This window comes from Pseudonaja textilis, chromosome 15 (genome assembly GCF_049901715.1).
Source record: "Pseudonaja textilis isolate UNSWEBS1 chromosome 15, rPseTex1.2, whole genome shotgun sequence".
NCBI classification, from domain to species: Eukaryota; Metazoa; Chordata; class Lepidosauria; order Squamata; family Elapidae; genus Pseudonaja; species Pseudonaja textilis.
In genome coordinates, this window is record NC_142004.1 from 1 (window position 1) to 134,558 (window position 134,558).

General features: G+C 53.4%; 9 protein-coding genes and 1 long non-coding RNA gene across 25 annotated transcripts in view; 7 read left to right on the top strand and 3 right to left on the bottom strand.

Moving 5' to 3' along the window:
- Window positions 1-747: 747 nt before the first annotated feature.
- ZNRF3 (zinc and ring finger 3) lies at window positions 748-16,440 on the bottom strand. Of its 2 annotated transcripts, none has more exons than XM_087912917.1 (4): window positions 15,407-16,435; window positions 5,559-5,684; window positions 1,661-1,735; window positions 748-1,048 (listed from the first exon to the last, which is right to left on the bottom strand). In XM_087912917.1, the coding sequence occupies exons 1-4, from the start codon at window positions 16,298-16,300 to the stop codon at window positions 881-883; spliced, it is 1,263 nt and encodes a 420-aa protein (XP_087769043.1). In that variant the 5' UTR covers window positions 16,301-16,435; the 3' UTR covers window positions 748-880. The 2 variants fall into 2 exon arrangements, with proteins under 2 accessions (XP_087769043.1, XP_087769044.1); XM_087912918.1 differs by having other exon boundaries at window positions 924-1,048; window positions 1,650-1,735; window positions 15,407-16,440.
- Window positions 16,441-18,090: 1,650 nt separating this feature from the next.
- On the top strand, window positions 18,091-19,997 carry XBP1 (X-box binding protein 1). 3 transcript variants are annotated; one of them, XM_026719371.2, is made up of 5 exons: window positions 18,091-18,351; window positions 18,429-18,525; window positions 18,619-18,723; window positions 18,799-19,004; window positions 19,126-19,997. In XM_026719371.2, the coding sequence occupies exons 1-5, from the start codon at window positions 18,098-18,100 to the stop codon at window positions 19,313-19,315; spliced, it is 852 nt and encodes a 283-aa protein (XP_026575156.2). In that variant the 5' UTR covers window positions 18,091-18,097; the 3' UTR covers window positions 19,316-19,997. The 3 variants fall into 3 exon arrangements, with proteins under 3 accessions (XP_026575156.2, XP_087769047.1, XP_087769045.1); XM_087912921.1 differs by having other exon boundaries at window positions 18,895-19,004; XM_087912919.1 differs by having other exon boundaries at window positions 18,619-19,004.
- A 1,191-nt stretch (window positions 19,998-21,188) lies between these two features.
- CCDC117 (coiled-coil domain containing 117) lies at window positions 21,189-24,034 on the bottom strand. Its single transcript, XM_026719333.2, has 4 exons — window positions 23,756-24,034; window positions 23,509-23,664; window positions 23,277-23,429; window positions 21,189-23,107 (listed from the first exon to the last, which is right to left on the bottom strand). The coding sequence occupies exons 1-4, from the start codon at window positions 23,935-23,937 to the stop codon at window positions 22,852-22,854; spliced, it is 747 nt and encodes a 248-aa protein (XP_026575118.1). The 5' UTR covers window positions 23,938-24,034; the 3' UTR covers window positions 21,189-22,851.
- Window positions 24,035-25,056: 1,022 nt separating this feature from the next.
- Window positions 25,057-31,949, top strand: LOC113448612 (solute carrier family 2, facilitated glucose transporter member 11-like). The gene is given in 13 exon segments (XM_026719325.2): window positions 25,057-25,184; window positions 25,186-25,330; window positions 25,646-25,744; window positions 27,012-27,172; window positions 27,557-27,681; window positions 27,895-28,024; window positions 28,119-28,267; window positions 28,535-28,722; window positions 29,091-29,201; window positions 29,293-29,394; window positions 29,611-29,683; window positions 30,255-30,382; window positions 31,543-31,949. Coding segments are annotated over 13 exon segments (1,653 nt in total). The 5' UTR covers window positions 25,057-25,143; the 3' UTR covers window positions 31,744-31,949.
- Window positions 31,950-32,686: 737 nt separating this feature from the next.
- HSCB (HscB mitochondrial iron-sulfur cluster cochaperone) lies at window positions 32,687-34,195 on the bottom strand. Of its 4 annotated transcripts, none has more exons than XM_026719332.2 (6): window positions 33,958-34,195; window positions 33,780-33,876; window positions 33,587-33,676; window positions 33,366-33,510; window positions 33,220-33,245; window positions 32,687-32,961 (listed from the first exon to the last, which is right to left on the bottom strand). In XM_026719332.2, the coding sequence occupies exons 1-6, from the start codon at window positions 34,140-34,142 to the stop codon at window positions 32,923-32,925; spliced, it is 582 nt and encodes a 193-aa protein (XP_026575117.1). In that variant the 5' UTR covers window positions 34,143-34,195; the 3' UTR covers window positions 32,687-32,922. The 4 variants fall into 4 exon arrangements, with proteins under 4 accessions (XP_026575117.1, XP_026575116.1, XP_087769048.1 ...); XM_026719331.2 differs by having other exon boundaries at window positions 33,198-33,245; XM_087912922.1 differs by lacking the exon at window positions 33,220-33,245.
- Window positions 34,196-34,201: 6 nt separating this feature from the next.
- On the top strand, window positions 34,202-41,397 carry CHEK2 (checkpoint kinase 2). Of its 3 annotated transcripts, none has more exons than XM_026719328.2 (14): window positions 34,202-34,474; window positions 34,625-34,749; window positions 34,851-34,998; window positions 35,778-35,868; window positions 35,983-36,091; window positions 36,735-36,791; window positions 37,068-37,129; window positions 37,609-37,708; window positions 38,199-38,285; window positions 38,428-38,591; window positions 39,071-39,186; window positions 40,225-40,310; window positions 40,702-40,782; window positions 41,261-41,397. In XM_026719328.2, the coding sequence occupies exons 1-14, from the start codon at window positions 34,252-34,254 to the stop codon at window positions 41,342-41,344; spliced, it is 1,533 nt and encodes a 510-aa protein (XP_026575113.1). In that variant the 5' UTR covers window positions 34,202-34,251; the 3' UTR covers window positions 41,345-41,397. The 3 variants fall into 3 exon arrangements, with proteins under 3 accessions (XP_026575113.1, XP_026575114.1, XP_087769042.1); XM_026719329.2 differs by having other exon boundaries at window positions 36,738-36,791; XM_087912916.1 differs by lacking the exon at window positions 36,735-36,791.
- Window positions 41,398-41,648: 251 nt separating this feature from the next.
- Window positions 41,649-74,278, top strand: TTC28 (tetratricopeptide repeat domain 28). Of its 6 annotated transcripts, none has more exons than XM_087912924.1 (23): window positions 41,649-41,792; window positions 43,270-43,548; window positions 58,228-58,375; window positions 58,550-58,822; window positions 59,145-59,275; window positions 60,169-60,676; window positions 61,975-63,316; window positions 63,535-64,058; window positions 64,300-64,409; window positions 64,494-64,623; window positions 64,832-65,050; window positions 65,270-65,432; window positions 66,320-66,535; window positions 67,249-67,402; window positions 67,917-68,096; window positions 68,552-69,272; window positions 69,585-69,709; window positions 69,794-70,025; window positions 70,115-70,191; window positions 70,396-70,419; window positions 70,670-70,799; window positions 70,974-71,081; window positions 71,553-74,278. In XM_087912924.1, the coding sequence occupies exons 1-23, from the start codon at window positions 41,697-41,699 to the stop codon at window positions 73,133-73,135; spliced, it is 7,473 nt and encodes a 2,490-aa protein (XP_087769050.1). In that variant the 5' UTR covers window positions 41,649-41,696; the 3' UTR covers window positions 73,136-74,278. The 6 variants fall into 6 exon arrangements, with proteins under 6 accessions (XP_087769050.1, XP_087769052.1, XP_026575268.1 ...); XM_026719483.2 differs by having other exon boundaries at window positions 41,650-41,792; window positions 66,407-66,535; XM_087912926.1 differs by lacking the exon at window positions 70,396-70,419.
- A 385-nt stretch (window positions 74,279-74,663) lies between these two features.
- PITPNB (phosphatidylinositol transfer protein beta) lies at window positions 74,664-86,331 on the top strand. Of its 3 annotated transcripts, XR_015739579.1 has the most exons (13): window positions 74,664-74,932; window positions 75,152-75,182; window positions 75,348-75,493; window positions 75,907-75,998; window positions 76,883-76,890; window positions 77,392-77,466; window positions 78,054-78,137; window positions 81,433-81,510; window positions 82,401-82,511; window positions 82,714-82,836; window positions 84,154-84,246; window positions 84,443-84,553; window positions 84,987-86,331. XR_015739579.1 is itself a non-coding variant. In XM_026719347.2 (12 exons), the coding sequence occupies exons 1-11, from the start codon at window positions 74,817-74,819 to the stop codon at window positions 84,199-84,201; spliced, it is 912 nt and encodes a 303-aa protein (XP_026575132.1). In that variant the 5' UTR covers window positions 74,664-74,816; the 3' UTR covers window positions 84,202-84,246; window positions 84,987-86,331. The 3 variants fall into 3 exon arrangements, 2 of the variants coding, with proteins under 2 accessions (XP_026575132.1, XP_026575131.1); XM_026719347.2 differs by lacking the exon at window positions 84,443-84,553; XM_026719346.2 differs by lacking the exons at window positions 84,154-84,246; window positions 84,443-84,553.
- Window positions 86,332-93,066: 6,735 nt separating this feature from the next.
- Window positions 93,067-114,656, top strand: MN1 (MN1 proto-oncogene, transcriptional regulator). The gene is made up of 2 exons (XM_026719446.2): window positions 93,067-96,525; window positions 111,650-114,656. Exons 1-2 carry the CDS (start codon window positions 93,168-93,170, stop codon window positions 111,832-111,834), a joined length of 3,543 nt encoding a protein of 1,180 aa, XP_026575231.1. The 5' UTR covers window positions 93,067-93,167; the 3' UTR covers window positions 111,835-114,656.
- Window positions 114,657-128,279: 13,623 nt separating this feature from the next.
- Window positions 128,280-134,558, top strand: part of LOC148124611 (uncharacterized) — a 13,971-nt gene continuing 7,692 nt past the window's right edge. The window contains exon 1 of the long non-coding RNA XR_015739582.1: window positions 128,280-128,833. This is a non-coding gene — a long non-coding RNA (uncharacterized LOC148124611). The remainder of the gene's footprint in view (window positions 128,834-134,558) is intronic.

A 134,558-nucleotide genomic window follows, 5' to 3' on the forward strand; every position in this document is an offset into this window, starting at 1 on the left:
GCCTCAGATTTCTGAATTGGTTACCTACAACTAGAGCTAGAACTATCTTGTGCCCAGAAATTGCTCAGCTAATAATCTCTCGCAGAAAAGCTCGGTTCCCCACACATCTTCGCTTCCCGCAAGAAGTACAAAAACACTATGGGCAAACGAGTCCTGGGCAGGAGCTGAACCTATAGGACTGCAACCCTAGACCAGAGCAGACGCTTCCTCAGAGATGGTGCCAGACAACTTATCTAATGCCAGGCCAAATAGATGTGCCTTGCCTTTGGGAATTAGGCATTCCAAAATCTTACTTCTAACTGGCCGAGTTCCTCCTCTGGGTGTATTTGAAAACACACCTCCATTCATAGTTAGTCCTCCACTATTTTAGCTGCTCTCTTCTCCATCAAAGACGGAGCAGGCGGTTTGGTTGACCACCTTTTTGAATATCTACCATCATAAGATTTGGTAAATCCCCTGTTCACCCACCCGACCCTATAGGTCTACACTGACCCTCGGAATCCGGTAAACACCAAACCTCCTGTGACCACTTCTGCTGACTTTACGGTGATCACGGCCTCCTTTGGGAATCAAGAGACGTTCCTGTCTGGCTTATTCCAACTCTTCCCTTTGCCACAGGAACAATTGTTGATTATTATCTGGATTTGCTTTGGATTTTCTTAAAAGCACCACAATCTGACCGGTGCCTTAATGGCACTCGGGGAGAAAATACTCTTTAAAGAACTGTTCCAGAAAGTCCAGGGGGCTCAGAGCCTCTCAGGGGTGCTTGAACTGACAACTAAGGGCCATCAAATGACCTATCAGAACCCCTCCCCCCTACAAACAGGTGAGGCAACAATCACAACTTAGATGTGGAAGCTTAAAGTAAGAGGCAGTCTGGTCACTTAACTGGACCTGCCCTGCCCTGAGGGCTTACTGGTGGTGGACGGTGCTGGATCCTGGCCCGCGCCACTTTCTGCTTGTTAACAATGTTCATCAGCTTGACTGCATCTGCCCCTTTCACATAAACAACTGGTCTTTTCAGTGGGTCTTCCAAGCCCTGATTTAACTGCAAGAAAGGAGACACGGTGAATGCTTTTGAACTCCCCGCCCCCATCTTTCTGCTAGACAGGAACTCAAAGGAGACACACTCTCTACCCCCCTCCCCGCCCCCTCCCCTCAATCTGCAGGGCCTTTGGGACTGCCTGGCACTGCCTTTGGAGATGAGCCCAGAGCTGCAATTGGTACAAAAGGCAAAGCTGGACTCCTGAGAGGTCAGTGCCATCAGGGTTGATCCAAACTGGATCAGTTCAAACAGCTCCTTATGGCCCAGCAGCAGGAAATCTCAGGCACACATGCCCGAACAGGCTTGCCTGCCATGCAGCCCTGCAGACAGGGCTGGCGGCTGCTCTCCCTTCTTCCAAAGTTCATGAGGATGGGGGGGAATGACGGGGGATGGGGGAGACAATAGACAACAGGCTTCCTCTGGGTCAGCAACCATTTTATGGAGCCCTGATTCTATTCTACAAGCCAAAGCAGCTTATTTAGGGTTTTTTTTGTGGGCACCAACAATAGGCAAGAATATTTACTGAATATTTTCCATTACCGCTCCTAGAAATACTGAAAGAACAATATATACTAACCCATGTTCATACAGAGAGAGAACTCACCAACTGCATACCTGATCAATGGCATCTGGGTTTTCGGACACATCAAAAATGACAGCTGTGGCTCCTCGTTGAACTGCCCGCTTGGCCTACAAAGAAGAGGGGGACAGGGCCTAAGACCAGCTCCCTGACCCAGTTTCCTCTCCCCTTTTTCCCTCCCTCCCTCTCAACATAAAGGCCAGGAGGTGAGAAGAAAAGGATTCAGTGGGAAGGGGGCCTCGTCAGAAGTAAGGAAGCACCCCCAAAGCATATAGAGTCTCTTCACAGCTCCCTCCCCACCAGCAAGCACGTGCTCCCTGCACGCATTCTCCATCTGCTAACGCTTGTGGTCACCAGAGGGCAACCTTGAGCCAAGGGAGCCTTCCTTGCTTTTTCCTCTTCTGATAATTTAGGATGGGGTGGCGACCCAAAGCCCCCCAGGAAAAGGAGACCAGGAAAGAGTTCATGAGCAGGGCTAAACTTTGCAGGCAATGACGGGCAGCACATCACTTGGAGGCTAAAAGTCCTCCCATCCCACCTGGATCACGAACCAGATTCTAGCCTCCCTTCGTTCCGTAAGGAGTCTCCAGCTCTGATCTGCAGAGTGGGTCTCGTTCAATGCTGCAGACCCTCAGCCGCCACCCGTGGCCCCTCTGAAGGCCACCCAGCATTTTGTCTGTTGATGAAGAGGACCAGCCTGCTTCAACGGCTGCTGGGCCACTGGGTGTTGCAGTTGCAGACTGCAGACGGTGGGAGGGGGAAAGCCCCAGACCCCCTCCTTGGGACAGGCAAGCCCTGTCCAATTCCAACTGCTGCTAGGCTTCCTCGGTTCCTGCCCCCTAAGGGGGACAGCGCATGGACTTTCTTAGTGCCTGGTTCAGGAAATGACACCCACAGGCAGCAGTCTGGTGGGTGGGGCTCCGCTCCAGCATTCCCTGGCACTCCAGTCTCCAGAGCTTAGCTGCAGCTTGGCCTGACCTTCCAGGTTTCCCTGGCAGGAGATCAAAGCGGCCAAGCCACAAACATACCAGAGCAGGAGGCAGCCTTCCCGCGCCTTCTTCTCCTCCTCCCTCCCCCAGGGGGTGGAAGGCCTGCCTGCTCCCCAAGAGGGAAAGAAGCCCCCCTCCCCAAACAAGACAATTCGGGCCGTTAAGCAGAATGACAGAATCACAGAGTTGGATCTTGGAGGTCCCATGTCATACCAAAAAAATAGCTGTCCGATCTCTCCTTAATCCTCTGTACCAAGGCCTCCCGCGGCCCAAGATGAGGAAAGGGCGTGGGGCAAGCAAGGCTTTTGTCTCTTGGGGCGGTGGGCAGCACGCAAGGCGAGCGGCTCGTTCTAAACCCGTCTTCAAAAGCCAAGCTCGTGTGGCTCAGCTGTCCTTGAAGCAAACCTTGCTGGTACCTTGGTATCTGGACCCCCCTCCCCCAGTTCCTTGGCTAGATTGAGGGTATCTTGGGGCGGGGAGCTTTAAATCAAGAGAAAAGGGGAACCCCAGAAGTAAGACCGGGGCGCTCAAGAGATTTGCCACTGTGGCTTAACTTACAGAAGCAGAGCTGTAAGTGGAACACCAGGAGGGACCACCCCACTCCTGGTGGCAGACATCAAAGACGATTCCCATGCAGCAGATCCCATGCTTGAGCTCAGTGCTGTGTCTCCTCTCCTCAAAGTCTCGGGGGAAATGACTATCTCCTTTTTTTCCAAGCCAAACACACCTGGGCTGGTTCCAAGGGAAATCTGTTAATTACTCTGTCTGGCTAAATGTATTTTCTTTCACTCCTGATCCATTGAAATTATACAAGGTGCAAGAGCTTCTGCTTCGGGAATGGAGTGGGTTGTGGGAGACTATTTTCTGGGGTGGCCAGCCAAAGGGCCAAAGCGCCACACCCTCCTTTCCCTGCTCGGTCCCCTCTTTCCTGGTCAGCACAGCATCGGGCCTCTGGCCCATTCCTCAGCTCTAGGCCCAACAGGAGCCTTCTTCAAGAGACAACCACAGAGCAGAGCAGGGGCACCGATCCTGCATTTACAGCAGCGGCGTTCTTGAAGTTCCCAGGACAGGTCGAGGCAACCCAGATCCGAAGTTAGCATGTTGATTCACCGTAAAGAGGTCTTATTACAATGCACAACAGGAGCCTTCTTTCTGCACAAGCACAGCACAAGCACAGGCAGGGCCGTAACACAGAGGCCTCGGGGTAAGGATTAAAGGAGAACAAAAAGAGAAACCCTTTGCCTCTAATTAGGGGTCTTCCTTTGCCAAAGAGCCATTCCGCAGCAGGACAACTTAAGTTTCCAGCCTTTGCTCAAGAACGACTCCCAGCAGGGCAGCCCCTTCCTCAGAGCCAACAACGTGGGGTCTGCAGACAGCAGCATCTGGGGATAGGCTGCTTTGGAGGACCAGGCCCTTCTTGGGGGATTGACAGCCCACTGTTTGACACTGGCAAGGAGAAACCACTCATCTTCTTACAGCCCTGTTTACAGAGCATGCAGCCTTAAAGCTGGGGGGCTCAGGAGGCCAGTCTGAGAAATAGATGTTCGCATACAAAGAGGGCAGCGCATCCCTTCCCAACTGATAGCGCCTCCTCCATCAAAGACCCACCTGGCAAATGCTCTGCCGTTGCTGGGCAACCGGACTGGCATCTCCTGACAGAGAAACAAGAAAGGACCAATTTCCTTTCGGCCAAACCAAAAAAAAAGCCCTTCGTCATAAACTCTGCCTCGAATCAGACCTCCCTGAGAGCCCCCAAGCCCGCTATCTTTGGCCCCACTCTATCTGCAGCTCCGGCTGAAGGATTACACGCATCATGCTTCTCCCCCCACCCCTCCTTTCAAATTCTCCTCTCTCTTCTTTGGTTCACACAACCGTCAAACCACTGCCTGGGCTGCTTTCCAGATGTTTTTGAATTAACCAGCCTAGCTCCTGATCCAGTGGCAGCAACAAGGGAGCCGCATTAAGACAATGGGAGCCGTGCATGTGCACACGTTGTACAAAGGAACAAGTTTACTGATATCTGAGGAAGCCCTAGAGGAAAGGAAGGCTCCAACCTTTCTGGCCTCCCCTCTGAAACACCGATTCAAACTGAAATGTTAATCTGCCCCCAACAGTATAAGCAGATGTGTATTTAAACAATTAAATACACAATTGTGTATTTAAACAAAAGACCTTGGAGAGGCCTTTTCTCTTCAGCTGCTAAGTTGCAATAAATTAAAATTAAATTTCAGTTTTAAGATTCGGTAAGGAGTGAATTGCTTCTGAAAAAGATGGATGAAATTGCAGAAATATTGCATGTATACCTCCTTGCCTCAATTGCACCCTCCCACCCACCTGCCCATCAATTCCTTGTCAAGGACATGCAGTCCAGGTCACCCTCAGGCAAAGCAATGTGGCACCATCAGAAAGAAGATTTTCATTCTCTCTGGTATGTCTCAAAAGGCCTCCTGTAGTAAAGCCACATAATTTATGCCTAATTTGCCTAGCTGCAACTTTCCACCACTGGCAAGAATACATGTTGGCCAATGGCTAACCTCCCACCAGACAAGATACTTTCCCAAAAATCTACTGAATTAACAACTTTGCATTCCTCTGGCAAGGAGGAGGTTACTTTTGTGTCACATTGCACATCTTCGTTAAATAAACCACAATGGTCGCTTATTACTGCAACAAGACTAGCTCGCTGACTTTGGGGAAATAAACATTCTGCCATTTTCCTATGAATCCTATTACACATTCTAGGACACCCAAACACTGGCAAATTTGCACCAGTTCTACAAGGCTGAAACTTGGTGTGTTGTGACTGGTGCAGAACTGAGTCCCTACAAAAGCTGTGGGGTCAAAAAGAGTAGAAAGCTGCTTTGGAGCAAGTTGTAAACCACTACACCGGGGTTTTTCCCCCAGCCAGGACCCCGCTGCAAGGAAAGTGATGTGCCCTCCTTACCTTGCCCAGAACAGTGAGGCAGGGTTTGGGTTCCAGGTCAGGCTGCTCCAACTTCACAACTCCAACCCAGCCGTATTCATATAAGTCTTCTTCATCATTGCTGTTGCAGAGTCCCAATGGATGCATCTGAGAAAGGAGGAGAGAGCTTCTGTGAAAATGCACCTCAAAATCCCACTCGTGGCTCTTTTCCTTCGTGACCTCATGGCTTTCCTGCTCCATATGAAGATTGAACAATTTATGCAAGAAGTTTGCTTCCTTGCTGAACTCATCCCCAGAATGGCCACAATGGCCCGGATAGTAAGCAAACGGGAATTATCGATGCTTCCACTCAGGAGTTTGCTGCAAAGACTCTATTCTGAATCCCCTGCACAAACTAGCTTTGAAGGAAACTATAACAGAACGATTTATCAGTGAAGCTGCTTGCCTCCCAGAGCTGTGGATATCCCACTGCTGGAGGGTTTCAAGAAAATATTTGTCTGGGATTCCAAAGCACTCCTGCTTTGGGCAGAGAGGGTTGGGCTAGAAGGACTCCAAGGTCCCTTCCAGCCCTAGGATTCTATGGTAATGTCACCCTCACCAAATTTAGGCACGGGCAAAAGTCTGGGCTTTTTACATTTCCTGAACGATACCGTCTCTGGACATTCAGAGAAGGCGCATCCAACACCCTGTGCCTTGAGACAAAGGAGCTGGGGTCAGAGGCAACCTGCCTTCTCCCTTCTCTTCTGACCGCGGGTCTATTTGGGCATTTGCCACCGGACTTTCCAAGTTGGCAAGACCTGATGCTGCTGCCAGGGATTCCAAGCATGTGCTTTGTTTGATAATCCAAATAAATCTCAATCTACTTTTTACATAAACGAACATGATAATCCTAGATTTTTTCTGCCTCCTTGTTGCCATATTTTCAAGCAAAGCAATACCTGAGATCAATCACCTTTGTTTATTATTTCCAGAACGAAGGGCTCCAACTCTTTTTCTTCCATCTTGTAATTTTGCTTTGCTATCTAAAGCAGCCTTGATTACAGTGGCTAACAGCAGGCTGTCCGTCCACACAGTTATATTGAATCAGAGAGGCTTCTCCGCAGGGTTGGTACCTTCAGTGCTGCTTTTGTGTGTCGCCAATGAACATTCAAATTACCTTTCCTTTGACCAAGACCTTTGGAACAGATTATCATCCCTTCCAGACTGTTTCCGCTGCACCGCTACAAGACAAGCTTTTGTTCTCTAGTTGCACTTTCCTTCTCATTCTCATTCCTTGGCATAAGGTTAATTTTTGAGATGGTTCTCGAATACCTCAAACAATTGTTCACATTCAAACAGCAGTTTGATGTCATCAGGGCCACCCAGCTGAAGTTGATAAAAGGCCTTGGTTGCCAAGTTTATTGTTTCCCATTTGGCATTCAGGTTATAAAGGCAGCCACCAATCCTAAATTGCAAGGATTCTTTCAGTCCATTTAACTGGCAGCTGCCTTTGCATAAAAAGTGAGATACTCAAAAGAGTTTAACCTCTAGATCAGCAATTCTCAAACATTTTGGAGACTGGGCCCCCCTAAGAGCTTTGGTTTATGGCAGCTAGAACTATCAATATTTATTGTTTTGGAAATTAAACTGAAACATTTTAAAATATATATTTATTTAACTTTGCAGACCCCTTGAAAGAGTCTCAGGGACCTCTGCTCAGGGATCTCTAACGCTTCTGAAATTGAAACCATAACTACATCTGATTTCCAAGAGCGATCAATACTCCACCACTCAAATAAATGTATTTTCCATATCTTTTTTTCAGTCAGCCACTAAAGCTAAGCTGGGAGGTGCCTAAGGGATGATTTGAAGGAAAGGGAAAAATGAAGAACTGAACTGGCTTGAAAGCCGTTCTCATCCCTGTCATCAGCATTAAACAAGGAGGGTCGAACCAGCAAAGGCCACCGGTCACTTTCAATTCGAGCTTTGGATCTGGGACAGGCAGATAATTCCTCCCTTGCCTTGCTTTACAGATTTATCAGATACCCTCATACACATACACCCAATCTCACCAGCAGTACTGCTGGGAGGGTCTTCTTCCTATGCCTCTCCCACCAAAAACATAAACAAAACATTAGATAAGATGCTTCTAATTCCCACTATATCACCATGTACAATTCACTTCAGTTTTGTCTGCCCATCAGGAAACAGTCATGGAGAGTACTGCTCTAAGCCCTCAGAAAACACATTCGGTTAGAAAAAGGAGTGATTTGCTCTGAAAAGGGCATGCTGAATACTTAATCCACAGGTCATCCTGAAATATACAGATCAAAGGGGTTAAGGAACTTTAATTAAAGACCACAAGCACCCTAAAGGCTTAAAGTACCTTCAGAAAGGACACACAACTTAGATATTAGCCAAAATCTAGGTACCTTGTTCCTTTGGGTGGTGATACCCCCAGGCAAATATGTCAGATTGGGTGGGGTGAAATTTGCTCTCCTATTTGATAAGCAAGTCTTTGCGGATCGCACAGAAGATCAGAGTCAGGGTCCAGGAAGGAAGAAATGGTTACCTGGTCTTCTCATGTTGCAACAAAGTTTGTTCTTGAACACCTGTTTTTGTTTTTTACAGATTGCAGAATTTAACTTTAACACAGGAAACAAACACTTAGGGATCTGGTCTGGTAGATGTAATTCTTTTTTTCTGTATATTCTACCAAAATATGTTCAAACCATTAATAAAACTGAATTATATGCCACCAGGAGGGTAGGACAGCCCTCCTGGCAGCATTTCAGAGCATGCACACCTACTGTGATCTGGCCCATGCCCCCGTCCACGAGCAGACCCCTTCCCCCATTCTACTGTTTGCCAGGTGGAAGAGTCCTGTTATGCGGGGTGGGGTGGGGGAGGAGCTAGAGGCACCCAACACCACAGCAAGAAGATGCAAGAGACACACATTTGAGCTGTGGCTCCAAATCAAGACATTTGAACCTTTATTTCCAGGGGCACCCTTGCTTCTCTTTAGAAGCCAAGACTGCAGGTGCCCCTGATATAAGTGAGCCAGAAGCAAACACAGGGCAGTACCCTGCCTAGACTGCTTTCTTACAGGGCAGTCTAGCCAGGGTCCGCCAGTGACTTGGGTGACTGGTAGGTACTCCCTCCTCCCTGCCCCCTCCAAAGCAAACAAGGATGCCTTTGTCTCTTCCTTTCAAAACCCAGAAACCAGTCTCACAAGCTGCTGTGATTGCATCAGGGAGCGCTCTCTATATCATTCTGCCTACCTGGCTTTGAAGCGCCTCGGCCGGCTTTGATCCTTCCAGGGCAAAGAAGTGGGAGGAGAGCTGATAGCATCTCATCTACCTTGGGTACGTTTGGGGCCCTGTACCCCAGGAGCAGCAGCACCCATTCCTGCCAGCCGAGTCTGGGCCAAATCAAGCTCGGACGGGAGCTCATCACCAGGCCTGGAGCCTCATGGCCCAACTGTGGCCAGAAAACATCGCTCCAACCGGCAGGTCTCTTTCTCTGCCCCCCCAGCCCCGGCCAAAATAGGAAGGAAGCAGCAGGCTTCCAGCCCAGAGTTCCAGTCTGTGGGAAGTGCAGGGAATCTTCCTTAAGAGGCGGTGGTGTGTGCGTGTGTGTAATGGGGGGTGGGGGTGTCCTTTGCTCTCTAGGTCAGATGACTCCGACTTCCACAATAGCTGCTGAGCAATGGACCAAGAAGGGCCCTTCTCCCTGCAAGTAAGGATCACAGGCCACACAGTGCTTTGGGCTCAGTTTGGTAAAGGTGTCAAGGCAACATGCAACCTGTTTGTGATGAAACAAAGTAGCCACGCTTGTTTTCAAGGCAGTGCAGCTGAAGCAAGACCTGTTAAGAACCGCTCTTGCAGAGAAATGCCGGCCACACTTTCTGAAGCAGACCCAAAGAACTAAATGGAAATAAGCACTTATACACAAGCTACAGAATTACTGAAAAGCCATAGGCTGAACTATGAGCAAGCTTTCCTGGCAGGACAAACTACTTTGGACCCTTTGAGCTTTAAGCTTTGCATCACTGACATGTTTCCAATCTTCGAGGTTTAAACATTTGAGGTAAGCACAAGGCTCTTCACACACAGCCTGATATGTTCCGCACTCATTCCTCACTCGTTCCTCACATCGGAGGCCTTACAAATTCCATCCCGCCTGCTCGGGAGTTCAAGGACGCCCCCTCCCGATCTCCAGGCAGAGTCGGCTACCGAAAAATAAGGAAGACCAGCTGCAAGTGGAGTTGCATGGGGAAGAGCGCAGAAGTTCCCTCCAGATGCCTGACTAGAACAAGTAAACCTCTCAGCTACTTAAGGTAGATGAGGGCGGTGAGGCAAGAGGGGCTTTAATCTCTCCAACGTGGGCCCAGATTATGGCAGCCATTTGCTGTTGCTGCTCTGACTTCCCCACGGTGAAAGGAGCCTGAGCCAGCCCTGAGCCATGGTTTCCTCCCTTCCGTCTGCCAAGGGAGCCTCACACAGAGGCAGAAACTGTGCAATATCCCTCCCGGTAGATCAATTCGCAGCACGCACACACACCCTCTTACCCCTCCAGAACCACCCCCAGCAAGGCAGAGGGAGCACCCAATGGCCAGACGTTGCTGTTCCACTCATTGCTTGCATTTGTTACCTTCTGAATCAAACCAACTGCCGATTGTCCAAATCAAACTTTTACTGAAATTCAACTACGAGATGAAGCTTTGATTAAAAACCTAAAAAGGAACTGTTGGGACTGCCAAAGCCTTGGCCCTTGAAATCAGTTCTTCTCCAACAAAGAACCACAAGTCAGTGTCACTCATCGAAGCCAACAACTGTCTAGTGGCCGCGCTTGGCTTGCTGGAAATTTCTCACTGTTGTTCTAAGCAACAGCACTGTCTGGATGTTAAAAGAAGGAGCCAAGTCATGAGGGAGTTGAAGTGCCCCAGCCGAAGAAGCTCAGCTAGTACCAGATACCTGGATGATGCCAGCAAGCGGGGAGGTTGGGTTGGGCCAACAAGCTTGAAGGACCAGGAGGAAGTACCCTAACAGGCCAAGCCATCCCTTACACCGCAAGAGACCCTGCCACCTCTCCCAACAAAGCCCTGGAGTAAACATCATCAAGAATCAGTGCAGAAGCCAGAGACTTGCATTCATCAGAAGAAGAGGCAAGCAGATCGACTACCAGAGGCATTCCATGCTGCTCCATCAGCAGGAGCCTTGCCGCCTCCCACCAATGGACTCCCCTGCCAGTTGAGACACGAGGAGAGAGGGAGCTGGAGGAAGGAAGCCGTGGCTGGCTGCGGTGCTTTGGGGCAGCAGCGTCTGGCTCAGTCTTGCCATCCCATTAGCCAGGGCCAAGGGTGGAGGCAGCTGGGAGTCCAGTTCAGTCCAGATTTTCCCCTTATCCACCTCTGACTACACTTCAAAGCAGGAGTATTTTTGTACAGCCCAGCAAGGAGCGCAATGGGCCAGCTGCTTGCAAAGCACAGGGAGGAGTTAACTCTTTGAACGCAGGCATCTTCCACCTCTACCAACACTAGCTAGGGAGAAGGAAAAGTGGAAGGCAGCTTGGGAGCCTCCAAAGAGCCTTGGTGTGGCTGAAAAGCCAAGCTGACTGCCCACGCTCTCACCAGACTCAAACAGCTTGGTGTAGTGCTTCAAGAATTCAGCTTGGTGACTAAGGCGAGACTTGGTTCCTGCAGAAACCCTCTAAATAATCAGGCTGGCTAGAGGTCCAGAGAAGGCACCCTCTCCAAGAACACTGTGTGCCCTGTGCCTGAGCCCTTTGGCTGTGCCTTGTGTTGCCCACCTCACCATCAGACGGGGGTGGGGGGATGGGGGGGCGTTGGTTGAAGGTTCTGGAACCCACAGAACAAGCCAGGAGAGTCCTGTGTGTCAGGCTAATCCTGAGGCTGTGGGGACAAGCCTTTCCAGTGCAAAGCCAAAGTGGTGCTCCACACTAACTTGCGCTGTGGAAGGCAGAGAGGACACAAGCAGGAGGCCAGGCAGGATTCCTCCTCAACAAGGGAAGGCCACATCTTCTTTTGCTAGAAAGCCAAGTGGTGCTGGTGATCCAGAGGAAGCCAAAGGATCATCTACTATGTTCTCATCAACCCCACCCCCCCACACACATGCAGCCCTCCCCCTTCCCCTGGCAACTATACCAAGGACCAGGCTGGCATCAGAAGATCACCCAAGAATCAGCTCCTCAGTAAGAAGATGATGCCTTCCTGTAAAGCAGAAGCGGGCAGTGCAGGAAGCTAAACTAAGGGCAAAAGCTGGCATCAGAACACCTCTCAGCAGGCTCTGTCCTTCCTTGGCGTGCAGAAGGGTCAGCCGAGAGGGTCACTTTCTACCAACTATCTCTGTACTCAGAAATTCCTTGCCTTGCATTATGGGGCCGTGGGGGACAGGGATTGTCCCTTTCAGTGTAGCCTTCTTTTGGCCTTTTGAAGGGCCCTGCACCCCACGGTCTTCCCTTCCAAGGCTCCTTCAGTCTCCCTTCACAGAACTAATTCTAATCCCCTTTCTTCTCTGCCTTTTTCTGAACTGGGGGAAGTTTATCCAATTCTTTTTACAGCATGACATCCAGAACTCGAATTCTAGTCTAATCAAAGCAGAAATTATTATTGTTGTTGTTATTATGATGAGGACGATTTATTTCCACCTCAGTTTGGGAGAAATTTTAGAGACATTAAAAATAACAGTAATAAACAATATCATATTGCAAGAACAATAACCAAAATCAATCAGTTAGTATAGGTACAGTTGTTTCCACAGCTAGTATTAATTCCTATTATTTTGAAACCAAACTTAAGGTTGGTGCTGTTATGGCTACGCGATTGTTAAAAAAATCAAATAGTCCCAATCCAGAATATACCTCTGTCCCCAGCGCACGGGCAAAACCGCTTGGCCCCAGAATTTGCACATCTGTTCACACCATTAGGGAAACAAATTCCACACCCATGCCCTCAGGGCTCAGCTTAAGAGTTTTGTGCAGCTCATGGACCAGATACTCACCCTTGTGAAAGGGGTAACGCTCCCCTTCTCCCCTGCCCACTACTGAAGGGAATGAAAATGCCCTTGAGCTCTCCTGTGACGTTCACATCCATCAGATGGCCATAGGTGGCTGTGGGGTAAGGTTCAGGCATCAAGTAAAACACCGCCCTGGCACAGGCTTCCCAGAACCCCTGTGCAAGCTCCTCAGGATGCTTACCATCCAGTGGCTTCAAAGATTCAAGGTAAAGAATGTTAGAAATCCTTGCCTTTGGACACAATCCTAGACAAGGTGTTCCACAATTACAGCTGCTCAACAATGTGTGTTCTGGACCTGCCAGCAAAGATGCTGCTACAGTAGGTCTGCCTCACTGCTTACTGGCACAGCTGGTTCTCTTATTAGGCATTGCCCATCCTTCTGCCCCAAAGAACAGCTTACACCATGTTCTTAACTTCTACCATCACCGGTATACCCTCTGAGAAATAAAAGGCTCAACCCAACAGCCTTGCTTGTGGAATCAGCACAAGCTCCAATGTGAACTTTGTGCTGCTACTGTGACAGAATATCCCACTTGAAGAGCAGCCTTCTGTCACACACATTAGCCTTGGAGGCCTGTCCGAGCTGCTCAGTCATCAGAACCAATGGAAATGGTGCCAAGAAGCTAGGAGGAGAGTGAGTGTGGTGGGAGGCACCCCACCCTGAGCACTTTCCCTCTTTCCTTGGGCACTCGGGGAGAGACATTCTTCATTCTCTCCTGCTCTGCAAACTCCCCACTTCAATCTTGGAACTATACCGTTAGCTGTCCTCTTTGGCGCTGCAGTTGATCAGAGACCTCTGACACTGCTCTGTACGTCAGTAGCACTGACCAAAAATATCATTTATGTAGGGAATCAAAAAGACACTAGTATACCTGACCCACAGTGGGAAGGACTACAGAGTCTAGGCTACACTGGATTGTTTCTATGATTTCCTGAGCCACAAATGCTGGCTTACAAACACAATGGTTGAATTCACCATCTACTAAGCCAAAAACAAACCAACATTTAGACTTAGCTAAAGGGAACTCTGAAGCACGTGCCCAGCCATGTTTCAATGCTCCTACTCCATGGCAACAAGCTAAAATTAATTTCTCTCACATCTGACCTACCTCATAGCTGTTGGGGAAAAGAGACGGATGGCTTCCCAATTCAAGCCACCCTTAGCCTCTCAGAGCAGAGAAATGTGCCCTGTCTCCTATCCCATCCCAGAAGGGGTCTCTTCCCTGGCATTTCCATTAGAGCAGCCAGGACTTCTGCTGTGCTGCCAGCCATCTTCCTTGTATGGATGCCCATTTAAGGGGGCAGCCTCCATCTCCTCCGCTGCCTCAATAGCAGATGGGCCTAGTCTTCAGCCCTCTGCCCTCAGAGCAGGCTTAGTTGGCCCCAACATTCGCCTGTGAAATTGATGCAGCCTCAGGGAAACTCCGGTCAAACAGTCAGAAACATCAGCTTTGGGAAAGCGCAAGTCCAAAGCTCCAGCCCCTGGTGGGAAAAACAAGGGGCCGTCTGAAAAAGCACGGACTAGATTCAGGCAGCCATGTTACTACAACTCAGAGGGGCTTATCTCAGGCCTTACTACCCCACTGTATTCAAACACAGCCATGTTTGCACTTGCAGAGGATACATAGTTTTGAGAAAGCCTCTTGCCTTATTTTCATTCCTGCCTCTGCTTCCATTTTCCACAGTGCCCAAAATAAACAGCGTATCCACAAAGGCTTCAAGATGAAAGAAAGAACTTCAGTTACAGTATAAAGAAGTACAGGCTGCAGTGATTTGAGGCTGCCTATAAATATGCAAGATCAAAGCTGGTCCTGTTAAATTAAAAATGCTGTCACAGAGATAGGAACTAGCCTCTAGCACTGCCGGCTTCAACATGTGAGCCTCTGATCTGAGGCAGACCGAAAACGGAGGGGGGGTGGGATGAGCTGAGCACTCCTAGAAGCTGCATTCACCATAAGCAGAGGAAGAGGAAGAAATAAAAAAAGGTTCACTAGTAGCACACGAGTTTTAATAAGGTGATTACACATTTTTCATGCAAATTGTTAGAATTCAACTGGCAGATTCTGGGCTCTGCGGGGGACACTGCAGAGGAACACTTCTTCCCAATCCAGAACCTCTCACAGCTGGAGCAGCCCTTGTGAAGCGGCCTCTGAGCAGTGACTTCCACCCCAAGCCGTTCCTCTGCAGACCTGACTTCAACACACACGCACACGCGGCCCCTGTTTCTTACTCCCAGGGGGAAAAGCTCGACCGCGCGAGGGCAAATGCTGCCCATCAGCGTTCGGGAGCCTCCGTGCGGGAACCATCGCCCCATCAACGCTTCCACCCTGGCCCGTCCCCAGCGCATCTGCGAGGCTCGCTTCTCTGGAATGGAGCCCGCAAGCACAAACGCGGCTCCTGAGTCCCTGATCAGCCAGGATGGCTACCCGAGCGGAGCAGCAACCACCCGCGGGCCGCCCTCGGCTTTCTGCGGCCCCATCTTCTTGGTTCGGGAGTCCCAAAGGCGATCCGTGGCTCGAACGGGGGTCCCACCCGCGGTTAAAGAGCAGCAGCAGAAGCCCCCGTGATCCCGTCCACGAAGAGGCGCTGCCTTCCTGGATCGGGCTCCAGGTCTCCGGGCTGACCCCCGAGGGGGCCCAGAGAGCCGGGACCGTGGCTCCCGGGCAGCCTGCGCCATCCCGGCGGCCCACGAGCCGCCTTCTCCCAAAACGAAAGTCGGCGGAAAGCCCGGGGCAGGTCGCCGAAGAGCTGCCGTTCCTGCCCGTGCACCACGCGGGTCCCGGGCCCGAGCGCTCTGCAGATGCTCAGGGGCCGCCGCTTTCCCACCCGGAGCCATTTTGCGCCGCCGCTCACCTGCACTATCTCGCCCTCGGCGCTGAGCGTGGCCCCGGCGCGGGAGAAGCGGCCCTGCAGCCCCGTGGTGTAGGTGGTGTAGTCGCCTCCGGGGCTGGACTCGAAGAGCACCACCTCCACGAAGGCCGCCTCCCGGCCCAGCGCCGCCGCCGCCGCCGCCGCCGCCAGCGCCACCACCAGCAGCGGCCCCGGCCCCGGCCTCATCGCGCCGCCGGCCCCCGCGCCGGCCCCGGGCAGCGGTGGCGAGGGGGCGCCCGGCCAGGGTCGCGCATCGCGTCGCGGGCGCCGCCCGGCCTCTCTGCGCCGCCGGGTGGCTTCTCCTCTTGCCCGGCCTCCGCCTCGGCCTAGCGTCGTATCCCGGCGGCGGCGGGGCGGCGGGTTGGCGGCAGCTCCCTCCTCCTCCTCCTTCTCCTCCCGGCCCAGCCGCCGCGTCCCTTTCATCTGCTCCACGTGACAGGGCTGCGGCTGTCCCCGCCTCCGGCCGGGCCCGGCCCGCCTCGCCGCCGCCTCCTGGCCAGGCAGCGCGGGACCTGACGGGTGGCTTCGTCTGGGCGGGGCTGGGGGAGCCGAAGCCTCGGCCGGCCCGAAAACGATGAACTTGGGGGTTGCGCCTCCCGGCAGGGGTCCTCCAGAGTGAGGGGGGTCCGGCGGTGGAAGCCCACCTTGCAGTCGGTGGCCCAGTAGCTGGCTAGAAAGCCGGGTAGGAAGGCAGCTTTGGGGTATCCGCCTCCTCCTGCCAAAGAGCTCGGGTCCCCAACCCCCGTCCTGAGCTGTATCGTCAGCGTTGGAGGGAGGCTCAGCCAATCTCTTTGCACACATGTTGTGCTCTGACAATAAAAGTTTGAATTTGAATTTTAGATTCCCGTCCTTCTTCCGCAACTGCCCCGCGGACATTCAAAGGGAGCCACTTCAAGGGGTTTGGGTGAAGCAAACCTGAATTATCAGAAAATGGAGAGGGGAGCCAAGAAGGGCATGGAGCTGCCCTAACGGGCGGCCTTTCCCAACCACTTTGCCCAGCGGCCGACTTAAGCGCGGGACGGACCCCCGTTGCAGTTTCCGGCTCTTAGCAGCGGAACTTGCAGGCTCCCGGAACGGGCCATCGCAGCACCCCTTAACCGGCCAGCAGGCAGAAAGCTGCGGTGCGGACCTGCTGACATCGAAGGTCCCAGAGGCGGAAGTCTGCTCACTTCCAGCGCGGGACCCGCAGACTCCCCGGGCGCCAGAAGAGCGCTGGCCATCAAACCCGAAGGAAGTTGAGAGGAAGGAAGGCCTGCGGGCGGCTTGTGGTCTTACACCAATTCGGTTCGCTGCCCGAGTCATCTGCTCCCTCTGCTGGTTGCTAAAAAGCGACTCCTGCCGGCGGAAAGCCGCTCAGGTTGCGTGCCGGATACGGCGCCGTAGCCCTCTTGTTCCGCCCTGTTTCCTCGGGGAGCTGTACGCTCCCCCCACTAAAATTGGGCGGGCTGTAAATACGTGCAGGAAATATTAGATTGATAGCGGGGTAGCCTTCCAGAGTCCCATGGCTACAGAAGCCTGGTGGTGCCCGCGGAGGCGGTGGCCGCGAAGGGGAGGAGAAGTGCCATTAGCCGTGTTCAACTGTTTCAAACAACCAGCATTGGCTGAAAAGTGGCTTCTGCTCAGGGGCTGCAAGATGGCTAAGCAGATTTCCCCGGTTCATTTAGATTTTGCAATTTTTTAAAACCTTCTTTGAAACACCATAAATGGCGGGTCAAGTAGGCAAACCAGAGCTCATAGGAACACGGGTGGCGTTTTCAATAAAATATAGTCTGAAACCGCTGGCTTAGAATTGAGAGAGATCGCTGCTTTTGAAGCGGGCACTAAACTCCAAAGATCCGCCGCCCATTTCAGACAAAGCCCAGCAGCGGCATCCGACGGCTGAGGGCCAGACGCTAAGGCCCCTGCCTTTCTCTCTCGCTCGCCCGTCGGAGGCTTCTGCTGGGTCGGAGCGCGCGAAGTTCCCGGCGCCCACCCACTGCAGCAGCAAGGACTGACGAAGTGCCCCCGACTCATGCCATTTGCGACCCCCGGGGGTGCGGACCGCGGACTGAGCCCGAGTCACGGCCCGCACGAGGCCACATCCGGGTAGACCTCCTGCTATGACGGCAGCCGGCAGAGCTCGGGGCGGGGAGTCCGCCTGCACTTGCCAACCCCAAGTTTAGCGGCTGCGCTCTTCACCGCGTTGCACTTTCCTTCACGCGGTTAATTTGGGGTTCTCCTTGTCACACATCGGGAGCTATGAAAAGTCCCCGGTGCCTAACGAGCTGGTATTCCCCGGACTAAGCCCGGTCACACCGCTGGCTACAGGGAACCCCGCCCAGTCAGGATGTGCGGAGGCCGCCACTTCCGCGAAGAACCGCTCCTGCGGGTTCCGCCCGAGCCCTGCTCCACGCAACCGACGGCGGAAGGAAACGCTCGCTCGCACCGGTAAACCCGCCCCCGCTCTCCCTCGTCGGCGTTGTTCTGCGGCTGCGCGAGTGCGGCCGGCCAGCGTGGCGCTCGGCAAAGGCCAGAGGCTTGCGTCAGACTCCCTTCACGCAGTCGCGCCCCGCCCCTGCCTGCTAGAGGCCAATCGGCAAGCGCCTCCGTGGGGGGGTGTCTCCTGGAGGCAGCCAATCAACGAGAGCCACGGCGTGAGATATGCCTGGGAGCCGCGGCAAACCGCAAGCGCAGATGGTTCGGCGCACCGACGGAGCCAGTTGTTTCGGTGCATCGTCGTTCGTGAAGCAGCAGGAGGAGGAGGCCGAGGCCGCCACCGCCGGCGGGATGGCTCCGCTGCCGGGCCCTGCAGCGCCGCCGAGGCTCCTCCTGCTGCCGGCCGCATCGACGGCTCCGGCTCCTGCTCCAGGGGCTCCCTCGCCTTCCCCGCCGCCCCGTAAGCGGCAGCGCCTGGCGCACCTCAGCCCAGAAGAGAAGGCCCTACGCCGGTGAGGCCGCGACCGGGGATCGGGCGCTGCGCGGCGCCACGCGAACGCTTCTCACCGCCTCTCTGTCTCCCCTCCAGGAAGCTGAAGAACCGCGTGGCGGCGCAGAGCGCGCGCGACCGCAAGAAGGCACGCATGGGCGAGCTGGAGCGGCAGGCCGTCGAGCTGGAGGCCGAGGTGGGGCGGGAGGGCTGCCGGGCGGGGCGAGGAGGGCTGCCGGGCGGCTGGCGCCCTCTCACCGCCGCGCCCGCTCGCTCTTTTCTTTCGCAGAACCAGAAACTGGTGGCCGAGAACCGGCGGCTGCAGGAGCGCGCCCACAGCTTGGCGCGCGAGAACCACGATCTGCGCCTCCGTCTCGGACTTCCCGCGCTGAAGGTGAGGGTCAGCAGGCCGAGGAGCCCCGCCAGGGCGCCTGCCTCCGCCCGTCTCACCAAGGACCCTTCCCCGCAGGTGGAAACGCAGGAGGAGACAGCAAGCATCGCCCCTGGGGGGGCAGAGACCGGGTCCTCTGAGTCCGCAGCACTTAGACTACGTGTTCCTCCGCAGCAGGGACAGGCCCAGCAGTCTTCTGCCTCCACAGTGGGGGAGAGGAAGAGGAAGAGGATGAAGGTGGCCTCCCTCTGGGCACAGGCAGCCTGGCTTCTTCAGATGCTGAGGTGGGTAAAATTAGCTGCTAACCTTCCTGTTCAGTGTCCAGCTAGAAGCGAATGTCAGGGGGATTCTCTGAATCACCTGTGCTAACCAGCAAAATTGGGGTGGGTATCTGTTCTCTTACAGTCTGATCTCCTCTTGGGCATTTTGGACAGTCTGGATCCAAACATGTTCCTGCACTGCAGCAGCTCCCAGGCAACCTTCTTTGAAAAGCTGCAGCAGGAAGTGTGTGGAGAAGCAGCTGTTCCCTTACCTGCCTCCACCAGCCCCTCCTTGGGGCCTGCACCACTCAAGCAAGATGCCATTAATGAACTGATCAGGTTTGATCATGAATACACCAAGCCATTCTTCCTGGAGATCATATCGGAAGCAGCCACCCAGACCAGTGCACTCCTGGAGGAAGTGGTGGCTTCTCCTCCCCTGCAGGCCCCTGTCTCTGTGAAGGAGGAGCCTGCAGATACCCTTTTGCCTGACCTGGGCCTCTCCCATCTGCTCTCCTCAGACCAGAGGCCTCCCTCACTGCTGGATGCAGCCAGTGACTCGGGCTATGAAGGCTCACCCTCCCCGTTCAGTGACCTGTCCTCTCCTGTGGACACAGATTGCAGCTGGGAGGAGGCCTTTGCCAAGGAGCTCTTTCCTCAGCTGATCAGTGTGTGATAGCTTTTGGACAGCTCTCAGATGGACAGGTGTTTTGGAAGAAGATTCCTCTTGAAAGTGTTTCATCAGATTCCTAAGTATTGCTTCTTTTTTTGGTATGTCATCAAGGTGTTCCATAGCCCTTCCAAGAAATGAAACCGCCACTCGAGTCAGCTTTGTCGGAAAAAAGGGGATCCTGCTTAAGGAGAAATTGCTAATCCCTCTCAGTAGCTTCTCCTCAATGGGTAAATAAAGGCGGTGGGGCAAGATATTATGTAAATATACATGTACCGCTTTTTTTGAAAGTTATTTTCTGGCAGCATATTTAAACTTGCTGTAATTAAAATGCAGAGCAAGTCGTATCTTTTTCCTTCCTTTGTTCTAAAGTGGGAGGGAGGTAACAGTGGAAGATGATTCAGAAAGACGGGGAAATGTATTGGTCCGTTTAAGGTTCTGCACAAACTCTGCCATTCATTTTAATTTGGCAAACTAGTTCAACTAGCCATAGGTAAATAAATACACATGCATTCTTAGCCATATAAACTATTACTTGAAATAGGGCAATCTAAACAATGATGCGTGCAAAATTTAGGGAAGGTTAAACCTTGGGCAGCCATTACTCAAAAGTAGCAACTGTGTAGAACATATTTTCTTCTCTCGTCATCCTGCCACGAGCTGATGAGTGATACTGTATACTGTGTTGTCTCTCTGGATGGTTGCTGCCCAATTGTATGCTTGAATGTCCTTAACAAGTGGAAGTGGTTCAATTCTGCACTGATGGAATGGTAGCTACAGACCTGGGTTGACGCAGCAGCTACCAAATATTGCAGAAGCAAGGAGAAAAGTTCTCATTTGAACCAGGGAACCATAGGAAGCGCCCAGCTAAATCTTCCACAAGCTGAGCAATAGAAGGCTACAGTGCAAAGTTGCCATCCCTGCATAAGGGGGGCTGTGTGGCATTTTCTCTTTATAGGTATGGAGAAGGGTTAGCCGAAATCATTTTGGGATTTCCACAGGAGGTCTCTGTGTACAACTACTCCTTGGCTAAAGACTAAAATGCTTAATCACCTCAGAACTTTCTGAAAGTGTCTGGCAATCTTACCTTTTCAAGGCCCCTTCCTCATGATGGTGTGCAGGCCGAGTGATGTAATGATCTTAGTGTTGCTTGTTTGCAATTCAGTTGCTTCAACTGCCACATATATCAGGCAAGGACTTGTTGCCTATCATTATCTGACAGTAATTTAGCATTCCAGTTCATTGGAAGGAGCTTTTTGCCACTAGTATTGTGCTACGAGCTAACAAATCAGTAAGCCAGAGCCTGGCAGCAATCTACCTCTATCACCAATGGTTATATATTGTTGATTGATCTTGGATGTTTACAAGAATGTGACACCAGGTACATTCCCTGACATAGGAGACTAAAGCCTGGCAGTTCACAAAGTGCCAAAACAGATCCAACAGAGGTCAAAAGGATTTTGAAACCCCAAAAGTAATCTTAATAGCTTTCAACTATGTAAACCACTGAGAGCTGAATTGATTACAGCAAAGTAAAAGGTAGTGACAAATCTTTAGTATTTGTTAGCAATGTACAGCATTTACATTTTTTTAAAAAAAGTGTTTATTGACATACAAATTGCGATTTGGCCCAATGGCAGGCAGACCACAATGCAGTGTTGCTGGTTTCTATATTAACAATCCAACAAAAACACTCCCAGAATTCCCATCTCTTAGGCAATTCTTGTTCCACAAACGGGTGCCCATCTATCCCTCAAAAAAAAATTACACTGTTGGTTGGATACACTCAAAAAGATCTTTTTATCCATGAGTGAGGTGGGTAATTTCAAGGCCAATCCAACAATTGGGGATGTTACTTTATGTGCAGTTGAAGGAACAGATGTCCTTTTTTCCTTACACCGGAGCAAAATCTAACCAACATTAACATGAACAGCTCTGATAAAGGCAGATAGATTCCTTGGTTTTACAAGATGTAGGCAAAGCCAATTCCCACCCTGTGATTGCTTGGCACTTGCTGTGCTCTCCCTGTGAGAGATGGTTTCTGATCTCAGTACACAGAAGGGCTATCTGGCTCCTCTTAATTTAAGATTACAAGCTTTTAGTGTGACATGGGCTTGCTACTCAACAAACAGAAGAGAGGCACAAAGGCTTTTGCTAAATGAAAAGGTTGCTTAAAAGCAGAGGCAATTTCACAAAGTAGCGATATAAAGAATTGAGTTGTAAACATCAGAGTAGACTTGCTGAGATCTGCCCCACGTTAAGTTTAAAAATAATTATTAGCTAGGAAGGCTAATACATTTTGGAACCAAGAAAGTATCTGCAGAAAATTGAAAATAGAACTAAAAATGCACAAGCTTCTTTCAGCTGTCCTCCTTCACAGGGAAAAAAATTAACTGAGGTTGCCTTTCCTGGCTTTCTTGTAGGCAGTGTGTAAAGCTTAAGATTTTCCTAGAAAAACTATTTCCTATACATAAAAATTCCTGCAATAATCTTCATTTACAGTGGCGCTGTAAGAATTTCAGAGCACTAGGCTGCCAATTGGCTCCTTGACCACACAAGAAATTAAAAAGTGCATAATATGATAGCTTAGGCAGTCTGATGTTTAACTGGCATATTATCTACCAACAGCTGTGCTCAGCTAGGTTGCCACAACCATATCTATTTCCCTCAGTGCTACTAGTGCCCACTGAAATTCTCAAGAGAGGAACCGCGGGACACAGGCCTTTTGCCAATGTAAATCACTCCTCATACAATAGAGCCTGCAAGTCAGTGCCACCAACTGATCTTGAGTTGAAGAAGGATCTGTATCCCCGTGCCTGAACAGACATATGTTGCCAATAGCTAGAACAAGGGAAATACAGGGGCTCAAACTCTGAAAGGCTGAAGCAGAAATGAATGCTATATTTGTCACAAGCAATCAGATTTCTTAACCAAAACCCAAATTCTAGATTGGTGCTCCAAGAAAACAAGGCTTCCAGCTTAGTGGGCATAAAGGATGGGACATAAGGTTTGGCATCTCACTGTGTAAAAAGATGACAAGGTGCACACAAAGAACCAGCCAGCTTATTTTCAGAAGCTCCAAGTGCCTTCCCTGCATCCTAGATTTAAAACTAAGCTCCTGGGGATTCCTGTAGAACAGCACCTTTCAATCTCTGCTTGTCCAGAAAGTAAAGATAAATCAGCTTGCTTCGTTCCCTTCTTCTACAGCTCCATCTCTTCTTCTGCAGGCCCATTTGATCCACCTGCCCCGAACTGGGCCAAGGGCATTTCTGCTTGCTGAGACTGTGTCAGGAATTTGTCTGTCTGTGAGGGAAAGGCAGCTTCCAGGGCTGCTAGCTTTCCAAGGCGTATTTCTGTGACCAATGGCTTGTAGCCCTTAATAGAAACCGGACCTCCTTTTTCAGGGAGAAATTCAGGGAGAGGCTTCCAAAGCACCAGCTCCATTGATGGACGGCTCCTGAGAGAAAGCACTACAGTCAAAATCAATTTCTGGGGAACAGCCCTTGGCCAGGCTGCTCCGGGTCTTTCCTCTAGGGCAGGGGTGCTCCCACACCCAAGGGGGCAGCTCCTAAGATAGTTGGGATTCAATTCCCCACTTTCCCTGTTGGAGCCAAAGCTATACGTACATGGACTCAATGATTTTCTTGGTCAAGTTTCCTTCGTAGTCTTGCTTCAGACCGGTTTGCAGTGTGTGGGACAGGACCAAGATGGGCAGGTGGCCCTCGGGCCGACCTGCAAGTCCCTCCTCCTCTTCCTCCTCCTCCTCTTCCTCGGTGATCCTGGCGGGGAAAGGAGGAAGCCCCGTGAGAGGGAAGCGGGTGGAGGGCGACCTCTACGGCGGGAGGGCAAGCGGCTCACCTGTCCTCGATCTCCTGCAGCCTCCGACGTGCAGCCTCGCATTGCTGCTCCGGCCCGACCTGCTCCATTTCCTCGCAGGGCACTTCCGGCGGGCCGGGAGGCGCCCCTGCGCAGCACAGCCACCCCGCCGCCGCCGCCTTCTTGCCCGGGGGGCACCTGGGGAGATAACAGCGAAGAGGCTGGCATCCGGCACCGCGGCGGACACCCCGCCTGCCTTTCTGCCTGCCTGGGGCCCGGCCCTGCTCACCCCTCCGGCTCTTCCTCCATCCGGTGCTTCCTCCAGGCACGCAGTGGGGCGCTGGTCGGGCTGACCGACGAGCCTCGCACGCCGACCGGAGGTCTGGCCGGCCCCAGGGCGGCGAGGCGGCGGGCGCGGGGCCGCGGGGCCAGCGGCGGCGGGCAGGAACTGGGCAACGGCCCGGAGGCCATGGCGGTGCTGGCCGCTCCGCTTTGGTTTTGTGAGAGGTGGCGCCGCCGCCAGGCCGCCAGGCGGGCTCGGGCACGGGCACGTGACCCAGCCGCGCCGCAGACGCCGACAGGTGACGGATGCGCGCGCGAGGCTTGCCGGGAGTCGTAGGCGCTGCGCGGGCCGGGAGGCGGCGGGTGGGTGTGATGGGGTTGGGGGTGCGGTATAAAGCGCGCTGGTCCCTTGGCTGGCCGTGTTCAGCCCGGCCGCTCGGAGGTTGAGCATGGAGCGGCAGCCATTGGTCCGCTGGTCCGGAGCCCGCAGGAGTCCCGGGCGCCAGGTGAAGGGGGGGCGGCGAGACCCGCGCTGCTCTTCGGCGGGACAGCGCTTAGTTGCTTTCCGAGCGGCCCGAGGAGCTCCGTCCCCTTTGGCTGCGGGTCTCCGGGAGCTTCCAGCCCCGTTCCCAGGCACCGGCGCCGACCTGCGGCCGCAGCATTGGTGCTTCGGGCGACCCGCAGCCAGGTCCCAACCGAGGCTGGGGGCTTTTAGGAGGGCGGTGGGGTGGACTCGATCAAAGCTGCCCGCTCTGTCCCTTTATCTGATTTTTACCTCGTCTTTATGACTTGGTAGGTAACTCAAGGCAATGAACATACCTAATCCTTCTCATTTCCCCAGCACAACAACCCTGTGGGGTGGGCTGGGGCTGAGAGAGAGAGGGACTGTGCCAATATCACCCAGCCGTTTTTCACGGCTAAGATGAGATGGCTCTCCCGATTTCTAGCACCTTCATCATTGGATGCGCACAGACAGTCTAAGAGCTGAGCTTCTCTTTGAGACCTAGATACATGCCATCCCACTTTGCACCACCGTTAGAATAGAATAGAATAAGGACTACTAGAATATAGACTAGACTTGAATAGAATATTGAATTGAATTGAATTCTTTATTGGCCAAGTGTGATTGGACACACAAGGAATTCGTCTTAGTGCAAATACTCTCAGTGTACAGAAAAGAAAAGATACGTTAGCCCAGCGTAACCATGTGCTCTGCAAAGAAATGCTTCCCTTTATCCGAGGATCTCTCTTGGTCTTGTTCCCCTGGGTGTCCCCCATGGGTTTTCCAGTCTGAAGAAGGGAAGAATAGCCAGTGTATGCCGTTTTTCCATCCTGGGAATATTTCTTCCTTTCTCCCCGGCGTAACCTCCTCTGACTTTCTGTCTTGTAAGGGAAATGCCCCCGCCCCATTTTCTTATAAGGAACTGTTACAGCCCTGAATGATGTCCTTGGTGACCTCTTTTCTTTTTCTCTCTTTCAGCTCAGTCGTGTATTTCTTCAGTTGCTTTTACCAGCCCCCTGCCAGAAAAAACAGATCCGCCTCCAGGTGGATAGGAATAGTACTTATGGTCTTTGGGGCAGAGTAAGTATTGTCTCTGCATTAAGAAAAACAGATGCCGGAACTTACTTTCTTATTGGCTTTCTACTTATTAGTTCAGACCTGAGGCTATTACTGATGGTCCAGCCACAGGCTGTGATTTTCTTCTGATGCGTTTTCCTAGGCTGGGGGAAACAGTAGCTCAGATTTAAAAAAACAGTTATCCATCCCACGGCTCCCAACAGGTCTGGCGATCTCGTGCTCTGCCAAACCCAAACAACTTTTGTTTGAGCCAGAGTGGGGTGCTCATGGTTGTCAGCCCTCCTTGAGCATGACATTTGGGACTTCCTCTTTCTATAGCTCCCAACCTGGACCCTCCTTGGCACCGTGTGTGCAGCTGGCATTGGAGGGACCTTTCAGTACGGATACAATGTTTCTCTTATCAGTGCCCCCACTCAGGTAAGGCCTCCAAAGCATCTTGAAGGGCTGTTTGTGGCTGCTCTGCTATAGATTCTTCTCTTCACGCTTACCTAACTCAGAGGAAGCAGGGTGAAAGGGTGCATGAACCAGCACAGACTTCTCATAGCCCATGATTTATGTGAAAAAGGCTCCATGTCCAGCTGGGCTGAAAATGCTCAAGGTCCATTGCCTGATGATGAAGGCAGGATGTGTGGAATGGCTGCCAGGACCCACATAAGATGCAAGAGACATGGGTGCAAATATCTGCCACATTGTCAGGAATACTGTGTAGGAATCACTATTGGGGTAACTGACCCCCCTTCTGCTATGGTCCCCCATTCTGGTTCATCTAACCATTTTGGGGAGAAATGCCAAACCGTGGGATCCCATCCTGTCCCAGAGTAACACCTCCTCCTCCCCCAGCCCCAGCACTACTTGAGAAGCCTCTCTGGAGTAAAGATCAGAGCAACAAGGCCAAAGAGGTCTGGTGCCAAGGCAGCTGACTCTTCCTGTCTCAGCTGATTCCCTCACGAATTAAACTGTACAAGATTGATTTAATGCAGTGTTTCATGCTTCCTAGGACAATTTAAAACAAAAGTAACCGTGGAGGGACAACAGCATGTGCTAAACACATGCGTATGCATAGGTCACACTGAGATGGAGACTGACAGGCTGAGCTGCAGTTCAGGAGAACAATCCCAATACAGCTGGATGGGACCCCCGCTCAAGCAGGAGACCCTATGTGTTTTCAGACAGGTGGCTAATAAACAGATAATTAACAAAACTGGCACTGAAATCCAGAGGCTGCCCCGGGGCAGTAGGAAGAGGAGTGAGGAGTCTCCTCAGAAAGAGGACCTCTGCAGCCAGGACCTCTGGAGGAAGTGGAAGGAGTCCATGGCCATTGTCTAGCCACTGGGCGCAAGGCATGCTAGATCCTTTGGTGCCAGCTGTTCCCTGAATGTGTTTGCAGACATCTCTAGCTCAGTGCGTCTCAACCTTGGCCATTATAGAATGTGGAGATTCCAACTCCCAGAATTCCCCAGCCAGCACGTGGGGCATGTCAGAGGTTAGGTGCCCAAGATGGAGAAGAAAGGGAAGAGGTGGATTCCTAGCAACTCATTTAGCCTTGTTTCTGACAAAAGTGTCGTGCTCCTCTGCTTGATTGAGGGTATGTGTGTCCCAGGCAGCCTTATCCCAATACTGGCGATGGGAAGTAGGAAGCACCATCGGTACCATCCCCCACATTATTCTCCTTTTGGGTTTTCAGCACATCCACAAGTTCCTCAATGATACCTGGCAGAGCCGTTACCAGACCAAGCTGAGTTCCAGCACACTGACTCTTCTCTGGTCCACCATTGCTTCTATTTTTTCCCTAGGTGGGTTCTTTGGGGCTCACCTTGGGGGCATCATGGCTGGCTGGCTGGGCAGGTGAGCATAATCATTCCTAGAGGCGTGCTACCTTTGCTCTTGGGCAATTCCTCCTCCTCTAAAGAGTTGAGGGAAGCGGACAGGCCCTGGACTGTCCGTTGTCTTTGCCAAAGAGCGAGGGCCTGGCCTGACTTGACATTCCCTGGGAACTGCCCCATCAGAGTAGGGAAGAGACATTGCAGGGATGGGTTCCATGCTGTGGCTGGAGGGGTGGTGAGCCTGATCAAGTGGCAGCCATGCACCAGCCCAGGCAGGGAGGAAACATTCTCTACTTGAAAACCCCGAGTCGCCGGCTGCTTTTTCTGACCTTCTCACAGCCTGTTCCGGGGTCTCCTGGGTTCCCTTCTGTGACTCAGCTCTTCTGACTCCCTTCTCCTTTGGCAGGAAAGGAACTCTGCTGGTGAATAACCTCCTTGCCCTCTTTGCTGCTATCCTGATGGGGGCCAGCTCCCCAACGGGGCTCTTCGAACTGCTGATCGTTGGGAGGTTTCTGATCGGAATGAATACAGGTAAAGCATTGGATTTTGTCTCCAGAAAACTGCATCCAAGATCCACCCATAATTAATGAATTGGGTGCTTCATGTGAAAGACCAACCTGTACCAGGTGTGCAGTTCATTGAGGACAGTGATGCTTTCCTTCCGTCAGTGGCAGCCTCTCCGCTACAGGTCCTTTCGGAAATGTATGTGGGAAAACTGCTCCTGAGACCCTCTTCTTTTTTCAGGCATTGGACTCTGTGTGCAGCCTCTCTATATAGGTGAAGCTGCCCCCAGACACCTTCGAGGGGCCATGGTGATGGGCAGTTCCATCTTCCTGACGGGAGGGATTTTGACCGGGCAAGTGATGGGTCTAAGGTGAGTGTCGAACTCTGGGTCACTGGCGCCCCAGTGTAGGGAACCGCTGGCTGCCTCGGGTCCTGAAGAGCTGCCTTTGTGCTGCTTCCCACAGGGAGCTGCTGGGGGGAGAGGAACACTGGCCTTTCCTCCTCTCGAGCTGTGGCCTGCCTGCTATAATCCAACTCCTGAGCCTTCCCTGCTTTCCAGAGAGTCCCCGTTTCACATTACTAGACCGAGGGGACGAGGCCAAGGGCATCAAAGGTAGAGTGGGCTGCGGCCTTTGGCAGCCATGCCTCCCAAACTTCCAAGATGGAACTGGGCACATCTTTCAGGTTGGGGAGCAACTCCAAGCCAGCAGCTCCTTAGCCAGAAAGAAATGCTCCCAAATCTCGCCCATGTCTACAGGACAAACTAGGGGTGGAGGAGCTCTGAGCAAATCAGTCCCCATCACTTCAGTAGAGCCACACCCAAGTGGCCTCAGGTGGGCCTGGATCTCCATCCCGAGGCTGAACCCTGTTTTTCTCCCAGCACTGAAGCGCTTCCACGGTCCTCTGCACTACCAGAAGGAGCTGGAGGACATCCAGAGAGAGAACTTTGCCCTCGGAGGGGAGAAGGCAAAAAAGCCCTGGGAGCTCTTTGCTGACCGTAGCATCCGCTGGCAGCTGATCGCAATCATCTGTCTGACCATGGGCCAGCAGCTCAGTGGGATCAACGCAGTGAGTGCCAGGGCACCCTTTGGCAGGAGCCACCACCCAGCTCCTGCTGCAGCCAGATTCCCCCACAGCTTCCCTCCCAAAAGCAGGATGGGAATGGGTGCTCAGCTCTTCCATGCAGCTGCTGCTCTCCAAGCACCTCTGCCCAAGATAACAGGGGACACATAGCAGGTGCGGGAGTTGGATCCCTTCCTGAGCATTGGCAGCAGTTCAAAGGCAGAACTGTGGCCATGCAGTTTAGTCTTTGGACTTTGTGGCGAGCTGCAATCCAAAACTGTTTCTGTGGACGTGGGACAGAGCTGTTCCCTGCTGGCGACCCTGTTGGCAAGCGAAATGTCTTCCCTTCCTCATTTTTTTGTACTTTCTCTCAGATTTACTTTTATTCCAGTTACGTCTTTGCAGAGACAGGGATTCCCCCCGAGAAGATCCCCTATGTAACTTTAGGTACAGGGATGTGTGAATGCCTCACTGCCCTCACCTGTGTAAGTAGTAGAATTCAGGGTTTCTGTGTGGCCACAAAGGGATTGTTTGCTCACTGAGTGAACAAGTGGCTTTACTCTCCTCCTCCTGCAGGGCTCGCTAGTTGAATCACTGGGGAGGAGAGCTTTGATCTTGGGAGGCTACTGCCTTATGATGCTTTGGTGCATCATCCTGACCATCTCCCTGACCTACCAGGTAATTGGGGAACCTCCCTGTTTCCAGCTCAGGGGGTGAGCATACCCATTGCTCACTGCACCCACCTGCAGGACTTTTTGCAGCAGTGGCTGTAAACGCTGACCATTACCTACCACCTGCATAGTACCAGCCATGCCATCCTCCCCCCGCTTGGCTCACAGACTTTTCCCACTAGTTAGGAAATATATAACCTGTTGCCCTATGCTTTCTCCTTAGGTTTATGCATGGGCACCATACCTGAGCATGGCTTGCATATTTGCCTTCATCTTGAGCTTTGGCCTTGGACCAGGTATTGTTCTTTTATGATTACAGTGAAATTCACACATGCAAGGCTGCAGGGCCCTGTAGAGGCTGAGGAGGCCTAACTTGGGGGAGACCAAACCAGGAGCTCTTCTTGCTTGGGTTTTTTTTTCCAGCCTGGATAACACGTCTCTCTTATATAACCTTAGAATCACCAACTAAGACCTGGAGGTACTGCATACATTCATTTATGCCGCTCTGACTGTAATATTTGCTTTGCATGCTTGCCTAAGCGATTAAGAGGTGGGTAGGGAATTACTTTCCAAGGTGCTCACTGGACAGATAGATTTACACAAGGTGTCTTCAGACACCTCCATTCAAAAAATTTTCTGACAAGGAGCCCAAGATGGGAGCTACTGAAATTCTTTACTCTGCTCTGGAATAAAACATGAGCTTCATCCATCTTTCTGCATAGACCTGAAGCCAACTTCCCCCAACAGACAAAGTCATAATCTGTTAGCTTTCTGCTTTATGTCCCACCATGCCTGACAGAAGGTTGAACTGGCCTACGTCCTTTGCAATGTCTACTCCCTCTGTCTAACAAGGGCCCCTTCCTTCAGGTGGCGTGACAAACATTTTGACGACCGAATTGTTCATGCAGTCCTCACGCCCTGCTGCTTACACCATTGCAGGATCAGTGAGCTGGCTGAGCTTCTTCGCTGTTGGCATGCTCTTCCCCTTTATTGTGGTACGTTGGTAGTTTCATGAAACTCTGGTTCCATCCTTATGCTCTGAATTATTTTGATCACTTGTGGTTGACTTCATCCCCAGCTGAAGCTTCCAAGGGGCACAAGGGATTGACCGAGTGGACTTGTCATTTCCTCTGAAGGTATACAGAAATGACACACGAGGGCAGGAGGTTGGACGAAAGACCTCCAAAGTTCCTTCCAGCCCTATGATTCTATGACTCTATACTTTGTGGAGAAGTTTAGATTTTTGATCAAGCGGTGGCCCAAGTTTAAATATTATTCAGCCTACAAACATTTCCTCTCCAAAGTCAGGCATGAAGTGAATTGAAGCTTGACACCTGAGAAAAAGAATCTGCTTTGGCCCTCATCTCTTTCAAGGAAAGTCTCAGACCTGCCACAACTTAAACCTCTAAATAAAAATGATCCTCGCTCCATTTGTTGGGAAAGGGATATAGGTTATTAAAGATCAAGTTTATTGTAGTAGTGCAAAGCCAGAACTGAAAATTTCGTGCCAAAATCCCTACTTTTCTCTCCTTTAACTGTCTCTCATTGCCCACCCCAGTGCAACCAATCTGGTTCAGACAAGATGTTTTCGTAACAGTCAGTCCAAGCATAGTTTGGTAAGTGGACCTCTCCTTCCAGCTGGGTGACCTTGAGGCAACACTTTCATTTCCCCAAGCATTCTTCCCTTCCCCCTCCCCTCAGTTCATGGCAGTCTGTCACTGCATAGCGGCGAAGCGCAAGGAAGCATAGTAAGGTGGCAGCTGAAAGAGGCTCGAAAAAGGCTATGGCAGAAATCATGCCATTGGTGGGCATCTCTGACCAGAAAGGTTTTGGTTGTGGGAGAGCCAAGTCTCCCTTCTGCTCGGTTAGAAGCCGTTCTTAATTTCAGTATGGAACTTTGACAAGCAGGTTAACGAAAACATAATTTGTGAAATACAACTGCAGAAATAGGAATGCCCGCTGCTGCCTGGTGTGCCTTCAATGACATTCCCTCCTCCATACAGCTTGAGGTGATGTTTGGACCAGGACAGGAGGCTTGGTTGGCTATAGCCAAAGACTACAGTTGACACTAGTCCAACTTGTCCTGAGGTTATGGGTATGGGAGTCATTGCAGCTTTTCCTGGTCATTCACATTTTACTTTTTTGTTTTTTTCAGAAGGGCCTGAAGCAGTACTGCTTCATTGTGTTTTTGCTAGAATGCAGCGCAGTGGCCACTTTCGTTTTCTGTGTTATTCCTGAGACAAGAAACAAAACCTTTCTAGAAATTAAGAGAGAATTTCACAAGCTCAACTTCAGGAGAGCCAAAGAGCTGGACGAAGAATCACAGGAGAGAGAGCAGCTTTGCCTAGAGGTCTAAGAGCTGGTTTGGATTTGGGCAATGAAGACGCCACCCCAAGAGGCTCTCTGGGAGCTGGTCCAGAGGGGCTGCACCCTTCGGAGCCCACCAACTGCCCAGCAGACCCTGGTGGAAGGCAGGGGAGTCTGTGCATCGAGCTTATCCATCCCACCCCCCACCCCTCTAGAGAGCAGGGCCTGCTCAATAAAGGACTGCTTCTCATCTGGCTCCTCTCTTCACATTTAGAACAGAGCTGAGCCATGCCATCAAGGGGATGGATGCGGGAAGAGCTGCTGAGAGTGAAGTTGGCAGGGTCGACATGGCAGTTGGCCTCCAAGACACCATTCACCGATCAAGCTTGTTGCACACAGTAGGAGCATGCTAGAAACAGGGACAGTTGGGAGAGAAAATCAAGAGGGAAAGGCTCACACTGGAGAATACGTGTTAGGATGCCATACATATTATAATATGGGAAGATCTTGGGTAGTTCTCTGGGCAGAATGAAAACTCACAGCATTTTAATTAGGAAATGTGAAGGAAATAGAGGCTTATAAATATGCACAACACAGAAAAATTATCAGAGTTGTGAGAACCCCACTGCCAGTAGGAGGGGACCCCACATCTTGTTGGTAGCCCTTGAGCAAAGCCAGTCTTCAGCCCTGGTGTGGCTCCAGGGCTTGGTCACTCAAATGGCAATCAGGGCACATGTGACTACGAGAAACAGTTTTGGGCAAGCGGCCACATGCCCCTTTAGTCCTGGCAACCTCTGTGAATCCACCCTAGCATGCCCTAGACTCCCAGCTGCAGGGCTAAGGGTAGGACAAAAAGCCCCCCTTCCCTGGCCTCATGCCTACCACCCTGCAGAGCAGTAACAGCTCTCCAAGCATGGTCGGCCTGCTTCCACCAAGAGAGATGCAAGTAGGTGCCATCTTGGCCAAGCCCCTTTCATACACACAAACTGAAATGGATCCCCAGAGCGCCTTTATTTTGATTTGTGGTCTCCCTCACAGGCCGTTTCTCTTTCTGGCCCACAAGCAGAGAACCAGGTTGCTACCGGCCCGCCCCCCTCAGTCTCCAAATGGCTCCTTGGTGTCAAGGAAGCGACAAGCCAAACTGCATCACAGATTGTCCTAAACAGAGTGAGGGATCAAGAAGGGGTTTTCTTTTCCTTCACCTTCTCCTCTAGGTTCGCAAAGTATTTCATTTTGCCCAATAGTCTTTTGGCCTTGTGAAGGTCATCTGAAATTACAAGACCAGAACAAGCTTTAAAAAGTTAGCACAGATGCCAAAATCCCCAGGCCCGTGTACTACGCTGGGAAGTTGGGGAAAAACCCGAGGAAGGAAAGCGGAGAAATAGCTGTTGCTAAGGAACCTGCGTGGCTGTGTGGAGGGCCAAGAGTGGGATTGAGCTGCCTGCCCCCTGCCTGCCTGCAGCCAGACCAACCAACGCTCCCGCCCACCTGGTCTCCTCCTACCTTGCTCGAAGGCCCTGCTCACCTCCTGCACCAGAGCTTCTTGCTTTGCTGGAAGAGAGAAGAGGAGGAGGAGGAGGAAGCCCCGCAGCCTTCGGGCCCCACGCAGGAAAGCTCAGAGAAACCTCCCCTCCCCTCCCGCCACCCGAGGCCGCAGAGGCTCCCACCGACCTGCCAGAAGGCGCTCCAGCCCAGCCAGGCTCGCTTCGGAGTCCGCGGCCGCCAGCTGCTCGTTCAGCTCCAGGACCTCGGCGAGGAAGCCGGGCTCGGCCTCCGCATCGCTGCCCGCCGCCAACTCGACTCCGCGCAGCTCCAGCTGGCAGGGAGCAGAGGCCGCGGTTCAGGATGGACCCCGCCGCCCCCGTTCCCGCCACCCCGTCCCGCCGCCTTACCAGGTAGAGGCCGCGGCTGAGCGGGCTGCGGAGGGTGCCGTAAGCCAGGTTGACCAGGGCGGCGTGCTGCTCCGAGAAGCCGCGCTCGGCCTGCAAGGCACGGAGGGGGGTCACGGCGCCCGCCCCGTCGCGGGGTCAAGGGCCTCGGGGCCTCCCAACCCAGCCCAGCGGGGCTCCTCCGACCGGCTCCCACCTGCGCTCGGCGGCTGAAGCGGTCCGGGTGCAGCGAGCGCTGCAGGGCCAGGAACCGCTGCCGGAGCCGGGCCAAGTCCAGGGAGAAGCCGCGCGGGCTGCGGGGAGGAAGGAGCGTCAACGGGAGCCGCTCCGCCCGCCGCCCGCCGCCCGCCCCGCCCGCCCCGGGCGCCCCTCACCAGCCCAGCACCCCGAAGAGGTCCGCGCGGGGCTCCGGCGGCTGCAAGGCGCTGCACGAGGGGCAAAAGCCGGGGCCCGCCGCCCCCGCCCCCCTCAGCGGGGCCCCGCAGCTCCAGCAGCAGCGCCCGGCCGCCTGGGATCGGGCCCGCCTCGGAGGCCCCGCGCGCAACGCCCGCCGCCACATCCGCTCAGGCAGGCAGGCAGGCAGGCAGGCAGGCGGGCGCCCCGCCCCGCGCAGGCGCAAGGCCCAAAGCGGGGAGGAGGCGCGGAAGGGCTCCCGGCGCTACAGCCTCATGTCCCACGGGGAGTCGTCGCCCCCGCGGGCGGCCGGGACGCAGTCGAGCCAGCCGCCGTCAGGCTCCTTGAACAGCTCTTCCTCGGGCACGCTCAGCTCCCTGGAGACCCTCCCCGCGCACGACCTGCCCGCCATCCCCGAGGAGCAGGAGGCGGAGGCGGCGGAGGCGCCTCGGCCGTGGGGACAGCTCTTCGGCCTGGCCGGGGGCTTTGCCGACTGCGGTGCGTAGCCGGCCCGGGGGCTTTGGCGCGGCTGCAGGGAAGGCTGGGCGGGAGCAGGCGGCTCGGGACGGATCTCTTGACTTGGGCGAGCCGCCTCGTGTCCCTCTTCTGCCCGGGCTGAGCGGAGCCGCTCTTCTTCTTCCCGCTCAGTCTGCTTGAAGAACGAGTACTGGTTTGGCCGCGATCCCGGCTGCGACTACAGCTTTTCCGGGCTGGATCTGCCCAGGAACGAAACCTACCGGCAGTACAGCAAAAAGCATTTCCGCATTTTTAGAGTAAGCCCCTGGGCTTGGTGGGGGGCTGCCCCCTTGGGGCGCTGGGTCTGCCGGCTGCCTCCTGTCGATGGGAGCTGACCGAAGTTTGCTCTTCTGCTAAGGAACCGGGGCCTCGGGGCTGCTTTGTGACTTACCTGGAAGACCAAAGTGCAAATGGGACCTTTGTCAATGACCACCTGGTGGGCAAGGGCAAGAAGATTCCTCTGGCCCACGTGGCCAAAATTGCCCTTTCTCTGCCTCACAACAAAGGTAGGCAGAGCTTGCTTGGCATGCCCAAAAGCAGGAAGCACGGAAAACCTACTTTTGTGACAGGTACACAGCACCCCTTTCAACATTTGTTCTCTGGAGCAGCAGAGCCGGAGCAAACTCGGAAGCCGTCTTAAACTCACCTGGCACACCTCACATGCCCAGGGCTGGACACCCATCCCACTCTGCCCCCAAACAATGCAACCTAAACATAAATGCATGCCGCGGGCACCCCAGGCTGGAACCCTGCAGAGAGTGTGCCAAGCCCTACCCTACCAACCAAAGTGATTGAGGCAGGGCCTCTGCAAGATCACCTCCTGGCTCTTCCCATTCCCCCTTCAGGTGATCCAGCGCAGGGAATGCAGTCTAAGTGTCTGGGGCAGGATCCCTGGGCACCAGGGGTTACAAACTGCTCTGCTCCCTCCCACCCACACAAATTGCTCCCTGCCAACTACACTTCCAAATGCCTGTCTAAGCAGAGCAGGAGGAAGTTCTGACAAGATACTCAAGGCTTCAGATAGTATTTAGCTTTAAGGAAAAGGGGTGAGGGTATGAAGTAGACCCACGGTTAGATATTTGGGGGCAAAAGCTCCTACCAGATGGCCACAATTTGCCTTGAATATTTCTGCATTTGCTGGTTTTCTCGGGCCCTGAAGATAGCCTTGCCCTTTAGTCATTGTCCATGTTCAGCCACCTCTGCGGTGTGGCATGGCGATGATTGGGTTGGGCAAAGGGGCATTGTGCCATTTGTAACAGGAGTGCCCTCTCTGCTGCTTTCCCAGTATTTATGTTCTTTGACCTGGATGCCGGGCATCAGCTGGAATACCCCAAGGAAATGCAGAAGAAATACATCGTCTCAAAGAGGCTGGGCAGGTTGGTGGGAAAGATCCCTTTCTTGGGGGGCAGGTTGGTTTCATCATGGGTCTCCCCATGAGTAAGAACAAGACTGCTAGGCACCACAGCAACATTTCCTTCTATTTCTGTTAGTGGGGCCTGTGGAGAGGTGAAGTTGGCCTTTGAAAGGGACACCCATAGGAAAGTTGCCATAAAAATCATAAAGAAATCAAAGTTTATGACTGACGTTTTGCCAGAAACAGTAAGTCTTTCCATTTTGTTTGTATCCTGGAGTATTGCTTCCCTGATTATATAGCTGCTCCTTATCTGTTGATGCAACATATTTGTGCATTATCTGGCTGGGTGTTTGTGGACTCTGTGTAGCCTCCATGCCTTTACTCTATGTGTGTTTTTCACTAGAGGTTGATTCAGGAAGAAAATGTTGACTGGTCTGTTATCTTGCTCAAACCCCTCACCCTCCGCCTTGAGGGAACCCCTTTGTAAGACCAAGGGACTTAAAACATTTATCTAAATGCATAATTTTTCAACCAAGCTCTCAAACTGCCCCAGAGCCACCACCCCCACCACTCAATGGATGGGTACGGTCCTGTAGAAAAGGGATGGTAACAGCTTTGCTGCACAAATAAGCTTCATTTATCGGCTTCTGTTCCCACTTTTTAAAGCCAAGCGCTTTTCTACAAGAGCTGCTTTGTCTGACTGTCTCCCTTATAATTTTCAGTTCAGCCCAGGCATTTTTATTTCTTTTCCTCTGATTTTTGCTTCATTACAGCAGCCACTCTTATCACTATCTTGGGCCCTGTTTTGTTTTGAAATTGTTTCCATTTAAAGAGATGAGTTCAAACTGCAAGGGTGACTTTACATTTTGATGCTCCATTGTTTAACAGCAGAACAAGCCCTTTAACATTGAGACAGAAGTGGGGATCTTGAAGAGGATCAACCACGTGAGTGACACTTCAAAGCGAATAGCATATTCTGAACTGGTTTTGCTCTTCTTCTCTTTTGATTGGAACTAAGTTACTGGTAAGGTTTCTGGAGAAGTTTATTTGTTTGAAAAAGACTCTGATGTTCTTTTTTTAGAGCATACTGTACTTAATCCGATGACACGTATCTGTACGAATGGATTCACAATCCCTCTTTTTAAAAGCAAAACAAAATTGCTGTTTTAAATGCTTTTTGCAAGAGTCACTTCTGAATATTGTCTTTCTTTTTCTCTGCAGCCTTGCCTAATCAAGATAATAGATTTCTTTGAAGGAAAAGACTTTTACATTGTGTTGGAATTGTAAGTTGTAGTTCTGGGTTTCTGTCTGTGACCCATTGCAATTCAAATGAGCGTTCGGGATTCCCAGAAAACAGCAATATTTAGAAGATGAGCTAGCAAGGGTGAAGGAAAAGAAAGAAAACGTATCTCTAAAAGAACTGAATAGCATCTCAAGGCCCAATTAACTATAGGAAGTAGAGCCCATCTCCGTCTTTGTCCAAGTGCTGCTTGAAGGCTTATTACCTTGGCACCTGATTTTGGAGGTCCAGGTGAGGTGTTTGATGAACAATCCCTTGATCGCAAATGCTTGTGACTGAAACAACTCTGAGGTCCAGCAAGCCAGGAAACAGGTCAGGTCAGCTAGGGTCATCTGTAAATTCTTCTAATTTCAACCTGAAGAGCCTACCTTTCCTGGTTGGCTTTGGGTCTCTGTGCATGACCTTGACATGTGCTTCTCAGGAAGAAAACAAAGCCCTTCACCTTCCCTCTAATCTTTTCAGGATGGAAGGTGGGGAACTGTTTGACAAGGTTCAGCGACCAGCACGGCTCAGTGAAAAAACTTGCAAACTTTATTTTTACCAGATGTTGTTGGCTGTGCAGGTAATTGTGACAATATGAACTGGGAGTTTGGCTGGTGGCTCAGCTGCAGTATTTTCTATGGCATCTTTGCTGGGTTTGCGGTTAAGAGGTGGGTTTATGCTTTGCATTACAATCAAGGATGTCAAACTCGCAATGTCACATCACATGATGTATCACTTTTCCCCTCTTCGCTAAACTGGGGGTGGGCATGGGCGGCACGTGATGCATCTGGCCCATGGACCGTGAGTTTGATACCCCTGCATTACATCAAGAAGGAATGGGGGGGGTTTAACCCCTGGGGAGCTGTCAGATAGGTAATTTATGGCTTAAAGCACAAACAGAAGTTAAACAGAGCTGTGAATAGCAGTGAATAGTAATCAGCAGACCACCAAAGCTTATGCCTTAAAAGTAAACCATGTCAGTTTGAAAAGGGGCTACTAGACTCCTGTCTTTCATTTTTTTGTAAGTCTATTTATTCTATGGTTCTTCCCCTTTTTGGTATTCTGCAAAGTACCTTCACAAACATGGCATAATTCATCGGGATTTGAAATTGGAGAATGTGCTTTTATCATCTAGGGAAGAGAACTGCCTTGTCAAGGTAAGTAAGCAACTGCCTTCCCCTCTATGCAAATTCCTTTTATATCAAGTAAGAGGACAAAGTAAGATGTACATTTCTCATGAGATTGAACAGGCACAAGAAAAAGTTTTATTTCAACTGTTCTCAACTTTCTTTTTTAAAGATTACAGATTTTGGGCAATCCAAGATCATTGGAGAAACTTCTCTTATGCAAACATTATGTGGCACTCCTGACTACCTAGCTCCAGAGATTCTAAATTTTGCTGGAACAGCTGGATATGGACGGTCTGTGGACTGCTGGAGTCTTGGAGTGATTCTCTTTATGTGGTAAAAAAGTTTTGTATGGCTGGTAAAATACTCAGCTTCACCTCCCATCCTTCACCAGAACTAATCCTGTACCTTGGTGCAAAGTCAGTGAGACTGGAATAATGTCTGGGTGAGCCTACACCCTCCACCCCACCCTCCCCCGGGGATTGCAGCCCCAGACCAGAGTACAGATCTCTTTGGCATTGCAAGCTAATGTAGAACTTAGCTATGCTGGAGGAGCCATCTTTCATGGCCAAAACCCACCCTGCACATTCTGATGAGGGCCACGGTTTGAGGAGTGGTGGAATTTTAAGACCTGTTTGGGAAAGATTGTTTTAAAAAGCAATGCACCTTTTTTAGGATTTACACTACAGTTGTCATATTTCATGTGACAACAGAGATGCAAAACCTGGCCAAAGACGGCTTTGAGGACTATGAGCTTCAGTTGTCCCGTTATAAAAGGAGTAAAGCAGGACTTTTCTGTTCTTCTTTTTGTTCAGCCTTTCTGGCTACCCACCTTTCTCCAAGAAAAGTGCCTGTCTCTCTCTGACACAGCAGATCACCAGCGGCAACTACTGTTTCGTTGAAGAAGTATGGAAAGATGTGTCCAGAGATGGTATGGCAGTGCTTCTCAAGGAACTGGGAGGACACAGAGACGGGGAATATGTGGGGAGAGAGTGGGTTGATTGCTTCTGGGGCACCAGTCAATCAGCATACCTTTGTCTTAACTTTTGAACTTGCCCAAAAGTTTGCAGCCTTCCCAACCTTGGAATCTCATTCCGAGTGAACCTCCAAGGAAGGGCCCTGCAGAGGCACCCAGGCCTCCCTGTCCTGAAGAGACCTGAGTGGGAACTTTAGACATTGCCACTGATTAGTACTGTTACCTTGAGAAGGTACCAAGATGGGGAAGTCTCGTCTCCGGTGAAGGCCTCTAAAGGCACTGGGGAGATGGAGCAGAATGGCGAAGGAAGAGCCAGAGTGCCCCTCCTGCAGCCTGCTCTGTCAGTGGCGACAGATTAGCAGGAGCTGCACTTGGAGACACTCCAGGGTAAAAGACAATATCTTCACCCGGGTTAGGAGAGAGCGAGAGAGAGAGAGAGAGAGACTCTTCCATGTTTAGATGGTACAGGAAGGTGAGGAGAAGAAGTAGAGGTGTTGTTGATGGGGATCCTCGATCCTTTCTCTCTCATGTTGGGCTCATGTTAACAGAAGGTTACTTATGGTGTGGTTATTTATCTATGCAATTTGGAGGCCAAATGACTCTGGACAATTTACACTTATTAAAAGCAAATAATAAAGTTGAAACATAACATATGCATCCAAAAGAAAAAACCCCACATAAACAAGTCCCAAAGCCCAACCACATGGCCTGGGAGCTCAGCCAGGCATTCAAAGACATTCATCGGGGTTGGAGCCCTACAGACCTCTGTGGAGCTGCTTCTTCCAGAGGGCAAGATGGCCTTTCTAGGTTCTGATAGATGGCATTGTTTGGGCGAGGGGGTTAAGTTCTCAGTTGCTATCACAGTTCCAACAGGAGAGAGGGTAGCGATGCAGGGATGCCATAGGGCAAGGAAAGCCTCCATCAGCAGCGTCTATGCACCATAGGAAGGTGGAGTTCCCCTGATTTTAACAGCCTGTTGTTTCCTTGTTGCAGCTTTTGACCTGGTTCAGAAGTTGCTAGTTGTGGACCCCACCAGGCGCTTGAAAATAGAAGAGGCCTTGGAGCATTCCTGGCTGCAGGTAGGGACCAAGGTGGCTTGCCCGTTTGTGAGGGATCTGCCTGCTTGCTGAGGAATTTCCTCTAGGGGAGATTGGAGGACAAGAAGGAGTGGGGTGGTTCCGCAGGAAGAAGAATGAGGCAGGGAGTGTGCCTGAGCCCTGTTTTGTCAAATTCTGGCCCAGAGGTGAAGAGAGGTAGCAGTGAGCCAGATCTAGGAAGCCAAGCAAGAGTCAGGCTTCCTTTCCTTCTGTGGCCTTCTGTGGCCTTTTCTCTTCTTTGCTGTGCTCTGTAGAACGCCACTTAGCCAGAAAGGGTCTCCTGTCATATCATTCAGCATTATTGATTGGCCAATGTGCATGTCGACTGTCCCAGGGCTTCCCTTAAATCTGCGTTCACATGTGTTCCTCCTAGGATGAACATATGAGGCATACTTTTCAACAGTTACTTGCTCAAACACAGGACGTGAGAGTTAAGCCTGAGCCTCTGACTTCGGTAGGTATTCCTGGCCTTTGCTTTTGTTCTTGAAAAAGGGACCCAGCAGCTCCTGGCTTACCAAATAACACTAAAAGTCCACGTCTGGTGCCCATGTGTGCCATTGAGTGTGGGCTAAAATGTTTTCTAGTGCTGGGGGACACAGGCCCAACGCAGGCTTTGTTCTGTCCTCCATGTTGTGTTTGAACATCGGAAGGCCTTTCGGGGGCTCTGCTTGGCTGAGGACTTAACATCCCCTTTGGCTCAGTCTCCAGTCCCACAAAGAGCTAACTGTCCTGGCCATCACACCACATGCAGCAGAGCTGAAACAATGAAACTGAGGGCACGGAGATGTGGATCGCTCGGGGGCAGCTGTTCTTGGGCATCTCTTGGGCCACAGCTCTTGTTCCTGGACATGGGGCTTGCACCAGCCTCTGACCAGCAAAAGAGGGGGGTTGCTCTGCAAGAAGTGACTGACGTGGCTTCCACCCCTTTCCAGGCGCCTCCAGGCAGAAAAAGAGACGAAGAGGACGAGGAGGCGGGACCTTCCAAGAGGCAGAAAGTGCAGCCAGAGCCTTCATGACTGCCTCAAGCCCCTTTTTTGATATTAAAAACTGTAATAAAACTTGAGAACCAGCTGCGCCTTGCTTGCATTCCTGGGCTGCGCAGCTCAGCCAAGCGACCTGCTGAGTCCTCCGGACCCCCGGCGCGGGCGGGGGCTGGCACCGTGGACCGCCCCTTCCCTGGCAGCCGAGCTGGGAGGGCTCCCTTCAACTTGGGGAAAACTCCGCCAGGAGTTGGGAGGGAGGGAGGGGGCGGGGCGGGGGTGGTCCTGCCTGGCTATCCTGCGCGGCGCAAGGCGGCTCCCCCTCCAAGCGGCGGCCCGACCCGAAAATGGCGCGGGGGTCGGCTGGGGGCCGGCGGCGCTGAGGGCCATGCAGCGGCAGGAGGCGGCTCGCAGCGCGTGGCGGCGGCGAGGTGGAGGCGGCGTTGGAGAAGCAGCAGGCTCGGGAGAGCCGCCACTCGCCCGGGTGAGCCGCGGCGCGGGACCGGCCTAGGGCTGCTCGCCCCGAACAGGGCGCGCGAGATCCGGCCCGCGGGCACCGGCAGCTCGGCCCCCCTTCTGGCGCGGCCAGGCAAGAAGGCAGGCAGCGCGGCGGCGACCCCCGAAAGCTGGAGCCGGAGGCCCGCGAGCGGGGAAGGCGCCGGGGTCTGGCGGCGCTTCCCGGCGGCGGCGTCCCCTAGTCGGCTTGACTTGGCCGGTTGGTTTGCGCAGCCAGGTGCGAAGTCTGCCCGAAGGAGGAAAGGCTTGTCCGCCAAGAAGGCCCCGGGGGCGGGCGCGGAGAGCTGCCGCATGCAGCCGCTTCGGCCGGACCCCGCATCGGCCTTTCTCGGCCGCGGCTGCTTGGAGCCGAGGGCGTTGGGCTCCGAGGGGCGGCGGGCTGCCCTCGATCCCTCTGCCCCCTTCGCTGTGCCCAAATCCTGGGTAAGCAAGGCTGTCCCGCCCACTGTCTCGGTGGGCTCTGGAAGGCCTGAAACGTCCCCTTTGGCTGCAGAAGCAGCGCCGCCTCGCCCACCCGCTTGCCGAGGAGCAGCCTCAGCGGCCTCTCTTGCAGAACCTGCTCCCTGCCCGACTTCAGGTCGCTTGGAGGGCCGCCTGGCCCTTGGGGAGCTTGTTGCCACAGAAGCCCCCGTGCAACAGATATATTTTCCTTCCAACTCATATTTGGGGAGCCCCAGTGCTGAATTGATTGAGGAAACGCTCTTTTCTCCCAAGGTGTGATGAGGAGGTGGAAGCTTGCAGAGCTGAAGAGCTCAGTCTAAATGACCTTATTCAACCCTGAGTGAAATCGAGTTGTCATTTCACAACTGGGGTGATGCTCTCCGGATAGTGTTTTATTGCTACTCTAGCCTGTCTTAAACAGCTCTCCCAGGAAATCCCGCTATCAGCCCTTTTGTCTATGTAATCTGGAGGGATTAAAAATTCAACAAAAGATAAAGAAGGAATTTTTCTTCTCTTCATCCTAGTTACCTTACTAGTTTCACTCAGGAAGTTGTTGCTCCTCCTGTCCAAGATCGTTGTGCAGAAAGAGGGAGGAGAACAAAGCCATATTACAGCTTTCCCTTCATCCAAGGAACACCAGGGGAAAAGACCCAGGGGAACTGCCTAGGGGGTGTGGGGTGGGTAGGCTTCAGGCCTTGGATGGCTGAGAGATCAGCTCTCTTCCTGCTGTGAGAGACCTTCCCACACAGAGAGAATGAGGGGCGGATCTGAGCTTTCAAGTCAAGAAATAAGCTTCTCTCTTTGGGGCATGAGGGAGCGATTCCCTGAAGGACTCTGGTCTAGTGGTGGGCAGCTTATAACTCCGAGTGCCCCGTTTGGAGAAGTTAGCTCCAAGGGAAACCCAAAAGGGAGACGGCTGCTCCAGGGCAGAGGCAGCATCCCATGGCTTCTGTGCGTTTGCCAATAGCACAGTCTCTAAGTGAATGCCCCTTTCCCCTTGCCAGATGACTCTGTTTGGGTCAAAAAGCCTTGAGGATGAGGGGTCCAGCGGGCCTGCCCTGAGCAAGGCTGAGTTTGTGGAGAAGGTACGACAGAGCAACCAGGCTTGCCACGCAGGGGACTATCATAGAGCCATCCTGCTCTATGGCGAAGCCTTGGGGGTCGATCCCCAGAACTGCATCCTCTACAGCAACCGCTCTGCAGCGTACATGAAGATCCAGCAGTACGACAGAGCTCTGGACGATGCCAACAAGGCCCAGCTTCTGAACCCCAAGTGGCCAAAGGTAGGCATGTCCACGCTTAAGCTTGTCTAGGGAGGTGTGTGTGTGAGGAACAGAGGGTGGGACCCCCACAACTCCGGCTCGAGGGACAGGAGCATCCTACCAAGGTCAGGAACCTGAGGGTGGAGCAGGGCAGCCCACATGGAGAGCCATCTGCGACCCCAGTTGATTTGCCTTCTTTACCTCGAGGTGGACACCCCCAGGTTCCTGAACCAGCTTCTGTCCCACCATCTGGATACCAAAACGACCTTTGAGTCGATCTCTGGAAGAACTCAGGGAAGTTCCTGGGATCAGGTGCTGACCCTCCCTTCGAACTCTCTTGTCAGAACTGCCCTGAAGGCCTCCCTCAGAATGGCTGTGATTCACCCCAGAGCCTGTGTGTTTGTGTGTCAGAGTCCGTGTGTTACTGAGCAGGGGCCTTTGGGAAAATGTGCTTCCCGCTCTCTCCAGAAAGCGGCTGTGGCAAGAAGGGGCTTCCCAGCAGGAGGTGTGTGGTGTCAGTAAGCCCTGCCCATGGAGCTGGAAGCAAACTTAGAATCCTGCTTCCCCATTGTGCATGTTTTCCTTTAATTGCAGCCTTGCCACACTACGCCCATCAGGAGCAGAGCAGAGAATAGCAAGCTTTTAATCCGATGTGGCTTGAAACAGAGTCCCTCTGCCTTCCTGGGCACCCTTTCGTGGCTTGCGTAGCTCAGTTATTTTGTTGATTGGCTCATGTATGTTGCCCAATTCGGTGCACCTCCTTCCTGCAAAGTGGAAGAACAGCCAGCTGAGGAAGGGGGAGGAATGCTGAGAGAGAGAGAGAGAGAGAGAGAGAGAGACAGACAGACAGACAGCTGTTGTGGTGGGAGGGATGGGTGGAAAGATTTGGCTCATGCGTACTTTGTCAGGCAGCCCTGGGAAGTCTCTGGGATGTGAATCCAGTTCTGTGTAGACAGCCATTTTCTGCAAATCCCTGACTCTTGAGATAGCCAGAAACAAAATGGGAAAGGGGTCTTTAACCAGGACATAAAAGAGGTGTTTTCTGGGGGAATATCCAGTTGTAGCTTCCTCCTCTGCAGAATTTTGGGGGCCTTGCTTTTACCATTATAATGTCCTGTAATTTGCCACTGCTTAGCCCATTGGGGAGGCGATAAACCAGCTGCATAGGAATTCTCTAGCTCAGTAGAGTCCAGAGGAACTATGAGCATCAGCCGTGATGTGTGGAGAGAGCAGAGGAAGCTTTGGGTTTTGTTCACCACTGGATTCCACTGTCACTTTCTCTTCTTCTTCTTCCACCTGAGTGTGCAGGGGAGACATTTTCAGCTGCTACAGATCTTTGCTCCTTGCCCTCTTTTGTTGCTGATGGACTGCAGGGCAGGAAGTGCCTTGCAGGGAGGCTCATCAGATTTCCCCTTCCTTTCCGAGTTACCACATTCACCAAGACCCGTGGAAGCATCCAAATGTCTTCCCAATGGCGAACAACGCCAAAGAGTGCTTCCCTTCCTGTAGGCATCTGAGCATTTCCCCTTTGCATGGACTGGAGTGGGGGGCAGGAGGCTTGCAATTTCCTTCTGCAGTTTGGATTTCTGGGGTCTCAGATGGGGGAGGGCAGTTTTCCAACTAAGGCTGGTTGGTCGTCCAGCTTCCTTTTCCATGGAAAACAGTTTTCTTCTCCTGCCTCAGCCAGAAGACGTGGACGTGACTCCTGGGACAAATGCCTTCCAGGGCAACCTGAGTCTCAGCCTTGATCTCCACGTATGGATGAAGAGGCTAAGCAGCCAGGGTGGCCAGTGCCTGGAGGAGCATCCCTTCCAGTGAGGGGCCTCCCATTTTTCTCCAGAATGCCGAATACTTCCACGTCTGAAATCTTTAAAAAGTTTCTGAATGATGGTAACCACTGTTGCCTAGACAGAAAATGAATGGTTTTGGAGGCCTCCTATTTAGGCTCTGCTCTTCCTGGATGCTTGTTGTGGTCTACAGATTTTTCTTTGGAAGCTGTTGGCCAGGATCCAGGTTGTTTAAATAGCGGACTGCATTAATAGTTTATCTTTTGAGAAAAGCATCAACGCTGGTAGTTGAAGAATCCGCAGTGATAGTTGTCCAGTCGCTGGGATGATGGCTTCTTTGGCTCTTGTTGCTTGCAGTTGCTTCTGAGGGTGGGCTGCCCCTCTGCCCAGCCTTTTGTAGGGCTATGGGGGATCCTCAGGTCATCAGCCATACGCTCCTTGGGGGAAAGGAGGGCTGTACAATGTTGTAAAAAGTCGTGCTAGAAGTGCGAAAGTCTCCGTTAGATCTCAGGGTGATGCCAAACGCAGTGCTTGGAGAGCTTCTCTCCCCAGGGAGGCAACTCCATGACTAGGGACACCACCATATGAAAGCCACCCACCATCCAACCAGGAGGGGACAAGGCTCGGACTCTCTCTGTGGCCTTCTGCCTTCTCCATTTGGGAGCCCCAAACGATCAGGGTTTCCATTCCCTTGGGCTGAAAATGCTTCTGGCCCTGGAAAAGGAGAGGAATTGTGGTCAAGAGCTGCAGGTGAGACAAAGCACTTTGGCCTTTCCTTGGCAAAAGGCCGTCAGAACCCCTGCAAAAAATTTCAATACCAGCTGATCTGAAGATGTCTTTTGTGGGCACATGGTGTTATTCAGACAGAACGGGGGTCCCACTCGGTGTTCTCGGCTCTTTCTCTGTGTCCTGATTGGAGCAGAACCCCCATCCCATATGCCTTTGCTGGCCCCTCTGGGGTCCTCCGATATCCTGACAACCCCAAATGCCTTGCTTCTTTCTCTGCTTTTTTTTTGGGGGGGGGGTGTATGGCCCAGGAGAACAAGACCTCCCCTTTGCCTGCCCCCCAAAAGGTTCAACGGGCGCTTTGAGAAGGGAGTTGCTTTGCCCCAGAAAGGGCCTGGCTGCCCAGTTCAAAAACCATCCTGCTTCCTCCAGGAAAGGGGAGGGGAAGAAGAGGAGGAGGAAGGTTGTCTTCCAGGTACCCCTGCCCTTGCTTTGTCAGCTCCGCAGCTCTGGTTTGGTCCCTCTGGTGTTCTGCTGAGGCAAGCGTCCTCAGTGGGCCGGGCCAGGTGGAGCTTCTCTTCCTGAAGTGCCAAAGAAACATTTTTGGCAATGAAATAGGAATAATGTTTTCATGGCTTGCACATGGGTGCCGAAGAAAGAAGTGACAGCTTCTTGGATCAGATACGTACTGACTGTGTGGACAGAAATAAGAAAGGGGAAGGCTGGGCCTGGGGGCGGGGAGGGGGGAATGGATCTAGGTAGATAGAATTAATGCCCCCCCGTCTCCCCCATGGATCTGTTTTATAATCTTGGCTACCACAAGAAAGCTCTACATCCTTGTGGACACAGTCAGGGGAGACTGATGCTCTTTCCCCCAGGTTTCTTACCTCCTCCTCCTCCTCCTATCTCCCTGTTGTATAAAACCATGGTTTTCTGTGTTGGGAAGTGAGTTCTTCCTGCACAATCTCCATGATCGGATTCAGCCTCCTGCTAACATTGGGAGTCTACCCTGCTGTCCCTGTGGGAGCCTTGCATGTCGAAGAACCAGAGAAATAATGGGGTGTGGAGCAAAGGAAGACAGGGTAGTTCTCTTTCTGCCCCTTCCAGCCCAGCAGTTTGGAATGTTATTTGGAAAGGAATATTTGGGCTTTTTTGTGGGTTTTTAGATTCCTTGGTGTCTCTGGGTCTGCACTAGAAAGAAAGAGTTGGTGCTTTGGGGTTCAAATCCTGCCAGAGCTTCTTCACAGAAACCTCTGACTAGCAGGTAGTTTGTGGAAAGCCCCCAAGAGCTGAATGCACTTGCTGAAATGGAGATGGCCAAGATGACTCTGGCCACAGAACAGTAATTCCCCCCCCCACACACATGCTGATTCACTGAAGCTGGACTGGCCAAGCTATCGTGATTCACGGCTTCTGTCCTGAATGGACTGGACAAGTTGGCTGAGGCTGCATCTTCGGATTTCTGAAGGGGACGGTGTGAAATGCTTCGGATGGTTTTCAGGCTTGATTGGAGCAGTCAGAATGCCTCTATGGTGCCAGCTTACTTCAAAGTCATTCTGACATGTCCAGACTGAAACGGATTGCCAGCGTTGCCAATGCTGGCCAGTTGCCTTCCCAGACTGCAGCTGCCCTGCTGGCAGTCCCGAGAAATGCTAGCAGTAGTACTCGTTGAAGGAGAAGGCTCTGTGGCCTTGAAGGCTTTGCCTGTTCTTTGAGCTGGACTCATGGGGAAGAGGGTGCTGGATTGGTTGAGGCCCACAAAGCAGCCCACAAAGCATTGCATTACCACCTGTCCTGATGTGCCCCATTGAGGCCAAAGGTCAAGGTTGCACATTGGGGCTATTAGAGAAAGAGTCTTCAGGGAAACTTGCTGGCCCCAGGAAGATGACCGTGAGTTTAAATTGTCAAGTGTTGTTAATACTGCTGGAGAGAGCCTTGCAGGAGAACAGAAGAATCCAGAGGAAGCAGTGGTAGTTTTTTGTTTTTTTGTTTTTTGGTGGGGGGAGGGCATCTTAATTCAGTAAAGTTCTGGCTCTGCTGTACAGCTTCTTTGTTGACCTGCGCAAGATTTTTCTGTACTTTCCAAAGACTGACCTGCTTCCCACAGTGGTTCTAGGGCAGGTTCCTTCACCACTCCAGGAACACCTGAGCCTTGGCAAAAACGCCTTGCTTTGCCTCCCAAGAGTCTCTCTCTCTCTCTGAACCCTGAAGGACAGAACTAGACCTTGGGCAGGCTCCTGGCGTTCTGCATCACTGCTGCCTCGAATGGCTGTGCCCGCTACCCTCCGTCTCCCAGAAGGGTGCCCCTCCGGGGTGATCCCAACCCAGGAGATTGCTTCCCCAACACACACACTGCGCAAGAGCCAACCGGAGAATATGTCCATCAGGCCTTAGGTTGCTCTTCCATGAAGAAAATTGGTCATGAATAGTATGAACTGAAAGTTTAATAAGACTGTTTTGCTTTTCTGGGAAATCAAAAAGAAGATGACCGAAAGGAATTAAAACAATCAGCATACACCAAAATATTGTGGAAATGCTTTGAAAGCTTGCCAACTGTTGCTTGCCAACAAGATGGAAAGGTGGAGAATGCAAATCTCTCTGTTTGGCTTTCTGCTCTACTCATCTCCAGGACTGCTGGCTTTGTCACTGTTTCAGGCTGTTGTTGGTGGGTAAAAATGGTGGAGACCAGCAGGATTCACAAGGCTTCCTTTCAGCAGGTCTGGGCCCAGGAAGAAGCCTAGGCAACACCCCTTCATTTTGCTGCACTTTAGGCTGGGGGATCTACAGTGACTCAGAAGCAAAAGGACATGCTCTCAGTGCTCAAAGCTTCTTTGTTCCTTGGGCCTTTTGTCTGGCAGGAATTTGAACAACCTGCACAGTGCCTTGTGCCAGCCAGGCTGTGGTGGCCTCAAGACTGGCAGGGAATGTGCCAGGTCGCTGCTGGTATTTCTTAGCATTGCATCTTGAGCAAAGGCAGTTCTTTGTATTCCAGAAAGGAGGGCCTGTGTCATTACCCTGCCTCAAATACAGTGTTTAAATTGGGTGGGGAAGTCCAGGTGCGGCTAGTCTCCGCTTGCTTTATTTTATTACTGGGAAAAACTGGCTAAGGTGGAAATGGCTGCCTTGGGGCTGAGTCCGGGACCAGCAGCTTTTTCAGCAGACCGACAGTAGGTGAAAGTCCCCTCCCTTGACCTGCCTGTGGGGTTTCTGTTCTGCTGTCAGCAAAAGTGCAGTTCTTTGCTCTGCCTCTCTCTTGGGCAGAGAAAATTCGAAGCTGTGACTGGGTCTCTCTGCTTTGGCCTGTGCTCATAGAGAGGTGGGTTGTTGAGGTGTTAGATGAGTTGTGTTCAGTCCAGTAGATGGAGAAAGTGGGAAGGGGCTGACGGTTGTGCTGCCCCTCCCTTCTTGGCATACAGTTGATCAAGAATGCTGGGAATCTCTGATTTGTGGGGGTGGGGGTGGAGACATGGATGGTGGAGGCATGTGCATATCAGTTTGTGAAGTAGTCATGTGACCACTGGCTAGAAGAGTACGCTTGGTGCCATTAGCCTTGAGTTGATCTTAAAATCCAGTGTTTGATTTGCCCACACTTGAAAGTCAGATGTTCTTCCATCCTGGGGGAAAGACCTGCCTCACCACCCTTTTGCATTGGGTTAGCCTTGTGGCCCCATGTATTTCCCATGAATCCAGCCAACGATTGCTTAGCAGCCTTGGCTATTTGGGAACTCAGTCCAATCTCTGTGTGTGACATCTGTCACTTAGATGGCTGGGTAAGTTAGACTTTGGGCAAGCTCCAGAGGGATGATGGATCTCAGAGTCTCCCATCCTGTGTTTTCTGTTGGGCTGCCGGTGGTTTTCTGGTAGGAGCATTGAAGCTCATTTGCCCCTAGTTGATGTTTGTGGGGAATGCTGTCTCAAGAACTCATTGGGGAGTGCCTGCCTTTGAGTCCAGCTTACTTCCAAATTATATGGACAAGGGGTTGCCATTGCAGCCTTCTTCTAAGGCTGAGAGAAAGGGATGGTCATCCAACCGGCTTTGTTCTAAAGCAGGATTACAGGCCAAAGTGGTTTTTGTTTTGTTTTGTTTTCTGCTGCCAGTCAAACACTTTAATCCTGAGACCATTTGCTGTCCCGGAAAAGTCACTTTATGCCTTGCTAACCAAAGAGTTGTGGCAGGAGAAAAAGATGCTCAGACACGTGGAATTGCACCGGTAGAGCTGGTATAGCCCTGGGCACAGTCTGGGTGGCCTCAGCTGGGTTTGGAAGCTAAGTGAGTTCTTGGCTGGAAGGTCACCAGGGAAGGCCAGGGAGGTGGGCTGCGCAAGGTTCGGGGAGAAGGCAGGGCAACTTCAGGAGCTGAGCTCGAGGCTAAGAGGCCTTGGAACCAGGCAAGAGAAGGGGCCCCACTGCTTGCCGACCAGAAGCCCGCTCAGAGAGGCTGCAGAGGCAGGGGCTGGAGGTACTCGGCAAGGGGAGCCTTGCCGGACCGGAGCTTTCTGCCCCGTAGTGGCTTTGGGTAGATCCGCGCACGGCGGCTCAGAGAGGATGGCCTCCGTGGGCCGATGCTTCAGCCGGCCGTCGGCGGAGCCTGCCCGGAGGACCAAGAGCAGCAGCGCCCCTGCTCTCGCCACGCTGCGGGCCGGGGAGCGGCGGGCGCTAGGGCCGGGCGGCTCCGGAGCGGGGCCGAAACAGGCTGTTTGCCTGGACGACGGGGGGCGGGGGGGAGGAAGTCATTAGTGCGGCGGAGGGAGGAGGCGCGGCCGAGCCAAGAGGCGGCGGCGGCGGCGGCGGCGGGGAGCCGCGGAGCTCCCTCTGGTCGCGCTCCGGCTACCGACCGTGCCAGGCGCCCGGCCGGGGCTCCCGCGCGCCGCCTCACCGCGGCCGCCGCCTCTCGTGCCGACGGAGCAGCAGCAGGCTGCGGCCGGGAAGGGGCGCGGCGGCGGGCGCGCTGCTGCCGGGGGCGCTGCCCCTCTCGGCTGCCCTGAGCAGCGGGCAGCGGCATGAACGGCGGCCCTGGGGAGCGCGCGCCTGTCCCCGCCGCGCCTTGATGTCCGAGCCCCGCGCTCCACAAATATGATGAAATGGCAGCCCCGGAAGAAGGTGAGCCCGCCGCCCCTCCGCGCCCGGCGGCTCCGGGCCTTTGCCTTATAAGGCCGCTTTGTTGCCAGCGCCACGGCCGGGCCGGCAGACCGGGCGGGGCATCCCCCGGCGGCCGCGGATGGCGCGCCTGCTTCCCGGGCGGCTTCTGCGGCGTCTGGGCTGCGCCGCCTTTGTTACCCGCCTGCGGTTTCCGCCGCCGGGGCCACAGCTCGCCAACGGAGAGCAGCGCTCTGGGCCGGTAGCGGTGCTGCTGTCAGCCTTCGGATCCTCCTCCTGCTCGGGGGAGGCGCCTTGCTTTCCGCCGGGGCCGCCCAGGTCTTGTTCGATCGGAGGCGCTTCCCTTTGGCTCGGCTGGCTGGGCCGGGGAAGCAACTGGACAAGCGCCGCAGGTGCCGGCGGAAGGAGGGCGGCCGGCCGAGCTGCAAGTCCTGTGCGCTGGCCTGCCCGGAGCCGGAGGAGGGCGAGCCGGTGCTCTGCTTTCGTGGCCACCTTCCCTGAGCCGCTCGGCAGGCTGCTTAGCCGTTGCCGGCCGCCGCGGGGCCCATGCAGGCAGGTGGAAGGGTCCGGGTGCCCTTTGGGCGAGCCATGCTCTGGCTCTTTCTGGGTTTATGTCCGTAGAGATCTCAGTCATCCAGGTCATAGTCGTCTCAAAGGTTTCTTTTTCAAAAGGCAACTGCACTGTTTCCCCCCCCCCCCTCAGGAAGTAGTAGTTATGGTTAGGATACCCTTTATTATCATTTTCTGCTGTGAGCACACTGGCACACATTAAAAATGAAATTCTGTTACCTTACTCTCAAAATAAAGTACCCATACATAACACGCATATGCACATGCTGTATACCGCCCCCCCTCCATTTTTGCATAGGTAGCACAGTTTTCTTCTTCCTCCTCAAGGAACAAAACAGTTCAGTTGCCTTTTGAAAAAACACCTTTGAAACTCTCTGGGTGGTTAGCTCTGGCCTTTGACATGTTTGCCTTATTAATTTTGTGTTTTCTGTGTGCATAAGAGGAAAATAGTGAATTACTCTTTGTGTTGGAACCAGACTTCAGGAAACATTCAGGAGACCATCCTGTAATGCCCAGGTGTAAGCCGACCTGCGTGGCTGGGTGCAATTCCCTAGGGCCTGGAAGCTGACTGTTCTTGGAGGGATGAAGGTGACTTGCATTGTCTCACACCACCGGATGGAGCCCCTCCCCCCAAGTACTCATATGAGGTGCCTTGGGTGGAGCAGTTTCACTTTTGATGGGGCATCTCACACTCTCTGATCTGTGGCTCCCATAAGAAGTCCATCCGGCATTCTCAAAAGATTGGTGTCCAAGGTGCCTGTTTTACAGGTGCTGATGACAAGCTGATTCCGGGTGTGGTCTCGTGGCTGTAACACTTCTCGGCCACCCAAAGTCCATGCTGTGAGTGGGCATTGGGCAGGAGGTTGGCTGTTGCTGGGCTTCTGTTGGTGAAAGAGGGGCCTGTGTGATGTGTGAGACTCTGGTGGAAATGTTTGTGACTGGCACTTTGCCAGTAATTAACCACCAGAAAACCAGAGATGAAATCTATGGGAGCATCCCTAGCTGCCCTTTTGCTGCTGCTCCCGACTTGGCTTCTGCTTGCTTTTGACTGGGGAGATTAGATCCTTCTCCTTCCTGACCTTCTTGTTGGTGTTTGGGAGGCAGGAAGCAAAGCATCTTGACACTGCCTCGCTAGGGGGGATGTTTCCCGTTTTTGAAAGAAGAGAGGTGTCCTCAGAGCGTGGGGGAGTGTGCTCCCATGGCTCCTGCTTTATGCTCCTTCCTCCTCCATGGTGCTGCCTCCTGGCAAGCCCCACCCCCACTCCTCCATTGGTCACTAAGAAGCGCAGATTGAGGAAGGGGAGCAGGAACCTCCGTGTTCGTATCCTGCAGCTTAAATTTTGGGTCAAGCAGCAAGTAGGAGCAGGGGAGGAGGCTCTTTCTCAGCTCAGCATTTGTTTTTCAAAGCCAGGTTCAATTAGCCCAACTGATTTGTAGCTTATAGTCTGCCTGGCAAGACATTTTGTGGCCGATCACGCTCAGCTTCACTTAGAGCAAAGTGTCTAGCTGTGGCTTTCCCTCTTCCCGAGCCCCGAGTCTGAAGAAGCCTGTGTGGCCTCCCTTTTTCCAAGAACATCGTCCTGGCATCTCTCTTGAAAGGCTGCGCCAGGCAGGGATGCCAGCTGAGTGTCAGGTCAGGATTCTGGTGGGAGAGGATCTTTTGAGAGTCAGGGCAAGCTGAGGTGGAGAGTTTTGCTTTTGGGATGCTGAATTTAGCTCAAAAGCTCCGTTTTTTCAAAGCAGACAAGTGCAGGGGTTTAGAGTGGGGATGTCAAAGTTAAGGCTGGGGGGGCGGATCCGGCCCATGGGGTGCTTAGATCTGGGCTGCCAGGCTGCCCTGAAAACAGCAAAGGATCAGCCCGTGGTGCCTCTGCATCCCTCCCGAGCTCCTTTTCCCTGGCAGAGTTGCAGGAGGCCAGCCCAGCCAAAATTGGAGCTCACGAGGGCCGTGCGCGTCCCCCAAGCTCCATTTTTGCTAGCAAAGGGTTTCAGGAGGCTGGCCCAACTGAAGATGGAGTTGGCAGGACTCCCAACAAATCCACCCCCATTCAAATCATAAGTCTCTAGCCGCATCTCAGAGAAAATACTCCTTTGGTCTTTTTAGCTGCCAGGAGTTTGCAAGGGCCACGCAGAGCACCCCAACCCCCCTGAGCTCCTTTTCCCTGGCAGAGGGTTGCAGGAGGCCGTCGCAGCCGAAAATGGAGCTCAGGAGCCTGTTCGCTAGCAGAGCGCTTGGGCCACACAGGCACCCTGCCCCCCACAGCATGAGTGACGTCAAGCTGGCCACACACACTCTGGCCACACACACCTGGCCCACACGAGTCAAACACAACCCTGATGCAGCCCCCAATGAAATCGAGTTTGATACCCCTTGTTTAGAGCAATGGGACAGTCTCTGCAAAGGCATTCTGAGTCAGTAAATAAGAAGGCCTAAGACATCTGATACTTCCAAGCTCTTGTTTCTCCCATCACCAATTAGAACAGAACAGAATAGAATCTCTTTATTGGCCAGGTGTGGTTGGACACACAAGGAATTTGTCTTGGTGCAAATGCTCTCAGTATACATAAAAGAAAAGATACATTCACCAAGAATCATAAAGTACAACACTTAATGATAGTCATAGGGTACAATAAGCAATCAAATCATACTAGGAAAGAGTCCATATAAGGATACAAGTGACAAAGTTACAGTCATACAGTCACAAGTGGGAGGGGATGGGTGATAAGGAATGATGAGAAGGTTAACAGTAATAGTAGTGCAGACTTTGTAAATAGTTGGACAGTGTTGAGGGAATTATTTGTTTAGCAGAGTGATGGCTTTCGGGGAAAAACTGTCCTTGTGTCAGTTGTTCTGGTGTGCAGTGCTCTATAGCGTCGTTTTGAGGGAAGGAGCTGAAGCAGTTTATGTCGGGGATGTGAGCGGTCTGTAGGTATTTTCGCAGCTCTCTTTTTGACTTGTGCAGGATATAGGTCCTCCATGGAAGGCAGGTGGGTAGCAATTGTTTCTTCCGCAGTCCTTATTGCTCTCTGGAGTCTGTATCTGTCCTGTTGGGTTGCAGAGCCAAACCAGACAGTTATAGAGGTGCAGATGACAGACTCAATAATTCCTCTGTAGAACTGGATCAACAGCTCCTTGGGCAGTCTCAGAGCTTTCTGAGTTGGTGCAGAAAGAACATTCTTTGTTGTGCTTTCTTGATTTTTGTACACGTTTGCAACGCTGCTGACATGAGTGGCTGTGCCCTCCTTCCCCCCGTGAAAGAGGGAGACCTTTCCTCATTGCAGCATAACAAAATGGGCCTTTAACGCTACACTGAGAAGCAGCTACTGATCTTCCAAGACAGAAGTGGCAAAATTGGACTCCCCGCTTCCATCTTCTGAGCCAATTTGAATGACTCCGGGGGCTACGATCATTTCATGTCCCCATGACATTCATCTGATGGCTCAGATGCAGAAGAGAACCTGCTGTGGCCCCAGAGTGGAAACGAGGAAGTGACCCTACGATGGAAGCCTTTCCATCAACATTTCCCATCCTTCCTATGGGACGGTGATGACCTTTTCCTGTTGACGTCCTTCAATTTGGAAACAATTGTTCTTATATTTGCAGACAGAAAGACCAGGGCTGGAAGCCGTCCTGAGTCTTGAGAGGAGTCGTCTTGACGAGCAGCAGAAAACCTGGCAGCCCTGTGCAGCCAGGCTTGTGTTCCGGCCTTCTCAGTGTTTCCTTTTCCACCCCTTGCAGGGTTGCTTCAGGAGCTTTGCTCCAAACCTGACATACTTTCCTCCACAGTGTCCCACTGAACGATCTGCATGCACTAAGGAGGGGGAATCGTCTCCAGGGCTCAGAATTTTGCGGTGGTTTCCCTCCTAGAGGTCCGAAGTGCCTGGGTGGTTTAGTTTCCTTGGAATGCATGCGCCTTCAGAGGGGAAGAGAAGGGCTGTCCCTAGAGTTGGAAGGAGCTGCCAGAAGAGAGGACGTGGGTTTGGGTAGGAGCCCTTCGTAGCCACTCGGCCCAAGGAGACTGCTCTGCCGCCCACTGCGGCCTGATGGCCCTGTCTCTCGGGAACCAGTGTGGGAACAACCCTGGGCAGTGTGGCTTGGACAATCCAAGCGGGTGGCCCCCGAGAGGTGCCAAGGGTCAGTTGCATGGCTGGAAGGCAGGATGCTGTTCTGACTGGAGACCTGGCGTCAGCCCTGGGGGGGATGTTGGCAGGCCTACCTCAGGAGAGGGAAGAAGCGCCTGCCTTCTGTCCCTTAAGTCACGGTGCTGGCGGGGCCTGACTTCTGAGCTGTTCAGGAGGAGAGGTGCAGGCTCCCGATGAAGAACTCCACTCACCCGGGTCACTGGTACCGTCTTCCCCAGCTCTGCATCTTTTGCTGGATGCCCCCTGGAGACACCCATTGTCAGCTAGCCAAGCATGCCTGTTCCTTCTTGCAAGTCCCCAGTACTGCATCAGTCAAAGCTTCTGCCTGCTACCTTATAGGAGCACAAGGAAGGCCAGCTCAGAAGCTGCAGAAGGATTCCTCCCAGGAAAGAAAGACTCCCTTCCTGCTTGGAGCTGGCCCGGTTTTCTGAAATGTTTAGCCAGAGAACAGAACTGTGCAGCTCCTTGGCATTTTGCTCAGTCTGGGAAGGTAGGCAAAACAGACACTGGTACCTGCAGCCCTGGCTGACCTGACCTTGCTTGCAAAGCTTGGACTGCCCCGCTGGGAGGACACACTGCGCTTTGAAAAAGAAGAAGTGGCGGCATCCAGCCCCTTGTGGTCTTCTCCTTTGCTTTCTGGGGATGACAGTTGAGGTGATTATTCCTTGGGATGGGGATGTGGGGTGAAAAGGATGCCACAATTCCGTGTTTAACCTCTTTGGCCCAGCTTGTCAGAGGGTGCAGCTGCAGAAATTACACTAGTGTTTCTAGGTGGGTACTGATCAAATACACTTGTGTTCCGGAGCTGAGTGTAAGTGTGTCTGTGGCTCTGCCAAATTGTGGGCTCATCTGCTGCTTTCCCCTATGCTGGGTGTGTGCGTGTCCACGTGTGCAGGTAGCTCGTATGGTCAGAGTGCAGCCTTGGGTTTTGGTGCTGGGAAAGGAGTGAACTGCTGGGTGTGGAGAGCGAAGGCCTAGGATGAGGCGATTGGCCTGGTGGAGGAGGGTTCTGGCTACAGTGTGGGGACCAGCTTTTGGTAAAGAAAGGCTGAGTTATTGTAATTTCCCTGGGAGAATAAGCAGCGTTCCTTTAAACTGACATCAGATGCAGCTGCCAGACTTGCCAGCATAATGGAAGCCCTAGTAATTGCTATGGTAGTTCCTTTTATAGATCAGAGCTCTTGGAATAAATTTAATTACTTGTAGCTGAATCCAGTAAAAACTCTCTTTTCCCATAGCCTCTGTGGAGCCCAGCAGAGGTTGCTTGTTCATACAGCGAAGGTTCCTTTGTGCTACATTGTCCCATTAGTTTTACTTTTATTCTGCCTTTATTATAAATAAATATAAATAACTCAAGGTGTCAAGCATATCTAGTGCTCCTTGCTCCTCTTACTTCCTCCACAACAACCACCCTGTGAGGTGGGGTGGGCAGAGAGAGAGGGACTGGGACAAAGTCACCGGGCCAGATTTCATGGCTAAAGCAGGACTAGAACCTGCCAACCCTTGTCAGACCAACCTTTGAGGGGCTGTGAATTGATTCTCCTCAGTGCCTGAAAGCAGGACAAATCTTGTGGCTGGAAGCTTTGCAGAGACAGATCCAAGCTTTCTGGCGGTGGGAACGATTATGCAGTGGAAAGCCAGCCCCGGAGTTGCAAGGCTCCACATTCATGAAGGTCAGGTAGCTATTTGTCTGAGATGGAAGCAGGACTTCTGCCCCAGGCACGAGTTTGGGCTCCCTTCCTGCCCTCAGGTTGGTTGGTCTGCCTCTCCTCAGCCAGGTGCCTTCTTGGGACAGCAGCAAGCTGCAGTGACTGGGCAATATCTGTGCTGGAGAGTTTCTGCTCTTACCAGCCAGCCTTACAACCCTTTCTGTCAGCTATGCCCCCTGTACACTGAGTGGAGTTAAGCTTCTTTGGGCGGCTGCAAGCAGCAATTTGCACATTTCTCTCTTGTGAATTTTCTACATCCATTTATTTGTTTAGCTTGTCTTGGCACTTCAGCATGATGGTAGTTAAACAACTTGGCAGTCTGCCAGTCCTCTCCCATCAAATGTCTTCTTGCCGGCATGGGGGATGCCATCTAGAACTCACCATTCCCCATAAGCAGACGAAAAGATTCTTTTGGAAGCCTCCCAGGAGTCCCAGGGGCTTTGGACCCAAGAGTTGCCCGGAGGGGAGAGGGGGCTGGTAGACTTCCCTTGACCTCCCTGGCATCAAAGCATCCAGCCTGGATGAGAAGCACGGGTGGTCTCTAGGACAAAGGTGGAGCCCCAAGGCATGGGGCCTCGATCGTGCTGGCACAAGGGCGAGAGTCTCTTCCCAGGGGCCAGCACTGCCGCTTCAGGTGCCCCAGCTGACTTTTGCTCATGTTGTCACAGGCCTACTTCCGACAGGGGGTTGCCCTCCAGTACCTTGGGCGCCATGCCGACGCTTTGGCAGCCTTTGCCTCTGGCTTGGCCCAAGATCCCAAGAGCCTGCAGCTCCTGGTGGGCATGGTGGAAGCTGCCATGAAGTCTCCCATGCGAGGTAAGAGGGGGCTTTTTGGCCAGGGTGGAGGAGGGGCAGGGTTGGAAGGCCTCTTGTTGCATGACTGCTCCCCTGACTTTGGAACATGGGCTATGCCATGCCATGGGGGATTATGGGAACTGGATCACAGGTTCCCATCCCAGTGGTGTGAACTGGCCTCGGCTTTCTCTTCAGAGCCTCTCGAGCCAACGTACCAGCAGCTGCAGAGGATGAAGCTGGACAAGAGCCCCTTTGTGGTGGTTTCTGTGATTGGGCAGGAGCTGCTGACAGCTGGCCATCATGGCGCCTCCGTTGTGGTTCTGGAAGCGGCCTTGAAGATCGGCACCTGCAGCTTGAAACTGAGGGGCTCCGTCTTCTCTGCCCTGAGCAGTGCCTACTGGTCTCTGGGCAATGCCGAGAAGAGCTCAGGCTACATGCAGCAGGACTTGGATGTTGCCAAGACCTTAGGTAGCCACATGTTTTTGTGTGGGTGGGAGGTCTGATGGCTGGTGGCAGGTTTACATGGTTCCCTTTCTCCCAGGATGTTCAGGTGTCTCCAGGCATTGCCACAATGATTGCTTTCTGGGCATTAGGAAGCAATGTCCAGTGGACACTCTGGGTCTGCCAGGACAAGCAAAGGGGCTCGGGTATAAAAGGAAAGACCACTGGGGATGTAGGTGGTGGCACCCCTTCTTGTCGCTCCAGGCTGCACCAGGGGATGGGGTTTACAGGGCATCCTCCTGAAAGGGCCTTCCAGCTCACCCTCGGCTTCGTTTGGCTTCTCCTGCAGGTGACCAGATAGGTGAATGCCGCGCTCATGGCAATCTGGGCTCTGCTTTCTTCTCCAAGGGAAATTACCGGGAGGCCTTGACTAATCACAGACATCAGCTGGTACTTGCCATGAAGCTCAAGGACAGAGAGGTAGGAGAGGAGGGCAGGAGGGGGGGGGGGATCTCTTTGTGGTGAAAAAGGCTGAGGCAGCACCCACTTGGAATGCCAAATCTACACCAGACTTGGTGAAGGCAGCCTGGCAGAAGAGATCAGGTAGCCTTGGCACCTGCTGGCCAGAAATCCTACAGCAGTGCCAGTCCTGACATGGGTGCTGGGAAGACAACAAGGCGCTGGTTAACAAGCTACCCTGTGCAGAGCTGTCTCTTGCGCAGAGGCGCTGAGCAGTGTGGTCTCCTTGGCAAGGATTAAGATCAAGGTTCGTGGTTAGCATCTTTGGCTCACTGGCGAAGCAGGGTTCTGCCCAATCATTCCATCTATAATCTCTCTGGGTTTACAATTAAGATCTATTGTCAACACACAGCTTTGTTGTGCCAAACCCTTTGGGGAAGCTGGAGTGGGATACAAGGTGCCCCATTCCAGCAGCCCCCCAATTGCCCAGTTCTTGCAAATGAGGAAAAAAGCTCAGCGTGTTCCTTGGGGGCGGGGTTCCATCTGGGGACACAACCCGCCTCTCACGTGGCTCTGCAATGGCTTTGCCCAGGCGGCTTGTCTGATTACCTCTGGGGTGGTGCTTGCATGGGCTGTGAGCCAAGACCAAATCAGAAGATTTAGCCCAGAAACAGATGCTGGGAGTGGGGAGGGCCTGTTGGGGCTCAAGCAAACATGGCACGTCTGTTCCACGAACTGTTGCGTGTGGGTGGGCAGGGCAGAGCAGCAGACACACAACCGGTTCGGTGCCTGCTGCTCTTCAGCGCTACCGGTTCTATAGAACTGGGCCAAACGGGTAGCATCCCACCCCTGGGCGTTAGGGTGTGCCTTGAGGGCTGTCACCACCTTCTGCAGCTCTTGACTCTTCCCTGCAGGCTGCTTCCTCCGCCCTCAGCAGCCTTGGCCACGTCTACACTGCCATCGGGGACTACCCCAACGCCTTGGCCAGCCACAAGCAGTGTGTCCTTCTAGCCAAGCAAGGCAAAGAGGAGCTCTCTGAAGCGCGGGAACTGGGCAACATGGGAGCTGTCTACATCGCCATGGGTGACTTCGAGAACGCGGTGCAGTGCCATGAGCAGCACCTGAGGATTGCCAAGGCTCTCGGCAATAAGCGGGAGGAGGCCCGGGCCTACAGCAACCTGGGCAGCGCCTACCACTATCACCGCAACTTTGACAAGGCCATGTCTTATCACAACCATGTTCTGGAGCTTGCCCAGGAGCTGGAGGAGAAGCCTATTGAGATGCGAGCATATGCCGGGCTCGGTCATGCGGCCCGCTGCATGCAGGATCTGGAGCGGGCCAAACAGTATCACGAGGAGCAGCTGCACATCGCCAAGAGCCTGCAGGATCGAGCTGCAGAGGGCCGGGCCTCTTCCAATCTAGGTGAGGGGATCCTTTCCTGGGCTACACCCTCAGTGCTAGAGCGTGAGCCCTGTGAGCCCTTATGCTCAGGCAGGCAGCTGACCGAGCCTGGCACAGGATGAGTGGTCTTCAGACAGAGCTGTGCAGCAGTCAGTCATGGCTCAGCCCCCAATCCCCCAGGCTTACCCTCGTCAGTTTGGAGGAGAAGTTCCCTCGGCTAGGATTTAAACTCCAAACTACATGCCAGGCTGCTCTGGGTCCCACTCCTTCCCTTGGCTGAAACAGTAGCAGAGAGGGTGCTAGCCCACAAACCAGGCACAGAGCTCAGGCAAGGGCTCGAGGCTGGGAATCTGTGGGGACCTGTGCGGCTACGCCCACAAAGCCCCATGGCAACTTCGGGGGGGGGGGGGACCCCAGGACTCTGCTTGGGAGAGACTCAGGGCTGAAGTTACACCATGCCAGAGGGCAGCAGGAACTTCTCTTGAGAAAACTGAGGCTGAAAGCGCAGAACAAGCCGGACAGGTGCATTTCTGGAGAGGCTGCAGGTTCTTTGCTGGTTTTCGTTCCTGACATCAATTCAGGCCCTGTGTTTATGCCAGGAACGAAAGCCAGCAAAGGACCTGCAGCCTCCTTCAAAAACCATTTCCCCTCCAGCTGCCTCTACAGGACAGGGGCATGGGGGGCAATCCTTTTGCACATGCTCTATGATAGTGGGTGCACCTGCCAAAGGAGCAGCGCTCCTTTTCTGATGCCCAGGTGTGTGCATGTGTGTGAGGGGGTTCCTGCTCCTTGGCCTGCTTAACCCTGCCTGTGCTCTGTAAGACCAGAAGCCAGGCAGGGTTAGGCAGGCCAAGGAGCAGGAACCCCCTCCCCACTTCCTTCAAGCCCAGGACACCACTTTCGGCCTGGCTGTTGCAGTGGCTTTGCCTGGTTCCCTGTGCACACAGATGTGATCCCAAATTCCTGTCGGTCCCAAGATGATGGTTCTGGTGAACTAGTTGTTTGCTTGCCTCCTGCTCTGCATCCAGAGACTGCCTGTACTACCTGCAGAGACCAAACCACTCTTGATCTCTCTTGGCCCAGAGAGGAAAGTGGGGGGGGAGGCACGGGCTGGGGCTGGTTGAACCTCTTCTAACTGCCAAGAGGCAAGCACGGCAACCAGCTGCCAAGGCATTATACTGGGGGTCTTGCAGGTCGGGTGCAGGAGATTCCCAGCTGGGCTGTGTCTTTTCCTCCTGTGCTGGCAGAGTCCCAGCTGCCTCCTGGCCTGCGCTCGTGCGGGCTCTGGGACAGAAGCGGCCATTTGCTGTTCCTTGCAGGGATCATCCACCAGATAAAGGGGGACTACGAGATGGCCCTGAAACTGCACAAGGGGCACCTCTCCATTGCACAGGAGCTGAATGACTACGCAGCCCAAGGGAGGGCCTACGGCAACATGGGCAATGCCTACAACGCTCTGGGCACGTTTGACTATGCTGTCAAGTACCACCGTCAGGAGCTGCAGATCTCCATGGAGGTGAACGATCGGGCCTCCCAGGCCTCCACTCATGGCAACCTGGCTGTAGCCTATCAAGCGCTGGGGGCCCATGACCGGGCACTCCAGCACTACCAGAACCACCTGAACATTGCCCGGGAGCTGCGGGATGTCCAGAGTGAGGCCAGGGCTCTGGGCAACCTGGGGAACTTCCACTGCTCCCGGGGAGAGTTCACCCAGGCAGTCCCGTACTACGAGCAATACCTGCAACTCTCCCCGGAGCTGCAGGACATGGAGAGCGAAGGCAAAATCTGCCACAACCTGGGCTATGCCCAGTACTGCCTGGGCAACTACGAGGAAGCCGTGAAGTACTACGAGCAAGACCTGGCACTGGCCAAGGACTTGCACGACAAGCTCAGCCAGGCCAAGGCCTACTGCAACCTGGGCCTGGCCTTCAAGGCCCTGGGCCGCTTCTCTGAAGCAGAGGAGTGCCAGAAGTATCTGCTGTCCCTTGCCCAGTCCCTCAGCAACCCTCAGGCCAAGTTCCGAGCCCTGGGCAACCTGGGGGACATTGCCATCTGCAAGAGAGACGTGGGCAGCGCCGTCAAGCTCTACGAGCAGCAGCTCAGCCTCGCTCATCAAGCCGCAGACAGGAAGCTGGAGGCGAGCGCCTATGCAGCTCTTGGCTCAGCCTACCGTCTGCTGCAGAAGTACGACAAGGCGCTGGGCTACCATACGCAGGAACTGGAGGTACATCAAGAGCTGGGCGAGATGCTGGGAGAATGCCGGGCACACGGGCACCTGGCGGCGGTCTACATGGCCTTGGGCAAGTACACCATGGCCTTCAAGGGTTACCAGGAGCAGCTGGAGGTGGGCCAGAAGCTGAAGGACCCTGGCATCGAAGCCCAGGTCTATGGCAATATGGGCATCACCAAAATGAACATGAATGCCACAGAGGCGGCCATTGGCTTCTTTGAGCAACAGCTGGCCACCCTGCAGCAGCTGAGCGGGAGCGAGGCCGTGCTGGACAGAGGCCGAGCCTTTGGCAATTTGGGTGACTGCTACGAAGCCCTGGGCGACTACGAGGAAGCCATCAAATATTACGACCAGTACCTGTCTGTGGCCCAGAGCCTCAGCCGCATGCAGGACCAGGTGAAGGCCTATCGGGGCCTAGGCAGCGGGCACAGGTGAGGGGTTCTCATGAACACGCTGGGAGCAGAGGAAGGGGGCAGTTTACTTGGGGAGAGAGATGAGGTTGCAGAGCCGGATCTATTGATCTTGCTGTGCCCCACTGCTAGGCTTGGCTAGCCCGGGCATGCAGGATGAGCAGCTGTTGCTATGACGGGCAGCTCTCTCATTGGGGTGGGGGCAAAAGAAGGGTAACTCTGGCATTGCCTTCCCATAGGGCAATGGGCAACCTGCAACAGGCCCTGGTTTGCTTTGAGAAAAGGCTTGTGGTGGCCCATGAGCTTGGAGACGCCTTTGATAAAGCCCAGGCATATGGAGAACTGGGCACTCTGCACAGCCAGCTGGGCAATTTCGAACAGGCTATCTCCTGTCTCGAGCGCCAGTTGGGCATTGCGCGGGACATGAAGGACCAGGCCCTGGAGGGCAACGCAGCTTGTGGCTTGGGCAGCGTCTATCAGCAAATGGCAGAATACGACACGGCCCTTCAGTACCACCAGATGGACCTCAGGATTGCAGAGGAAACTAACAATCCAGCTTGCCAAGGCCGGGCATACGGCAACCTAGGCCTCACCTACGAGTCGCTGGGAACTTACGAGAGAGCCGTGGTCTACCAGGAGCAGCACCTCAGCATCGCAGCCCAGTTGAATGACCTGGCAGCCAAAACTGCCTCCTACAGTAGCCTGGGCAGGACGCACCACGCCTTGCAGAACTATCCCCAGGCGGTGATGTACCTGCAGGAAGGTCAGTAGCCATGCAAGGCCTGCAGCCAATACACACCCAAGGCAGGATGTGGCTCCCAGGGGAAATGCCTCTCCTTGGGCGGGGGAGCTCTCCTTTGGTCAGCCTGGGTGGAGCAAAGCCAGAGTTCTCCTCAGCCACGTTATGGGAGAGGCTGGTAAAGAAAGGAGGGGAATCTGGTGGCAAACCAGAGCGCAGCAAGAGGCTGGTGGGCCCTCAGATTCCGCCCCCCTTCTTCCCACAGGGCTGAGGCTGGCTGAGCAGCTGGGGCGCAGGGAGGATGAAGCCAGGATCCGTCATGGCTTGGGCCTTTCGCTTTGGGCGAGTGGAAACTTGGAGGAGGCTCAGCATCAGGTGGGCAATGGGCACCTACAGGGACTCCACCTTTCTTGGCTGAGCAGCAGAGACTGACCCTCCAGGCGTTGCTTCCTCTCGCAGCTCTACCGGGCTTCAGCCCTCTTTGAGACCATCCGGCACGAAGTGCGGCTGAGCACTGACTACAAGCTCTCGCTGTTTGACCTGCAGACCTCTTCCTACCAAGCCCTGCAACGGGTGCTGGTCACGCTGGGTAAGAAGGGCGGGTTTTGCGGGAGAGGAAGGGCACATGCTTGGGACTGTTATGGGTCATCAGTCTTGCTTGCAAAGCCATTGGCCTAAAGGGTGGGGGAGGAGAGGCAAAATCAGCAGGTGCCTGAGAAGCGGCTGGTCTGTAGCTCCCTGCCCCTTCCTGGGCCACAACTGAAATATCACTGGGGTGGGGGGTGGGGCTTTTGCAGGCCATCACGATGAAGCATTAGCAGTGGCCGAGAGAGGTCGGACGAGAGCCTTTGCTGACCTGCTGGTGGAGCGTCAGACTGGGCAGCAGGATTCTGACCCTTACTCCCCTGTGACGGTGGATCAGGTCTTGGAGACCGTGAATGGCCAGAAGGGACTGGTCCTCTACTTCTCACTGGCAGCGGGATACATGTACAGCTGGCTCTTGGCTCCTGGGGCAGGTAGAAAAGGGGGCTGGGTGCATGCTGCTCCTGGGAGGGGGCCGTGCTGCTCTTCCCACTCCGGCTCCTCCAGCGGCTAAGAAGAGTCTGGCTCCTGGATGGATGGGAGTGTGTCTCCAACCACCTTCTGTTTTGCCCAGCAACATTTGCTGCGCTGGGGAGCCCATCAGGATTCTGCCCGTCAAGTCTCCCTGCAGTCGGTCTGCTCTCTGCTTTTAGGGATCCTGAAGTTCCACGAATGCTACCTGGGTGAGGGCCCAGCTGGGCACTCGGGAGACTTGCCCGACAGGAGCTCCGGTCTGCATACACTCGCCAGCTCAGCGCTAGAGCAGCTCAGCTCCAGCATACGAGAAGCCCTGGGGGTGGATCCCCCTTTTGTGAGGTGAGTGCCTATCCCTGCAGGTGCGTGTGGGGTTGGAGTGGGATTCCTGTCACAGCACCTCAACTCCCCCAACCTAGGGCTAGGCCTGGTTTGTGCGCGCCAGAGGTGGGAAGTCAGCTTCCTTGAGCAGTGGAGAGGCCTGGGGCAGAGGGTGAGATTCAGGGGCAGCTGATGAATTAAAAGCCTGTCCCCAACAGTAGTGTCCATTCAGTCCAGTGCAGAGGCTGGTTTCCTAGCAGCATTTGGTCCACTTCCGCCAAGGGCCTGTCTGCTCACTTCTGTATGGGTTGGGAGCAAGGCTGCCTCCTTCACCCTCCTGGTTGGGGCTCCAGGCACAGCTGCCCCTGAAGCCCCGCTCAAAGAACCGGTGCAGGGTGGAGCAGCCTCTAATGGACTGTCTAAGGAGGGTCTCGGTCATCCAGGTCAGGGTTGTCCCAATGGGCTTTTTTCAAGAGGCCACTGGACTTTTTGTTTTTTTCTTTGAAGATGTTTCGTTTTTCATCCAAGAAGCTTCTTCAGCTCTGAAGGAGGAGAGCGGAAGAAGCTTCTTGGATGAGAAGCGAACAGTCTTCAGAGAAAAACCAGGAAGTCCAGTGGCCTCTTGAAAAAAAGCACTTTGGGGACCTCCAATGGACTAGAAGCAGATTCTGAATGGAAAGGGTCTCATTCAGACAGGGAAGATTCCTGTCCCAGGGGGCTGGCAGGGAGACCCAGACGGTTGATGCCCGTGCTTGTAGTCCCAGCAGGGTGCCCCCATCTGGAAGGGACCATCCAGATGTGGCTCTCGGGAGCTGCATCTTCCCGCTGTCTTCTTGGAACCTTCAAGGGGAAGGGCAGAGTTTGGCAGTGATCTCTTTGGCTATTGTTGGCTTACTGTGGATGATCAGCAGAGACAGGTTGCCGTGCAGCCCCCGCCCCATGGCTGGGTCCAGCGTGACCCCTTGGCTTCCACCGAGGTCTCCTCCCTTTGCCAGCAGTGAGATGGAAAGCGAAGCAGGAGACCTGATGGACCAGCCCCCAGAGGAGATGAGTGGCAAGCTGAACTCCTCCAATGACCCCACTGGCTTCCTGAGGATGGTGAGCAGGAACAACCTCTTCAACAGGTGAGCTCTACGTGGCTGAACATTGTCAGGTCACAGGGCTGTGGAGGCTGCAGATGAGGAGGGAGGGCCACAAGGCAAGAGCTGGTTCCCCGGAGGCATTGCAACAGCCTCCCAGGGGAACTGTGGGTCTCCTCTGGGAATGGGCGAAGCCCGATGCCTGCAGGAAAGAGGGAAGGTGCACAGCTCCTGCAGTGGGAGAGACCCACCTGGATCATCTAATCAGGATGGAGATGGCGGGGTTCCAGAAGGTTATTGGCGTAAGGCAGCTAACCCAAAGCAGCAGGGGAGATGGGGGGGGAGGTGGGGGGGCAGAAGGCAGGCAGGCAAGGCTGGGGCAGCCTCCATTCCCGCCTGACTTGGGAGAATCACCAACGCTCCGAGGAGGCTGCAGTGTTGGCACTGCTGGGCAGTGCCACTGCCTCCACCCAGCAAACCTGATGACCAGCCTTGTGAGCTGAATGAATCTGATGGATCCCACTGAGGACGACGGGGGGTTGGATTTCATCCCAGGCTTTGGTAGCTGCACTTGCAGAACCCGAGTTGCAGGCCAATTGTTGGGGGGAGGGGCTGCCAACGGGAGATAAAAGCAAGCCCCAACAGAGAGGGGCTCTCCTGGTGGGCAGATTGCTGGGTCAGTGACATCACGCCAGGCTCTTTCATGGTGGGGAGGTCCTCCTCAGCCTCCCCCCGCCTGATGCCGTCTGTCTCCACAGGAGCTGCCAGAGCACCAGCAGCCTCTTTGCTGGCTCTGCATCCTCTACAGCGAAGGAGGAGGGCCTCACATCCTCCCTACCTCGATGGCCTGACTCCTCCAGCAAGTCGCCTCTTCGTGTCCTCTATGACATGCTGATTGGACCACTGGAAGGGGTGAGCTGGGGCCCAGAGGGTGAACCCCAGATGGGCCCTGAGAAGCTTGGGGTTTTCCCATGGAGCAGCCAGATGGGCAGGCCCAGGAAGAGCAGCCCCCGCTGGGACTAAGGAGGAAGGAGAGCTGCAGGAGCAGGGAGGGCTCCTTCGGGAAGGAGCAGATTTGGGGCTCTGAAACTCGGAGACTTTTCCCAGCCACTTGTCCTGTCCCCTCCTGGGCTGACGGAGGAGAGGCGGCGCTTCTGGGTTGCTGCAGCCCTTGTGACAGCTTGGACCCGCCGTGCCATTCCTGTTCCGCCTCACAGGGAGGGAAGCCCCTTTGCAGCCACAGGAAGCGCAGGGTGAGATTTTGGGGATCAGCCCCCAAGAAGAGTCAAAGCAGCTGGTGAGCGAGGACACGGAGGACGTAGCAGTGGCTCCGATGCAGTTGTGGGGGAGGAGCCCCAGATATGAAGGGGGGGTGTTTCCTGACCAGAAGCCCAAGCCTGCTTATGCCGCTTTTCTCCCTTTACAGGGCCTGATGCACTCCAGTGGCCCAGTGGGGCGTCACCGGCAGCTGGTCCTTGTCTTGGAGGGAGAGTTGTACCTCATCCCATTCGCTCTGCTCAAGGGCAGCTCATCCAATGAGTATCTATACGAACGCTTCAGCCTTATTGCTGTGCCCTCCATCCAAGCCCTGAGTGCCAGTGCCAAGGTGGGCAGGGTGGGGCTTGTGCTCCAAGGGTGACAGCCGGGAATATCCCATTCCGATACAAGCTCCCTTGGTTCTTCCCCTGCCTCTTCTGCCAGGCTGGGCTGCCCGGCAGCCACTGCTCCAAAGGGGGAGCCAAAGCACTGAGCAGGGACCCTTTCCTTTGCTCTTCCTTCCCCTGATGGCTCTCGAGATGCTGGGCTCGCCTGTGTCTTACCTGCCTGGAAAGATGGGGCTTCCAAGCAGAGCACTTCCTCAAACCTGGGCACAGAGCTCAGGAGAGGCACAGGCAGGGCGGACAGACGTTTTGCTTCCTTCCAAGGGCAAAAGGTAAGTTTCTTTGGAAGGTGGCTACACATCATCGGGGGATTCTCCTAACAGTGGCTGGTAGGTAAAGATAGAAGTGGCATTGCTGTCAGTGTTGCTGCTCTTCCCACTGAAGTGGAGTTCTCTTCCAGGGCCAGGCCAAGAAGAACGCCTCAGCTTATGGCAGCTCCTCTTCCACGGCCGCTGTCATTGGCAACCCGAAGTTGCCGTCCTCCGTGATGGACCGCTGGCTGTGGGGTCCCATGCCCTCTGCGGAAGAGGAGGCCTATGCGGTATCAGAACTGCTTGGCTGCCAGGCACTGGTGGGCAGTGCAGCCACCAAGGAGACGGTGATGAGTGCCCTGGCACAGGCTGAATGTGTGCATTTTGCTACGCACATCTCTTGGAAGCTGGCTGCCCTGGTTCTGGCGCCCAACGCCGAGAGCACGCCCTCCGGTCAGAAGGGGTCCTTTGGAAACTCTTACATGATCCCAGAGTCTTTGCACATGCAGGATGATGCAAGTGATGTGGGGAGCATCTCGGACTGCCCCCCGCTGCAGGAGGTTCTGCTCACAGCAGCCGACGTGCTGGAACTTCGCTTGCCAGTCAAGCTGGTGTTCCTGGGTTCCTACCAGGAAGCCAACAGCAAGGTCACAGCAGATGGGCTGGTAGGGCTGACACGGGCCTTCCTGGCTGCCGGTGCCCTTTGTGTCCTGGTCTCCTTATGGCCGGTTCCAGGGGCAGCATCCAAGGTCTTTGTGCACACCTTCTACTCTGCCCTGCTGAATGGGCTGAAGGCCAGCGCTGCGCTCGGCGAGGCGATGAAGAGGCTGCAGAGCAGCACACTGTTTTCCCACCCCTCCAACTGGGCAGGTGAGGAAGGGCTCCTTGGAGAGCTTGTGGAGAGCCAGTCACAGTCCTGTGGGGGAGGCAACTGCTACGCTGTCTGCTGGGGGCTTGCGGGAGAGAGACGGGTTGCAATGGCTTTGCTGCTGTAACTCTATGTGCCTAAAAAGGCTGCCTTGTTTGCTACGAGGTGCCTCGGAGTAAGAAGAGGTACAACAAAGATACTCAGAAATGTGAAGCTGTGCAGGGAATGAGGGCAGCCAAACAGAACAGGCAGAGCTCATTGACCTGGTGAGGCCCAAGAGCATGTGCCTCGAGGCTCCTGTTTCTGCTCCGCAGGCTTTGTACTGATCGGCAGCGACGTGAAATTCAACAGTGCTTCTTCCCTGGTTGGGCAAGCCTTGACTGACATCCTCCAGTACCCGGAACGAGCACGAGATGCTTTGCGGGTCCTGCTGCATCTGGTGAGGAGCATCAGGGACTCGGCAGTCTGTTGCCTGAGGCCGCTGGGGCGCCCTAGGCAGCTCACCCCCTCTCCTCCCTCTCAGGTGGAGAAGTCCTTGCAGCGCATCCACAGTGGGCAGCACAACTCCATGTACACCTCTCAGCAGAGTGTGGAGAATAAAGTTGGTGGCATCCCTGGCTGGCAGGCCCTGCTGACAGCCGTGGGCTTCCGGCTGGACCCTCCAGCCAGTGGGCTTCCAGCCGCTGTCTTCTTCCCCACAGCGGACCCCGGGGACAGACTGCAGCAGTGCAGCAGCACCATCCAGTCTTTGCTTGGTGAGTAAACACTGGTGGGTCCCTCGAGGGAACCTTGGCAACCTGGGCTGCAGCGACTAAGTCCTCCAAGTTCTGCCTCCTCCTCGTAGGTTTGCCAAATGCTGCCTTGCAGGCCCTCTGCAAGCTGATCACCACCTCTGAAACAGGAGAGCAGCTGATTAGCCAGGCAAGTATTGGCCTGCCTTCACGGCAGTGCGGCAGGCTGCCTCTGGAGGTCCTGGCTCCAGGGCATCTGAGCCAACGCTTTGCTCTCCCCCTCTTGCTGCTCCAAAGCATCGAGCTGCTGCCCTGCATTCCAGCCTAGCTCTAAACATTTCTCTCTCTCTCTTCCACCCCCCTCCTGCCTGCCTGCCCTTTCTACTCCCCAAAGGCTGTTAAAAATATGGTGGGAATGGTGAGTACAGGATTCCCCCCCCTCCCCCCAATCCTCTGGGCCGACAAGAGGGACAGGGGGCGATGACCCCCCCCTTCCCTGCTTGAGCAGATGGGTAGGGCTGGCTTCGTGGGGTTTCCTCCTTTCTTCTGCTGTGACTGTTTTGCTTTTGCGCCCCCTTTTCTTTCCTGGTATTTTCCTGGGGCAAACCTTGGTAGGAAGGAAGGGCAGAAGGGCTGGGACCAACTGACTGGGAACTCCTTCTCCTCAGCTCCATCAGGTTTTGGTGCAGCTCCAGGTTGGAGAGAAGGAGCAAGATTTTGCACTGACCCCAATTCAAGTCTCCATCAGTGTTCAGCTTTGGCGGTTGCCTGGCTGCCATGAGTTCCTGGCAGCTCTTGGTAGGCAAATGTTTCTGGCAAGACAGGGAATTCTGTGGGGAACAGGGCTGGTTTTCTTGGGCTCCCCAAGAGGCTTCCACAGCTTGTGCTCGACTGGAGACGGGCAGAGGGTCTGCATTGAGGGGGAAAGAATCTGAGCATCTCGTAGGGGGCTCATTGGGCTGTCCTTTGCAGGGTTTGATCTGTGCGAGGTCGGGCAGGAGGAAGTGATCCTGAAGACAGGCAAACAGGCCAGCCGCCGGACGATGCATTTTGCACTCCAGACTCTGCTGGCTCTTTTTGGTGAGACTCTTTCTAAGGTGATGGGGGGGGAGCATGGAGAGCTTGGGGGGGAGCAGCTTATTTTCAGAGCTCCCTGGACTGGGAAGAATCACTAGGACAGAACGATGGCAGAGCCATGGTCTGGCCACGTCACTTGGCCGCTTCTGGCTTCTGCAAGCAGTACAACATACTGGTGCAGGCTTTCACAGCTGGTATTTGAAAATCTGCAACCATAGTCACCAAATCCTGAAGCCCAACACTACCCAGGGCAGCCATACTCGGCCCACAAGAACAGATGATGCCACTTACCACAGTCACAGGGCGGGGGAAGAGCTTAAAAAAGGTGAGGTTCTAGTGAAGAGCCACCTGAGAGAAGGCAGACAATCTTGGAGTGTGTGTGAAGCCCTCACCTTTTGTAAATGGGAGGATCTTAAACCTGAGTTCCCCAGTTGTGCTGCTTTAGAATTAATTTGCTGTCCCATTCCTCTCTAGATTCCACAGAACTTCCCAAACGTCTGAGCTTGGACAGCTCCTCCTCGCTTGAATCTCTGGCCTCAGCCCAATCCATCTCCAATCCTGGGCCACTCCCTGGCCATAATCCCCCCTTCTCTCCTACGGGTCCAGACAGCCTGGCCTCAGATGCCATCTCAGTCTACAGCCTGAGCTCCATTGCTTCTTCCATTAGCTTCGTCTCCAAACCTGAGGCCACATCTGAGGTAGGCGGCTCCAGGGGGCACCAAGACTCTGAGAGGTCCAAAGCTATTTATCCTCAGAGGGCCACCTTCTTACAGAGTAATTTTTCAACACAAGCCAAAGCTGGCCCCAGCAAAGATGAAGAAGAGTACGAAGGGTTCTCCATTGTGAGCAATGAGCCTCTGGCAGTATACCAGGAGAGCCCAGGCATGTTTTCCACAGACCAGAGCCTCTCCCAGGCTGAAGAAGTCAGAGACTCTGTTAACCTCAAGCACAGTATCAGTTCTCCAAATTCCCCAGGCAAAATGATGCTCATTCCCAGCCAAAACTCCCCTTTCCAGAAGGTTGGAAAACGAACAGGTTCAGATGTAGGTGAATCAGATCATTCCAGTACCGAAACAGATAGCACTGTCAAATCCCAAGAGGAAGGGAATGGCCCAAATTTGGATCCTCAGGAGCTGGCCCAGAAGATCCTGCAAGAAACCCAGAGTCACCTCCTCGCTGTGGAGCACCTCCAGCGTGCCGGCAGCCGTCACTATCCCCACCAACTTGGCCGAAGCAGCAGCTTGGATGAAGGGCCTGCCTCACCTTCTAGGGTCACCACCTTCCGGTCCTCAGAGACCAGTGCCTTTAGCAGGCCACTGTGCTCCAGCATCAAAAGTCAGCCTTCTCCTACCCCAGTGAGGCCTGAGCTCCTCCTCAGGAGTTCCTCCCTGCGAACATCCAGTTCTGGAGACAACAGCCCTTCTCCCTCCGAGATGTCCACCAAGGAAAATGCTAGGCAGCTTTCCCTCAGCCTGGACTCTTGTGGGCCTGTGGCAGATCAGCCAGTCTTCAGGCTGAAGTATCCCAGCTCTCCATACAGTGCCCATATATCCAGGTCTCCACCGAACATCTCTCCAAGCTCAGGGCATCGATCCCCAGTGGACAGCACTCCCTCCCCAGCCCTTTCCTATTCCTCTGCCAGCTCAGCCCGTTCCAGCCCCGCCAACCCACCTGCCCTAGACAAACTCAAGATGGCGGCCATCGATGGAAAGGTGCAGGCCATTCACAATCTGAAGATGTTCTGGCAAAATGTCCCCCAGCAACCCCCCGGACCCATGAGGAGCTCCCACAGCTCTTCTGGGAAGGCCTCCAAGCGAGATGTGCTGAGCCTGCTGAACCTGTCTCCCCGGCGTAGCAAAGAGGAAGCCACCGACAAACTGGAGCTGAAGGACTTGTCTGCTCCCTGTGCTCTTTTGCAGAAGAACTCTCCCAATGGGCGTAGACCTCCAGCTGACTCCAGCAGCACTCTAGAGTCCAGCTATCCCATACGGCTACCTTCTGGCAATGGCTACAAGTTTTTATCACCAGGAAGGTTCTTCCCTTCTTCGAAATGCTGAATCTCAAGAGGCTCATTTTTTTGTTTACCTGAGTGGAGTTTCTGGGCCTTTTTTTCCTGTTCACCAGCTTGAAAGATGCAGTACAGTAGGAAGCAGGTTGAGGAACTTGAGCCCAGTGAGATGGATTTGAGCCTATGGATCTTACTTAGTGACAGCCAGCCCTTCACTGTCTTCTTGGCTGCCACTATGTGGGGCTGGGTGGGGGAAGGGCAGCAATTCTAGGCAGCGCACAATTTTTTGTGTTGAAATACAAGCCATTTTGTCAGTGCTTCCAGGAAGGGTTGGGAGGCGGCTTCATGCTGACAGCAGCCGGCTGAGAAACAAAGTATAAGGTCACACAGAGAAGGACACGCTGCTTCTATTTCAAGGGCCAACCCAGAGGCTCTCCTGGCTGTGCCAGACAGACCTCCTTGTGGCAGGACAGGAACCCGCGGCCGGCTCCGTGCGGTGCCAATCTCCAAGTGACTGGGAACTGGCCATGCCAGGGGTCACCCGCTCAAGGCCTGCTGCACCAGAGGCCACCTTTCCTTCTCCCAGCTTCTCCCTATGTTGTCCGCCCTTCGGTCTCTTCCCGTTTAAATTTTGTGTCCTGTGAAGTGGGGGGGTGGGGGTGGGGGGTGTCTTTCTCTCCCATGTCTGGATCTTTCCTTAGTTTGCATGCAGCCGGGCCCCGAGCGCGTCCCCTTCCCAGCACAAGCCGGGCCCCCTTTTTCTTTCTAGGCTGAAGGCGCGCTTCGGGGTGGGGCGAGAGCCCGCGGCTGGGGAGGCCCCGCTCGCCTCGAGGCCAGGGAAGGAGAAGACCGCCGCGGCCTTTATACCCACGTCTGCCACCGCAGCCGTGCCGGGTCCCCGCTCGGGCGGCCCCTTCAACTCTATGCAAAGCCGCTCCGGGCGGGCCTCCGTGACGGTGCTTCGAACGCTCCCGGGCCCCGTCCGTCCACGCCGGGAGGCAGCGCCGCCTTTCGGCCGTGCTTGGCCCGACGGACTTTTTTTGTAGTCGCGCCTCCGTTTCCGGGCGGCGTTGCGCGTTTTGTATTCCGAGTCCGCCTGTACAGAGGAGTCCCTATTTTTATGCCACTTGCTGAGGCCTCCTGGCCGCCCTTTGTGGTTCCCGTCTCTTATTAAAGCATGAGCTTCTCTCTCTCTCTCTCTCTCTCTCGCCTCCTGTTTTCTGGGGGCGGGTCGGGGGGGGGGGCTCAGCCGGCGCGCGCCCGGCGGGGGCGGGTCGGAGGTGCTTCTCTCAAACGGACTTCCGGGCTTTTCTTTGAAGACGACTCGCCCCTCACCCGAGAAACTTCCCCCACCTCCCCCCGACGGCGAGGGGGCGTTCTCGCGCGAGCGCTTCCGGTGCGGGGAGGAAGCCATGACCTTAGCCTGGAAGCAATTCATCCCGTGACTTCTGCGAGCAGGGAGATGCGGACGCCGCTCCAGACAGAGACCAAGGCCTCCCCGCTTAACGCGACTTCAAGGCCCGCCTCAAGTAAAGAGTTACATTTTTCTAGATTTATCGTCATCCGCGTGACTTCTTACACTTCCGGGGCGGGCCTTTAGTGGGACGGTCTGAGGACTACCGTTGTGTCGCACCATTGGTTGGGGGGGCGCATCTGTTACGTTGTCAACCAATGAAAGGCAGCGCACGGGCGACCCCAAGCCTGCTGCTCCATGATTGGCTCTGGCCGAGATGGCTAGGCGAGGCTCCCGGAACTGCCTGGCGCTGTGGCCTATGGGTGGGCGGCCCAGACGCCGCATGCGCGTTGGGCTGCTGCCTGCGGGGAAAATGGTGCTCATCAAGGAATTGTGAGCAGCGCGGGGCGGGTCCCGGAGCAGGGGGAGGGGGGGTCGGGTCATCCGCGGGGGTGGGGGCCGCGGGTGCCGCTTCCTCGAGCGGGCGGGGGGGGGGGGTGTTCCCGGCGGACCCTCCGAAGCAGGAGGTGGGGGTTATTTGGGGCCTCCTCCCTCGGCCGGCTGGCGGCGCCTCTCCCTCGGTTGACCAGCCCGCTCTGTTCCCCTTTGCAGCCGCGTGGTCTTGCCGTGCTCGGTGCAGGAGGTAGGTGTTGCCCCCCCCCCCCGACCGCTTCCGCTCCTGGGGATACAATCAAGGCGGGGATGGGAGGGATACGCCTGGCTTCCCTTCGGGAAGGAAGCTCTGCCCGGTCTCTGCCCTTCAACGGGGGTGCGGGGTGGTCCCATTCCTGCTGCGGTCTCCTGTTAGTATCAGGTCGGACAGCTGTACTCCGTGGCCGAAGCCAGCAAAAACGAGACGGGAGGCGGAGAAGGCATCCAGGTCTTGACCAACGAGCCTTACGAGAAGGATGGGGAGAAGGGCCAGTACACGCACAAGATCTACCACCTGAAGAGGTAGGGGGCCCTCGCGCAGCCGCCCCGCTTTAAGCCGTTGTGCCTGGAGGCGGTGCTTTTGTTCCCTGCTTGCTTCACCGCACCATTAACATCATCGTAGCCCTGCAAAATCGAGGCTCTTTTTATGGGGAACTGTGGGGGAAGACACCTAATGCAAGATGGAGCCACCGCTGTGTTTCTGGGGAGTAGCGGGGTTAGGGAGACTGGGGCAGGCTGAGAAGGAGGTATATACTTTCAAAAAGGAGCAAGTGATGATAGCGGGACCGCATCCGTGGTGCCTTTGTGCTGAGCTGCTAAACTCTCACAACACCATGAGAAGAATGTGTTAATGGAGAGATTGCTAAGATGGGAGTAAAAACTGTTGATCTTATTTTTTTTGCCAAAAATAAACCTGTGACTCTGCTTCCTCATAGCAAAGTGCCTGGCTTTGTGCGGATGTTTGCTCCGGAAGGCTCCTTAGTATTTCATGAAAAAGCCTGGAATGCATATCCTTACTGTAGAACAGGTCAGTGTGCTCTTCCCTTTTTGTCAGAAGAGTGCTCTCTAGAAGGGCCGAGTTACATGCTCGGGTAGGGTCAGAGAGGACTCTATTAATCTAGAACAGAGATCGGCAACCTTAAACACTCAAAAGAGCCACAAAGGTCCTAACTGGAAGCAGACACATCCCACCCCTGGTTTAATTCTGGAGCTGACCAGAAGTCTGGTTCCTCCACCATAGAGTCTCTCCTAGTGCGACATCTACCTGCCCTAACCAGAAGCCCTATCAATTGTGGAGTCAATGGGAAATCCCGCCCCTTCCGATAGAGCCTGGCATGCCATGCTCCCCCCACCCCCACTCGGAAGCTCCTCTTAAAATTGTGGCGCCAACTGGTGACGGAGCTGCAGCAGAGGGATGAAAGAGCCACATGCAGCTTCAGAGCTGCGGGTTGCAGACCCCCATCTGCAACTGCAAGCTTAGTTGCTGCTCACAAGTGAAATTCTGATTAAATTGAACGTTAAAGCTTAATATTGATTCATTTGAACTGTTTTTTTGGTAGGTGTGAAAGCAGGCAACTGATTGCTTCTTTCCTGTAAGAAATGGATGATTTATGAACTGCAGAATCTAATCAATCTAGCTGTTCTTGATGGGCATTGTAATCTGATGCCTATAGGTTAGGAGGGACCAGTGCACGTTTATTGTGCTGAAGTTAGGTGATGGTAAGCGTTGCTATGATTCAGCTAGCTCTTTGCTCGCTTTCAAATGGGGTTCTGTGGCCACCCTGTGGTATTTAGCATTTAATCTGAATAACATAGAGAGAGCATAGTGAAGTTACGCAGCTGTCCGGTTACAATGCAGTCACTCTTATTTGTCTCCATCTCTTTCTCTTTCCATAACGTCCTGGTGATCAGTCGTTACGGTGAGTATTTTCTCTTCTTATGCAACAATTCACAGGCCCTTGGGTTAAAGTGAAAGAGTATGCAGGTGGGCAGGGAGCTAGGTGGGGCTGGCCTGCAAAGGGAATGAGACCACCACCTCTCAGAACAGCCCTTGAGGTGTCATTCTAATCCTCTGCAAGCCACACCCCCTGCTTACATGTTGGACCTAGATGCTGGCAACAGGGGTCACTTCCAGCAGAGGTGGTTAAGCTGGAATTTGCATATTCTGATGATGTATTTCAGGGTGCATGTTCTATGTGCACTGCAGGTGCCCCTCAGCAGACCTGTGACCACCACTAACCTAACACTAACCCTCACACTAGTCCTGTCTTATCCTGTCTCCCACTGAACTCTCCCAAGAAATGGGGGGGGGGGGATGGGGGTCTCCGTGCAAGGAACACCGCCATTTTTTTTTAGCCCAGTTCTCTCACTCCGTCTATGTTTGTCTTGAGATGCACTTCCACTTGCTTTTGTTTCCATAGAATGAATACATGAAAGAGGATTTTTTTATCAAAATTGAGACTTGGCATAAGCCTGACTTGGGCACATCGGACAATGTAAGCTGGCTTTAAACAGTTTGTTTCTGGGTCTGGGGAATGTAGCCGCTCCCCCTTCAGCTTAGGTTTGTGTGGCTCCTACTAGCACTCAGGGAGGATCAACAGCTTCCTGCTTGGGGTTTGGAGGTCAACATTGCTTCTGTGCTGCGGCTGAGTTTTTCTTCTGCCTCCAGACTGCGTTGGGTGTTTTAAAACATTGATCAGTACTTTCTGATCAGAGTGATTTGAGCAGTTTAAGAAAATTAAAGAGAAAAGTAAAATGGATATGGGTAAAAGAACTAGCACATAAAAGCACAATTAAATGTCCAAATTCAAACTAACTAAGCTGGACTGTAGAAGGCGATTGTTCTTATTTTAAGTTTTATGTTCCTTAGTGTAGCTTGCTTTAAGAATGGGGCCCGTATATTCCTCTTTGGCTTTCCTTGTAGATTGGCAGAGGCTGCATTTAGCTTTCCTGGCTTGCCTTGCCAAGGTCTGTGGGAAGGCCTACCTGCTGCCAGCCGTGCCTTGCAAGCAGGTTTTGGCCCCTGGGCAAAGGGAGGAAGGGGGGTTGGCCCTTTGATCAGTGGTGCTTTCTCTTGCTACAGGTCCATGACTTGGATCCCAATACATGGAAAAACGTGGAAGTTGTTCATATTGATATAGCAGACAGAAACCAAGTGGAGCCTGGAGTAAGTTGTATCCATATCTCTCCTTGCAGCTTGATGTTCCGGGAGGGGTTTATGCCTGCTCCTGCACATCACCACGACTTCAACAGAGGGAAGTTAAGAGCTTCAGTGGTGGGTTGAAAAGAGCCCATCGAGCTGCTTAGCCATCAGCACCACTCCAGCTCAGGGGTCGACAGCCACTTCTCCTTTTCCCGCCTGTCAGGCTAAAGCTATAATGGGGATTTCGGCTTCCAATTAAACAAGATGCCTACAGCAACTGGAGGTGAAGGCAGTTTCCCAGAATCTTGGAGAGAATAGCCAGGAATCCCTCACAGTGCGTCAGCCCTGGGATTTCTTTATGTTATATAGATATAAAGATAAAAACTAACGCAAATGATTATAAAATAAGGAAGGAAACAAAAGAGAAAGCCAAAAGTGCAAGATAGGAAAAAAAAGAAAAAGATAGTATCTTCCAATCCTACTTAAGCAATTCTAAATACACTTATAAATTTACCTCTTTGTCTGCGGTTACAGCTTAATTCTTTTTTTTTTATCAGACGTAGATTAATCAAAATTATAAATTATGTTAATTTTTTTGTTTCATGCAAAAAGTTTATAAGGAGTTTGCAGTCAGCAATAAATGTAGGTGTTATCTTTTCTCTGATCAAAGAAGTCAGCTTAGTCATCTCAGCAGGTTTCATCTTCTCTATCTGCCTCAATAATGGCTAGTGCTGAATCTTCTTTCTACATATAGTAATCTCGCTGCAGTTATACATAAATACAAATTTCCATGACATTTTTACAACTATCGGTCAGTCCCCACCAAAGACCCTCTGGTTTCTATCAGTCTGCCTGCATCCATCTGTCTGTCTCTCTCCTCTATCTTCGATAACCACCCAACTCAACTCGGTGATTCTGGGTGACTTACAATTCTAAAATTATGGGGAAAAATTTTAAAAAACATTAAAATGATAAAAGTATTCCCAAAATAAATAAGCGTAAACAGCATCTGTGATGATTAATCAACTAATGGTAAAGCCCAGGTACATCGCCAAGTTTTCAGAGCTTTGCAAAAGGCCAACAGGGTTGGAGCCATTCTAATCTCGGAATATTCCATAAGGCCAGGGCTACAGCAGAAAAGGCCCGTCTTCTAGTTCCCGCCAGTTGATAGTCCTTGGCCGATAGAAACCGCATCATGACCAATTTGTTGGATCGAATTGGATGAGTAAAAGGCCTAGATAATCCGTTTGAGCCAAATTTCTCTGCAGCTACCATGCAACCACTCTCCACAGTCTTTCCTAAGAAGGGAACATTGGACACAGGATGAAAACTGTCCAAGTCGATTGGACCGTGCGATGGTCCTTTGAGGAGGGGGGACACCACCCCCTCCGTAAGAGCTGGTGGGATCACTTCCTTTTTGAAGGAACAGTTAACGACTGTACAGACCCAATCCCACTCCTCTCCCGCACAGCTTTAATCAGCCAGGAAGAGCACAAATTGTATATGTTAAGCTTTAAAATTCTCTTTATTGGTATATGTAGTTGAACCCAAAATTTTCTATTTTTTTTTACATGTCCACATATACGATTAAAACATCCATTTTATTCACATTTATTCACATTTCCAACATAAGTTTAAGGTGCCTTTATATATTGTAGTTTCTCAGATATCCCCAGCAGAATCTCTTGGGATTGCTGTAAGCCCCAAATAAAGTTCCTTCTCCCCCCTTTCCAATAGAGTCAGGTTATCTAGCTCTCCACCATAAAACTGACACCAGCCGCAACATAGAAAAATGCAAAGAATCCATGCGAGATCAGAAGATGTGGCGAGACCACCTGGCCCATAAAATTGGACATGATTGAATGGATAAATGTCATCTAGTTCTCTTTCTATCTCTTCATCTATAATTTCTGTCTTACTTTAAATTTTCCACTTGATCGTTCATTTGTTTATGCGTTTATCTGGGTATCTCTTTTCCAGCTCAGTAGATGTTAAATGCTTACAGTTGGTGCCTTGGGACAAGAGGACAACACAGTCACAGCTCGTGGACATTCAAGAAATGGCATCTTTTTCTCTCTGTAGCTAAATTCTAACCATGTATCTCCCATTTGAATGCTAGAAAGCTAATTTTTACTTTGACAAAATCATTTTTAAGGTTAATTTTACTGTGTAGCGGTCTTATCCTTCCATATAATGCCATCCTGAGCTGAAAAGGAAGGATGGCTTCTGTACTGGAAGGCAGGGCATAAACGGAGTGGCAGTTCCTTCTCTTGGCCTCCTTTCCCGAGTTGCTTGCCTCTCCTCTCTTTTGCAGATTTTATCTCTGTGGTTCAACTTCTGATGCTCTTTGAAAAGGCACTTCCTGCCTCTGTAGACCCTCGGGTTTCTTTCTGGGGGAGGACAAGATCCAGCCTGCTCTCAGGTGTGGCAGCAGAAGCTTGACTGAAAAGTAGGCGATAACCTTGTGAGTGCAGGGAAGGACTGGCTCTCCTACAACGCAGGCCCTCGGCTGAGGGGACCCTGGCCAAGCAGCCCAGCTGCTCTTTTCAATTCTGAACACTGATCAATGAACAGCCTGGCTCCAAACTCTGCCTGCTCTTGGAAGTCCTAATGAAACTCAGATGCCAACCCTGGGTTTCCCCAAATGTATACAAAGGCTTGAGCTGACAGCTGCTGCTATCCTATGGTAGACATTTAGGCCTGTCTCCTAATCAGCTCCAGAATTTTTGTCTAAGCAGTCTTGCGTGATTTGTTTACAAAAGTCACTTCCCAGGAGAGGAAAAATTGTTAAACTGTGAGCAGAACGAGACATACAATTAACTTCAGAAAGACATGCAGCTTGAGAAGTAATTCGAAAGAAAATAAGCAGAGTGAAAGCAAACAAATTGAAATCAGCTTTATAGCCTTTGTCTCTGCTCCAGATTGAAAGCAGTGCACATTGCCTCTGGCTTTCCCTTAATATCCACGGATCCTAGGTGGGTCTCATAGCCCAGAAGCCCTGGGGTCTCTCACCAGCATCTCAGTAACTTGCATCCTGAATTGCAAATAAAGAACCCTCGTAAGCCTTTCCAGGAAAGAAACTTTTTTGACTCAGTTGAACTTAACTTTTGAACTAAATGTGCATGAAGTTCCACACCAAGAAGGCTGCGGACGAGAGCTGGGGGCCCTGGGAACGTGGCCTTCGGAGCAGAAAATCTCTTTCCCCCTCGTCCTAATTTTTCTTGGGGCTTCATATGCCCAGTGCAGGTAGCTTCTCTTTTCTGAACTTCTCCAGTTCTCTCTTCTCAGTCTTAACGTCGATGCTTCTTTGAATCCACAGGACTACAAAGCTGATGAAGACCCTGCATTGTTCCAGTCGGTCAAGACCAAAAGAGGCCCTTTGGGGACTGACTGGAAGGTAAGACGAGCCAAGAAAGGCATCTCTGAAGAGGCTTAGAGAGCTGCCAGGGACCCATCAAGAAAAGTGGAGGAATCTCATGGCAGGCTTCTGCTGTGGCCAGCCTGAGCTCAGGCATTTTCCCCCTGGCCCTACAGGCACCCTTCAGGATAGTAGAATATCTTGGAAATGAAATTGAACTGTGTGGGCTAAGCTGTTCCTTGATTATGGGCTGTGGAGACCCCAGCAAGAGGGATTCAAACATACGTGGCCTTTGGGTTCAAGAGAGAACCTGTGGCTGTTCTGATTTCCATCTGAGCTATCAGCCCTTTTGTGTTCCCAGTTTCCCTAACGGGCTGGAAAGGTGTGTGTGAGAAACCACTTCCTCTTCGGTCCCCCACTGACTAGTTGAATCGGGTGACTGTCCTTTTTCTTCTTGCTGCTTATTGATAGATGAAGGCACCTGCCCCCTCTCCCTGGACTCTTCTTGACCGCTGGCGAAGCTTTTTAAAAGGCAGCTATTCATTTGTTCCTCTCAAGAGCAGAATGAACTGAAAAAAATCAGGGAGCACAGGGAGGCTTCAGGGACAAAAAAGAAGGGCCCCCCCAAAAAATAAAATAAAATAAATAAAATAAAAATAAAAATCACAGCATCCTCAATGCAAAGAGAGCAGCGTGGCCCAATTGCCTGTCCTGTCACAGCCTCTCCCCTAGTCCAGTGCCAGTTTCTCACCCTTTCTTCTGGGCATTTGGGTCCACCCGTGCCTGGCACCAGGTGCTTCAACAGCAAACCAAGAAGCAAGGGAGGCTTCCGGCTTTCCCTTTGGCTGTGACTTTCAGGCCCCTTGAGAAGAGGCAGCTGAGAGTGGAAGGTGCTTGAAGGCTCACTTTTTATCGAATCTTCCAAACAGAAGGAGTTGGCAGCTGCTGAAGATTGTCCCAAGATGTGTGCTTACAAGCTGGTGACCATCAAGTTTAAGTGGTGGGGATTGCAGAATAAAATTGAGAACTTCATTCAAAAGGTACGCAGCTGGGAAGGACTCTCCCTTTCTGGGGACAAGGGTCACGTCCACCAGGTTTCCAAGTGGGGTTGAGAGGCTTCGGTCTTGGGCCAGACCACCCTCTAGCTCAGCATGGTTCCCTCCCTCCCTCCTTCCTTCCTGAGGAGGTAGCAGAGCCTCTCCGTGAGACTAGGGCCAAGAGCTGCTTTTTCTTTTTTTAAAGCAAGAAAAGAGGATATTCACCAACTTCCATCGGCAGCTTTTCTGCTGGATTGACCGGTGGATTGACCTGACGATGGAAGACATCCGGCGAATGGAGGATGAAACCCAAAGAGAGCTGGAGGCGGTAGGAATATTGAAGCCTGTGAGGCGGAGGTAGCTGGCAGCTGGCTGGGAGGGAGCAGAGGCCCATTGGCACATCACGGGGCCCTGGAGACCTGGAGGGAAAAGTGGGGCACCATCCTTCAGAAATCCCCCTGAGAATTACAAAGAAAGGGCCACTTCCCCAAGTTACCTGCTCTGCAGGTGGGATCCTAAGAGTGAGAAACTTTTATGTCCTCCAGGACATTTCTTAGCTCTTCCTTCTGGGAAGTGACTTTCCTCCAGGGAGCTTAAACAAAACCAAAGGGGGATCGGGGTGTCTGCTAGAGTAGTGTTTGAGATAAATTTGCTCTGTAGGTATGAATACTCTCCCTGAAAATGCGTGCTGTCTTTTTCTCTAGGACTAGGTGGTACTATTTCCCGGCGATCCGTGCATGCATTTCTTTTGTATGTTTCTGAATACTAACTCCATCAAAAGCCTCTCTTGAAAGGGAGAACCGAAAGCCGTCAGTCTCCCAAAGAGAACAAGGGGCTTAGCCTGAGCCCCCTCCCTCCTTAAGGTCCCCCAAGCTGTTCTCTTGGTCAAAGGGGCTTCCGAAAAGGAGGCTCTTCACCTAGAGGGCCATTAGCCTCTCTCCTTGGGCTGTGGATCGGCTGCCAGGAGAGGGAGGTGCCCTTCTTGCCAGGGTCAGTCTAGCTGGGTCCCTTGGCAGAGCAGCTCCAGGGGGTTCAAGGCGTTCACTGGCTTTTAAAAAACAATTTTTTTTTTGTTCTACTTATTTGTAGCCTGCCTTTATTCTTTTTACAAACTGCCTGAGGCAGTGATCATATCCAACACATCTGCCTCTGTTCTCTACAACAGCCCTGTGAGGTGGGTTGGGCTGAGAGAGAGGGACTGGCCCAAAGTCGTCATCCTGGCTTTCATGGCTAAGGCCATGCCAATAATCGAGGAGAAGGAGGAACTTGCAGGGAGCATAAATACTTCCTGACCTCCTTGTTTCTCCCCCACACAAAGGCTTCACCCCGTCCTCTCCCTTCCCCCTTGAGATGCTTCCCTCTCTCATCAGAGCTGGAGCCCAAACTGAGCAGCCATTCAGCAGCCTCCTCCCTCTGCCTTGGAAGACTCTGCCCCACTTCCCGCCCGGAACGGCTGCCTTTCCCGGTAGCTGCGGATCCTCCCCTCCTTCCCTCCCAGGATAGCCCAGCAGAAGCCAATCCCTTAGCCTGGGTCGCATGCGAGTGCCTTTCACCTGGATTCAGCCCAGCCCAGCCATTCCAGCCCCTTCCTACTAACACCTGCTGATGAACTGCCTGGTGGCTGACAGTTTTATTTTGCACCTAGATGCGTAAGAAGGGTTGTGTTCGAGGAACATTGGCTGCCAGCGCCTAGAGGAAGCCCTCGGTAGGGTCAGAGGCAGGCAAATAATCCCACTATGTAAGTGACTCTGGCCTCTTCTGGTAAAGAAACACAGGTTTCGGGAATGTCCGTACCGGTTCACGCTAGTCGTGAGCCGCTTCTCTCTGTCTCTGTCTCTCCTGTCTTCCACTGTGGGGTAGCACCCCCCTCCTTAAAGCAGCTATCTCAGTGTTGCTGAGGACTGCCTCACAACTTGTCCCTTTCCAAAATCCAGCAGCTTGAGGTTTGGATTCAGAATAGGGCTCCCGAGCCCCCCCTGACTCACATGGAGTTCATGAGCAGGAGCGTCCTTTGGCAGCCTTGTGGCTTAATTAGGGAAACGAAGGTTGGTCACTTCTTGGAGGTTTCGCTTTTTTTCCTTCTTTGTCACGTGTGTCAGAACACACTGTTGTAGTCTAGACGGGTTTTCTCAGGCTGCCCCCAGCAGAAGTTCAAGGACAGCCTCTTCGTAAATAAGCACCTGCAAAGCCCCATATTTTGCCCTTTCCTTCTCCTCCCCCAAAAAAAAACATCCCTCCGGGCTCTGCCATTTTCAGGGTTGTTGTTTGCCGTTTCAATTCACTCCTTTCTGCTCAAATTGCTACCTGGGTCACTATCACAATCTTTCTTTCAGTAGGTCAGTGCTGGTGATGGTTGTGTTGCTTCAGGCAAAGGCTATGCCAGGAGAAACGGGCAAAATAATCTCTAATCCTTTCATTTAATCCTCTTTTATTTGAGAGCCACAACTGCGAGTGACTGATCTTTCTCCCCTCCCCCAGTTGCGCAATCAAGGAGAAGTGAGAGGAACTAGTGCGGCTAATGATGAATGAAGGAAAACATCTCTTGCGTCTGGTGTCACAATCCGCCCTTTGGGTGTGAGTGGGTGCATAGTTCTTTACACATTTGTGCATGCATGCACACAGAAACATGTACACACAACACACTGGGTGCACACTTGTACTGAGCTGCTTCTCCAAGGCACCGAGATCTCCCCAAGAGGCCCTGCCTTTGTGCTGTATATCCAAAGCTAATTAAACCCACCCAGTATCAATGAATGGAAGAAGACAACGAATTCTATCAATTGGAACGTTTTGAAACTTCAGATGCCGGACCAATTTCCTTTACCTTAATACATGAGAGGTTCTCCTTGCTAGGACTCCGTTATCTCTGTTTAGATTATTAGATGTGCATCAGCAATTAATTTTCCACTCTGTGTGGTTCATTCATGATTTGTTACAGACATTCTGAATGTATTTAAAGATACTTATTTCTGAATTATTACTTTCTTGAAATCAGATCATTTCTAGTAGTAAGGATCAATTTCTTGCTATTGAATTTGGGTTCTTTTTTTAACAAAAAACATTTTCGCCCATTTGCTGCAAAGAATTTTGTATATAAAGAGTCGAGGGTTTCTTCATTAGAACTGGCAAAAAAAAAAAAAAGCTTGCCTGTAAAAGGGAACGCAAAGGGGCATATGGATGTTCATGGATTCAAATCAGTCTTGAAGGAATGATGTTTTCGTGACAGCCTTATCATGCGGTGTTCAGAACTCCCCTGGGCATCATCCAAGAAACTGCATCAGCTCCGTTTTGCATCAACTAAAGGAAAAGCTAGCATTTTTTTCAGTACCCTTTGGAAACTGATATCCTGATCTGGAAAACCTTCATCAGATTTCTTAAAGAAGAGAGGATCCCGGCAGCAACTTATCCCAGGCCCAGTTAAGTGGGAGGGCTCTCAGTTTGGCTTGCCCCAAGGGATTGACGGGCCCCGAGGTGCCAAGGGCCAATGCGAGGGCCGTTTATCCGTCCATTTTCTGGAAGCAAGGCTCTGGCCACACAGGGAGGCTTGCATGTTCCCCCATTGGAGAATTGGCTTTGTAAATACATATTTGTAGAGGTTGATCATTTAGGCTGCTGCTAATTCAAGGGCTTGCTGTGTTTAGTGCAGGAATCTGCTCCCATCAGTACCAAGGAGAGCACCGAATGCCAGGCTCTGTGCCTAGTTTGGGGCAGGATTAGATGTGAACATTGAGAGGAAATTTTATAGTAAATGTAAAATAATTACTTCTGCAGTTTCTAGTTTTAACTGCATTAAGACAATTTAAATAAATTTGCTTATAAAATATCCACAGCTGTTGCATTTGGATTCAGTTCAAGTGTGGGGTGTGGTATTGCATACCGAGGCAAAGCTGGGGGTCAGGGACACAGAAGAGATAGGAAATTTGCCTTTCCCCCCCCCCCCACCCTAGATAGCTCCAACAGCTACAACTCCTCTGGAAAGGAGTTTTCAGACAGGAATTGTAACCCAGTTGCATCTCCACAAGGGAGCGATTTATGGATTGCAAGGTTCAGCACCGCAACCCCCATAGTGAAGGGAATCTTGCAAGCCCTGGAAGATCTTTTTTCTCCCTCTTCTAAAATCTGATCTGGTAGTTTTATTCTGCCATTCACCCAATATTTTTTTAAAGTTTGTTTTTAAAAGCTGTCTCTCATTTTTAGCTTTGATGTTCAGATTTCTGTAACAGTGTAAAAAGTGTTCTCTCATCTTGTTTGAGCCTAGAAGGCAGGAGAGCAACTTTCTGACAGAATTTGTGGCTGGAAGGAACAGTCCTCCTTGGGACGTGTATCCCAAGCCTCCTGCATTCCCACGATGCAAGGATGTTGTCCTCTCTGATAAAAAGTTAGGAGCCCCCCTCCCCAAATTGCAACATTTGGCAAACTATAGATCATGAAACTATATTTGTTCATTCCCTTAAATTTATAACTTGCCTTGTTCCCAAGGCTTCAGAAGAGACCCTTTGCTGCTGTGTTGCTGCTCTAGCAAAAGACAACCAGCCATCTGTCCCATTTTTGCAGCTGCTTCCATGCAATTTATTATTTAATTTTTTCCCTGTTTTCTCTGATAAAAGTATGCAACCCATTAAAGCCTTTAAAAGTTATTTAAATTGAAAAAAGCATGTGCAGTAAAAATTCTCTTAAATGCCATCTGTTTAAAACCACAGGGCAATCTTAAAATTCTGTAACAAAGGACACTGAAAAAGAACAGAAAGCAAAGCTGCAGATTTAATCAAAAGCATGAATGAAGAGATACATCAGCTGACACCAAAAAGAAGGGCTCAGCAACTGAAGGGAAGAAAGGCCATGGCTATTCTTGCTGGTCGGGATGGTTTTTTCGGTCATCCTTTAAATCCAGCATACACACACAGATCTCACATGTGCACACATGAAGATCACACGTGTGGGGTCTCCAAGGTCTGACCTAGCTACACAGGCCTCTGCATCTATCGCTCAGGGTGGCTTAGGTGATAGAAATCGGCCTAAGAAGGGTAGATGAAGGGTACAATCAAAATCATGGACGAGCATTGTTTGAAACCGGATAAAGCGAGAGAATATCTGGAATTTGCTTTCCTTGTATTTTTGCATAAGTATCAGCTTGTTGCTGCCTTCTTGTTGGGGGAAGAAAAAAGCAAATGTCCTTGCTGACACTCGCCAACTGTACTAAGCCTGGTGCCTGTTTTGAACAGCTCTGCCAGTGTGCCTCACCCCTTGGTTTTGATGGCAGAGGCAGCCCCGGCTCTGCAGCAGTGGCAAGCCTACAGGGCTGCGCAGGTTAGCGCCTACCTGCAAGCACAGGTGGTCAGCAACACAGTCCAGTTGTGAAGGAACGTGTCAGTCTCCCCCAGGCTTCCCAAGCTCAAGAGGCCCTTAATCTGTAGGCCTTTAAATTCAAAAGTCACTCTCCCACCATTTACCCAGGACAAATATTGCGCCCCTGAAATGCCCCAGCTCTTCCCCCTTTCTTTCTAAAACGTTAAATACTGTACATCTCCCAGTCCAGCACTTAGGGTAATGGCAAGGTGGCTGCATGAAATTTTACAGGTGCTTTTTATGAACATTCAGTTGTCTATTGCATAAACCTAGGAATGTACTTATTTTTAATCTGGGGGTTATTCTTGCAGCCTTTTCAAGGAAGAACATAGGTAAAACTGCGATATTTAACGAATCTACTGATCGAGTAATAACACTAAGGGTGGCAGTTTATTGCTCCTGGACTTCTGCATCCTCTGATCCGAATGCTGAATTTCTTGTTCCCAGTTTTTGTATGGAAACATCCAAATGGGAGCAAGGGCCTCTTTGTTCTCCAGCTCGACTGAAGAGGAGTGCAAAGCAAGAGCCTGTGGATTCCCAGGTTCCTCGGAAGCATCCGTTTGAAGGGAAGAAGCAGGCTTCCTCCTCCTGTGGCCAGCAGGCGGCGGTGGAGGATGCCAGAACTCCCTGGTCCTGGGGTCCTGCCCGCTTCCAGCTGAGACAGCCCCTAGCTTCTTCCAGGCCCTCCCTTAATCAAACGCAGCTGCTGAGGGGGTGAAAATGCAGATTGTATGTTTATAAAATGGGAAGCCTGTCGATTGTGCATAATTTCCTTCTCGCATGTTTGCAAAGAGAATGAGGATATGTAGTGCATATGGAGAGCTATGATTGCTTCCTTTCCACCCCTTTTCCAGGGCTAAAAAGGCAGGTGTGTTTAGAAAATCTTTCCTATGGGTTCAAATCCGCATCGGGCTGCATCTGAGGTAGGAGGTTGGGATTCCCAAATGGCTGAAAAAAATGCATTTATGCTCAGGACTTCTGGAACCAAGGCCACCATCTCCCACTTGCTTTACTTTGGCAGGGCTTTTATGAACCTGCTAGAGAAAAAGTCAAGAACAAGAGGTCTTCCATGGTTTATGCTAAGCCTAAATACCAAGAAGATACCAAAAGCTCCGTGGCCAAATAGGTGTTGGACTCTTTATGTTTACTGTAGAGAACAGAGTCATCAAATCATTCTGTGCTTGTTGCTACTCACATTCCAGTGATGCCTGCAGGGGGCAAAATCTTGTTTACAGCCAACAACAAGGAGGCTATATTTGCTGGAATAACATTTCCCAGCATCCCCGCTGGCTATGCTTTCTGGGACCATTGGGATTTGTAATTCAGCGGCATCTGGAAAATTCCCTATTTCTGCTTAGAAGGCTACTCCAAAGCATGCAACAAACACCACCTTGGCAACTCCTAATTTCCTCCATCCTCCATGCACCCCAGCACTTTCCCTTGTGTCAATTTTCATAGACTCCTGGTCAAAAATTGTGGTTGTAAGTCAAGGACTACCTGTGGGACCTCTTCTTGGAATGGAGGGGCGGGGGGACACAAAGCATTTCAGGTAATCCAATGGCTTGGATTCCTCATCTGCCTCTGTTCAATAACTATGTGAAATACACAACTGTCAGTCAACATAGGAATGGGATGTACACCTAGCTGAAGGCAGAACGGAAGGCAGAAGAGTCAAAACTGACCGAATGAGTTCATGACGGAGCTGATCTTTTATATCCCAGACTGACCCTAGAGGTTATCTTGATTGGGTTGAGGCCCTTCTTGTTATAAGCAAAGCGAACTCTGCACCAATGAGGCTTCCACCTTAAAGCAGCCTTCCTATTGTTACCCTCAATGGAGACAGTGGCCCAGCATCAGCTACAGCTTTTCAAGGGCTGTTTGCTATGTCTGGCTATGTCCACCAGTAAAAAGAATGCGTCATATTGGGGACATCAATAAGGTTTATTATGAGAAAGAGGCAATCATCATTTTGTAAAAGATGATTTCTTTTGCATTTTGTAGTTTTTGTAGGTTGCATTTTGTAAACCAAGAGCAAACAGACCATGATACTGCACAGCATGATGCTAAGTTGAAAGGGCTATTATTGCTGACAGCAGAGGAGACTCCTTAAAGGCTGCTGCCTCTTCTTTCCCTTTGAAGAACAGCTGTGTTGTCCAGCTGTGTTTATAGGCTGAAGTGGACACAGACAAAATTTTCATGTATTCCTTCTTTCTGGCCTGGCTTTTCTCTCCATCTTTGGGTGCTTCTCCCTAAGTTCCTTCCTCCTTGCAATCAGCTGGACTTACCTTGGATGTCAGGGAGCAAATGTTCCAGGAAGCCTCAAGTTCTTTTAAGAACCTGTTTTCTACACCAGCAGTTCATAACTGCCTCTGACGTGAACCCAGAGATTAAGCCAGTTCTAGGTTTCTTCTAGATGTCACAGGGGTCCCAAACAGCTGTGAGAAATCCTGTCCTCGGAGTCTTAGTTGCACAATCCAGCTGTGGATCACTTCTCTGTGCCCTTTTCAGTTGACCCTTTTCTTCAGAAGACTGGTCTCTACCCACATGGAAGTCCCAGGAAGCCTCTCCCTGGATAGTGATTGGACTGGGAGCCTCCCAACATGACTTCCATATAATCAACTTGTTAATGTTGCTGGTGTTTCCTGCGGACAAAGGGTCTCTCACAACATTTGCTCTGGATGACACCATGCAGGGTGGGAAACACACAAGTCTCTTCCAAAGGAGGAGGGACATGCAGATTCTTTGAGCACCTCAATAAGCAACAACTGCAAGGTCCACAATTTGAAATGCAAAATAAGCCTTTCCATCAGTTTTTATGAAGGAAAACAACCAAGAAATGAGTCGGTGCAAAATCAGGACCATAAAAACAGGCAGGGACACATGATGAAAAAAGGGGGCCAAGACAAAGCACTGCACACCAGTTCCATCCACTCCTGAAATCCCTGCCCGCTGCTCTGCGCTTGGAAGGCTGGTACAGCTGAGCTTCCTGTTACTTTTAATCAATGCCTTTCACAAACGGCCCAAACTCAGCAATTATTCTTTCCTACCTTCTCAGTTCTGTGTTATTTGGTGTTTAAAACTGTTGCATGAAACTCAGCAGTGGGGATCTCCTGGTTGCTCAGCCATGTATTTGGATTGGCCTTGCCTCAGTAGGATGCATGAAACCAGACAGTCCCACCATAAAGGCTAGTTTGTGGCTTTGCGTACTGTAGGACACGAGGCGGCTGGGCTTGGGGGAACAAAGTCTCAGTGTGCTGAGTGGAAAGATCAAGTGCAGGCAGCTGGGGGACCTTAGGACAGGATCTGCGAGTGATACTGACCCAGAGGCTGGCCTAAAGAGAACAGATCCTTCTTATTGTCTCCTTCAGGCAGGCAGAGCTTTGAAATCAAATGTGTTCCAGCTTTTTGAGCATCAGTTTCTGAGCAGTTTTTCTCTCAGCGATGAGTGTCTATGAGCTTAATTAGTTGATTAATAGCTCCCACCAGTTTGGTCTTGCTCCCTGAAATTGACAAGATTTCCATCAGTTACCTGCTTCTGCCTCCTTAGGCTCTAGCTGCACATGTCTGCAAATGAAAAAGCGGTTTCTTTGATCCTGGAAAAGGTAATTTCAGTCAGTCTCCCCCCCCCCCCCTCCCTCATCTATCCATCTATCCATCCATTCATCTATCTATCTATCTATCTACCTACCTACCTATCACCATCTATGTCTGCCTATCATCTATATCATTATATCTGTATCTATCATCTATCTAATCTCTATGGTTTATATAATATCATTTATTTGCCACCCATTTCCCAGTTCAGCAAAGCACCTAGTGTTTCCTCCTCTTTCCCCCAACCCCCTTGATGTTCTTTCCAGTTCTCTGTGTACCCCTTTCCCCATCCAGATAGCTGGTAACCAATCCCAGTCTCCCCAGCTGGCCAGGTCTCTCCTTCAGGAGGTTGTCCTTGATGCCTTCTCAGGATCTGCCTCTCAGTGCTGTGGCCAACCTTCCCGCTTCTGTGGCAAGCCCAGCAGCCCTGGGAAAGAGCAGCCAAGCAAAGCGGGCAGCAGAACGGCAAAGGGACGGCTGCAGGGCTCTCGGTCTCAGCACCACTTGCGCGTGCACAGCCGCACCGTCCTTACAGCCTTCTGCTGCTGCTGGACCGCACGAACTAGACCAGCGGGACTCCCGTCGGCTCCCTCGCTCGCTCCGAGGCGCTTCCAGGGACGGTGTGGGTGTGGGTGTGGGTGTGTGCACACGATGGAAAACCAGAGCTCGGTCCGGACCCGCGCTGTGGGATGGGGGGGCATGGCTCCTCTCCCTCCCGGCCTGTCGCTTGCCCTGTCCTGACTTCTCTTCTAGTTCGGCCAGTTCGGCGCCATCAGGAAGGGGAAGAAGAGCGAGCAGGAAAACTAATTACACAAAATCAATATTTAATCACAGCTCGTTATCCTGACCCGGCAGAGTGCCCCCCCCCCCCGGCGCTCCTCCCGCCCAAAGCTGCCTGCCCCTTATTTATGGAGCTCGGGGGTGGGGGTGGGATCACGGCTGGACAGGGGAGGCTGGAGTGGCCCGGCCCTGGACTGGACGGCAGGAAGAGAGCGGCTCCCGCAGGCTCCGAAGCGGCTCGGGGGCGCTCAGTGCGGTTCCCGCGCCAGGGCCGGAGGAGAGGCAGACGCCTCAGCGGGGAGCGAAGCTTTCCACGCAGTGACACCGCTTAACTCGCCTCTCCGCCGCGCTAGGGACTCTTTAAGGAGGTGCGTCGGCCGTCGGACCCCGCAGGAGCTGACCGAGAAGGGCAGCCCGGCGCTCAGCTCGGACGCCAGAAGACCTCCGCGGGCTCCCGCTCCCCACTCGGGGCTCCCCGCAACCGGGCCGAGCGCTCGGCGGGGGAAGGGCGGCGGCGGCGGCGCCACCTTAACAGGGAGCCCCGCCCCGCCGGGCCGCTCATTGGCGCAGCTCTAATGGCTGGACGGCATTGCTGAAATGCAAAACTTGTTGCTGCTTCCCCGGCGCGCGCCGAGAGCGCGGCAGAACCAGGAGCCCGCAAGCCAGCCAGAGAAGCGGCGCACCAGTCGCGCAGCCCATGAAGGGTGGCGAGAGCCGGCGGGGTCCCCACTGCCGCCACTCCGGCGCCGGACGGCAAGTGCAGCGCAAGATGTGAGTCGGTCGTGCGGCGGCGGCGGCAGCGGCGGCGGCCGATCTCTCCCCTGCCTGCCTACCTGCCTGCCTGCCTGCCGGTGGCGCGGACTCTCTCGGCCGGCCGTGATGCCTCGCTGAGGATCTAATCAGCAGGACTGGAGCGACAAAGCCGCAGTCACCGGCGGGATGTTTGCGCTGGATCCGTTCGACTCGCACGGCGGCGGCTCAGGCAGGAGCGGGGTGCCGGGCGAGCGGGGCGGCGGCTTTGGGCCGGGCGCGGGCTCCCAGTTCAAGCCGTCACCCTTTCAGGGCGGGAGCGGCGGCGGCGGCGGCGGCGGCGGCGAGCCGGCGGCCGTAAATGCGCTGGGCGAGCCCTCTTCGACCCTGCTGGCCATGAACCTGACCTTGTCCACGGAGGGCTACGGCGGTTTCCACGCCCCCCGCGGCGGCCCTCCGGAATTAGGGCAGGCCCAGCCGATCCACGGATTCTTCGGCAGCCCGCCGCCTGGCCCGGGCGCGCACCACCAGACCCAACCCCCGGTCTCGCACTTCGGCGGTGGCTTCGGGCCCGAACCAAGCGCCTCCTGCCTGCACGGCGGCCGCCTCCTCGGCTATTCGGGAGGCCAGCAGACGTTCGCGGCGGAGGGCGGCTACGAGCAGCATCTGGCGGAGGGCCAGGCGGGCGGGGATGGCTTCGGACAGCAGAGGGCGGGACCCCTCCAGGACTTCCAGCCGCCGCCGCCGCCGCCGCCGCATCATCTTCACAATCCCGGCGTGCCGGCCCCGTGCCTGCCACTTGACCAGTCGCCTAATCGCGCTGCCTCCTTCCACGGCCTGCCGGGAGCCGCCTCCTCAGAACCGCACGGTCTGGACTCGCAGAGGCGCCTGCCCAACCAAGGAGCGGCCGCGGTGGATTCCCTGGAATATAGTTACCCCAACAGCGAAAGCCATTTCGACTTGCCCGTTTTCTCGTCGCCAGAGGCCGAGGGGCAGCTGCCGCAGTACGGATCCGGACGACAGGCGGCTCCGCCGGGAGGCAGCAACTTTCCTGGACACTCCGCGGCCTTGCCCCGAGCGCCGGGCTCCCTGGGAAAGGTGCCCACCCAACAGTCCCCTCACGGCGTCTTCTTCGATAGGTTCGCCGGCGCTCGCAAAATGTCTCTGGGGCTGGAGCCGGGCCTGGGCGCCGGAAGGCACCACCTTGTTCCTCAACAGCCGCCCCCCCCGCCGGCTCTCCTGGCCAGGCAGAATTCCTGCCCGCCGGCGCTGCCGCGGCCACAGCAGTGTCCAGAGGGAAGCGCCGCCAACGGGAATCTGCAGGAAGGCGGCGGCCCGATTTTGCAGGCGCAGCACGGGCAGTTCGAGTATCCCATCCACCGGCTGGAGAACCGGGGCCTGCAGCACCACCACCACCACCCCCAGCAGCAGCCGCAGCCGCAGCAGCATTCCTACGGCCCGGGAGAGCCGCTTTTCAACGTGCCCCACCAGCCCCAGCAGCCGCCCAACCAGCGATTACAACACTTCGACGCGCCCCCCTACGTGAGCCTCCCCAAGAGGCCCCGTTTCGACTCGTGGAGCGGCGCCGGCGGCGGAGGCATGCACGGGGCGGCCGCCTTGGAGAGCCACCTGTCGCCCTCCGCGGCCTATCCTGGTCTGCCGGGGGACTTCACGCCGCCGGTGCCGGTGCCCGAGCATTTTCCGCCGCCGCCGGGCCCGGATCCCCAGGCGGCTCTGCAGCAGCGCCAAAACGCGGCGCTGATGATCAAGCAGATGGCGGCCACCCGCGGCCAATCTCAGCGCCTCCGTCCGCCCAGCCTGCAGCAGGTCGGGCACCACCAACACCCTCACACTGCCGGCGGCCACGGCCATCACCAGTCTCCGCACCCACACCCGGGCGAACCCGCTTTCGAAGCGCAGGAAGGTGCTTGGTTCCCGCCGCCTCATCCTCCGGCGGGCAGCGGGGATTTGCTGTTCCGACCAGGAATGGGCGGGTTGCAGGAGCCGCCGCCGCCGCCAGCCCTTCGGATGTCCTCCGGGGGCGAAGGACATGTCTCCTCGCCGGGCGGCCTGCAAGGCCAATTCGGCTTGAGCCCGCCGTCGGAGCGGAGGCCGAGCCACCCCGACTTCGCAGCGCAGGCGCAGAGTTTTCCTTTTGGGGGACCCAGCCGACAGGCCACACCTCACAGCGCTTCGCCCGGGTCCTTTGGACCGCCGACGGACTTTCAAAACTCTGCACCCCCTCCGTCGCAGCCCCGGCCCTCACCGGCCAGCAGCAAGCTGGGAGCGCTCTCGCTAGGCTCTTTCCCAAAAGGGGGTGTCGGGGCGCCGCCCGGGAGCGCGGCCCCCAAGGAGAGCAGCGGCCTCTTCGGGCAGAGCTGCCTGGCAGCGCTCTCCACCGCCTGCCAGAACATGATCGCCAGCCTGGGTGCGCCCAACCTCAACGTCACCTTCGGCAAGAAGGGCGCGCCCGCGGCGGTGGGTGGTGGGGCCGGCGGGGAGGGCGCCAAGCGGAGCAAGCTTAGCCCCGTCGAGCCTCCTGAGACAAACGGAGCAGGTCCGCAGCCTCCCCTCCCGGCCGCGACGGTTCCTGCGGGCGAAAGCGGCCTCTCCCCCAATTACTCTCCAGGATCGGGCCCCGACGCCAAAGCGGGCAGCGGACGAGGCAGGGGGCGCAGGAAACGAGACAGCGGCCACGTCAGCCCAGCCGCCGGGACTACTGGCAGCGCGGGCAGCTTCTTTGAGAAGTACGGCCAGCCGACGGGCGTAGACAGCGGCAGCCCCGGACAAGGCGGGGAGCGAAGTGGCGGCGGCACACCCCACCTTCACGAAGCCCCCAAGGCGTTGAGTTCCCCGCCTTCTACCTGGGCCAAGAATGGCGGCGACCTCCTCCTCCCGCCTCCTCCAGAGCAGGCCGATCTCCTTCCCTCCCTGGACCAGGTGGAATCCTGCTCCCCGCGCGGCGGCGGGGGCGACTTCCCAGCCGACGCGGAAAACGAGGATGAGGTGTCTTCCAGCTCCGACAACCAGGGCGCCAAAGGGTGTCCCGCCGGGCGCAGCCCGCTTCAGCCGCCCGGCCGCCCGGCCGACCACCAGCTCCTGAATGGACAGAAGACGTCGGCCCTGGCGCAGTTGGGCCTTCATACCGGCAGCAGCACGGCTACTTCCAGCCCTGACAGCTACGGCGCCGGCCCTCCCGGCCCGGTGCAGGAGGAGATTCACCCGCTGGAGATCCTGCAAGCGCAGATCCAGCTGCAACGGCAGCAGTTCAGCATCTCCGAGGACCAGCCGCTGGGCCTCAAAAGTGCAAAGAAGGGCCCCGAAGGCTCGGGAGGGGGCCAGAACGAGGACAGCGGCGAACTGAGCAGCTGCTGCGAGGGCGCCGGAGCCAAGGGTGCGGTAAGCACCATCGACCTGGAATCTTTGATGGCCGAGCACTCCGCCGCGTGGTACCTGCCCGGAGACAAAGCCCTCCTGGACGGGGAGCCCGACGAGAAGGTCCTGGTGCCTTGGGAGAAAGCGAAGGCGCCCACGCCCGGCAAGGAAGGTAGGGGCTTCTTCTGCCGCCGCGCTCCGCTCGGACCAGAGCCGCCCGGCCAAGCGTTACTCCAGGACACTGCTTCCACCGGGCGAGGTGTAGATGCGAGCGCCGCTCTCCTCTCCGCTTAGGCGGCGCTGCTGCTGGGGCGCCTTTGCCTCGGAGCTGTAGCTCCACTGGGAAGCAGAGCAGCCGGATACGCCGCGTGGGAGCGTATCCAGGTAGCCCGGAAGGCAGGCAGGCAGGCACAGAAACACACACACACACACACACCGCCTTTATGTAGGGAATGAGGCTGAAGCCCCCACCCGAACCCAGGGCCCGAAGACCAAAGGCCCTACGCAGGAGCTGCAACTTCCATAGAAGCGCTGGTCTGGTGTGGTCTGGAGACCGCGTCCCGCTCCTGGGGAGGGAAAGATCACGCTTGGGAAGCAGGACACTTTGCCTCCTAATTTCACCTTTCCGGAGTTTCACGCAACATAATGACTTTTGCGGAGATTTGGGGGGTAGGATAATGTAGAGAGCCTCTAAAACATCCGGTCGGGAGTGTTGCAGCCTCTGAGACAGCGCGCATTCCGCTGGTGAGGTTTGCTTTGGTCCAACTCTGCCGGATGGGTGAACCGCCAGCAGTGCAAAGAGCTTTGCTGGCAACGTGGGGGGAAGAGGGGCTGCCCAGGAGGGAGTCCACCCCTTCTCCAAGGCTTCATTTGGGCAAGGACTTGGGGGAGCCCTTTTCCACACAGCCTTCCTTGACACCAGATCCGACTGGATCGCAGCTCCCATCACTCCCATCTTGCCAGGCTGGCCTAGAGGCTTTTCCTTTGTGTAAGCACGGAAAGTTTCCGCTTTGGAATCTGAGGCTGGTCTGATGCAGGAGACCCAGGAGAGAGGCGCCCATCACCTGGCAGCTTTCCTCCTTGCTTGGTTGCGCCTGTTCTTTGCACTGGGATGTGAGTGCAGGAACTTCCCGGGACTCCCAGAAAGGAAAGACAGGAGAGGCAAAGTTAAAATGTGTATTTCAGCATTTTGGAGCTTTTCAAATGGGAGGAAAGTGATGCAGCCTTAATGCTGGTAGTTTGTCCAAAGAACGGGAAGGGAAAAAGGAAATCTTTGCATATTTTTTGGGTTGTTTTTTGTTTGAATTATTCTGCTCAACTATATATTATGCTATCCTTTTAGGTAAATTTTGAAATTGGCCAATATGCTGTTTCTGATTTTGAACAACATATGGGATGCAAGCAGTGTGATGTGATGTGAGCCCATCCATGCAATCCTCTTTCCTATGGAGCATTTCATGGGGCGATTCCAAAGTGGTTTGGCTCTCTTTCATTTCCTCCGCAAATAGAGAGATCGTGGGGTTCTATGCACACTGCGCTGTGCGATTGACAGAGCAAGAGTTACTTCTAGATAAAGACCCACACTGTTACAGAAAAACAATTGCAGAATTTCTATGCGTAGTGCTGCATGTGTGACTTTTAGAGATGGTTTTATTTTGAGGTTGAAAACAAGGCTCCAGTGAAGGGGCTCTCAGGTTTCCCTTGAGCTGTGTTCCAGCCCCTGGACTCTTGAGACCAGGGTTATCTGAAACAGCGGTTTCCTCAGCTATGGCAGAGAGAGGATTGCAGGTGGGCATCCTCCTCCCCCTTTCGCAGGTAGGCAAGAGGCTTCTCTGCCTTTGGTGGCCCTAAAATAAAATGTGGCGGGATGTGGTCCAGCTCCTATTCTCCTTCCCAAGCTATTCCAGGATGCTTAGCTACTGTTTGCTGGTTTGGTTGTCTGTCAGTGGAAGAAGCTGCCACATGGGATGGTATGAACATGAACATTCATGGAAGAACCGCTTCAACATCAAATGTTAATCTGGCCACAAGGCGACAGGGTTTTCTGTCTCTACTGGCTATTCCTTCAGTCTGCATCTTTGGTGGTTTGTTTTTTAAGCTGCTGATGGGTTGTGAGGAGGAAATCTTAAAGGGTTGGCTTTGAAGCACCTCTGGTTGAAATTTAAAGCATGGGGAAAGCATGGAAATTACTTTCGGACAACAAAAGTGGACTGGAAATCTGTTGTACCTGTTAGGGGTGATGCATGTTTGTTGCTGTAGCGGCCCCACTTGGCCGTCTGGCCCAGGAGATGCTTTGCTGGCCTGCTAGGCATCCTGGCCTGAGGACAGGAACTACCCCCTGGGATGTCTAAGGCAAAGTACCCAGAACCAGGGAGAGGAACGTTGCCCGTCGCTGCTGGGCTTAAGGATAGGACAAAGACTTTTAAGGCAAACTACTTTACCAGGTGAGCAAAGCACCAGTGCCCAGGTGGGGTCCTTCACAGGGAAGAGTCTTCTGATCTTCAGTAATATTTCTAGATACTTCTGAGGCTAAAATTTGTGTGTCCATTGCCATTAAAAGCTGGGGCTGGTTAGACCAAATGCTGCTAAGCTGTTTGTTATCCCTTTTTATTCAAGCAAGTTGCCTAAAAACAAGCCAGTTCTAACATTTGTAGGGAACCCCATGTGGTGTCTTTTGCACATGCAATGGAGACCGGTGGAACTGCTAAGCCATCAGAGCTTTGTGTGTTGACTCACGGCCCTTGCGGAATGTTATGCGGGGTTGATTCCTACCCTCCTGTATGGCTGTAAGTCTTTGGAGTTGGTAGTTTACTTTTTATTTTCTTAAATGGTACCTGTGCTTTTTATTCTCATGCATTTTTTAATTAATTCTGTTGGTTGTGGTCAAGGTTCCAGTCTGGAACTGTATATTTTAGAATACAAAAATTAGGCTAGTTTAATATTTCAAAATTTGCTTATAGAATTAAATATATTTTCCTTTGCTTTATATTCAGCTGAATTTTTTTCCTGTGCTTTCTTAGTCAGAAAGGCAGGAACATGATGCATACATTTTGTAAGCTTATTTATTTATTTTATAAATAAACTTCCTAAGCTGTAAAAGAAAATAATTGCACAATGCTAACCGAGGGACTCAAGAGTTGCAGAGGCGGCTTTTATGTAAACAGACAAAACCTCTCTGTAAACCATCCCGTAACAGGGTCTTGCTTTTCTTGAATGTCTTTAGATAGTTGTGCCTGAAGACTGTCCATGTTACAGATACAAGCAGGGAGCAATGCAGCCTCATCACTGAGGAATTTGCAGTTGCACACCTGACAAACACTTTCACAAACAGAGTGTTGTTTTGTCAACTCCACCTGGATGACTGAGAATCAATCTTCATCTACAATTCTTGCTGCAGTTTCCTCATGTTGTGGGGTTCATTGGGTATCTCTGCTGGGTAGCCTCCCTTGGCCCTGGGACCTTGTCTAGGCAGAAGCACAGTGTGGGTCTTTTGGCCTGCCTTTGTTGGATTGTGGTAGAGGGAACTGTTCTTTGCTCCTCTAACCAGAGAGGAAAAACCTGCCAGACACCATTATTTGGACATTAAGGGTGTTCTTCTCTAGGTCTACGCAGCCTAAATTTGGATTTAAGATGGGAAGACCCAGAAGGCTCCTTCGAACAGCAAAGCCGAAGGAAACAGGATTGCTTTTCATCTTTTTAAATTAAGCATTAATTTGGGCATCAGAATTGGAAAGGAATGCCAAAAATTCCCCTGAGCAGCAAAGTGCGAGTCAACATCTTATCACCTAGTAATCCTAGACTATGGTTTGGGGTTAAAAAAACGAGAGGTCATCCTGGCCTGTCTTCTTAATGGCAGGTCCCGGAGAGGCAGACTTGGGGAATATCTAACAGACATGGCAGAAAGAACAGGCCTTGGGCTGCCTTGCTCTGCAAAAGGTTCCCTCTTGATGGCATCTAGGCTAATTTTTGCTGAAATATACCTGTCGTTCTCCAGCAGATTTATGTACTTCTAAGATTATGTAGTAGAGATTTTCCTGATTGCCTTAAATCTTAAATTAGCGGAATTTGTTAGTCGGAGGGACTATCTATTAATTTTGACCAGCTGAACTTTTTTATCCTTTACAGGGAATAAGTGAGATTATTGTGTTGCATAAAAGAAAAGGAGGGAAAACTCGTCTGTTAATCTTTGGCTCCTCTAATAAAAGAGATGTAATTTTTGTTGTGTGGAGCTTAGCCTCCTGCAAGAGGTGAAGGATACAGATGGTAGGATCACTAGCCAGTTTTCTCTTTGAGTGGAGAAGCATTGCCAGGTTCATTAATGCTCAGCGTTTGAAGAGAGAAAAATATACTTGTTTCCAAATTACAAAATGGTTGGTTTGTGAGATGCACTTAATTTTAATTTGGTAAAGTTGTGCATCAAATATCTGAAAGTTTCTGTTCACAAACTTTCTGGATATAAACACCCAGAATAATTTCTTAGATTTGGTTTTACAATGAAGTATTAATTATTTTAGGACTTTACCAAATAATGTATAGATTAATAATAACATTCTGTATTAGTCTGACTATTCAGTGCTAAAATATTAAAATACTACCTACCAAATGCAGATATTTTTCTTACATTTTGGGGAGTGAAAAATTATGTGAATGGAAGAAAATACTGTTATTGTAACCAGTTGAAATAGTGTTGCTAATATTAAGACAGCTTAATATTTTTATTGGTTACTGAAGACAACGTTATGTGCAGGGTTATTAATTGGGAGGTCCCAGCTAGTCTCCTACAGGCATAAACACAGAGAGAATGATTGTGTCTTAAAATAGTCCTTTTTGACCAAGAATTTCTGTGACCTCCCCCCTAAGCATCCTTGCTCGGAATTGGGGGGAACGTGCTGGTAAGGACTTTGGTTCTGCTCATTCCTTTGAGGCTGCACTAGGACCAATATTTAGTCATCGGTATGAATTAGTAGTTCATTTACTGTTTGTGGTTGTTCTGTACAAATGATTTTGTTATGGCTTAGATATGTTTAATTTTACATCTCTGAGTTCTTCTATCTAGAAATCTTTCTGAAGCATAATAGCCCCGTTTGTTTCATTCTGTGGCTTTTTAAAAAAAACATATTTATTTCACAACACAATGATATGCTGGAGATCCATCAGAAGAAAGGCACAGAAGGACCCAAAATATAGAAGGCAACTTGAGCCCCTCCCTCAGCTGAGTTTTTGCACCATTAAGTCTAAACATAGGATCAGAATTTGGATTCATGAAGTGTTTCCTTTGTTCTTGGTAGGGCCATTCACCCTTAACAATTTCATGGTGGAATCTTTCCCGCCACCCAATAATTTGATGCACAGCGTATCTACCACTGAAGAGGGAGGTTTGGAAACCTCAGCCCTCCATGCTGGCCCAAAGCCGCCTCTTACCCTCCCTTCCCAACCCCTTTTATGTCCTGCCAAAGGAAAAATACGCCGACACCAAGGCAAAAGCCGAGGCTGCTAAAGGGAGAGCGGAGAGGATCTGTTTGCTCCTTTGTTTTTCATGGAAATGGACATGGAATCCTACAGGCCCAACTGAACATCTCAGGCAAAGCAGATTCAATATTTGAACCTAGTTTGAGGTGATTAGTGACTTGAAGTTCTGAGAAAAGTACTAACAGTTTCCTTCATTTTGGATTTCTGTATTTCATTAGGGAAAATCTTGTTGCCAGTTGATGCGTCCCCTTTTCTTCCATAGTCTGCTCACTGGTGAGAATATAGTGAAAGGGTTTGGGCCAGGCGGTGTTGATTGTAGCCATCTCTCAGAATCACAGGCAGAGCAGAGGGAAGCCTCCATTTCCTGGCTTCTCTGCTGCTAGACAAGATGCTGGATGTTTGCATCAGACCATGGTTTGGAGTGAATGCTCTCTAAATCTGACAATTGCAGATTGTAATTTTTGTGGTGAGCTTTCTGCTTGTCCCAGTGGACAGATTGTCTTCTCTTTTCTTGACCAGGATGGAATTGGAAATTGTGCTAGTTTTCTCCCTGCTCCAAAACAAAAATGTGCATTGCCCCCTGAACTGAACCCGCAAAAGGAAGCAAAGGCACTCGTCAGCTATTTGTTTTGAGCCACAAATGATGGCTTGTTCAACGCTTTCTGAATAGCTGCAATGTGGAATTTGAGCTCCCAGTCCTTCTTCTTCTTCTTCTTCGATAAGGAGAGACTCCATTGATTTGGGGCCCTGTTCCCTTGCTTCTTTAGCCTAATCCTCCATGACTTTCTGGTGCTGAACACCAGATATGCGGAGCAAGGTGGGTCATTGGCAGAGAACTGAGGGGATCTGATTTGCGACAACTGTCCCATTAGTTGCTCCTTAGTGGGGGCTGCTGTGGGCTTTGAAACAGGAGAGAGGTGTAGCTTTTCTCGTCCAACCAAGTATGCATTTAAAAGGCAGCCTGGACCTAAACCCTTTTCAAGCACACCCAAAAGCGCAGCGCTCCAGAGGACGCCTCTGAACACCGGGAGCTGAATAGCTGCCCTTCAGGAATTCCTGCTGGTCGCCCTCACCGTATTTTCACTTCTTTGGTGGCGACTTGCTGGATGACTCAGGTGGCTTTATAAGCTCCCTGCTGGGCTCTTGGGGTGCCTTTTCAAGGCTCATAAATGAGACCGTTCAATATTCTGCATCAGGACTCTTCCGTTGACGACCATTTGGGGCACATGTCCTCCTGTCTTCCATGCTCGATCCATAGTAGCCTGAAATGTTGAGGTTCATAAAATCCAGGGGATGCCATGGATGCTTCTGAGATAAGGAGGTCAAGAACAAAAGATTGACCCCTGGGACTGCAACTCATGCTCAGGGGTGTTTAATGCTGGTGTTTGTTCCTTGGAGCTGCAACTCGGAATCCCATTATTTGGTCTGTTTCAGGAAACATTGCACTATTGGTGAAGGGCTGCAGTATTTCTCATGAGGCTTTGAAAATACCCTTAAAACAAAATCCCACATAGCAGTTTGGGGGGGTGTTTGTTACCCTTTGTTTGTAAGCCTCCTTCATTTGCTCACACAGTGTTCTGATGAATAAATTCTGGAAGCAAAGCAAAAAAGGTGAACGTTTTGATTACAGGTCGTCCGAGTTGCATAAGGCTGTGTAGCCCGGGCCTTCTCCTTCCTGTTCTCCTGCCTGTTGTCTTGGTCTTCCTGGAGTTCTTGGAGAAGCCTGACCAGTGTGGGGGGCCGAAGGGTGGAGGAGGTGCTTGTGGGTTGACACGGGGATGGCAGCTCCTGTCTTTGCAGAGGTTCCAGAGCGCAAACCCCTTCGCCACAAGGGACTCTGGAAGCCTGCCTTTCTCTCTTCTTCCCTTGTCCGCTCCTGGAGCCACACTCTGCCACATTGCTCTGGCCCTGGAGAGGTTTTAGGTTCCTATTTTAGAAAATGCTGTGCTCACTGTTATTCTGGGGTTCTAATGTTGAACAGGGTTTACTTTTGTGTGTGTGCATTTTTATATTTCTCTCCGGTTTATTTTCTGGAGAGATAGAATGTGCATCAGTTAAGATACGATTCATGGCTAGGCTCTCCCATTGTTTAAGAAGATACCTCCCCTGAATGGAAGTGATTTCATCCAGTCCAACCGTTTGGGCTGAGGCATTATGACTCCCAAACCGGATCCAGTCAGCGGATGGAATTATCGCTTTGAATCGGAGGGGCAGAAGCTGCCTGGGCAAGGGACCAAGGAGTGCCTCCACTCGGTCAGATTTGATCTGGTTCTGCCATCCTACGGCCTCTCCTCAGGGACACTGAAGCCTCCTCCTTCTGGCTCTCTGCAGCCATCCCAACCAAGGGCTGTTGCGCTTTTGCCCTCTGGGGTCCACCTTGGAGGCATCTTTGGGGGATCAGAAAAAATTGCTGCAACACACACAGCCCCAAAGAGGAAGATTATTTGTTTATTCAAAGTAGCCTTCTGCTTGCAAATGCTGGCAGCGCTAAAATAAAGAGTTGTTAATTATGAGTTTGGACTTTACATCGAAGAGGTATTTGTAAGGTACGCAGAGTGACAAAATGGGAGGGAGGCATTACCTTTTAAAATCTATCAAAGTAAATTGAAAATAGCAGAAGCATGGAATGTCAGGAGAAGTAGCAGCAGAGGGGGGCTACTGCCAGTTTGGACCAGTTCGCCCATACCAGTAGTTCCGGCCACCGGCTGGGCCCGCCCACCAACCCCGGTGCTATCCCGTCCCGTATATCTCCCTCTCTGGCTCACTTGCCCTGCCCACCCAGCCCAGCTGATTTCCACGCCTCGCCTGCTCTATTCACCGTGGCTGCCCGGGGGTGTGTGCTGGAAGCCACACGCATGAAATTGCCATGTTGTTTGAAGCCACACGCAAGCGCGGAAGGCCACGCACGCTCACATTTTCGGTTCTGCACTAGGCAAACCGGTTGTTAAATTATAGCAGGGCGAAACACAGCAGATGTGGGTCAACGCAGACAAGTGTGAAGGGAGGCAGAGCTGGCCCTGAGGGCAGTTGCCAAAAGGGCAGCTCTGGAAACCTCCTCACCTTGCTTGCTGCCCCAGATCCCTGGGGCTGAATCCAGAGGGGAAGGGGCTTTGCACAAGCGACCCTCTTCTTAGAGCAGCCTTGGACTGCAGGGCCACAAGAGGGCGGGGAGGAAGACAGGAGGCCCGGCTGGAGCATTGGCCTGGAAGTGCTCCCTCGCCGGAGGCTTTGCAGCCATGGTGTTGTGCCACTTGGTGCACCAGGAAGTCTCAGCCAAAATCTCCCGAGGAAGGGCATGAAGATTCCTCTTGCTTGATGAATGCACTTGGCAGTTGTATTACTGGTGCCTCTCCCGGGTGGGTTTGGGAAGGATATTGGACTGTGTTCAACTGGAACTGAGAGCTTGACTCCTCTGCTTTCCGAGGGGTCCTTTCTCCACTGCCCACCCACCTCAGCATCTTCCTTGCTTTGGATGGTTCTTCCTGTGGGGGAGGGGCATTTTGGACCATTTGCCAGTGGCATAAGCGCCGCTGGTGGCCATTTTGGAGTCAGGCAGTGCCACGTGCATGAGTGGTCTTACATCAGGAGTGTAAAGAAACGGGCACTTGGAAAAGGGCTCCCTCGTGGAGCTAATAATGCCCTTTGGAATGTGCGAATTCACACTTCCTCAATAGGCAATCTATGTGTTTTTTCTAAACAGAAAAACACGTCATCTACAGTTGTTATAGAATTCTTCTCTTTTCATATCTTTCCTCTAGGCTTGGTGAGATTTGCTGAAGATTTTATAAAAACATAAATAGTTACTTCATTTGACAGAGGGAATCTGTTTAATATCACCTTTTTTAAAATCCACATTTTGACATTCCCATTAAATACGTATAAATGGATCAACATATTTAGGAGGTTAAATTGACTGGGCATTTTGTTTTGTCCTGCTCCTTATATATTATATGTTAGACATACTACAACGTGTGAGTGCATGGCTTCGCCAGAGAGGAAGGAGGGGTCAGCTGGCCTGAGCTGGGTCCAGTGTGAGAAGCTGGAGGCTGCAGCAGTTGAGGGGTCCGGACAGGCCTCTTCTTCCCTCTGGAGTCGCTCTCCCAATTCCGCATTTGTTTATTCCTGAAAATCTTGCAAACGTTTAGACTCCATTTTTACTGGCTAGGAGAGGTTAGCTCCGTAGATTGCAAGTTGTTACCTGGATGTATATATACAACTGTTTGAATTGTAGGTAGTTGCGCTTAGTTTGTTGTGGTTTTAATTATTTGTTTATTGGATTGGCTATTATGTTTCTAATTATTTTATTGTATAAATTTAATTGCTTTTTTCCCTTGAAGAGTCTTGGTAAAGATTCATCATCATTATCATCATCATCATCATCTTAAAATTGGGAATTTGAGACTGACACAGTTTAGTTCTTATAAAGTGGTAAGAGTTGGTGGTTCATAATCAGAGGAGCATGGTTGCTGGTGATTTGTAGCAAGGCCTGGGCGGCCCTGTTCCTGGGACTGCTGCCCTTTCCAAGGGGTGCCCAGTCATCAGCTGACCTAGAGGGAGAAGGAAGCCGAGAGCACGGCTCCTAGGGGGGAGGCAGTGACCCTAACGGACGGGGCTTTGTGTCCCAAGCCAGCCTCCAGGAGCCCATAGTCGCTTCCACATGGGCTACTATTTATAGCTCACTTTTATTAATTCACAGCTTATATTTTAATCTGTGCTCAACATTTAAAACACTGTTGAAATGCTAGTTTTCCGATGGGTAGGCCACACGCCTTTAGGGCTGAACCTTGGACAGGTAAAAGAGGGCAGGTCCCAATCCTCAGGGGAGGCGAGGAGGGGCTCTTACCAGAAACCCCGCCTTTTGTCGCTGACTCCTTGGCAACTGGGCTGTTTTCAGAACCGACAATGCTGGTTTTGGAATCAGCTGGTCAAATGCCCCAAATAATGACCTGCCCCTCAACTGCCAGTGATGTTTCTGTAAATCAGACACACACACACATGCACACGCCCAGCGCTTTTGCACATGGAAGGGTTATAAAGAAGTCAAGTGAGAGATTGCGCCATCCGCAGCCTATTTAATCTGTGAATAATTGCTTTAATTATTCCCAATCAATATCTCCATTCCATAGCTAAATTTACTTCCTGAATGGCAGTCACCTTACATTATCCAACGGGCGACTCCTAGCTGGTCTCTGCTGCTTCCTGAACAGAGTTTAGGTGAAAAACGAAGGGAAATACGAGCAGGGCAGAGAGGGGCCTCTTTTCTCTGCCCTTCCCCCCTTTTTCCAGGCAGCTTTGGCCTTTTCTTATTCCTGTCCCTTTGAGCAGGAGGCTCAGGTGAGGCCCATGCCCGCCTTTCCTTCCTGGGCAGGGCTGGTCCAGCAAGGGGGTCTCAGGCCTTCTGGGAAAAAGCGAGAGGGAGCGGGGTGGAGGGGTCAGCGCGGCCCGTCTCTTTCCAGTAAGCCATCGAGTCCACTTCCCGAGAGAAGCTATGGTGTCTTTGGCAGGTGGTCACTTCTCAGCCCAGCTGGTCACCTTTGGAGGTGACTGGCCTGGTGGGAGGCAGGCAGGTTTGGAGGGGCTGCTCGAACTCCTCTTGCATCCTTGTCCTTGCCTGCCACGGGGATGGTAGAGCTGGCACGGCTTCAGGAGGGCGCTTTGGGTTCCGAAGGGGGGTAAGCTTGGAAAAGATGCAGGTGCCAAGTCGCACCAGGTGACGAGGGCAAGGTCCCACGCTGAGGACCCAGGCCCAGCCGGGAAAATTCCTGGGTGGAGCTTCTCTGCCTTCTTGCCCCTCCTTGGTGGAGGGCAGCTTTGCTCCTCTTGGGCAGGGCGGACCATACCCAGAGACAGGGGGGCTCCTCTGCCAGGCAGGCAGAGCAGTGGGTCACTGTGGGTGTGCCTGCTGTTCCCTGGAACCGTTCTCAAAACCAGGCAGGAAGTGTGAAAAAATCAACCATCCATCGTGGTGGCAGTTGTGGGGGGTAGTTGGAGCATCTTTACCCTTCCCGTTCGGCTGGTGGGGGCGGGTGTTGCCCCCCAAGAAGTGCTGCGACTAGAGCTACAAAGCATGTTTGCCTGAGTCCTTGTTCCTCTCCCCTGGGCTTTCCCCAGCTGCTCCCTGGGGGCTGCAGGCCACTTGCAAGCCTTCCAGACCCCTCCCCAATTCAAACAGGACCCAACATATTCCTGGGGATGGATTCTTTGTGGCAGCCCAGATGGGCTGTGTTTTCAGCCATTTTGGCTGGGAAAATGGAGGGATACAGACTGGCAAGGTTCACTGTGCAGTCTGTCTTTTAAAGCCCACCCCAAGTGAGGAGCCTGTGCCTTTAGGATCCTTCTTTCTCCCTGTCCTCGGCCTTCTCTGGTCAAAAAAGGACCTTGCCGCTGGCTATTTTAGGGCTCTGAGAAGCTCCTCCTCCTCTGCCCAGGTTCACTGCCTCCTGCAGCTGAAGGAAGAGACAGGCTCTGCTTTCAGAGGACCTCAGTGGCCAGAGTCACACTGCCCTTCCTCCTTCCCAGCCCAGAGCCCTGGGACCAAGAGGGAGCCTCAGCCAAAAGCAAGGGCAGTAGACAGCTGGAGCCCCTCATTCACATTATGGCGGTGGCTGTCATTTCTTTGATTGGAGATGAGCCAGAGCTTTATTCATTACTGCCCGTGTTTCGCTGAAAATAAGACTGGATCTTATATTAATTTTTGTTTCAAAAGTTGCATTAGGGCTTATTTTCTGGTTCTTATTTTTGGAGAAATGTGGTACTAAGTGTGTTTGTCTGGCTGACGATCTTAACTGGGGCTTATTTTGGGGATAGGGCTTAAATTATGAGCATCCTGAAAAATCATGTTAGTGCTTATTTTTCCAGTTGGGTCTTAATTTTGGAAAACACAGTATTTACAGCCTCTCCTTGGATTGTATGTATTAAAATAAGAGAGTCAATGTGGAATTCGTTGGGTCTGTCAGGAAGCTGCAAATCCTTTTTCATTTCTGGTGTGGGACAGAAGCATAGATGGGTGATCTGAATGAACAGGGAACTGCTGGTCAGATTAATTCTGGAGCTTCTTCTCTGCCTGGAGGCCAAATGAGCCAGTTTGGCTGAGCAAGTGAGTCTTAGCCTTATAGACCGATGTTTATTATTTGTGGTCAAGATTTCTGTCAGAAATCCTAAACCAGTTTGGATCAACCTTCCTTCAACCTGCATTTTTGTTTAAATCAAATCCCTTGGAAAAAAGCCAACACTGCCCTCTTTGTCCTCACGTTAATCTGCCAGTCATCTAGTCAATTTCACAAGCCGGTTTATGGAATAAAGGGATCTAGTCAGTTTCACAATGCCTCGTCTTAATTTTCCTTGCTTGTTTCAGTAGCTTGAGTCTGGCAGGGTTGAACTTGGCCCAGCACTCCCGTTCCGCCTGTTTTTGTCTCACCGAGATGTTTTAAGGGGGCTGCCTGGGCTCTTCAAATGGAGAAGCCAGCTGTCCGTGGTCTTCCCAATCCAGATTCAGGAAACCAGCCCCTTCCTTTTTCTTCTCTGGGGAGGTCAGCGAGGCTGTGACCCGGCTCACCCCTTCCTTCACCTAGGCCAGGGATCTCCACACACTTTTGAGGGGAGCATTCCTGATTTTGCTGTCCTGGGTGTAAATGCAGACCGAATTGAATTCTTAGGGGTCCGGCCAGCTTTGCTTGTTGGAGCAGGCTGCCTTCTCTGCTCCTATCTGTTTTCCCTCGCAGAAGCCGAAGACCAGGGGCCCTTTGCCAACTCGCGTAATCAGAGCAACGCAAACATGGGCCCGATACAAGCTCTCTTTAGAATCTTGGGTACCTCAATTAATCATCCTGTCAGGAGGGAAGAGCTGGCCAAGATCACAGGCAGTTTTCCTGCGCCACTAACCCTGGAGTGCCTAGATGGGATGCTCGCTGGACCCAGTTAGGTGCTGGGTGGGGAAGCCCTGGGCACACTCCTCTCCTCCCCCCGCCACCTTTGTGCCGAGGGGTGCTTAATCTTCAGGGGCTGAATGGGGAGAGTGCCTTTTTGCTCGAGAGCTTCCTTGGGCTTTCTGAAGTGGTTGAAGGAATCCTGCCTGTGGCTCCCTGGGTTGCATCCAGCCAGCTCCAGAACGAGACCCTTCTTTCGGCTCTCATGGGCAGAAGAGGTGGGCATGCTTGCAGTGCAGAGGGGATGTGTGTGGGCTGGGATCATGTCCGCTGCGAGGAACCAAGCTATCCTTGGCTGGCAAACGACCCTGGCAAAGCAATGTCAGCTTTGATACTTTGCCTGTGGATTGAGAGCACCGCTGAGATGAGGGTCCAGGCGGCTTGCGAGAGAGGCGGGCAAAGGCTGACGAAAGAGGGTGGGCCTTGGGGTAAGGGGTGCGCACAAGGAGGGCAGGCATGTTCATGTGGGTCCCTGCCCCTCTCCTTTCCAAGCCCTTGCTTTGCTGATCAGAAAGCTGGAGGGTGTCGGCTAACATTGGTGCACCATCCTTGGCGGCCGGCTTTTCGCAGGAGTGCTCAGGCAGGTATCCAAACAGACTGTCAAGCTGTCACAGGAGAGAGTAGGTGAAAAGGATCTTTCCCCACAGGGGCGTTTCGAACAAAGAGATGCAGCTGAGGGGTGCTCTCAGAACAGCATGGCCCAACACCAGTGGGGACAGATGTCCAGGGAGGAAGTGCCTTCAGCCCTGTGGTGTCTGTGGTTGGTTGGAAGCTGAGGGCTATTAGCCTTGGACCAGGCCTGCAGGCCGGCAGACCTCGGGTTTTGCCAGGGATCATGTCAGCACATTGGCAGAGATCTAGGTCAGTGGCAGCTTCTCTGATGCCAGCCTTTTGTGAAATGGAGAGAATTTGGGTGGGGGCAACTCCCTAGGGTCTCAGTGTCATGTTTTGCCCTTTCAGCAGTCGGGCCCAGGAAGAAGTCTTGAGGGGAAGTTGGGAGCATGCTGTTCTCAGCTCTGCAGCCTGGCATGGGCCTGGTGCCTCTGGGAGAAGGGCAGTGTGGCAGCCGGCCCCTTGGCGCTTCTTCTCCAGAGCTTGGGCGTTTGCCCTGCTCCCCAGCGGATCCTCCTGCCTCCCGGTCTCTTTGAGTTCCTTCTGCCTTGTGGGGATTGCCTCATTTTCCTTTTACGCTGTGCTCAGCCACTGGCACCGCTTCTCCTCCTCTAGCCAAGTGACCCACATAGGAGGTAGCTGGTTCCTTGTCCCGAGAGAGAAGGCCGATCAGGGCAGGGAGCTGGGTGTTTCCCAGGAGAGCTGGGAAAGGTTGGGGATTGAGGGCCTTTGGGCATCAGGAAGGCTGGTCTGAAGCTGGACTCTGCTCTGGCCGGAGCTGGGCAGGCACAAAGAAAGAAGAAGAAGAAACAATGTGGGTGAGATAAATTGGCACCCCTGGCATGATCTCAGCCCCATTTCCTTGCACAGACTTGGGCTGCCCTGATGGCTGGTCATACTTGCCTGTTTGTGGACAACGGATACCCTCCTCTGGATCACACGGCTGCATTTGTGATTCCAACCCCTGAATGCTTGCACTCTCTTCAGAATTTGGGGAAAACCTCTGCAGGCCTGGAGGGTGTTCTGGCTGCCAGCAGTTCAGGCTCAGGGCAACTGGAGTGTTCCCTTCTGATGGGGCTTCCTTGTGGAGAGCTCTGGCATCCTGCTTGGGGAAGGGAGAGCTAAGCCTTCCTGCTCTCTCCAGGACCTGGCCTGGGCCCCGGCCTCTTGCCTCTGGGGCTCCTTCCCCGCCAGCAGCTGCCAGAGAGGAAGAAGCCCAGGCTGAATGCTGCTCTTGCTCCCTGGGGTCTCCCTTGGGTGCCTAACCTCTTTCTCTTCCCCCTTTGGCAGGCCACGACCTCCCCTCGAGCAAGGCCTTGGCTCCAGCGCAGACGGGCAGCCACTTGCAGTGTCTCTCTGTCCACTGCACGGACGACATGGGTGACACCAAGGGCCGGACTGCGGTGCCAACATGGAGATCCCTGCACTCGGATATCTCCAACAGATTTGGGACTTTTGTGGCTGCTCTGACTTGAAGAAGGAAGAGGAGGAGGAGGAGGAGGAGGAGGAGGAGACGAAGAAGAGGAAAAGTTGGTGGTTTTCTTCTGTTCTTTTTATGTTTATCCAGCCGCTGCTACTAGTTGGACAGTTTTTCTAGGCTGGTCTCTGTTTAGCAGCATACAGACTGGCAAGAGTTAATTTAAAACAAATTCAACCCTTTTAAAAAAGAAAGAAGGAAGGAAGGAAAGAAAAGCTATTTGCCGTTTCTTCTGCTGGAGGAGGCGCACTGAACGGAGGAGCAAGGAGTCAGCGGTGAGGCCAAGCCGGACCTTCTCTACCAGGGCTGGGTCACGGAGAAGCAGGATGGGTTTAGCTTTGTCACGCTCCCGTCCCCACAAGACGGTAATCTGGAGAGCCCCCGAGAGGGAAACCGCCACCCCAAAAGCCACCCCAGGGACCCCTGAACCTTTCCTGCCCACCACAGCCAAACCATCAATGTTCAGCGCAGGATTCAGACAGTCCTTTGTCTCATTGGAGAGCGAGAAGGCGGGGGGGGGAGCAGGCGAGGGGGGATGCAAGCTGATCTCTCGCTTCCCTTCCCCACCTCATTCTGCTGCTGCTGCTGCTGCTGCCGCCTGATTTCTGCTTTCTGGCACAAAGCTTCACCTCGCCTGTTTTCAGAGAGAGAGAGAGAGAGAGCTTGTGGAGCGCGCTCAGTGGCAGCTCTGCTCTCAGGGTCTGCAGGGCTCCACTTGACAGCTGAGTGCCTTTCCTGGAGGGGGGGAAGGGGGGCCACATGCCCCCAGCCAGCAGCCCAGCCTCCTTGCTCCAGCCAGGCCCTCCTGCTCTGCCAACAGCCTCCCATTGTCTTCCTCTGTTTCCTGCAGAGAGAGGCCCCTCCACAGAGCCCCTTTGGAGAGCGGAGGGGAGGGTCTGAGGCAGCAGGGGGGGGGGTGGGGGGCTTCCTCTTGCTCCTGGGCGGGTGCTGCTCTTGCTGCAAGGGATTCAAGGTGGCAGAGCCCGGGGAATAAGCTGCGCTTGGCTGGGGGCAGAAGGTCAAGGGAGCTGCCAGCCTCGCCAGAGGAAACGGGAGAACTGCTCTGCGGCTTGGAGCCAGGCAACCACCGGGCCCCTGGGGTGGGTGGTATTCCCAGCCTCAGGTTGGCATTTCAAGCAGCAGCAGCAGCAGCAAGGAGCCAGCCCGCCTGGTGCCTGGTGGGGGGGGGGTCCTGCTCAGGGCTCCGTGTCCATGAGATTTCCCTTTGCCTGGGCTCTCCCGGCGGTCTGAGAGGTCTGCTGAGAAAGCTGGGGAGGGGGAGAGCAAGGCGCCCTTGGCAGAGCAGGCCCCTCCCGCCCACAGCAAGCTCCCCACGCCAGTTGCTTCTTTTTTGGGGAAATTTGGGAATCTTACGGGGTGTGTTTCTCCCCTTTTGCAGGCAGGTAAAATTTTGATCAGCTTCCCGTCCTGGCTGTCTGCCCCTCTACACGGAAGTAAATTCTTGGCTCAGAGGGAGCAGCCCCACGATTCTGCTCCTCTGCCAGCCGGTGGAGTTGCCCCACGGAGGTGCCAGGGTTTCCTCCTGCCCTCCCCATCTGGGGGCTGCTACCCTCGTCCTGCCAGAGGTCTGCAAGGAGAAGGGAGTCAGGTGGGGGCTCTTTATTCTGTTATTTTCTGAAAATAAGCTTTTGTAAGAAAAATCAGCACAGAATGACCATGGAATTGACGCATTAAAATAAGAATAACCATGATAAAGAAATAGTGACAACGTTAAAATGCAAACTTTAAAAACACAGCAAATTCAAACTTCATTCAGGCAAAGAGAAAAATATTTTAGACTGAAGTTTTAAAATGCCTGGAAAATAGCTTTAACAGCAAAACAATGAAATAAAAACATAGTTGTCAGAAGTTATCAGAAAACTGCCTACTGGAAGCATTTAGTTGAGTAACATCCTGCATTGTGCAAAAGGAAAGGGGAAAAAACCCTGCGGACTGCAGAACCGGCGGCGGCGGGGGGGGGGTTCAGCTGAAAATCACAGGAAACCTGCTGAACACACACACACACACAGAGAGAGAGAGAGAGAGAGAGCACACCAATGGGTCCTTTGTTGCTTGAGGGCAGTGCTGGGTGCCCTCCCCTGCTAATCTGGGCCACAGCCACTATCAAAGTGGGAGGGGGCACGGGAGGCCATGGAGAGCCCCTTGCAAGAAACAAGTTTGCAGCTAAACCAGGCTGAGATTTTCTGAGGGCTCTTTGCAAACAGCCCCTCCCCTTCTTTGGAAAGGCTTGTGGGGGGGGGGGATACTCCTGCTCTGCACAATTACAGCGGCTTTTCTGATGGGGAAAAGCAATCTAAAATAAGCCAGCTATTTTAACCTAGACTTTGGGATAAAATTAAGTTTTGGGGGACTTGCCAGTTTTCTTTTCTTGGTTTCATTCCTGCCCCAATTCCCAGCCATCGCAGCTTTAAGAACAAATCCTAAAAGAAAAGGATGTCCTTATTTTCATTGTACTGAAAAAGAGCCCCTTCCCCTCCCCCCCCTCCCCGCCAAATCCCTCCTGCTCAGCCCGAAGAAGAAGCAAAGTTATTGCACATGTAAGATATTAACACGGAGGGCAACTTGTAATCTCCCCTTCCTGCCTCTTCCCCTCGCCCGTCCCCTTTTCTGGGAATTTAGTTTAAATTGGTTTCTCAAGGCTTGGTTGGAAGACTGTGACAAAAGCTCATAAAAAGTGAGTGTTATTTTCTTTCTTTTTTAAATATGTAAAGTGCAGTCTTCTCTATTCATGCATATTGTATATATCTGTATATGTTTTACTGAGCAACTAAATAACAATAAATATGACGTTAATGGTGATTCTTGTACCATTTCAGTTGGGTTCTTGTTCATTTTCCCTACAAAATGTGTCTCAAAAGGATGTTGGCTGATGGGGGCCACTTAATGAGTGGGTCCCCGTTTCTCCCAAGGACTCAGAGGTCAACCCAGCTCTTTGGGCGATGTTGACTTCTCTGGCTCACTCCTGGTCTCCTGGATCCCCTGAACTGCAGCATTCAATCGTTCTGGCCGGGAATTAGGGTGCCCAGGTCCACCAGCTAGGAAGCCTTGTCCCAAGACCATGGGGGGGGGGGGCTGCGAGAGGCCCAGTCCAGCAGGGCTGCCAAGGGAGGGGCCACCCAGGAAGGCCACCAATGCCCCCCCCCCCTTAACTCTGACTGAAGCTATGATTTCCCACCCCCTTCCTGGGCCCTTCCCTCCACTCAATTCCTCCTGGGGGTTTGCGCTCAAGTGAGGTCTGTCTTGTCTCTCCCCCACCCCACCCCCAGCAATCCACCCTGAAGCTGCTCTTGGCAGAAAACTCCTCTCCCCAAAGAGATCACGTTATGGTGAAAAGGGTTTTTTTTGGGGGGGGGGGAAGGGGGTGGTGAATTGGCACAGCATCTTTGGCGGTTAAAGGCAGAGAGCAACCTTTATCCCCCACTTCCCCTCCCTCTATTTGCCGGCTTCTCTCTGCCTCCTGGAAAACTTTGCTCTTTGTTTGCTCTGGGGGGGCTTCCTAGAGGAGTTACACCCCCACCCCCACCCCCGCCTCCCAATAGTCCAGGCTTTTAATGCACTCCTTCCGAGGGGCCTCCCTGCCTCCCCCCTCTGCAGCCCACCCCCTGCCCCTGCCTTGCCCTGTGTTCCCTCTTGGATAACCCAAAACATACAGCAGGATTGTTGTTTTTCGGCTGGCCCAAGAAGAGGAAGAGGGTTTGTGGCGGAGCGTGGGGGGGCGTGGGGGGGGCGGGGCAGGGACAAGAGATGCTGAACATTTTAGAGCCAGGCCTATAACCAGGTGGGGGCTGCTTAGAGGCAAAGGTGCTGGCCTGGCAGAAGCAGAGCGGAAACCCTCCTGCGGCCTGGAGCTGCCCCCACCCACACCAAGCCAGAGGGCTTTCTCGGAAGCACCCCGGTCCCCCCTCTTTCCTTTGGATCTCTTTGGGAGGGCAGAGCTGCCCACGGGCCAGCACTCCCCATTTGCTATGCTCCTCCTTTCAGCTCTCAGGTGAGGACAGGGGTGCTTCAACCCAGCAGGAGAGAAGCGGGAGGGAAGGCCTCCTCGTGGATCCTGGCTGGGCATCTCCTGCGTGCGAAGCAGGCTGAGAAGCATTTCTAGAGGCCTTGGATCAGCTGGTGAAGGGGGTCAGCCGAAGGGGACCCAGCGTGAAAGTCGCTGAATGAGGCGTCTGCCCTGAGCAAGCAGCCTAACTGTGGACACGCTGCAGAAGGGCCCCGCCAGCTATTCTGAGGTGCAGCCAACCCTGGTCTGGAGACCTTAGGCCAGGAATAGAGGTCATGTGAGCGACCCCTCCCTCCAGCAAGGAGAGGAAAGACCCATAAGTTTTCCAGCCAGTGGGGGAAACCCAGAATGGTGATGGGCAGGTGCTTTGCACAGCCGCCCCCCTCATGGAAGGACCCGTGCCCCTGCCGGGGGTCCCTCTGAGAGAGAGCAAGGCCACAAACTGGTGAACCGCAGCCAAGGTTTATGAGGCAGACATGCAAGAATGGCATAAAGTTATGGAAAATGTATTTATTACAACACTTTTCATGGGCAAGTTATCATTCTGTCAAACTTTATTAGAGAAAGTAATTAATGGGCTGTAAAAGGTACCAGCGCATAGCCAGGGAAAGAGGGAGGCCCCTTGCAAATCGGCCCCTGTGAGATTTATGGCCCTCTGTCCCTTGGGCTGCAGCAGGTGGGCCTCGGGAGCCCCAGGCCCTGTCCTCCTGCACGGGGGCTGGGGGCTGGGGGCAGGGGGAGTGCAGCTGGAGCTGGAGCTGGTCGGCCTAATGGCGGTCTTGCTGCCACCATTGTCTCCTGGGGCTACATTTCCTGATGGTGTCACCCTCCATCCCCCCCACCGCTGAAACTTTCTCTCCTGATGCCTCACTCCAGAGGATGCCCCCCTCCAGAAGAGAGAGTGCCGGGCATTCCCCCGCCCCCTTTGGGGCTGCACCCCTGCCAGGCATCACTGTGCACACTGTGCCCTCTCTCTCACCCACACCAGCGCCCAAGTCTCGCCAGCTTAAAATACTTCTCCTTCCCAGGATATAAATATCCCGCAGCTGACGACCGACTCTGTGAGAAGCAGCCCCTCTGCAGGCAGAGGTTGGCAGCTGTCCTCTGGCCAGCTCGTGTGGGTTGGAAAGACGCCAGAGCTCTTCCCTCAAAGAGCAGCGATGCCAAGGCTTGGCACAGGGGCAGGGGGGCTGCCCGCCCGCCCGGATCCTTGCAGACAATTATTGGTAGGACCCATCAGCAGCCTGGCATCTGGAGGCAGAGCTGGCCAGGCTAGCCAAAGAAGAGGGCAGTGTTGCTCTTGATGGCTAGGGCAATTTGGAGCCTCAAACCCCCCAGCCTTCGTTCTGCCAAAGCTTCTTGCAAGGCTGCCAATCCGGAAGGGTGGGAAGCGCTGGGCCATCTGTTATTGGTGTGTACGTGGGGCGGGGGGAGGGGAATGCAGGCAGAGCAAGGCCCCTCCTCCTCCCTGGTAGGCATCTCGGGGAAAGCTCAAGCCGGATCAGGCCGGCCGGGGCTCCACCTCTTGGGCCTTCAGACAAGGGTGTGGTCTGCAAAGCTTTGCCCCTTGGGGAGAAAGAGCCAAGCGCCCGCCGCGTAAGCTACACAGGACTTCCCAGAGTCTCCTGATTGCCGGCTGGCTTCCCCCGTTGCTCCCTTCCTTTGGTCCGCTTTCGCCCCAGGAAATTGCTTCCCTTAGCCTGGCACCACTGACGGCTTCCTCCCCACTGTTCAGGGCCAAGGGGCCCGCAGAGGGGCTCTGGGGCTGCCAGAGAGAGTCGGTGGGCTTCTAGCCGTCCCTCTTCTCAGGGATGCCCCCCACCCAGGAGTGGCTGAAACAAAATCTGCTGCTCCTTCAAGCCCCAGCAAGGCAGAATAGACATTTTCATTTTTGTGGCGCTTCCCTCCATTAATTTTCCAGTTGTAGTACATTACTCATGGATAATTAAGAGTGAGCTATTAATACAACATTTAATATTCAAGTGCAGCGAAGAGGAGAGGCCGATAAGTCACGAGATTTCATCCTACAAGGCATTTGGGCCCTGTGATGAGATTCCTCCCACCCCCCGCCTCCAACTATTGGAGCATGTGGAGCGTCTCTTCCATTTACAGGGGACCCTGGGAACTTCATTTATTGATAGAATACAGATAGGCCATTAAACCGGGGGAAGGGAATGTGAATTGCCAACCATAGAGGTGGCTAGCACCATTCGTAATTGGAGTTATCTGGGGCAGGAGAATGATGGGTGAGGGTCCTAAAATTAATGAATCCAGAGATCGTCTCAGAATGAAACAGAAGCTGGAAAGCAGGGACACCAGGAGGAAAGTGGCTATGGTTGAGGATGTGTGGAATGGAGGAGGAGGGGGGGAGGGAGGAGGAGGAGGAGGAGAAGAAGAAGAAGAACGAGAAGGAGAAGGAGAGGGAGAGGGAGAGGGAGAAGGAGAAGGAGATCATCTTCCTTCCATGGAGGTTGACAGCCCCAGTCCCTCACGCCTTCACAGAGGCCCATCCTGAGCTTCTGGGATGCCTTTGTTTGTGGAAAGGGGACCTCCAGACCTCCTCTTTTGACTCACTGGCCTGCTCTGTTCCTGAACAGTTAGGGGGGTGGCCTCAGTTGCCTCTGCCCCATTCTTACCTCTCCACAGAAACCTCTGTGGCTGGAGAGCTGGGGTGCTCCTGCCCTCCAGACAGGGGAACTGTTGAGGAAAGCTTTCTGAGGCCAGAGCTTTAGGACGGGCCCTGAGCCAGCTGTGGCCCAACTCTGGGAATCCAGACCTGCTCCTCCGCTGGCGGAGCGGGGGAGACCCTTCCAAGGAGAGGAAGAGAGCCCACCAGGCCCTGCTCTCCAGGGCTCAGCTCCCGCCTGCAAGCGGATGCTGCCGGCTGGGCCAGCAAGGCCCCGGCACCTGCTGCTCCCAACAAAGCGTCCTTTGTGCAGGTAACCTGATGCCCTGAGAACGGGAGGGTTTGGGATCCCTGTGCGGAGAAGGGCTGGGGAGGCCCACAGAGGACCCCAGGCATAACACAAAGGCCGGGAAAGGGAGGCCCTTTGCTGCCTGCCCCATTGAAATGCAGGGACATCCTCCCTTGGTACACCCTGCTGACCAATATATTCCAGGAAGTAGCCATGACAACCTGGGGGCACGGGGGGGGGGAGGGTAGCAGCTTTCTTTCTGAGGCTAATTGTGCATAACGAGACCTGTGGAGAGGCGAGGACAATGCTGCCCTTGAGGGGTTCCACGGGCAGCCTGTGGGAGGAGAAACCCCTTCCCCTCGGGAGCTCCAGCCCCACTTTCAGATTTGGGGAGAGGGGCCTTGTCCCCACTGGCTGGCAGCGTAGCAGCTGTGACTTGGAAGGCCATGAGAGGTGGGTGCTCCGTAGGGGAGCCTCCCATACACCTGGGACCAGGGTCATGAGGCCCAAGGTACATCATGAGAAACCCCCAGGCGGGCGTTTCACAGAGGAAGAGGAAGGGGCTAGGCCACTGTTTCTGGCAAGCCACAGGGCAGGCCCTGACCTGGGTCCCCTCTCCCTGCCCAGGAGCAGATGGCACCTGGGTGGGAGAGGAGCAGCCTGGCAGAGGCCGGCATGGAGTCAGGCTGCTCTGGGGTCAGTCTGGGGCTGGTTTGGCCAGGGGAGGGAGGCCAGAGTCAACGGAAGGATCAGAGCTGTCTAGCCTTTCTAACAGTCACCTGGACACAAGCCTGGCTAAGTGAGGGAAGAGGCCACTGCTTCTGTCCCTTTCTGCAGTGGGTGCAATAAATCACACACACACACACACACACACACACACACACACACACGTCCTAAGGCCTTTCATGTGTTCAGGCAAGGCATGCCAACAATTAACCGGAGCAAGCCAGTGTGAGTGCAGAAGAGGCAGGGGCTGTGTAGGCGGCTGCAGTTGGGGCAATTCACGGGAAGAGCGCCCCTCCCCCCATCCTCTGCAGCCCTTTTGGCTCCTGCAGTTCTTGCCCTCCCCCCCATCCTCTCTCATCCTGAGGAGACATTAAGCCCCAGCCTAGCGGGGGAGGGGAGTCTTCCTTGAGGGGAGGGGTCCACAGGATGTGCCTGCCAAGGGCAGGGCAGGGCAGGGCGACTTTCCATTGCTTCTGTTCTGCTGCGCAGCTGACAACATCAGCTTGCAGGTGGGAGCTGAGTTCTAGAGAGCAGGGCCTGGGGGGCTCCCTGCCTCTCGTTGGAAGGGTTGCTCCCACTCACCTGTTGGGAGCAGTGAGCAAAATGTCTCCAGACAGCAATTGCAGAGAGCAGTTGGCAAACCGAGGGTGCCATTCAAGGCTGACCCCCTCCCTGCACCAGAGGCAGCAGGAGGCTCCCCCCACCTGGATGAGGCATGGTCTCTGTGTTGCTTGGGGGGGAAGAGCAGCTGAGCTGGAAGGGGGAGTCAAACATGTCATCAGTTTGGAGTCATTGCATGGCCACAAGAGACCCAGGTCTAGCCCCCTGCGGATTCCATTGAGCTTTGACCGTTAGTTAACTAAATCCTGTGTAGAGCTAGCACTAATTAACTCTTCTGTCCTTTGAGCTCCATAAATGCTCCTGGTTATTTGCGACCGACAGTGAGGAGGGCAGCGGAGGCATTTCACAGGTGCCACCAGAGGGTGACTCAAGGAGTTTAAGCTTCTGGTCTCCAACTCTGGTTTGGCAAAGCACATTCTTTCCCATTGGATTTTGTTTTCCTGTCTCCTGGTGTTTGAGAAGAGCAAAACTTGTGCTTACAAGTTTTCTTTCAGGATGTTGGTTTTAATGGTATCAAATCCCCTGATCCCCTGATCTTTGACATGCCAGACGCATGTCCCTAAATTAAATTCTGCACGGGCCAGTAGGTTGCTCACCCCACTTTCCATCCTGGCTACCAAGACAGACCTTGGGGGCGTTTTGCATGACAAGCTAGAATTCCAGACTCAGAGGGTCCTGTGATATCCTGAGGTAGGCCAGGCTGGGCAAATTGGTTGGCAGGAATCTCCCGGTTGCCGAAGGCATCCTCTTCATTCCCCCTTTTATCTGCAGTCCCTGGGTCCTGAAATGGACAGTGGCTCTCAGGACAGAGCTTGAATGGGAGCCTCCCACTCCCCCAGAAGGGAAAACTGCGGGGGTGGGGGAAAGACACAAGGCTTCCTCTGAGCTTTAACTTCCTGTGCCTATTTATTCAATTTGGGACCCTCTCCAGGACGCCCGAGACCAGCGGTGGCTAGCCTTTGGGGGCTCCTGTTACAAAAATTGCACCCACGTTAGTGCATGTGCACTTGTGTGCCAGCACCCAGAATTCAATGTCTTCTCCCCAGTGCCCCCTGCACATGCCATCCCCCACCACTCCCTTACATGCACATGCCTCACAGCTGATTTTTTGGGCTGGTTTGAGGCCTTCTTCGGCCTCCCAGAAGCTTGGGAAAAGCCGCTGCAAGGCTTCTCAGGCCGAACAATATGCCTGTTTTGTCACTTCCAGTATTATAGGAAGTGACGAAACAGGCCTATTCATCCTGAAAAGCATTGCGGAGGCTTTTTCCCAGCCTCTGGGAGGCCGAAAAAGGCCTGAAACTAGCAGAAAAATCAGCTGCGAGGCGCGCACATGCGCAGTGAGTTAAGTTTGCCTGCGGCTTGCATGCTGGCACAAATGGCTCTGCGTGCCATAGGTTTGCCATCACGGCCCTAGACTCCGGAGTCCTCCAGAGTGGAGCGAGGCAGGGGGGTCTACTGGGAAGGAGGGGCAGCCTGCAGTGGCCCTTGCAACGGGCCCCCTTTCCCCCCAGAGACGTTGCTTCCCTTTGCCTCCTCCTGGGCAGGTATAGGAAGTGTCCAAGTCCTGCTAGAGCTGTAGGGGACATTTGGCTGCTGCCCGCAGCCACGGACGGATCTTGGAAAAGCCAAAGCCCATGGGGGAACCGCTTTCCCAGGGTGGGCAGGGGGAGGAGGAGCCCTGCCACCCCCTGCTGCTTTAGGCATGTTGCTTGTTGTCCCCAAAGGCTCCTTGGGCTCGCCAGGTCTGCAGCTCTGAGATCAGGAGGTGACAGGCAGGAGAGAGGCTTGGCACTCAGCCCGCACCTCTGTTGTTTCCAGAAACCTCTAATTGATGAGGCTATAAAGCAATGTTATGTTTCCCTGACACAACAGCAGCGTTCCTTCCTGTGGTATTAATTGTCAATAAAAGTTAAATGAGGATGCTAGCCGAGATTGAGTGGCACTTGCGTGCCTGCGAGGCCGGTGACCTGCTGCGTGTTGGCTGTGCTCATTAGGGTTGTGGCAGGGGAGATGCAGCCCTGCCGTCCTCTGGGGCTTCCCAGCCCAGAGCAGGGAGCCTTCCAAACCCTCTGGGCCTTGCAGGTCTGGTGGGTGCTGGGGTGGATCTGGGAAAGGCTAGCCAGGTGCCTCCTGGTTTTTCACACCCCAACCCTTGCCCGATTGCCAGGCTGTAGGTGGGGAACATACAATGGGCCAGTGAATGGGAGGGGCTTGGTGAAACCTACCCCCACCCCCACCCCCGCACAGAGGGGCTGGCTGTCTGAGTAAGGAAAGTGGCTTGCTTTTGGCCCTTGGTCTGCAAGGGATCCTGAGCCAGGCAGCCAAGCGCCCAATCCTCCTGGATCTCTCCAGTCAGGAGCAGCACAAGGCTCTTGAGTGAATTTTATGGACGGTGCGGGGAGGCTTGCTGAGCCTGGAGACGGGCAATGCTCCTGCCTTGCAAAAGAGGGAGAGGCCAGGCAGCTGCCAAAAGCCCTGGGCAAAACTCTGGAACAGTTACAGAAGGTGAGAAGGGCTTTGTCAACAATAAACTGGGCTCAGCTGAATCAAAGGTTCAGTTTAGGTTTCCGCCAAGGGCTAGTGCCATCATGGCTGAAGAAGACAGCCAAGTGTGGGCTGGACTCTGCTGCCCTCGGACGGAGGCCGAGCCAGTTGCAGGAGGGTGCCCACGCTTCAGGTCAAGGGCTCTGCCTCAAAGCAACGGAGGGGAGCAGAGGCGCTCTTCTCATCCTTGCCAGCAACTTGACATGTTCAGATCTGCAGAGATGCAGAGATGAGGGGATCTACCCAGATTCAGGACGGTCCCGAGCCAGCAAGATGGATTCCAGCAGGCCTTCAAGCTCTTGAGGAGGACAAATCAGAGACCCAGGGCAGGACTGGGGCAGGCGTGCTGGGGAAAGAACTGGGCGCTGGCTGCACCAGAGAGTACCTGCAGCAAAGGAAGGAAGCCATGCCAGACTGCACCTGGGGGAATGGGGTGTAAAGGAGACCCCGGATGCGCCTTCCAATCTTAGGCTTCGATGGATCAAAATAGATCAAGAGAAGGCTATTTCACACGATGCATTGAAGTATCCAACCACACTTAGCCAAGTAAGTTGAGCAAATCTATGCAGTTGGTGTACATTGTGCAAAAAATTTGGGCTGGGGAGTAAACCAGGATTAATTTAATGATAGATATGGGTGTCATGCAAACACGGATAGGGAAGATATCCCAGCCCAGGTGTGATTGTGCACAGGTGTCCCCCTCCGCTGCCCCAGGGACCCACAAGGGCTTCCCTCTTTTGACCTGTCTGTGCTGACCAGCTGAGCACCGGCAATGCTCTCTCTGCAGTTGTGCGGAAGGTACCGCCCCATCTCGCCCTAGGAAGTGAGGACAAGGCAGCCGTTGGGGGTGATTAATTGGGACTTGGATTCACCAGAGCCTTCTTGGGGTGGTTGTGGCCTCGGTTTGAGATATAAGCCACTTCAGCAGCTGCCCAAGGAAGACCAGAGACCATTAGGAAGTGCATTTGTCAAAAAGTCACTTCCCCGCCATTGTGGTGGCTGTGGGAAGGTCAAATGACTTTTGTTATGGTTAAGTTCAGAAGGGAGAGAAAATGGTGAGCTTCCCTGAGCTGAACGTTCCAGTTAAGAGACAGTAATTTGCAGCAGCCGATGCGGGGGGAGGGGGAGGGGGCAAATATCACCCTGGTCAGGGGTGGCGGGTGGGGGCCTGAATTGGAGACGTTGCAGAAAAGTTCCTTTGCAGTGGCAGGAGGCAGATTAGCCTGGACTTCACCTGGCTGGACACCCTGGCCCAGCTGACATTGTGCCAGGGGTCATGGGTGGGTCTCTGGGGCTTCCAAAGCGAAAAGAACCAGCAGGAGCCGAGCAGCTGGGGAGGTGGCAGCCCGAAAGGGGAGCATATCTGCCCCTCGGATCCACTCAGCCACCTTCCCTTCAGGGCCCACAGTTTGGCTCTGCGTCTCATTCCCCAAACAGAGCGACGTTGCCAGGGCCACATGGGGGCCCGGCCCTTGGTCTCTGCCACCGTTGGAAGTTCACCAAGGAAACTCCCTCCTTGCCGACCCCTGCTTGCATGGAACAGAAAGGGGCCACAATCAGCTCTCTGCCCGCCTCTGGTTGTCCGCCTTCCTCCAGCACCGCACAAACGTTTTGGGTGCCTTCCCTGCCCCATCCTTTACCTTGTTAATCTCCAAGGGAAGCATTTAAATTGCTTTAAATTACTGCTGGAGGGATTGGAGTGGTCAGCCATCCATCAGCCTGGCTTCCCACCCCGGCCCACCTGCTGGGATGGAGCCACCACCCTCCGCACAAGATCCTTTATTGATGAACTTGGCAAGAGCTGCTAATGAACTGCAAACACCACACCGTGACCCCCCCACCCCCACCAAGTCGGCTGCGGCTGCCACTGCCAGGAAAAGGAAGCTCCCCCTTCTTCTCTTGGGCCAGGAAGGGGTCCACACCCTGGCCAGGGTCTTCAGGAGGGGCCTGAGCTGCAAGCAGGTGTGCCCCGGGGGAGACGGGCGGCATCTCAACCTGTCTCGAGTGGTTGGGCGAATCTGTTTACTGTGCCCTGCAGGGAGGGGGCATCCTCTTAAGGCTGCAACCAACCGAAATAAATTTCCCCTGTGCCCCTGACTGGCATCCCTCCCTGGCTGCTGACCCGCTCCTATAAGAGGCAATCTCTGGGGAAGGGCCTGGCACAGCACCTGGACATGTGGGACTCCTATGTTGTGCCCGAGTGCCCGTGCTTCTGGACCCCTTGAGCCCCAGAGCAGGATAGGGTGCTCTGCTCTGCTCCAGGCCTCTGCAGGCGGCCCTGAGTTATTGAGCTCCAGCACTCATAAAAGAAAATCACCCTTCACGGGTGAAGGAACTGCCATTTCTACCACCATGGAGGAAAGATTGATGGGCTGTGCAATTAAAAGCCCAAGATCTGTGGCTGTCTTGGGGACTGACGGTGATTTGTAATACAGGGGCCGCTGACACTGTGGAAAGCAGGCACTCTTCCTCAGCCGTGGGCAGAGGGACTGCTGGGAACCGGCCCCTGTGAGGAGCCTGCAGAAGGGCTGGGGACAAGTCCTTCTGGGCCTGAAGGGGCCATGGCCATTGACCTGCCCCCAGGGCCTGCATCACTGCCTGCATCATTGTGGGGCCTGGGTGGTCCCTTTGGCCCCTGCTCTGATTTGGCCCCCTTCTGCTCCATGTGCTACTGGCAAGCGCCCCAGGAGCAGACTGATGGCCCGCAGCCCCCTTAGTGCCCTCAGGTGGAGCGGATGGCCCCCCACGAGAGGCAGGAGCCAGGCTTCCCAAGGAAAACTTGGGGGAGGAGAACGCAGGCCGTCGCTTTGTTCCTGGGTGTCACGCTCGCTGCCTGGCCCTGGCTTGAGCGGCTAAGCCGGGTTGGTTTGGCTGGTGTCCTTCCTTGAGGCTCCTTTGGTCGTCTCTAAGAGCGAGGGGCGGCATGGAAGAGGCTGACCAGGGCTGGACCTGCAGCGGAAGATGATTCTCTGTCTCTCTGGAAGCCAAACAATTGACGTTCCCTATGGAAGAGCGGAACGGCTCCTTTCGCAGCCAATTGCTAATTGCACTCCTTTGAGAGGAGCATCCTAAAGAGAGGGGCAGAGGTGGAAACCTGGTGGTCCCTCTCCTTGCTGCAGGAGGTGCTTTAACATCCCCGGGATTAAGGGGTCTGGACGAGGGGGCCTCTCCCTGAAGAGCTGTCGGACTGAGCAGCATCTCACTGGCCCTCTGGGCCAAGGTTGGCATCCACCTGAGAAGCAAATTGCTCCCCTTCCATTGGCTGACCTGAGCGTCTCCTGGGGCCCCCACTCTAGCTGTACCCTGAGCCCCATAGAGCACTGCTCCCCTCCCAGAGTTGCAGGCGTTGCATTATAACCGCCTTGAGGGAGTTTTCCAGGCTGCCGACTCCCTGACCTTCCTTGGGTCGATCTTTCCCCTGCCACCCCCAGAGAGCAGCTGCACCAGATGAGGAAAGGCAGCCCTTCGCCGCAGGGCACAGCAGCCCTGGCACCCCACCCTGCAAGGACCGGAAACCTCCCCATTGCCTTCGGGCTCCCTTGGTTCTCCTGTGGGGAATTCGGCCTCCAGGGCTCTGCCTGTGTCTGGCTGAGGGAGAGACTCGGGCAGGCTGCAAGGGTACTTTCTGGGCCTGGGTTGGCTTTTCCAGCTTCTACCGGTGTGCCAGGTGCAGGTCAAAGGCAATGGGAGGAAGGGAGGGGTTGATGTGGCATGAAGGATGGGATGGAGCCTGGCAAAGCCCCTGCAACCTCCAAGGGGTAGTGAACCTCCATTAGGTGATTGCCTGCACCCCAGGCCCTGGCTAGTGAATGGGAAGGGAAGAGTTTATGGCCCATAAATCAAGCCCGTTTCAATTAAACAAGTGGTTTAATTACCCCTGCTGTTCCCAGCACCCAGCCTCTAATGGCAGTTCGCTGGGTTAGGACACCCTCCCCCATCAATCACCTGCTGCTCCCTTCCTGAGTGACATGGAGGGGGCACGTCCACTCCAGAAGGATTCATGGCATGGAGAGCTGCCTTCTCACCTCCTCCAAGGCCCACCAAAGCAGTGACTTCCTGCCTGGAAAGAAGGTCAAGCGAGAAGGTTATTGCAGGATCCCTGCACGCACTGGCCAAGGCGCTCCTTCGCTTCTGCACCCAGTTTTCTTTTCACAGCATAAGTGCTTCCACTTCTGTCTTTGGCCCAGGTGAGGTTAACTAGTTGTCAGGTCTCCCCCTTCCTTTCTCCGTGCAAAGCCCCCGCGGCTGCTTCCACCCAGGAGTCGTGGTCTCGGCTTTCCACTTGTAAACTGCCTGCTCAGATACTTCCGGGGAACAAAATGGAGCTGGTGGTCTGGATGTTTCAATTACAGCAAAATTATTACTAGGAGCTGCAAAATTGTGGCCCTCCTGCTCCGTGCCTTGACCTAGTGAAGGCCTTGCCACCTGGACAGGGGAAAAGCTACGGTGACCACCCCAGTCTCTCTGCCTATCAAAGTCCTGCGAAGAGTTGGTCTGGCTCAAGAGGAGATGCCTCACTGGACCCTCAGAAAGTGACCCAGCCCAGCCTCGTCCCTTTTAGGGATTTCTTTTTGGACGGGAGTTTTGCTGGAGAGACTGAAGAGCATAAGAAAACAAAAGGCTCCTTGCCTGATGACGCTGACGCCGTCAGACTGTAATATCTCTTGGCTGCTATTTCTTTTTCTTTCGAGTTTCAACTGTTTTTATGATTGTTTACCAGTCTCTGCTTCGAGATGGTTGGCTACTGAAGTTGGCTGAAGAGATGGACAATGGGGGCAAGGGGCAGAGCTCCGCCGGTGGCCTCTTTGCAGCCGCTTTCTGAGCAGGGCGTCAGCAGGAGGGCGGGGTGTCTCTGCAGTCACGACTATTTTAGCATTCAGTTCAGTTTTCATCATTTTAAGGTTCACGCGTTTCTAATTGTTATGAATACCATGGTAAAATTAATAGTTCTATGGTTGGTTTATTACATTTAGTAAAATTATGGGCATGTAATGTTTGCCAAGGAAAGACACTGCACAGACTTTAATCATATAAAGATGATAATTTAGTTGTTACACTTGTTGAAATGATGAGATTATTTTTTTAAAAGTTTGCAAACTGTGGAAAGAGGAGAAAGTCTTAATGTAGCCAGATAAGCAAGAGCCTAAATACTAGCTCTCACCTGCGCTCCTGTGAACAACTGAAGTCATGCCTTGCTGGATTGGACTCCTGACCCAGGTAGTCCATCTGTTCTCATGGTGGCCAACCAGCTGCCCAGGGAAGCCCACTCCTCTCCCTGCTGATAGCCTCCAGAGGCAGTCCCGTGGCTACTGGGCCTCGCTCCAGGACCGAGTTTAATTCTGAAGCTGGCCAACGTTTTCAGGAATCGAAAACTCCAGCTGAAGCTAACCGGGCTGATTCATCAGACCCAGCTAGACTTCCCCAGACAACATTGGTCTTCTCCTGAGATTCTGCGGGGCGTGTGCAACAGAAGAAAAACCCTTTGCTTTGCACACCAAGACTTGTGCCAGCTGCATGCATGGGACCACCACCTGCAATCTTCTTCCACTCCACAGGATGGCACAAAGATCTGGACGGTCTCCACGTGGCTGGCAGCCAGCACTCCCGTTCAAAGTCTGCTTAGGCCACTTTTGCTGGAACCCAGAGACCTTCCCTTCTCAGGCGGAAACCAGGGCCTCCAGGGTGTCTGGTAAACATGGCCGGTCCTCCAGGCAGGCCAGCCCAAATGAGGGCAGCCCTCTGCCCAAGCTGATTGAGACCGACGCCTCGTCTTTGGGGATGGAAGGAGACTCCCCTCTCCCTTAAGGCCATTTGCCAGAGCTCCCCCCTCCGTGGGTGCCGGTCCCCACATCTTCCTGCACAAAGAGTTTGCTTGGAGAGGTCCTCGCTTGTCAGCTCAGCCCCGGAGTAAACAAACTTTCCAGGGTGGGTGCTGGGGCTGTCAAGCCTGCAAATGGCTCTGTCGGAAAGTGTTAATGCCTCCTCGGTGACAGTGGCAGGCAAGCGAGAAATGGGCCTGCCGCCTCGCATTTGACAGAGGGGGACGCACTGGATGCACACTTCCAGCAGCCTGCCAGGAAGGCAGGGATCGCCGCTCCAGCAGCAGCTTGGGGTGACTGACCCAGACAGAGGCTGGCGCTCCTGGGACAAAGACATCACCCCAGCAGGTAAGGCAGGCCGGGGCCAGGGAATCCCGCCGCTCCCCCTCACTTCCAGCATTTCTACTTCTGGAGCTGGGAAAAGGGTTGATCCAGGCGAGGCACGGTGGGTGCTTCCCGCTCTGTCCGCCTCTGTTGGGGTGAAGCCTGCAGAGGGGGAAAGAATGACCCAGGCATCCTTGGAGGCTCTGCCGGCTCTCCATCGCAAAAGAAAAGACCCTTTTCCCGGCCCACTTAACTCCCACCCATCTGCTGGAGAAGTTGGAACCGTAAACCTTGCATGGAGCATCAAAGCAGCCCCGAATTAAAGCCTTCCCACTCCAGCAAGCCTCCCCCCTCTCAGAATCCACACTGGGCTTTATCCCACAGGATGGACAGGATGGGTTCAGGGTGAAATCTTCACCCAAGCCCCCCCACTCCCCGTTGTGCTTTGCCATCCCAGAGCAAAGCCCCTCCAGTGAGCCAGTTCGAGTCCCACCTATGTGGAGGAACGAAGGGGGCAACGGAGGGACCCAGAGTTTCTTGCAACATGGCTGTCCCAGCACTGAGTTCTGCTGCAGACTCCTTTTCAACCCTCACCTTCAGACCAGGGGGTGCGTGTGCGTGTGCGCGCCTGGGCCATTCTTCTTTTCTGGCTGCCCCCAGGAGACACCCTTCCCCTCAGAGCAGGGGGTTAACGAAATCTGACTTCTTGCCTGCCTGAATGAATCTCTCCCACCCTCTTTCCTTGAGGAAAGGAAGGGTGTTACCTGACTCAACAGTTGCTAATTAGTTTGCTATTAATTAAGGGTGTTAGTCTGGTACAAATTACTTGGCAACCCAGGCTGCCCTGTTCCGGGAGCTGAAATCACCCTGCTTTGAGCTGAACTGGGATCTTGGGGAGAGGGCGGAGATGGGGGGAGAGAACGCACAGAATCAGGCAGGTCTATTTTGAAGCGAATTCACAAAAGCAGCAGTTGAATTACGATTCCTTCTTGGTAGCCATGGCTAAAGGTAGAGATGCAGAGGAGGTTCATTCTTGTTCCATGTAAAGAACCCCAGGCGGCTGATTAGCCCAGTGTTTAGTGGGATGGGAAGGGGGGGCCCAGAACAGGAGGAAAGGCGCTGCCGCCACATGGCCTTTGGGCTGGGTAGCCCAGCAAACCCACCTCTTCCTCCCCCTGTTCCTCCACGACCAGCTCTGTCCTCGGATGGTGCCTTGGAACTCCAAGGGCCCCCTCCTCCTCTCCCAAGGGCAGCCCCGGCTTCCAACACTGGGGTTGAGCCAGGGCGATCCATGGCTTGGTGGCTGGGACATCCCCTCCGCACTTTCGCTGAGGGCCGGGGCTAAGCGGCTGGGGGAACATCCTCTTCTGCACCAGGCAGTTGAGGCTATTCTGGGCAGAGAGGCCAGAGACCCAAACTCCGGTCCAAGCTGCTTCAGATGGCAGCGCCCTTTAACTGCACCAGAGCTCCTATTTCGGAGGCATTTGACCTTCCACTAACCACGAGTGGCTGCCGTCCCGCTACGGGGATGCTGGGGCCTCCAAGAAGCACCAGCCTCCACCACAAGTCTTCCCGGAAGTAGTACCAAGCCTGGCCCCTTTTCTGGTTTAGCCAGCTGCCAGAAGCCCATTTGGTCCTGCCTTGAGTGGGCAGGCACCGTTTGTCTCGGGGAAGAGGGAAGGAGAGGCTCCTCACGGCTCAGCCTCCTCGTGAGCGTTAAAAAAACACAATAGACGAAAAGAATAGGCCAGGTTATGCCTCGCGGAGGCTGGCCATCACGCTTGGAGGCCCAGCTCTGCCATCTGCGAGCCTTCCGTCTTCTCTATGATGGCCGGATCAACATTTTAATTTTAATTGCATCTCCGAGGCAAACAGCTTCGGGGAAATCAGCTGGGGAGATTGGTAGAGAACATGAATGATTTATAAGGTTCCGTGGCAGTAATCAATATTGCTTCTTATTACAGCCCCTGTTCCCAAACCCTCTCTTTACGGCTCATTTTTCTAACCCTTCTAATTTGACCCAAAGTTAATTGATTAGACAAAGAGGGAGGGGCCCCTCCATAAGGCCTCCCCTTCCAAGCTTGTGCCTTTGCTCTCAGCTCCAGCTCTTTGCTGCCCATCCTCTCGAGGCGTTTGGGGGTGTCTCCTGAGGGCCGGCCCTGAAGAAGCAGAAGCCCTTCTCTGGGGTCCCTGTTGGCAGGAGGGGCCAGCTATGCCAGGGAGCGGAACAGAACCATCGTCACAGAAAGCGAGCCCCACCGTTCCCTCGGTCACCTCTGGGCTTCAGTGCACCGAGGCCCCCCTGAAGAAACAGGGCATGGCTGACCCCCACCCCAAAGGGAGGAAGAGTCAAGGCCTGGGGAGCCATTTGTTCTCTGCCTTCCTTCTACCCCCAACTGGGCCAGGGTCCTCACCAGCACCCAGGGACCACTCCCGAATGGCGCCTCCGAGGAGCAGGGGAAGGTGCTGCTGTCCCAAGCAAGGGAGAACGGGGGTCCCCGGCTCCTGGCCCTACTCAGTTTCGGGGGGGGGGGCAGCTTCTCCCTCCATTCATGGATTTCATATCATAAAATGACTTTGGTTGCCATGGCAACCTACAAGAGCAGATCTCGTTTCAGAGGCCCAGCCACAAGATTTTCTCTAAGGGATTTCTTCTTTTCATTATTTTCCTCCAAAGGTCAGTTATCCTCTGAGGCAGGGCGGGGGGTGGGGGGGAGGGAGGAGGGGGCTCTGCAAAAGGTGAAGCATATTCATGCCCAATTCCCCAGGTGGAGGTTGCCTCCCCCTCCCCTCTTCCCTGCCTGCTGCCAGCGCTCTGCCAGGGTTAACCCTTTCGGACAGTCCGGCCTCCCAACTCTGGCCCATGTCCAAAGCGGCTTCTGTGTTAGGAAGCATGAAACTCGGCTTTGACGGCAGGCAGTCCTCGCCCCAGACAGCGCCCAGAGCCTGGCAGGGAAGGGCATCCTTGGGTTTCCAGCCTCCTAACCGTCCGATATGCCAGCCCTGCGCCGGGGAGGCCTCGGTCCGTCCTTGAAGCCTTGGCGAGGCCATACAGTGTTGGAGCTCTGGATGTTCAGCCTCAGACGGTTGATTTCTGCGGTATGGTCCCTGCCAGCCCCTTTGTGACCCCAGGCAGCGGGGAGGGCACTGTAGGCAGACCCTGCAGAACCAAGCAGGCTGTCCAGGATGCCCCAGAGGCCGGGCGACTCGGCCTGGAAACAGAATCTCTGTGGATAGGAGAGCCGGGTGAAGAGCAGAGCTCCCCAGCTGACAGCTGCACAGGGAGAGCCACAGCCAGGCAAGAGAGACGGGGGTGGTGGTGGTGGTCCCTGCGGGGGTCCCTGCCTCCCCTGGGTGCGGCCACGGAGGTGGGCTTGCCTTTGGAGCAGGCTGGGAGAAGGGCGGAGCTTTCCAAGAGAAAGGGGAGGGCTGTTTTTGGGACAGGCCGCTAGACCCTTTGCTGCTGGTTATAGGAAGGGCCTGAGGGTATCAGAGTCACGCACTTTTCATCCTCCTGGGATAACATTGCAGAAGGAAAATGGGCCCACATGGAAAGGGGCTTGGTCATCTAAGATAAGAGGTTATCTGTAGACAAGGCAATGGCCGGAATAAGGTTTGCCTCCCCCCTCCCTGTTTGTCAGCACCAGTTGGGACAGTTTCCGTGATTTCCAGGTGCTTCTGTGACTCGGAGGAGGCTGCCTGTCCTCCTGCTCTGTGGCCTGGAAAGGCTGCTTCCGGTCCCTGGCAGGGCTGGAGGCCAGGAGAAGCAGCCACGTGGCGGCCTGGGTGCCCTTCGCTATGGCTGGGGCTGTGGAGGCCGAGTGCGCCCACCACCCTGGGGCTCTCTAGAGCCTTCGCCAAATAGCCACCCTGGAGCGGGCAAGTCTTCTCCTCGGCCTGAGGAGGCCAAGGTGGGGGCCGTGCCAGAGCCTCCTTGCTGTGATGGGTGTGGCATGGCCACTGCAGGGCTAGGCAAGTGGAGCAGCCGGAGTGGTCCCAGCCACGGCAAGGATAGTCTCCTCCTTGGGCCAGTTGAGGGCCGGTTCCTTGGTGAGCTGGGAGGGAGGGAGCCCACCTCTCCAGCGGAATGGCGGCCAGCAGAAGGAGACAGCATGGACTAAAGGAAGAAAGGCAGCAGCAGCGCAACAAAACGCTATTCGGGAAACCACAATCTCCGCAAAACACGGCCTATTGAAAGGACAAGCCGAAAACCATTTGCTAAGCACTGAAATGGGCCCTTTTGTCACCCCATTCCTTCTGTTGACAGTTACCTGTCAATCTGACAATGGTGCGGCCTCCGCCAATCTTTATTCAGTGGTCTTATTCACCCAGGGTATTAATGAGGGGGGTCCTTGCAAGAATAGCCTTCAATGGGCTGACAGACAAGGCCTTGCCCTTCCCCTCCCTCGCCAGGGCTTATCAGGCGCTGGCAGGATGGCTGGGGAGACCCCGGGAGGACACAGGCCTCACGGACCTCTCCTCCCTCTGGGGCTGGCAGAGATGGTGGCCGTGGCGAAGTGACTCTCGGGGCCCCACGGCTGCAGCCTGGGCACAATCCAGAAGGGAGGCTTCTCCATGTGGCGGCTGCTTTCTGGGCCCGAGGTTGTGGCCCCAGTCCAGGGCCAAACCTCACTCTTTCCAAGCCAACAGCGATGTGGAGAACTTCATCGCCCCTGGCATGGTGCCCTGAGCAGCAGCCTTCCTTCCCCTGGGAAATGCTCTGCCACCGTCTTCTTCCTGTTCAAGGCCCCGGGCAACACAGAGGAATTTTCATGGCGAGAGGAAGGGGTGTGGTGAGTGGCCCCCAAGATGCCCTCCAAAAGCCGTGAAAGGGTTACTCGCAGCCCCGGGAGTGAGTTACGCAGGAGGCCCGGCTTGCTTTGTGTGAAGCCTGTTGGCACCAGGGGCGCCACAAATTGTTATCCCCCTTTCCTTTGTGCCCTTGGGCAATGCCACCCTGGAGCGCCTTCTTCCTCCCGGGGCTGGCAGAGGCCCCTTCGTTCAGTCGGGCTCTGACTGCTCGCAGCCCCACCAGTGATGGGGAGAAAGGGGCCTCTCTCCCACGGCTGTGCCCCCCCCCCCAGCAAAAGCGCTGCTGCCGCCATCACCCCAGAGCGAATACATTAGAAGCTGCAGCGTCAGCAGTGGGGGTGGCGGGTGGAAATTGCATATAAATGAGGCGCCAGCATATCGTTCCATTTGGAGGCTGGGAAATGGCACCTTATTGTTGTGTCGTAAGATTTCTTGCTTAGTTAACAAAAATCCTCACAATTAAGTCTGGACTCAAGATTAATTCCCATTAGAGAATAGAAGGCAGATTTGGCTCCAGCCTTTGGTGGGGGCCATAAGGGTAGGAGGAAGTGGGCGGTGAGCTGGCTTTGTAGTGCCACAGTGGACACCAGGAGAGGCCCCAGAGAAGGGCACTCAAGGTTGAGGCACTGTGGGTGGATTTCCCTGGAGAACCGGCTTGGGTGACCCACTCCAGGGTTAAGCTTGGCCCCTTCAGGACTCCGCAGAAGGCCCCGTCCTTTCTGGGTGGGTGAACTCCCTTCCTGGACCATCGGCCCCAGTGTTGGAGCCGATGGTGGCATTGAGGGTGCTTTGGGGGCAGGGCGCCTTTTTCCTGTATGAGGAATTTAAGCCAAGGATGGGCAACCCTAAAAAGGCTTGAGGAAAGCAGATGGGATGGGCAGGGCAGGGCAGACCCAGCAAGCTAACATTTGGGTGCAGCACTCAATCTGGTGCCAGC

Coding starts and splice junctions, on each gene's coding strand:
- TTC28 (XM_087912924.1), top strand. CDS start 41,697: ATGCAGCGGCAGGAGGCGGCTCGCAGCGCGTGGCGGCGGCGAGGTGGA. Junction 70,192..70,395: donor GAGAGCAGCTGATTAGCCAG/GCAAGTATTGGC, acceptor TACTCCCCAAAG/GCTGTTAAAAATATGGTGGG. Junction 70,420..70,669: donor TTAAAAATATGGTGGGAATG/GTGAGTACAGGA, acceptor CCTTCTCCTCAG/CTCCATCAGGTTTTGGTGCA.
- PITPNB (XM_026719346.2), top strand. CDS start 74,817: ATGGCTAGGCGAGGCTCCCGGAACTGCCTGGCGCTGTGGCCTATGGGT. Junction 75,183..75,347: donor TGCCGTGCTCGGTGCAGGAG/GTAGGTGTTGCC, acceptor GTCTCCTGTTAG/TATCAGGTCGGACAGCTGTA. Junction 82,512..82,713: donor TTGAGAACTTCATTCAAAAG/GTACGCAGCTGG, acceptor CTTTTTTTAAAG/CAAGAAAAGAGGATATTCAC.
- CCDC117 (XM_026719333.2), bottom strand. CDS start 23,937: ATGGCCTCCGGGCCGTTGCCCAGTTCCTGCCCGCCGCCGCTGGCCCCG. Junction 23,430..23,508: donor CTGCAGGAGATCGAGGACAG/GTGAGCCGCTTG, acceptor TTTCCCCGCCAG/GATCACCGAGGAAGAGGAGG. Junction 23,108..23,276: donor AAGAAAATCATTGAGTCCAT/GTACGTATAGCT, acceptor GCTTTCTCTCAG/GAGCCGTCCATCAATGGAGC.
- CHEK2 (XM_026719328.2), top strand. CDS start 34,252: ATGTCCCACGGGGAGTCGTCGCCCCCGCGGGCGGCCGGGACGCAGTCG. Junction 34,750..34,850: donor AGCATTTCCGCATTTTTAGA/GTAAGCCCCTGG, acceptor TCTTCTGCTAAG/GAACCGGGGCCTCGGGGCTG. Junction 40,311..40,701: donor TGGAGCATTCCTGGCTGCAG/GTAGGGACCAAG, acceptor TGTTCCTCCTAG/GATGAACATATGAGGCATAC.
- HSCB (XM_026719331.2), bottom strand. CDS start 34,142: ATGTGGCGGCGGGCGTTGCGCGCGGGGCCTCCGAGGCGGGCCCGATCC. Junction 33,877..33,957: donor CTCTTCGGGGTGCTGGGCTG/GTGAGGGGCGCC, acceptor TCCTCCCCGCAG/CCCGCGCGGCTTCTCCCTGG. Junction 32,962..33,197: donor GAGCAGGGCCTTCGAGCAAG/GTAGGAGGAGAC, acceptor TTGTAATTTCAG/ATGACCTTCACAAGGCCAAA.
- ZNRF3 (XM_087912917.1), bottom strand. CDS start 16,300: ATGTCCGCGGGGCAGTTGCGGAAGAAGGACGGGAATCTAAAATTCAAA. Junction 5,685..15,406: donor CCGAGGGCGAGATAGTGCAG/GTGAGCGGCGGC, acceptor CTCCTTTCTCAG/ATGCATCCATTGGGACTCTG. Junction 1,736..5,558: donor GCCTCACTGTTCTGGGCAAG/GTAAGGAGGGCA, acceptor TCTTCTTTGTAG/GCCAAGCGGGCAGTTCAACG.
- XBP1 (XM_087912919.1), top strand. CDS start 18,098: ATGGTTCGGCGCACCGACGGAGCCAGTTGTTTCGGTGCATCGTCGTTC. Junction 18,352..18,428: donor GAAGAGAAGGCCCTACGCCG/GTGAGGCCGCGA, acceptor TCTCCCCTCCAG/GAAGCTGAAGAACCGCGTGG. Junction 18,526..18,618: donor CCGTCGAGCTGGAGGCCGAG/GTGGGGCGGGAG, acceptor TTTCTTTCGCAG/AACCAGAAACTGGTGGCCGA.
- MN1 (XM_026719446.2), top strand. CDS start 93,168: ATGTTTGCGCTGGATCCGTTCGACTCGCACGGCGGCGGCTCAGGCAGG. Junction 96,526..111,649: donor GCCCACGCCCGGCAAGGAAG/GTAGGGGCTTCT, acceptor CCCCTTTGGCAG/GCCACGACCTCCCCTCGAGC.